The 144,179-nt window shown below is 40.4% G+C and overlaps 1 protein-coding gene across 3 annotated transcripts; it reads right to left on the bottom strand.

Moving 5' to 3' along the window:
• Positions 1-22,867: 22,867 nt before the first annotated feature.
• ubtd2 (ubiquitin domain containing 2) lies at positions 22,868-95,443 on the bottom strand. 3 transcript variants are annotated; one of them, XM_072590964.1, is made up of 4 exons: positions 67,910-68,394; positions 64,999-65,113; positions 36,931-37,167; positions 22,868-28,166 (listed from the first exon to the last, which is right to left on the bottom strand). In XM_072590964.1, the coding sequence occupies exons 2-4, from the start codon at positions 65,087-65,089 to the stop codon at positions 27,769-27,771; spliced, it is 726 nt and encodes a 241-aa protein (XP_072447065.1). In that variant the 5' UTR covers positions 65,090-65,113; positions 67,910-68,394; the 3' UTR covers positions 22,868-27,768. The 3 variants fall into 3 exon arrangements, with proteins under 3 accessions (XP_072447065.1, XP_072447066.1, XP_072447067.1); XM_072590965.1 differs by lacking the exons at positions 64,999-65,113; positions 67,910-68,394 and adding an exon at positions 95,252-95,443; XM_072590966.1 differs by lacking the exon at positions 64,999-65,113 and having other exon boundaries at positions 67,910-68,385.
• Between the last annotated feature and the right edge of the window lie 48,736 nt (positions 95,444-144,179).

Consider the following 144,179-nt stretch of genomic DNA (forward strand, 5'->3'; position numbering starts at 1 on the left):
GGCCCATTGCATCCATGTCAGTCATTCTGTTCTAATCCAAATTTTCAACATTTGGACCATTAGTCTTGTACATCTTGGCATCATACTTAGTGATCATATTAATAATTCATCGTAATACTGAGAGTGATAATTACAAAGACTGTGGAATTAAGTAAAAGTAAACTACTGGAATAATGTACACCAAGTACAGAGAAACCAGAAGTGGGATCTGGGGGAAGAGATCCAGGAGCTGTGAGTGTCCCCAGATCTGCATGTCAGACCAGCAAAAACAGGATGCTTCTAACTTATCTCTCAGGTAATGCTTCTGACAAAACCTCTCCCTCCCCACAAGTCCCTACAATCTCTTTCTCCTTTTTGCTGTGCTCAGAGACGCCTCATCAGCTTTTTTTAAAAATTTTCTGGCATCTGTCTCTAATGGTGTCTAGCTGTGGTCTTCTCCCAAAGGCAGCACATTAGCCATAAATGCATGAATACACAAATCAGAAACTGATGAATAGGTCTAGGTCTATGTTTCTCATGGAAAATGCCACCAAGTACACTGAATGGAAGTCTTAAAAATTATGAATGCTTTGACATAGTGGATACAGAGACAATGTTCTTCCATGAGGAGGACCATGATGAGAGGCCATCAACTGAAGTTAGTCACCACACAATCAAATGGTGATTTTAGAAGAAATTTCTTTACCAAGAGGATGGTGAGAATGCTGAATTCAATACCAATGTGAGTGGTTGAAATGAATTGTGTTAATGCATTTAAGAGGGCGATAGACAAACATAGAGGGAAATGTGAATAGAGGATCATAGAATCCTGTGATTTGGCCCAGTGAGTGTACACCGACTCTCCAAAGACTGTCCAGACCAACTCCCCCTACCTTATCTCTGTAACCTTGCATATCCTATGGCTAATGCACTTAACCTACACATCCCTGGACACTATAGGAAATTTAGCTTTGCCAATCTATCTAACCTGCACATAGAGCCATAGAGATGTACAGCACAAAAACAGACCCTTCAGTGCAACTCATCCATGCTGACCAGATATCCTAATGTAATCTAGTCCCATTTGCCAGCATCTTTGAACTGTGACAGGAAACTGGAGCACCAGGAGGAAACCCATGTGATAATCGATTAAATGAGGAAAGGTGAAAAGATTAGAAGAGGGGAGATCAAATTAAGGTATTCAAGATGATAAAAGGTCAAGAGGTCACAGTCTTAGGACAAGAGGTAGCAAATTTAAAAGAGAGTTGAGGAGAAACTACTTCTCCCAAAGGGTTGTGAATCTGTGGAATTCGCTATCCCAAAGGGTGGTGGATGCTGGGACAGTGAGTAAATTTAAGGAGGAGTTAGACAGATTTTTAATTGGTAATAGGTTGAAGGGATATGGAGAGAAGGCAGGAAAATGGGGGTGAGGATCATGTCAGTCATGATCAAATGGGAGCAGAGTCGATGGGTCGAATGGCCTAATTCTGCCCCTATATCATATGAACTTGTGGAGTTTCTTTGAGTGGAGCATAAACGAATATGGACAGATTGGGTCATTTATCCTATATAATGCAATATAAAACTTTAATCTGTCCAAATCTGGCTATGAAAGGGAGTCATTGTTCACATTAGTAACAACGACAAAGGTAAAAATGGGAAAGAGATTCTGCTGAGGGAATATGAGCAGCTAGGGGCTAAATTGAAAAGCAGAAAATCAAAACAGTAAGAATCTCTTGACTACTACCTGGACCATGAGCAATTTGGCACAGGATCAGCACAATTAAAAGTAGTAAATGCATAGCTCAGATGGGTTTGAATTCATAAAAGATTGGAACTAGTATGTGAGAAGGAGGTAGCTGTTCTGATAGGACAGGCCCACCTGAATTGTACATGGATCAGAAACATAAATAATATAATCAGGGCTGGGGATAGGTCTTTGCGGGGGTGGAGGGTATGTGTACAATGGGGTTGGGGGGGGTGGTGTTGGTTCAGTTGCATGTAAAATTATGCAAACAGTGAAGTCGGTATGGCTTAGCAGAGGTTAATAAAGTTTCCAAAACAAGTAATAAAACAGAGTGTGGAAAGACTCAGGACTCACAGCAGATAAGGGGACAACAATAAGAATGGTGGAAGTAAACACAGAACTGAGGATGTTATATTTAAATGCACACAGTATGCAAAACAAGGTAATTGAGCTTGTAGTGCAGATTGAACATAGCAGTAAGATGTTGTGGGCATCAAAATGACATGGCTTCAAGGGGATCAGGGCTGGAAATGAAATATCCAAGGATACATGTCCTATCAAAAGTTCAGATGGGCATAGGGTTGCCTTGTTAGTAAGAAATTAAGCTAAATCCACAAAGAAATGACAGAGTTGGAAGGTTTGGAATCTATGTGGTCGAATTGAGGAACCACAAAGCAAAAAGGACCCTCATGGAAATTGTGTATAGGCCTCCTGGCTGTAATCAGGTTGCGGTGAAGAAAATAAGTCAGGAGATTATAAAAGCATGTAAGAGAGGCACTACATTCATGGGTGACATCAATATACAGGTAGACTGGGAAAATCAGATTGGTCGCGGATCCCAAGAAAAGGAATTTGTGGATTACCTATGAGATTTTTTTTGGATGAAGGAATCCCTGGGGTGGGGTTAGGGGGTTAGGTGTAAACCTAATATATGATAGAATTCATCCTATAGTTTGAGAGGAAGAAGTGTGAATCAGATTTGATGACATTACAATTGAGTAAAAGTAATTATAAAGACATGGGGGAGGGGCTGGCCAGAGTTGATTGGAAAGGAAGCCTAGCAAGGAAGACAGTGGAGCAGCAATGACAGGAATTTCTGGGGGTAATTCAGGAGGCCCTGCAGAAATCTAACTCAATGAATAAGAAACATATTAAGGAGAGGGTCAGGCAACTGTGGCTGACAAGGGAAATCAGAGACAGCATAAAAGCAAAAGAAAAAGTGGTGAAGATTATTGGGAAGCTAGAGGATTGGGAAGATTTTTTTTTAAAAACCAGCAACGAATAACTGAATAAGTAATAAGTTGGGGGAGAACATAAAATATGAGAGTAAGCTAGATTAGTAAGAACATTACAAGTCTTTGTTTTTAAGATATCTGAAAGGTAAGGGAGAGACAAGATTGTACATTCTCCTGTGAGAAAAGGAAGGTGGACAAGCAGTAACGGGGAATCAAAGAGATGGTGGAGAAACTGAATAGGAATTTTGCATCAGTTTTCCATGTGGAAGGTTCCAGCTATATTCTCAAGAGACATGGGGTAAGGGTGAGTTTAGTGGCCATCATTAAGGAAAAGATGCAGGGATTCTGAAATACCCGAGGGTGGATAAATCATCCGGACAAGATGAACTACACTCCAGAGTTCTGAAGAAGATAGCTGAGGAGATTGATGAGGCATTGATGATCTTTGGAATCACTGGAATCAGGGAGGATCCAGAGGACCACTTAATGACTAATGTAACAACTCTGCTTAATGGAGGGAGGCAGAAGACAGGAAACGATAGTTTGGTTAGCTTGACTTCGGTCATTGGTAGGTTTTTAGAGTCCATTATTAAAATTTGAGATTGCAGTATACTTGGAAGTGCATGGTAAAATAGTGTGGAGTCAGCACACCTTTGAAAAGAGGAGGTCATGTCTGACAAATCTGTTAGAATTCTTTGAGGACATAATGAACAAGTTAGACAAAGGAGAGCTAAAGGACATGATCTATTTGGATTTCTAAAAGGCCTCTGGAAAGGTACTGCACAGGAGGCTGCTAAAAAAGAGCCCATAGTGTTATGAGCAATGTACTGGCATGGATAGAGGATTGGCTAACTGGCAGAAGGTAGACGGTAGGGATAAAGGGGTCTTTTCCAGAATTTTCAGAAATAGTGACTGGTGGAGTTCTGCAGGGATCTGTGTTGGGATCACATTATTCATGTTATACATTAATGATCTGGACAACGGACCTGAGGGCATTGTTGCTGAGTTTGTAGACAGCACAAAGTTTGGTGACGGGGAAAGTAGTATTGAGGAAATGGGGAGGTTGCAGAAGAACTTGGACAGGCCAGAAGAGTGGACAAAGAAAGTGTGGGAAAGAGTGAAGTTATGCACTTTGGTAGGAAGAATAGAGGCTCAGACTATTCGCTAAATGGTGAAAGGCTTTGGAAAACTGAAGCCCAAAGGGACTTGGGAGTCTTAGTTCAGGATTCTCTTAAAGTTAACACATAGGCTCAGTTGGCCATGAGGGAATCAAACGCAATGTTTGCATTCATTTTAAGAGGGCTAGAATACATAGGAGAGATGCACTACTAACGCTCTGGTCAGATTGCATTTGGAATATTGAGTGAATTTGGGCCCAATATCTAAGGGAGGATGCACTGGCTGATCTTGGCCATAAAGTGCTTGTCACATGAAGAGTATTGGACTAGATTGGGTTGGAATATCTGGTCGGCATGGACGGATTGGACCAAAGGGTCTGTTTCCATGCTGTACATCTCTATGACTCGATTTGAGGACTCTAGTCTGTATTTGATGGAGTTGAGAAGGATGAGGGGGGATCTCATTGGAACCTACAGAACACTGAAAGGCCTGGATAGATTGGACCTCGAGAAGATATTTCCACTAGTAGGAGAGACTGGGACTGAGGGCACAGCTTCAAAGTGAAACCCTTTTAGAACTGAGATGAGGAGGAATTTCTTCAGCCAGAAGGTGGTTAATCTGTGGAATTCATTGCTGCAGAAGAATGTGAAGGCTAGTTCATCAAATGCATTTAAATAAGAGAAAGGTTCTTGATAAGATTAGATTAGATTCTCTATATTGTGGAAACAGGCCCTTTGGCCCAACCAGTCCACACCGACCCTCCGAAGAATAACACACCCAGACCCATTTCCTCTGACTAATACACCTAACACTATGGGCAATTTAGCATGGCCAATTAACCTGACCTACACATCTTTGGACTGTGGGAGGAAACCCACGCAGATGCAGGGAGAATATGCAAACTCCACACAGATAGTCACCCGAGGCTAGAATTGAACCTGGGACCCTGGCACTGTGAGGCAGCAGTGCTAACCACTGAGCCACCATGCCGCCAGCATTCCAGGGAGAAGGCAGGAAAATGGAGTTGAGAAACATATCAGTCATGATTGAAAGGCAAAGCAGACTCGATGGGCTGAGTGGCCTTATTTTGCTCCTGTATCGTATGGTCTAAGATAACATTCTGATGAGGTATTACTTCTAAATTTTGCAAGTCCTCTTTGCTTTTGATATTTCACAATTCCCTGCTTGGAGGTATTGGCATGAGTGTGTAAACTATAATAGTGTCAAAGCTTCAGTTGAAAGTTCAAAGTTCAATCAACTAATCCTGAAAATATGTTATTAAAGACTCTGAGGAATTAATATATGTCAATACTATGGAATAAAGCTGTTTTCACATGACGGTACAATGTATTAATTATTTTACAAATGTTTCATGAATACAACAGATATTCAATGTGAATCATCAGCTATTTGATGGGATATATTCTGAATTTTTCAAAAGCACAATGGAAAAAACTGTTAGCACCGAAACCATAAATTAGAAACAGAAAATGCTGTAAATATACCAGAAAACAGAAATGTCTTTTTAGTTTCTTGTTTTCCAGTCACAATCCCAGCCTTTTGCTTTGTGTTACTTCCAGATGCTGACGGGCTGGAAGCATATTGCCAGCATTCTTTTCCTATCCTATCTTTCCAGATGAGCCGCATTAATCATATCCAGATTAGAATGTAACCGTTTTTAATATGATCCACATGCAAGTTTTATAATACTGCACTGTTTTCAGGAGCAGAGTGAGCTTTAACTCTTAAACCTTCTGATGAATGGGTGTGTTGCTTTTGGAATTCAGCAGTATTTGGTGGAAAATAAATTGTTCACAATTTTTCAATAATTCTCTGCCAAATTTGTCTGGCCAATCAAGTTGTTTATGCCTAATGAGATTTTCCTGCCCTCACTGTTCTCAATCATTTTTAATAATTGTGTTTCTCATTTGACTGATTTAAAAGATGGGACTTTTGAATGCTGTATGTCTAAGAACCCAGGCCATGAATTTCAGCTCTGTAGTGCCCCTGCACCAATGCCTGAAAATCTGAAATTCTAAAATATTGGCTGAAATGCTTCTGGCACACCCTTTGTTATGATCCTAGCTGATTGCAATACTGGACAAGTCAGATCGCAGAATGAAACCTGGCCTGCTGGTGGATATAATAGTGTTAGTCACTGGATATGTATACAAATGGCTGTAAAGATTGCTTTAAAAATGAACACATTTGAAGTGCTGAAGTCAAAACTAAACAAGTGGCCCTGATCTGCTCTCTCTGTCCATCATGAACTCAGCAGCACAAACATTTCATCCATTAACACAGTAGGTTTCTGACCAGGGCAATTAACAGATGTCACAAGTTTCTGGGAAACAAGAGGCCGAACATTCCTGTATTTTGGCTCAGTATCAATTTCAGAAAGTGCCGAGAAGGGTTTCCCTCTATGAACCTAACAACTTTTCTCACACAGATCTCCTCTGTTCAATTATTCATGTATGTGGCGTTCACAGCACTGCTCTTGCACAACGTTGAGGTCAGCAGTGGCAGGAATGCTGGGACCTTCTGTCATTCACACTGCATATGGTGCCATATTTAAACCCAAGCTGTACACCACTCTAAAACATTGCAAGCTCTTCACAACACGTGCTGCACAATTCCAAAGGAGGTAACTGAGTCAGGGAAATTGTTGCCAAGTTTTGCCAACAAGGAAAATCAGGTCCTGGTGGTTATCCTCTTTCACCAGGACTAACAGTGGAGACGACAGCAACAGGTGCTAACAGCCTGCTCCAAAGTAGCCATCCAGGTCAGTTCAGTGTCCATGGTCCAAAGGAATGCACTCTAAAACTGCAATGTTAAAAACCTGATGAAGAGTCATTGGACTCAAGCTGTTAACTCTGCTTTCTCTTCTCAGATGCTGCCAGATTTGCTGAGTTTCTACAGCAATTCAAATTTTAGTCCTGACAGATCAGAGTTGAGTAATGGTACCATTCATTGACTGTCGATTAGTTGCTTCTCCAAAGGTAAGCTGGATGCTTAGTCCTAAAACCAAATGCAGATGTTTTCGATTTGATTTGATTTATTGTTGCTGCCCCATGTACCTAAGTACAATGAAAAATTTTGCTTTGTGAGCAGTACAGAGAGATCATAGTAAACAATATAGACCTTAAGATGCTTAGACAAAGCAAGGCATACAAGGTAATGTCTACACAGGAAATGCACAAAGCAAGATCAACATTAGATTGAAATTAGGTGGGTCCATTCCACAGTCTAAGAACAGCAGGGAAGAAGCTGTTCTTGAACCTGTTGGTGCATGTATTCAAGCTTCTGTATTCTTCTGCCTGATGGAAGAAGTTGGAAGAGAGTATTACCAGGATGCGAGGGGTCTTTGATGATGTCGGCAGCATTTCTGTGGCAACAAGGAATGTAAATAGAGTCTGTGGATGGGAGGTTGACTTCCATGATGGTCTGAGCTACGTACACAAATTTCTGTAGTTTCTCAGAGTTCTGGGCACAGCGGTTGTCATAACATTCTGTTATGCACTCAGATAGAATGCTTTCTATGGTGCATTTGTAAAAGTTGGTAAGGGTCTACACAATATCGGGGGGGGGGGGGGGGGGGGGGGGGTGGTTGGGGTTTACAGTCCATTGGGTTTATTTGAAAACACTAGCTTTCAGAGCACTGCTCATTCATCAACTGCTAGTGAGAGAGGAAGACCGTACACACAGAATTGATAAGGTAAAGGTCAAAGGGTCATACAACTCGTGAGCGAATTGAACACATGTAAGATGGCTCTTAAATCTTTAATTAGTTAGAATGGAGGTGCAGGTTTCGATTGATTAACATGCAAATCTCAGGATTTCTTTCTGGTCACAGGCCCGAGATGACTTAAGGTGTTATCAATATAAAAGAGGTGATACCTCCAGTCAGACAATGTAGTTTAGGCTTGAAGTCTTGTTTGGAGTCTGTCTGTCTTAACCTGGAGTCAGATTGGTTTTATGTCCAAAGCAGGAGTTTGGAAAATGCTACATTGACTGTCCTCAAATTGTGTGCATTTTGAACAAAATAGGATGTATCTGCAAATGCAAATTCACCCTACATACGTAAGTGTCAGTGTGAGAGTGAGAGTGGAAGGGGGAAGAGAGAGTGTATGTTTTGGGGGAGGAGAGAGACTGTGTATGTGCATAAGAGGGGGAGAAAGTGTGTGTGTGTGAGAGAGAGAGGGAAGAGACAGACAGCAAGAGAGAGAGTGTGCACATGTGCAGGGAGGGAGTGTGTGTGTGTGTGTGTGAGAGAGAGACAGAGGGGGGAGGGGGGAGAGTGATAGTGTGAGAGAGAGAGAGAGAGAGAGAGAGAGAGAGGGAGAAGAGGAGAGAGTGTGTGCGCATGCATGTGCGTGAGAGACAGAGAGGGGGACAGTATGTGTATGTGAGGAGAGAGAGAGAGAGAGAGAGAGAGAGAGAGACAGAGAGAGAGAGAGAGAGAGAGAGAGAGAGGAAAAAAAACACCCATGAGGGGAGAGAGTGTGCATGTGTGACAGGAGAGAGGGTGTGTGTGTGCACACATGTGAGGGGAGAGAGAGAATGAACATGTGTGTGCGATGAGAGACAGACCGTATGAGTGTGGAGAGAGAGAGAAAAAAAAGAGTGAGCAAGAGAGAGCCTCTCTCTCCCCCTCACAGTCACTCCCTCTCTCATGCCTGTCCAACATGACATCTCCACATCAGGACAGGCCAAATTTCCTCAGCCGCCTGATGAAGAGGAGACATTGTTGTGCATTCTTGACTGTCACATCTATATGGGAGGTCAAGGACAGATTGTTGGTTATCGTCATTCCTAGGAACCACATGCTCTCAACCCTCCCCAGCTCAGCTCCATTGATGTAGTGGGGGGGGGGGGGGGGCATGTCCTCATTTCTTCCTGAAGTCAATGATCAGTTCTTTTGCTTTGTTGACGTTGAGGGAAAGGTTTGTAGCAGTCTTCTGGCTGCTAAAACACAGATAGATGGCTAACTTGACCAAACAGCAAGGGATGCTGGGTACATTGGCCAAATGAAACTTTGAAATCACAAAAACTCACAAACCAGACAGGTGCTAATGACATAGCATAATGTAAAAGGCAACAGTTGGTCTGCACAGACACCCCCAACAACTTATCCACTAAATTAAGATGTGAAGATGCTGGTGTTGGACTTGAATGGACAAAGTTAAAAATCACATGACACCAGGTTATAGCTACCTGATGAAGGAGCAGCATTCAGAAAGCTTGTACTTCCAAAATAACCTGTTGGACTACAACCTGGTGTTGTGTAATTCTTAAGATTATATTGTCTGGGACAGCCCAGACAAAATGGCACTGGGTCTTGCAGCACAAAGAAACTGACAGTAGCATACCATCTAAATGATTGAGGAGAAAATGAGGACTGCAGATGTTAGACAGCAGAGTCAAAAATTGTGGCACAGGAAAAGCACAGCCAGTCAGGCAGCATCAGAAGAACAGGGGAGTCGACATTTTGATGGTAGTGATTAGTAGGGAGTATGGTGTTGAAGGTGGAGCTGTAGTCAACGACATAGGTGACCTGGTTATCCAGACATTCCTGGGATGAGTGTAGGGCTAGGGAAACAGCATCCGCTGTGGACCCTATTTTAAATGAGCAATATAGATCTCACATTTCCAGTTCTCCAGCTAAGTAGGCCCCACTTTACTTTTCTAGTTGTTAATTCTTAACAGGTTGGCACCATGCTGCTTTAAATGCAATTAATTCCAAGATGCTTCAATTGTATTTATCCCTTCTATTTTCTACTATTGAATTTTAATTCTTAGAAGTTAAGTTCTTCAAGATCAGAGCGTTGTCGGCAGGGTGGTAGCTGTGGCAGTGGTAGGTCCGGATACCGGACCCCCTGCAGCAGTGGTAGGCTGGGAGCCTCGATTCCTGGTGACAGTGGTAGGCCCAGAGACCGGAACCCCGGTGGTAGTGGTAGGCCTGGAGTCTGGACTCTCGACGGCAGCGGTAGGCCCGAAGACTTGACCCCTTACAGCAGTGGTAGGCCTGGAGCCTGGACCCCTGGCATCAGCGGTAGGCCCAATGTCTGGACTCCCGGTGGCAGCAGTAGACACCTTGCAGAAGCCCTGAAACTATGATTGAGACTCCATTTTGAACAGATGAATTCTCATTTAAGTAATTTCTTTCTGTTCTTATGGAAGCTCAAAATGGTGCTGGATTGTGATAACAAAACACTTTTCACTATGTTCAAGATAATATGTGACAATAAAAAAAACATTCGTCAATATAATATGAAAACAAACTAGATATTCACAATATAAGTTTTGATAACTATTTGGATATTCAAAGTGGTGGTAGAATATGACAAGAAAATTAGGAAGACCTGTCGGGCAAAAGTATACTTTCAGAAGTGGAGATTATACCTGCAGCCCTTCTTAGAATGCTACATGACTGGGAAATGCAGCACATGTAGCAGAGAGGAGAGAAGAGGAGGAGAAGTCTTAACAAAAAGTCCTATCTATGGTTAGAAAAAACATTGGAATAAAATCATAGAAAGTAACAGCATCACATTTGGAAATCATTTATTCATCAGAGGGGATCAGATGTATTTTATTTCAACTTCCAGAAAACACTCACCAAGGTACCTCTCAGAAGGTTAAGTCATAAGAGCTCACAGTGATAGTATAGGCATGGACAGAGAACTGGCTAATAGGCAGGAAACTGCAAATGGGGATAAGGGGCTCTTTTTCAGGTTGGCAATCTTTAACTAGTCGGGTTCCAAAGGGATCAGTGCTGGGACTGCAACTATTTGCAAGATACATTAATGTAACTTTGAGGAAGGAAGTCAGTGTGCTGTAGCTGAATTTGCAGATAACACAAAATTAGGTGGAAAGGCAAGTTGCAAGAAGGATACAAATAATTTAGAGAGATATTGATGGGATTACATAAGTGGGTAAAAACTTTGCAACTGGAATATTATGTGGGAAAATGCAAAGTTGTTCATTTTGGAATGGAAAACAATAGAACAGAATATTATTACAATGGAGTAAAACTGTAGAACATTGCAACACAAAGGGACTTGGGGGTAATTGTGCATGAAACAATGCTAGCACACAGGTGCATCAGGTAATCAGGAAGACTGAGCGTTGGCTCTTATTTAAAAGGGGGTTGGCGTATAAGAATAGGTAAGACTTACTGCAACTGTACATGGTGCCTATGAGACCACATCTGGAAAACTGTGAGCAGTTTTGGTCCCCTTACTTAAGGAAAGATATTACTTCATGGATAATTCAGGAAAAAAAATCACTCTGATGTCACTGCTTAGAAGACAATCCCTCCATACCAAAGACTAAACCCTGGAGTATAGAAGAATGAGATGTGTTCTCATTGAAACATATAGGATTATGTGGCTTGACAGGGTAAATGCTGAGAGGATGATTCTCCTCATGTGTGTGTCTCAGACCAGAGGGCTTCATATCAGAATAAAGAGCCACCAATTTAAGATGGAAAAGTGATGGAATTTCTTCTGAGGCTTGAGTGTCTTTGGAACTCCTTGTCACAGAGAGCTGTTGGAGCAGAATCTGTGTGTATGTTTAAGGCTGAGATGGATTCTTTATTTGTAGGAGAATTAAGGGTTACGAGGAAAATATCAGCTCAGCCATGATCCTGTTGAATGGCCAAACAGGTTTGAGGGCCAATTGCACCTGTTCCTATTTCTTATAGTCTTAGGTTCCTAACCACCAAGGAGCAGCGCCACCTGAATCTCAACTAGTAATTGACATGCCTGTTTCAGCCAGGAGATGATGATGAAACTGTCACATCCTTTTTCCAGATCTACACAGGAGGACAAAAACCTCATTGATAGTAGGCATGAAAATGTCTGTTGTTCTAAATGACTATGCCAGCTATTCCTTCTGGACAGAAGCAGGCAACAATAACAGTATTTTGCATTTTGCTGTACACTGCTGCATCAAGGAAATAATAAAAATGATACACAGAACAGGACTAAATTATCTCTCTCGACAGTGAGTGAGAACACACCAGAAGCTATTAAGTTTTCTCATGGTACATGGTGCCACTGGATGCATGTGTGTAGCTTTGCAACTACTCATGGAAATTGAGCAGATGCCTGACAACAAGGGCTTCTACTCCAAGAACAAGCAGGCAGTATGCAACCATGCCTAGAACATCCTCTCATTGAATGCTATCGCTACTGATAGCAGCCTTGAGACATTCATCCTGTACCATTTAACCACACTCACATTAAACCTTACTCATGGTTGCCTTGTGATACCCATGTTAGACAGCATACCTCTGATGAGAACTACGCAGCCAGCAGAAATATCATGAAGAAACCACTGATTTCCAGAAGCAACACTTCTGTTACTCACTGGAGTGTCACTCCACGTTTGGTGTAGACAGTCATATCATCCATTACCTTTCTCTCATGAGAGCACTTTTCCTTTGGATGGGTGGTTTGTGAATGGATAATCTGACTTCAGTTCACCTGATAACTCATTGTCACATTACAATTGTTCATCAATTCCTTACATTTCAATCAAGTATGATACCCAGTAAACGACACTACCAAACAAAAATCCATTCCATACTAACATTTGCAACACTTCCTGCATACACAAAAAAAATCTTAAACCTCATTCTTGCGTAAATCCTTAATGTATGTTTTGCAGGTGACTTTGCCTAATCAAGCACTCCCAAACAGTGGCTGCAGCATAGTTGATGAAAGACTGCTTTCATTGTAGGAAGTGGCAGATGACTTGGAGGAACTCAGCCTCAAGAGCCCATCTTCAGACAGCTCAACCTTGGCAGCCTGTGCTCTGTTGGCTGAAAGATAGCAGCAAAAGAAATGGACAAGTGGCAGCGATAGGAGGACTCATACGGCCATCCTGAGACATAGCAGGAGGACTGTGCACTATGGGGGTCAATGCTATTCTTGCAGGACAATACCTTAGCATTCTGAGTGGTCTGTTGAATGACACTTGGTTAGACTGCTGAAAGAGTCTAATCGTCCCGTTGGGTTTGCATATGGCAACCTGAATCTTAAAACTTCATTTGATCTTTCATAGTAACAATGAGTCCAGTCGTTGTCCATTGTGAACACTTGCCCCATATCAGGCCTAATCAAACCTTCCCTCTTTCTGTTCTATGGCATTTGTGAACATATCCATTACAGAAATTTACCAAAAGTAAAGGGCCTGAAAAGAATATGAAATAATACAGGAAAAGGTTAGAAGAGAAAACAGGTAGCTGGTGAACTATTAACAGCTTAGCCCTCATCTGTGTTATTGTTTCTTTGGTTTTAGGAAATGCTGCTCATTGTGTTTGAAGTGTAAAATATGTGAAACCAACATGCCAAATGTTCATGCCAGTAAGAGACAATCATAGATAACAATAATGGACTTACTTCTAAACTGAACTCAATCTTTATTCTAAGAATTTTTAGGATTGCTATTTCCCAGTAATCCACTGCAGGCTTTTGAAGTTTACTGCGGCTTCCAACAATCGTTATTTACAAAGCCACTGTATATAATGCCTAAGTGATTACAATGAAATAACCTTATCATTTGGTTTGTACAATTACACAATCTATAGCACTGAAGCAAGCTGTTCAATCTAGCCAGTTTATTCCAGCATTTACAATCCAACAGGCCTCCTCCCACACTAATGACCTTGGTCCCACGCACAAGGAAGCCAGTGTATTACAACCAAATTGATTAATTCCCACCTCATTCGCCATTGATGCGAATGTTTACTATAGTTCAGGATTACAAGTAAAAACCAGAAACATGAATCCTAACCTTGTTTTCTTTACAAGCTCATTCACGGGATTGAGGGCATTAGTGACAAAATTAATATTTATTTCTCATCCCTAATTGTCTTAAAGTTGGTTGTGGTATGTCACCTCTTGAACTGTTAGAAATTAAGCAGCATAGGTGCATCCACAATTCTGTTAGGGAAGAAATTCCAGTATTCAGGTCAAACAACAACCAATAAGCAACAACAATTTTCAAGTCAGGATGTTGAGTGATTTGGAGGGAAACTTACTGTGTGTCACATTCCAAAACTCTTGCTAAGTTCTTCTTTGTGTTGCTGGTTTGGGAGATGCAATTGGTGAGCCTTGGTGAGTTGCTATCTTGTAGATTGTACTGCTACCACTTTGCAACACTGACAGAGGGAATAAATGTTTTGGTTTAGATAAGGTGCCTACCATTGCTGAATGGAGTAGAACTTCTGGAATGTTGTTGGAGCTGCACTCATCCAAACACGTGCTAAGTATAACATAACAATTGTGCCTTGTAGATGATAGAAAGGGTTGGGAGAGTCAGGAGCGGAGTTACACTCCATAGAATACCCAGTTTCTGCTTAAGATTCATTATCACAGCACATGTATGCCAACTTTCTGTCTATGGGACAATAAAAAAAAACTGCAGCTGTTGGAATCCAAGTTAGACTAGCAGGAGGCTGGAAGAACACAACATGCCAGGCAGCATCTGGAGGTGAAGAAAGCAATGTCATCCCAGCCTACATGCTCCTCCCATTTCCTCCAAATCCAGTGAGTGGCCATGGGCAATCGGATGGGGTATGCATGCTGCTCTGTCGGCTATGTCAAACAGGCCCTCTTCACTATCTACATAGGCACCATGCCCCAACTCTTCCACTGAATTGGCACAGCATCCTGCACCCAGGCTGTACTGGAGCAGTTCATCTACTTAGCCCACAATTTCCACCCCACCCTCAAATGCACTTGGTCCATCTCTGACACCTCTCTCCCCTTTCTTGACATCTCCATTTGCATTCTCCAGTGACAGTCTCCAGACAGACATTCACTACAAACCCACAGACTGTCACAACGACCTGGACTACGCCACCTCCTACTTGGTATCCTGCAAGAACTCAATCCCATTCTCCCAATTCCTCTGTCTCTGCTGCATCTGCTGGAATGAGGAGACATTTAATTCCCAAGCATCCCAGATATTCACATTGTTCGAGAGTGCTTTATCCCCCTCTGCCATCCAAACAGCCCTCCAACTCACCACTTCAATTCCCCAATCCTCTGCTCTTAAACCTCACCCCCGACCCCAAATGCAATAAAGACAGAGACCCCCTGTCTTCACCTACCACCCCACCAGTCTCTGCATCCAACGCATCATCCTTAAACACTGCTGCCAACTCCAACTAGACACCATCACCAAGAATATCTTCCCCTCCCCACCCCTCTCTGCCTTTCGCAAGGACCATTCCCTCAAACAGTCTTTGGTTCAAGCCACTCTCCCCACCCCGAACTCCCGAGTACCTTCCCTGCAATCGGAAAAGATGCAAAACCTGCTGGTACACCACCTCCCTCACCTCCATCCAGGGACTCAAACAGTCCTTCCAGTGAGACACAGCAGCCTCTTTTCCAACCTAGTTTACTGCATCAGGTACTCCCAATGTGGTCTTCTCTACATTGGGGAGACCAAAGGTAAACCTATGAATGGTTTGCTGAGCATCTCAACCAGGCCCACAGGGACCTTCCAGTCACCGCCCATTTTAATTCCACTTCCCACTCCCTTTCTGACATGACCATCCTTGGCCTCCTCTATTGCTGCAATGAACCAAACCGCAAATTGGAGGAACAACCACCTCATCTGCTTGGGCAGAGACAGCCCCAAGGACTCAACATTGGAAAACACAATTTCAAATAACCTCCCTTTCCATCCCTCAACTAAAGAACACACAAACATAAAATAACAATGCTCAATGCAAAGCTCCCAAACAAAAAATGGGAGCTTTGTATATATATCCATATTAACTCCTCCAGGGCTCAGCAAACCTAACCATCTGGTTAAACAAACATCCTAGTTAAGATAGCAGAAGACTACGCTTCTCAATAAGCCCGATACAGAGAGGTTGCTGCTGGGTGTCAAATAACTTAGAAATGGGCTGTTGTGTAGGCACCATATTTGTGAAAAAATCCAAGGGAATGTGCTCCATAATTCATTTCCACCATCCAAACAAGCCCGGTGGGTCCTCAGAAACCCAATTCATCAGAATTTTCTTCTGTGCACAGTAAGAATATTGGATGGTTTCTTTCCATGGCCTTCTGATGATAAATTCTGTAGACCTAGAAGAGATATTGGGTCAACTTTAACTTCGGTCCTCAATACCCTCCCTATCTCCTGCCACAGCGCTCCAATAAACACAGAGCCTGTGGCATGTCCAAAATCAATGGGTAAGAGTACCTACACTTATTTTACATTTGGGGTGCACTGAAGGTGCCCCTTTTTTAAACTGCACCAGACGGTCTGGTGCCAAATGAACCCTGTGCAGAACTTTTAACTGCATAGCGCAGGTGCTATAATAGATTGAGATCTTCTGCGTGTTCTCCCTTATGTCTTCCCATGTTTTTGAAGAGATCTCCACTCCTTGCTCTTGCTCCCAACCTCACATAACCAGTTAACATCCTGCCAGGCCCTACCACTCAGCAGGCGATAGAGGGCACTAACCAAAAGTGTGCTTGTGGCACATAGCAGCAACCTCTCTGTATCAGGCTTATATGACTTAGTGAGAAGCGTAATCTTCTTCTGAATGAAACCCCTAACCTGAAAAAGAACGGAAAAGATCTCTGCTGGGCAACCCGTATTTGTGGCTCAGTTGTTCGAATACATCATAACCTCCCCCTCAAACAAGTCTCCCAAACTGGAAACTCCTCGTGCTGCCCAAAGTTTGAACCCTGAGTCCATCATCCCTGGTAGGAACCTTGGCATACAACTATGGAGGTGAATCATGGAATCATTATAGGGAGCACACACATGGGATAAAGCAAACGAGGGAGGAGATTCATCCTAATAAGAGCTATTTGGCCCAACCACAAAATTGGAGGAGCCTCTCCTCTCTGGAGATCCTGCCTAATGTTGTCGAGGTGAGCAAAATTAGTCCAAAATAACCGATCAAACATGGGAGTAATCAAGATACTTAGGTATTGGAAACCCAAACATGATCACTTAAAAGGGGAACTTAGGACCACCTTCAACCTCTGGCACTTCCTTAAGGTCCCCAAAAGGCAGAGCCTCTGACTTTGCCACGTTGAACTGATATCCAGAAATAGCACCAAGTGAATTAATACATTGTATCAAATGGGGTATGGAGGTCATCGGGTCTGATAAAAACAGAAGGCCATCATCCACATATAGCGTAATCTTGTGTACCCTTGATCCCATTTCTGGAGCGGTTATGTGGACATTCTAACGAAGAGCCGCTGGCAGAGACCATATCACCAATGTAAACAATCGCAGTGAGAGGGGACAGCCTTGACAACTACTCCTGCCATTCCTAACGTTCCCAGTTTTTATCCCAGTGGTGATGACTGCGGCCAGAAGGTGGTGATATAAAATCTCCACCCACCTAGCAAAGACCCCACCCACTCTAACACATAAAAGAGATATGACCATTCCACCTGGTCAAATGATTTCTCCACATCTGAGGAAATCAACAGCCCCTAGATCAATCATTGCTGACATGCTTGGATCATATTCCGCAACCTTCTAATATTATTAGAGGACCTATGGCCCCTTATAAAACCTGCCTGGGCCTCTTTGACAATATTAGACAACACCTTCTCCAATCTCTGCGCCAAAATCTTTCACAGAATCTTAAAACCCAAATTTAATACAGATAGAGCTGTATGAAGCACAATCTTCAGGAACCTTCCCCTTCTTAAGAATGAGAGAAATATTAGCTTCTCTCAAAGATGGTGGAAGGCATTCATACATATTGGACTAATTGTACCCCTCCAACATCAGCCCTGACAGAATCCCTATAAAACTCACCTGGGAGACCATCAGGACCAGGCGCTTTCCCACTCTGTAGCTAGCTCCTGTAAGGGGGGGGGGGGGGGGCATTAAGAAGAGAGGCCCATTCCAGGGTTACCCCTAGGAGGTCCAGGCTCTTAAGGTTTCAATCTTGGTCCTCCTACCCTCGCAACCTTCAGACTGATACAATTCAGAGTAAAAACTCTGAAAAGCCTCACTAATCCTTTTGGCATTATATAGGACACTGGCTTTGTCTCAAACTGCAGTCATGGATTGGGAAGCATGCTCTTTCCTAGTCAGATATGCTAAATACTTCCCTGGCCTATCCCCAAACTCAAACAGATTTTGTCGAGCAAAAGAAAGTTTTAGCAGCTGTGCCGGAATTGATAGTCAAGAACATCTGAAACTCCCTCAAAAAGTATTCCATAAATTTGGAATCCTTGAGGCGTAAAGAATCCAGACACCAGTGCTGCAAACCTCGCCCCTCACTCTTGGCTTTAAACTCTAAATATACTGCCACGTGATCAGACATAGCTTTATTCCCAATTTTACAACCGATAATCGAATCCAGAAGGGTCAAAGGCACCAGAAAATGATGAATCCTCGTGGGACATGTATGCGGGTTTGAAGAAAAGGTGAAGCCCTTGCCAGTAGGGTGAAGACATCTCCAAATGTCCACCAGCCCCAACTCCTCGCATAAGTCCATCGCCTGCTTGGCCTGCGAAGAGGTAGATAGGGGCTGATTAGGCATCCTGTCCACTGTTGGATCCAAAAGACAAATCCCTACTGTCCCCCCCCCCCCCCCCCCTCCATTATAATGTGCTGTGTTCCAAAGGCACACAGTTTAGAGAAGGCACTAATCAAAAATTTAAGGGGATCCGCAGAGAGGATATTAGACAGTTAAAATACCACAATCCTCCCCATGTATCAGGACCTTAAGTATCACAAACCGCCCTGCTCATCTGTTACCTGCTCTATTAAAGCGAACGTAAGATTTTTCTGGTTAGTAGTAGTTAAAGTACTACTCCCCTACTTTAAGCAGTAAAGGATGAAGGGAATACCTGGTCATAACCCCCCCTGTTTTAACTTCAGATGTTCCCCACCATCAATATGGGTTTCCTGCAACAGAGCGATATCAACCCTTCCCTTTTAAGGCTAGAAAGCACTTCTTTCCTTTTAACAGGCAAAGGACTTCCCTTGATGTTCCAGATGCACCATTTAACAAGACACTTAGCCATATCCCCTTTCAGAGACCTTTGAACCCCGCTGGAAGGAGAACCCTGCTTGCAATGCGCTGAGCACAAGTAAATGGAGACTCAGTTGCAGAACTGTGCATACAAAAACTACCCTATCATTCCTACAAACCAACTATAAAACCTTGAATGAGAGACTCTTCCCCCTCCCCCTCCCCCTCCCCATAAGGGGCACTCACCCTACCCATCCCTCCTGCACAGCTCCTTCAGGCCCAGATTGTGCCACAGCCCTAGACAAAATCAGGATAAGCACTCCACCCATCCCTGGCTCCATGTCACCCCTACTTGCGACTAAAAGGGAAAATGAAAGAAAAAAAAAGGGGAAACAACAAAAGGCACCCACAAAATTTCCCATGATAAATTCAGTTTAAAAATATAATAGGAACAACGTATTCCAAGATTTGTTTTGTTTTTAATTATGAGGGAAAGAGAAAAAAAGGGAAAAGGGAAAAGAGAATGAACATTAAAATAGACCAATTGGTCTGAAGAATATGGTTAAAGTGTCTACAAAGTTCTTGGCTTTACCCGCCGACTAAAACATCTAAACTGGGTCTGTGGCTGAAACGAAGGTCTGTGGAGTATCTCATGGAGTACTGGATGCCCAGGTTCCTCAGCCTCTCTTTAATTTCATTGAAGGACTTCCTGGAAAAACATGATTTTTGACCTGTTGTGCAGCAGTGCCTGTGGATCTTTCCCCAGTGATCTGGAGGCTTCTATCACTCTTGGCTTGTCCCTGGATGTGAAGAAGTGCACTAGGACCAGTGGGGGTGCTGCATCAGCCCAGACCTGCACACCACCACCCGAAAGGCCCTTTCAACATACAGCCGTTCAGATCCAATTTGAAGGCCCAGGAACTGCGGCAGCCAGTGTTCAAAGAAACCGACTGGCTGCCCACCTTTGTCACCCTCCAGGACTCCAACAATCCGAAGATTCATCCTCCAACCTCTATTTTCAAGGCTGTGGTTCAACCCACCACCTCCTCCATCTGCTCCCTGAGGCCCTGGAGCTCCCATTCATGCTTCTGCAGAATGACTGCGAGGGGTTGGACCTGGGCACAGATCTCCTTGATCACAGCCTCAACATTTGCGGTAAGTCTCACTATTGTCACTGCCAATTCTGTCAGGTCCCCCGGGGTTCAGGAGAAGCAGCTGCTGTCGTCCCAGTGCTGTAGGGGAGTGTCCTCTGTGCTGCTGTCTGCTCGCTCCTTTTCCTTTTGGCATCCTTCCCACTCCAAGTTGTCAATGAATATATGTTCTTGAAGTTCTTAAATTAACAATTCCTCCATATAAGTTGGCCAGGGATGGTAAATAAAACCCACCAATATGCCTTGGCTGTTATGCAGAGCCATCCACTACAGTTCTACTAAATTGCTGCCATCTTGCAGAGTCAATATGGCGTAATTTTAACAGAAAAGAAACAACTTTGAGGATGTTCTGGCTTGTACCATACTGTGATTGCACTAGATTGAATAGCCAGGAATTTTCAAAATGTCTCAGCAACACTTTACTAGATGAGCAGTGCAGTAAGAGGAAAGATTAATATTATGCCTGTAATTACTAAGAATAGCAATGAAACAAACCTTCCTTATTCCTTGATATTTTCAAATTTTCTTTTAAATGCATTTGCCATATTCTTTGTCTTCCCCCACTCAGTTATGCAATGAGAAAAAGAAGGAATCTATTACATCTTGCAGATCCATTTGGTCTGTGTCTTTGCAAAGACAGGTATGTTTAGAGATCTCATTCTAGAGTACCCAACCTTTGTTGAAGAATAATCATTAAGTACTTTCTATTTACATTCACTCAGTAGCTGAGCAACATCAGCTGTGATGGCTCCCAATGGATTTAAGATGACCTCTCCTCAGCCAAATTATTCATGATCAATTTAAAAACATGGCTCTTAGAATAACCAATCTTCCAAATTATAGCAATATGAAACTAATATGACAGTAAATACTTCCCTTTTAGATTGTTCATGATAATTAAAATAAACTGAACAATAATAAATTTCACTGTGAATTGGGGAGAGATAAACAAAATTAAATGCAACCAGTCTGTTTGCACAAAAAGTTCTTTGAATGCGTTTCCTGCAAAACGTGAAGTATGCAATTTTCCTTTCTCCCTTATCTTAAGAACTCCCTTTTCCTTTGTCCCAGAGAAGAGCCTTGCTTGAGACATTAAAAGTCTATGAGAGCTTTAATACTACTTTTGCAAGACTGTTACATTGTTTGTTGCCAATATCAGCGCTATGATCATCTTCCAAAGGTATTAAAATTAGAAGATAAGCAAGTTTAGATCACAATAGCAAAAAGGTTGCACAATACATTTTTGTTGGGTAAATCATTTGAAAGGTAATTTATTTACTCCATTGTCCTTCAGCAATCAAATCATAAGTGTTTAGCTCCTCAACTAGATACTTAAAATAAATCTGTAAGAATAGGTGGTATATCACTCAGTCTTGACACTAAGCAGGAGGATAATCAATTAATCTTCAGTAAGTGACCATCAAAAGCTTAAGGTAAATGCACAGAATACATTAACGTTAGTTTTGTAGATTATTTTTAAAATAAATTGAGTATCTGTTCACTACAGTAAAAGTAACCAAAATGTATTTTTATCATTGGTGTAGATTTCAAGCATTTTAACATTGGCACTTCAAATTTAACTTTGAATTATGAAGGGGGATTACTTAAGCTTGGGCCCCCTGTATTCATACAGTCAGTTCTGCTCTAATACACATTTCTTTAACACAAATTGGCTGCAACGCAATTGAAGAATTTAGACCATTACTTATAGAATGTGAACTTTCCTTCCCTGTATGGGCTATAATGGGATTCCAGTCCCTTTGGTTCAAATGGTTCTGCTTTACGCGATTTTCTTATTACACGGGATTGCACGGGAATAGAACCATCACGTTATATCAGAACAAATGTACTGCTAACAACTGTTTATGTGGTGTACAATTATGGATCCACATTTCTACAATTCTGATGAGGGAGCTATTGTTAGTAAAGGAAGTTCTCTCCCACAATTCAAAGAACAAACACCATGTTTAATATGGCACATTGTAGGAGGGCATTGTCAGATTTGGAACTTGCTGTTGATATAAAACCTCTAAAATGCTTTCCATTAATTCTTCTACAACTATCATCTTGCGCATTATTTCTGAATGGCATAGATAATTTTGTTTCAAAGATGTTTTGCATTCTGTGAAGACATCATTAAATACTAAAATGATATTATTATTCACGCATTTCAAATTACCACTAAAACTAATGGAAATTGCAATAAAATTCTCAATAAAAGGTTCAGTTAAATTAAATATATTGGTTGAGGATTATTTTGATTATTAACATGAACGGGTAGTAGAGGTTTTAAATCGAGAGAGTGGTGCTGGGAAAGCACAGCTGGTCAGGCAACATCTGAGGCCATGCGGCCATACTAGTCTGATAATGCCCGATTTTGGAAGCTAAGCAGACTCAGGCCTGGTTAATACTTGGATGGGAGACTGCCTGGGAATACCAGGTGCAGTAGGCTTAAACCTCGGATGCTGCCTGACCGGCTGTGCTTTGCCAGCACCACACTCTTGACTGACCTCCAGCATCTGTAGTCCTCATTTTCTCCCAGTAGAACCTTTTGGTGCATTTAAGACAGTGAACAGACAATGTAAATGAACGTTTAGAAAGTAAAGTTAAAGAAAATGTAATTCTAAGAATGGTTTAAAAATACACACAGAGAACAGTGGAAAGATAAGTTACTGTTTATTATCATGGATTACCCTCTTTTCCGACCTTCCCCGAAGGAAATTGTTTTTTAAATTGTAAGAGCATTCCATAGCATAATCAAACAATTAAGTGGGACTGGAGTTTAACTGCAACTCAGAAAATGATTGATGGGCTGTAATTACAACAATTTGGTTTATTTATTCATCTATTATAAAGCATTATTTACCAAACATTCATTGGTCTTTTATGACAAATAATCATTTATTACAATGTATAGATTTTACAACAGTGCAATGCACATTAAGAGCACAAACTGTATTGGAAAGTGTATAAAGTATCAGTGGACACTGTCCCAACTTCATCTGTGAAAAGTCAAATGTACAGTTACAAAACAAAACTATTGTTCCTTAAAGAGGAACAATACTAGCCTGCAGTATGGCTGATTGAAAAGTCAGTTTATTAAGACTTTTCTGTTTGCAAATCTGCAAAGTACAGTAAAAATCAAAAGACCCTCTGACATATTTTAAACATCATGGCCTTTTGACATACAATGGTAAAATATTGTGCTTTAATATTAAGGGGTAATTGCTGTGTTCTTCCAACAAATATACAACCCTAAATAGTAGTAACATTAATGGAATAAATACTGCAGAGAAAATTTTAGATGATGCCATAAATAGTCCTAGGAATAGTTTTTGGGAGACTGAATCTTTTAGTTCATTGACCTGATAAAACCAACATCTGACCTGTCACTAATAGCATGTCAATCAAGCCTCCATACTACGATACTGGAGATTACTTTTGTTCAGTGCACACTCTAGCACAGAATACAGTTCATCCACAATGATCAATGCTTCTAATGGCTAAAAGGTGAATGACGTCCAATTCCACATTCATCAACCTTTTGTAGGACACCAGTCCTATTGAGTGACATAAATGATAGATCATCACCAAGTAATTTTAAAAAAGAACGTCAGGTTTAACATGAGGACTAATGATGAATAACAAACAAAAGTCAATTTTCGCTGGACAGTAATGCATAAAGAATTATGTCCTTAGCTTTCTTATAAAAAATCATAATAAATATAAAGCTTTCGATATTAAAACAGTATTCCATGCTTCAGGCACAATACAGACCCATATTCACATATGCAAGTTGAATGCGATCCCAAGTGATTATTCTTTTTATGTTGCACAGGAGTTACGTAATTCACTTACTGATAATACCGTACTTAAGGCTCCCATGTAAGCAATTCAGTGGTTGTTTAGTTTTTAGACTGAGGAAACAGACATGAAATGTAACAAGTTATAAAATGAACCTGAAATTTACATTGTAACAGAAGGAAAGCTTTGCTTTTTCCTGATGCCATGATTGAACAGTTCTTAAAGCACATCTGTCATAGACCATTTCAGATAATCACTTAGTAAAAAAAAAAACAAGCTTTCCACGTTTCTGTTTTCAGTGTGTAGACACAAATCTGAAAGATTGTGTGAATAGATTAGTTTTCAATTCAACTACATTCACTGTGGAAATGAAGAAATGCACTTGGAACTCAAAAATACAATTAACTCTAGTTTGCTTATGGTTTTCAATACAATTGCATTTACATTCAGATTTTCACAAAATTAATAACTGAAGCAGAAAAATGATTTCTCCAAATAGACAACTTCATGTTAGTCAGACTGCATGTGAAGACCACTACAAAGTAATCTGATCAAAATGTCTCAAACTAACACCTGGAGATCCAAATAATTATGTCAAGCAATCAGCCGAGCTTACTGCTGAAAGGAGACAGAAAACAGTTAAGAGCCCAGGATTTACTGTGACGGTGATGGAATGGCTTAACTAATACTAAGATGCATGGTGGCTCAGTGGTTAGCACTGTTGCTTCACAGCACCAGGGATCCAGGTTTGATTCCAGGTGACTGTGTGAAGTTCTCACATTCTGTCCGTGTCTGTATGCGTTTCCTCCAGACGCTCCAGTTTCCTTCTGCAGCCCAAAGATATGCAGGTTATCTGGACTGGCCCTGCTAAATTGCCTATAGTTGCCTAAATTGCCTATAGTGCAGGCTAGGTGAGTTAACTATCGGAAATGCAAAGCCACAGGGATAAGGGGGTGTGCCTAGGTGGGATGCTCTTTGGAGGGTAGGTGTGGATTCAAAGGGCCAAATGGCCTGCTTCACACTGTAGGGACTCTATGATATTCCTTTTATGTTTGTGTAGTGATTTATTGACTTGTCAGTGGAGATTTGTAATTTTTGTGCTCATGAAACAAAATGAGCCTGTTTAAGGGATCTAATGCCATCTGTAAGGTGGCCTAGCAATATAAAGATTCTTCAACCAATAAGATCAAAGAAACCTCAGAAATACACAAACTACAGTCAAGAAGTAAATATGAGAAGCAAAATAAAGATTCAGAATACATTTGGTGATTATGGGAGAGGTAATAAGGAATAAAACAGAATAACTAAACACTTTTTACAAAGTTAAAAACTCTGCAACATTAACTTTCTACTGAACAAATAAGACTCCTTTGCATTTGTAATAAGTTTGTGCAGTGACATTGACCACCTATTAAACTTTAAAAAAAAACTGAGTTAGTCACGATTGCACAACTTCCAACTTTTCATCTGTTATTGCTATGAGAAGACGTGATTAGCCATAGCTCACAGTGATCTCTCCAAATCCCATCAGCAAAATATTTCAACAACCCGCAGTTTACGGAACAGCAGAGTATCAGTACCAGCAACTTCCAGATTCCAACATGAAATGATTTATGTACAGATACCAGAAATCACTATCCAGTTTAATGGTGGTGAGAGCCAGCAACCTTGGAAATGGGTACAGCAAAATATACACCAATATAATTTAGGTTGGTGCACAGAAAATTAATCTACAGTTATACATGGATTTTATATTATTTTAATACATTTTTGCGGTTCAGTGAGTACTTTTTATTATAATGCATAAAACGTCCTTAAAAAATTTATGTGACACCGAATTCATGATTGAAAGTATGGAGCTCAAGACTAGTGATAAATGGACACAAAAGGGATTAAACATTTATTCACCAAGTTCTCTTATACACAAGCAAATTGTTTGCAATGGGTCAATAAAAAGGGCTGCAAACAGATAGGCAGTCCCTTACTATCTCAGTTGAGGTTTCAAATTCAGAATGAGCTCACTGAACAGATGTTTTCTTGATTTGTGTACCAGATGGATGATGCTCCATAACAGAAGCACATATCTGGAAAAGATCACCCTTTGCAACTTAGTTTTCTTCATTCTAACTTTCTATCCCAACCGTTGGATCACTTCCATAAGCAAGAGCAGCCATAAGGCATATGCAATCAGTCAGTCTCTTTTCCAAATGTTAATGACTGCTCAAAGTAAGATTTCTTTTCCTAAAATTAGAAAACTGCACAATTACTAAACACTAATTTAAAAATGAATACTCATCCCAACAAAGGCAGATAGATCTTAGAATGCTAGCCCTGTAATTTTAAATTTTCTAATATTAGTCATCCAATACTCTTAAAATCAGTCTGCAGGGAAAGAGTTAAATTGGAGACAAATAATGTTTGAGGAATTTTCTAATTTGACTTTACACATTGAAAGTTATAGAATTGCTTTGTTTTCTATCAAATACAAAAAAAAGTAAAAAGTGATTTTCAATTTATTCTTCTTTCTTACACCATTGTCACTGTAAAGATTTGCAACATTCAGATTGTGGCCCTGGTAAAATAGAATGAAACTATTGCATAAATTAGTTAACTTTGCAGCTGCCATTGCCTTTTCATACACAGACGTCATTGCGATGTTTAAAGAGTTATGCTCCTAAATAATAACTAGCTTTCAAATCAAAATACCAGCTCACTGGCTTCATGGCTGTGATCAGCTGATCAAATGGAAACAACTAATGAGTTTTTTTCTTTAATGTACCGCAGTGATTTTTATTTAAAAACACAATCTTCTTCCTTGATTTTCCTGAATATATTGATTTACACTGGAATGTAGTTTTACAGTCATAGGAAACTATCTTATGCCTTACCTGATTCTTCCACAAGATAGTCAGCAAACTATTTGACCTTATGGGATACCATGGTCATTTTCAATCCTGTCTCAACAGCATCCACACATGCAGCTGCTAGCAGGTGTCGGTCAACCACAATGAACAGTAAGAAAATCATGATTTTAATCACTCTTTAGATGGAGGTATTATGGAAAATTTTTAATTGCCCAAAATGATACCCCCATCCAAGATCAAGTAATTCAATGCAAACAGAAGCTAGGTTATTTTGTAGAGCAGAAACTTATGCATTATTGTATATTCCTAACTTTTCAATAAATTAATATGCCATTAGGTCAGGTATATGATTCCCAAATTTACACATGGTAGTAACAGAAAAAATAGCTTGCTAACTCTATTTGAACACCCTGAACACCTTCTATCGATTCAGTCTCACTGAAATTATCCCTGAAGGAAAACCTTCAATTGCCATGATAGTTTATGATATTGACAATAAGTACTTACTATTTAAAAATAGCCACATATGATTTAAAACAGAAAATTGCAGCACTGCAATAAAATAATGCATAAAATGCTGGCCACTCTTATTCTACTGAACGTTTTAGTAGAACATAACACTGCCCCTTTATTGAAAGTAATCTGTTTAGGCCAGATATACATGAAACTAATTCTACCAGTAAAAGTACCAATCCATGAAGGATAGGTTTGAACTGGATCCTCTCCTGAGTTGCTTTCTTGGTAGAAACTTCACCAAGTGCTCTACACTTAAATTGATCGACAAGAACAAATTCTAGAAGTCCTCATCACAGATGGGACCACGCAGGTGACATTAGATAATTGTTCTTGTGTAGAAAGGAGTAATAGCCTAATAAAGGGATTCAAAAAATGGTCAATTTTCCACAGGGGTAGGTGTCTGCAGAGGTTGGCTGATGATGACCTGCACCACATAGTCTTTGGGGATTTTCAGTTCTTCCAATTTCATTTTATCTGTTAGTGGTCGGCCAGAAAAGAACCACCTCTGGCTGGAGGGCTCTACCCCCTCTGTTGTGTGCAAACGCCGTTTCATGTGATAAACTGTATCTGTGCTACGGACAAGAAGCTTCAGGTCTTTGCCTGTGGAGAGACGCAACCGGAGCTGACATTCCTGTCCAGAATTAGGTGGTGGTTCTGGGATGTCTAGTGTCTCTAAGTCACTTTTTTCTTCAATCATGTTGATTGGAGGTGCAAGGCAGTACACTGGAAGTTGGTATCTATTTCCCAGCTCATCATAACATTCTGTAAGCACTCCTGTGTATGAGTGAAAAAAAAGAAGTGTTCGTTAAAACTCAATTACATACAATAAATATATCCTGCCACAGAATGGAATGTCATTAGTGCACATCTGTACTAAAGAAGAAAACTTATCATTCTAACAGTTGCAACAAGAGAAAGCAAACATTAATAATATTGAAGAAAATTCCATTTAGAAAATACTGACGTTTACAACCCTAAATGACTCAATAGCACTAAATACTGCTTTAATTAGTTGTTGCATGCTTTAAATCAGGTATAATGGAAATCATCTACTCAATCTTCAGAAAGACGCACCTTGATGTAGTTGAAGTTAGGTTTAGAACAAATACTGAAGAGCAATTTAAGCAGGAGCACATTATTATTTGATGTATTCACAAAGTAACTCAATAGAATCAATAAGATTTGCAAAATATAACTGATAAAAATATAACAAATTAGATATGCTTATCATATTAAGACTGGAATTCTTTCTTGCAATACTATAAAATATAGCCATTAATCAGCTAAAAATCAAATTCATTCCTCAGGCTTGGGAAGTTCTTCATTAAAAAAAATAAAAATGCTGTATTGTGTAAATAGAAGGAAACATTTCACATGACAAAAAAAGTTATACAGCATTCCACTTTTGAAAAAAAATACTTACAACAAGAGGGAGCAGAGAGTATAAAGAAAATGAAAGATTCTGATTTCACATTTGGTAAAACTTTCGAAGGAATATAAACTTGGAGGTCTAAAATATTTGAATTCTTACTGAACCAGAGTATCAACACAATTCAGAGTATATTTAGAATAACACAGTAGTATTCTCAATTTTTGATGATTTATTGCTGGTTGCATCAGTCATATTTACCAAGCTAACAAAACTGCATTATGAGAAAGTATGAAAGATAAAAAAAACTATCAAAAATTCATAGCACAAATCATTCCCAGCTCCTCCCATAATTGCATAATAAGGCAGTGTCAACAAAAATGAAACAATATAATTTCCTGGAGTGCCCCAGGTTTGGTCAGCACTTATCGACATTCATTAATAATTTCACAGGATTGATTTTTAAAAAAGTAGTCAAGACTATTTTCATGATAAAGCATTTCCCTCAGTTTTTGAAAAAATTACCTTATTGCAACAGCCTCTACGATTTAATTTATGGCAATGCTCAAAATACTTGGCCTGTTGATACTCATATTTCATGTAATTGGATCATAATGCATCAACACTGCAGAAAATATGGGCTAAATTTTACCCAGAAGTGCCAATTCTGGAGAAATTCATGGTGAGTTACACTTCATGAGCACTAGTGACTTCTCTGCTACTGATCTCTATGACGCTCACAACAGACGCACTCACGACTCTTGGGACTTCTGGGATTATTTCCCTAAAGCCCAGTCGTATATAACATTTTCTCATTGTTAAATGTGGGAGCATATGTTGAAACTTTTGAAAATGCTTGAAAAATGTTCCTTTTTCTTTCTGCAGTTCAATAAAAAAAACACAAAAGAAACTGCATTTGTTTTGGAGAAAAGTAACAGGGTCTTTCTTTGCCTTCTGAACAAATTTACGGTCTGTGAATGATCACTTCACCCAGCTCACATCTATTGGAACTGGGTGTCAATTAAATCCTGTCTGACTTGTTGTACCCGCTGCTGCACTACCCTATCATGCGAAAGATAATGTTCTTCCTGCTCACTGTCCTCATCATCTTCTTCAGAAGAAAGCTGCTGCTCTCCCAGCTCTCCAGCATCAATCACATTCTTTCTTGCTAGCTCCAGATGTGCACAGTACAGCCTGTTAGGACTATTGGAACAGTCTGCTTGGTGCTTGAAGTTCTAGTCAGACTGATCTGAACATCAGACCTTGTCTGATCCATGACGGTCCTGGCTGAAGAATGGGTTGCATTGTATTAATGCCTAACTTCAGTTAGAGGAATTTAGAATTTATTCACTTGTGGGCATCTCTGGCTGGGCCAATATTTATTACGCTTGCCTAATTGCCCAGAAGGCAATTAAGAGTCAACCACATTGTTGTTGCTCTGGAGTCACATGTCAGCCAGATCAGCTAAGGATGGCAGTTTGCTTCCCTAAAGGGTATTAGTGAACCAGATAGTTATTCCTGACAATAAGCAATGGTTTCACGGTCTTCATTGGACTCTTAATTCCAGATTTCAAATTACAAAACTTCCCATGGCAGGATTCGAATTCAGGTCCTCCGAACATTACGTGGGCCTCTGGAATGAACAATCCAACAGTAATACCACTAGGCCATCACCTCCCCAAGGGCAGTGGGTTGCAAAATAGAGTCATCAGCAGGTTGCCGGGGTTGGTCAAAGGTGCCACTTTTAAACTCATCAGAAATTACTTCTGCTTCAGAGATGACTATGATAAATTTTAAATGAACAAAGACGCGGTCAAGATTGCTGATAACCAGGATTTTTATCCCCCACAGTTCGACTTTGAAGGCATACCACGTGCAAGGTTCTATGATTACAGAAGTCCTATGCAAGTGCCCTATTAACATAATCGCTCCTTGGAGGGCCTCACATCACTCACATGTATGGCCTGCATGCTCAGCTTGGAAAAGATACTTACTCCACTTTCTGGGTGTTGTCACAGCCATTTTCTATTTCCAGTATGCATTTACAATTCAGATGAGGATGGAAGGCAAATCAAGTCATGTTTAGCATAATGAATCTCAGGCTCAGCCTGGTAACCATGGTGTCCCTGCAACTATCTACATTCTTTCCTCCTTACACTCCCTGTTGGCACCATCACTATTGAGCGTTCCTACATTTCAACCCAATCCTTTAATTTATATCATCTTCTCAACATTAGCTCCACCCATACAGCCTGGCCATGTCAACCATCATGCTGCACTGCCCCCTCACTGACCCAAGGTGGTTGTAACATTTGATGACTCCCCCCCCTCCCCCCCATAGTAACCCATGTCCTACATTGCACTATTGTCTCACACACTTATATGTTGAATTGCTTCCCTTCAAAATTATTATCCCTTTGCATCCTAGCATGCTGCCTCAAAATCCCACAATTGATCTCCCCAGCTTTCTTACCACAGAACTGGCTCTTGATTAAACTCCCTTGACTTTCAGGGAGCAGACACCCAAATACCCATGACCCATTGCTCTGATCAATTTGGGTGGGCAGTCCTGACTAATAAGTGACTAGGCACCTCTCAGATCTGTATAACTACCCAACTGACACATCACATTAGTTGAATTGAAAGTTCAGAACTGATCAAAGCCCACTTCAGTGATTTAGAACCCCTGACCACACCCAGTGCTGGATGACCTTGTCCAAGCCCTTGTACGGAGATCAAACTCTGCTTTGAATAACTGTGGTTGGAAGCCTATTAACGACAGCTCTTCTGTACTTGGAATACACTTTTCCTTTGACTTTGAGGCATGACGAGTTGGCTGAATGATATGCTGTATGGTTGCGAGCACATGGTGTGTAGGTGCGACATTGATGCAGCACAGTACTGAACAGCAACATGCCCACACCCTTGAACATTCATTGATGGCAACCATGACAAACTATCTGACTTTCTGTCTGTCTTAACCAGCAAGGCAAGAAAGAAATACTGTGAATCTTTAGGTTCTGAAAGAGATGACCAAGAACTAAAAGGCAAGGCAAAGCATAGTTGAGTAGTAAGCACAAAGTGAGTGAGCACTAAAACAGCAAACCAGGAGCCTAAGATACACCTTAAGCCATCTGGTACCACCTCCTGTTGGGAATTGTCATTGCCTATTTTTTTTCTCTGGCATATGAAAAGTAGAAAACTAATTATAAATGAGTTAAGATTAGTATAAATTACTTGCAAATGCGTGCAAAGAGGCCTCTTGCTGCTCAATAGTGTGATTTTAATCTCATGTTTGTTGCAGAATTGGACTTTAACTTCCTTTATCTCACTTTTTGGAGCTCACCATATTTCCCAACAAATCTGCCATTTGAGTATAGAGTACTACTTTAGTAAATCTCATGCCTTGTCTTCCAAATAATTTGCTTTTCTTTTGTAAATATTATTAAAACTGCCTGCTTTATCTGAGCCCTCTGTCCACTCATTTTCTCATGGCCATTTCAACTATCCCAGACCCTCATTTTCTAGTTTAAAATCCATGTTACTACGGTGATTATATTTTTCACCTGAGCCCTTATCCAACATGGCACAAGTGGAATATCAAATACAGGTGGAAATTATACATCGAATGGCAGAACCCTTTAGGAGTACTGATATGCAGATCGACTGATTATTGAAGGTGGCAGCACAAGTAGGTAAGATAGTAAAAAACACCCATGACATGCTTGTCTTCATTGGAAGGGGAAACTGAGGACAAGGATGGACAAGTTATGCTGCAGCTTTGTAGATCTTTAGTTAGGTCACACTTGGAATACTGCAGAGAGTTCTGGCCACCAAACGACAAGAAGGATGTGCATGCTTTCAAAAGGGTACAGGGAAGGTTTGTTAGGATGCTGCCTATGAATTTTAGCTATGAAGAAAGATTGGATAGACTGGGTTTGTTTCCACAGGAAGTTGAGGGATGAAGTTTATATGATTGTGAATGGCATGGATGGAGTGAAAAGCATGAGTTTTTTTTCCCCCAGGATGGAGGGGCCAATTACTAGGGGCAACAGGTTCAAGGTGCTTGGAGGGTGGAATGTTTTTTTAAAAGAGATGCACAAGGCAAGTTTTTCACACAAAAGGTGGTGAGTGCATGCAATGCACTGCCTGAGGTGGTGGTAGAAAACAGGCACAATAGCAGAATTCAAGACGCACCTGGACAAATTCACGAATAGGAAGGGAATAGAGGTATATGGATTCTCTAGGAGGAAACAATTTTTGTATGGAAGGGCAAAATGCCTGTTCTTGTGCTGTATTGTTCTTTGAGTTTAAGTTAAGGGTCAGATGCCATTGATCATAATCCTTGTTTCAGTCAAAACTAGGCTATCAATACAATCCACACTGTTCTGAAAGTCCTGGGCCTTGATCATGACTGAATGCGCCCTCACCCATTTGGGTAAAGTAAGTCTTTCATATTACCTAAATAAGTTACTCTTATTTAGGTTCAAGTGACTGCACCATGTCTAAATACAAATTATGTACCACTGCATATTCACAGACATAGATGCAACTCGAGTTTTCAATATACAGTGTACTAAAACAAAACTGAGACAAAAGAACTATTTAGAATAGCTTACAAACTAACATTCAGTCTCTCAGTCAAGTACCTTAGAGGAAAAATAAACCTAGCCATAGTGGGTGATGAGGACAGACTTGGTTCCATCATGAACATTACACACCACCTGACCATCCCTCCTCAACCTACTACTCCCAAAACCAACCTGTACTTACATAAAAATTTTAATGTAATGAAATATCCCAAACAGCTCCACAGGAACTTTGACACCAAGCCATCTAAGGAGCTACTAGGGGAGATGACCAAAACTTGGCTAAAGAGGTAGATTTTAAACATCACCTGAAAGAACGAACAATAGAAAGGTGGAAGAATTTAGGGACAGAATTCTGGGGTTTAAGGATTTCCAGTTAGCAATGGAGAAGAGATTACAAACAAGGATACTTAAAGACCAGAATTAGAATTAGCACATATCTTGGCCATTTTTAGATACACTGGAAGGGTTGAGAGAGGTTGGAGGATTGTGGGCCTGAGAAGATCGCATAATCAAGGTCAGAAAGTCTTTACAGCACAGAAAGAGGTACTTCAGCCCATTGTGTCCACAATCATCCATATGTTCTAATCCCATTGTCCAGCAGTAATCCCATAGCCTAGTATGTCATTGTGTTTCAAGTGTTCATCTAAACATTTTTTAAAAATGTCTTGAGGGTTCCCTTCTCTACCATTATTTTAGGCAGTGAGTCCAGATACTCAGAACCCTCGATGGAAAGGTCATTTTGTCAAAATCCCTCTGAGCCTCCTGATCTTCGCTTACAACTGTGGCCCCTGGTTATTGGGCCAATTACAAAAAGTCAAAGTCTCTCCATCAACCCCTCAATTCTATACACTTCAATCAGGCACCCCTCAGCTCTAAGAAAAACAGCCCCAGCTTATCTACACCTGAATAGCTGGAAAATCCAGGCCAGAATTATCCTGGTGAATCTCTACTGAACCCTTTCTAGTGCATTCACATCTTTCCTATGGCTGAGGTGACCAGGAATATACACAGTACTCCAGCCGTAGCCTAACTAACTTTATATAGAGGTCCATCATAATTTCCTTAATCTTGTATTCAATTCCTCGCATGATAAGGGAAGTATCCCATACGCCTTACCATATCTATCGATCATGCTATCCTTAAGAATATAGGGACAAAGTCCAAGGTTCCTCCGATTCTCTATACTGCTTAGGGTTCTACTAATGTGTACTCTCTTGCCTTGTTAGTCCTCTCAAAATGCATCATTTCAAACTTGTCAGGACTAAAATTCCTTTTGCCATTGTGCGAGATACACCACTGAACAGACTTCCTGTCAAAAACAGCCTTCGACCATCATCCTCTGTTTCTTGCCACTAACACAACTTTGGATCTCATTTGTCTAATTACTGTGGAACCATGAGCTGTTAGTTTTTTACCCAGTCAGCCAGGCAAGATCTTGTGAAAAGCCTTACTGAGGTCCATGTAGAGAACTGCCCTCATCTACATACTGATTGACTTCTTGAAAATTTTAAACCAAGTTCATTAGACATGATCGCCTCTTACAAAGCCATACCATTGATTAACCCTTACCTCTCCAATTGGAAATCAATTCTGTCCCATGTATTTCTATTCCTAATAGTTTCCCTACCACAGGTGTTAGTCAATGGCCTGGAGATTTCTAGTTTATTCCTGCCACCCTTCATGAATAATGGTCCCACATTATCTGTCCTCCAATCCTCTGGCACCACTTCCGTGGCCAGAGAGGATGTGAAAATTAATGTCAGAGCCCCTACAATTTCTTCCCTGGTTTGGGTTACATGTCATCTGGACTTGGGGAAATTTTCCACTTTCAATCCTGTTAAAACCACTAATACTTCCTCTCTCAATGCTGATTCTTTCAAGAATATCAAAGACCCTACCCTGATTTCAATACCTCCATCACCCTTTTCTATAGTGAGTATAGATGCAATGTTCTCATTTAGCACCTCAGTTATATCACCCAGCTTCACAAACAGATTACCATTTTGATCACTAATGTACCCTACGTTTTTCCTGGTTATCTCTTGCCCCTAATATACTTATAAAATAACATCTTTGAATTTTCCTTAATGTTACCCACCAATGTTTTTTCATATCCAATCATCTTTAAGCACTTTCTATACTCCCCTGGGACATCCACTGTTTTTCCTTATCCAATTCTATACATCCGTTGACATCAGAGGTTTTCTGAATTTCTTGGTTTCACCCTTCATCCTTTCAGGAGCATGTTGACGCTGCACTCTCACTATTACCCATTTTGGGTGTCTCCCACTGCTTTGGTGTGGTTTTTCTCTAAGTAGCGGATTCCAGTCCACACTGGCCAAAACTAGTCTTATTAAAATCAGCCTTCCTCAAATACAGAAATTTTATTTCTGGCCCATCTGTTCAACTAAAGGGAATTTTTGATCATCTAGGACGCTGTTAACAAGAAGTCTGACAATTTAGAGATAGTGCAGGAGTTGAGAGGAGTGGTGGAGAAGCAGAGCTGTGAGTGGCCAGCTAGCGTGTGGAAAAATACACTGTTTTTAGAAGATGTTAGGGAGCATGTAGCACGTAGATGAGAAATTGGTCAAACAGTTTAAGAGTCTTCAGGGTTTTCCAGCAAACAGCAGAGGAAATAAAATTGGTGACCTGGCAAAAGCAGTGTGAACAAATTCTTAGAAACATACTCTTTCCTGCACAACTTTCAATTTTCCCCATCCTTATCACCAAACTCTGCTTGCTAACAAAGAGGAAGGGATCTCAGATTTGGCAGTGTATGAGGATAGTCATGGATGGTGGGGTTCATGTTAACTATTATTAGAAATGGAAGTTGCAATGTGGTTTTAGTCTTCTGGGTAGCTCTGTAACTATTAAATTTGAAAGCTTTTAATTTTGACCATAAAGACAACAGCAAAGTATTCAGATTCTAAAATTTTCTAATTCAAAGAAGTCTACAATAATAGGTCTGCATTTTGGTACCAATCATATCAAATTTTTGTTTCCTGTAAGAATAGATTTCACACTCACAGCAAACTGCAAGAATTATATGGTGCAGTCATCAAAATGCAGCAAAGTTGTCAGAGAAGACAGATGACACTTCAGTACAAAACATAGTAAATGTGACCAGAATTGTAATAGATGATTCAAACCTGACAGAAAGTTGCAGAATATTAATTTTACTGAAGGTATGCTGTCTCAACAGAATTACAATTCACTGAGCAACATTAACAAATACAATGCAAAATTATATTACTGTTATTTTCATACAGATGTTAGAGCATCTGTTCTTAATAGATAAAATAATTTCATTAAAACTAAACTTGCTGACTGACTAGTTATTAATACTGGAAATTTACCCACACAGTTCAGACTTGTAAAGTTTTCAAGCTAACAGAAAATACCATATGAAACCAAAAAATACAAACTTTCACAAGGAAATTCAAGACTCGGTGTACAATGTTCTGGTCCATGTATACAGTACCATCAAATCTGAACAGTAACTCAGATTGGAACTAATTCCAAGGCAGAATCAAGTTAAATGATTGAAGTGGGACACATAGAATACAAGGAAACTTACCGTGTGGCAATGTTATATTTGCACCATCAATGATTGCCTGGGCGAGTTCGTGATCATTACTTTCAAAAGCATGTGCTGCAGCTTTGAGGGCATCCCAAATCTCTTTTCGGCCTTCAAAAGCAGGTGCTGTGTCCCAGAACTCATCTCTCTTACTGCGTAACTGTCCATCTGTCATTGGATAATCACTTTTCCATTTTGGCTTTTCTTTCTTCAGGGGTTGATTACGACCCAAAGCCACTACAAGCAAGGCAAAGACAATATAAATCAGCCAAAATATCCCAAACAGATTTGTGGTAAATTGTAATTAACCCTTACAGTAATATTACCACTATTTTAATACTAGGTAGTCTAAATGTTTAATAGGCACTCTGAAATCAAAGCTACTAAAATTCATGTGATAAAATAATTAACTCCATTACCTCATTCCTGTTAAAACTTCCAAGGTATTAACATTTTTAATACACTGATCAGAAAATTATGTTTTAAGCAGTATCAGGAGTTTGCTCACATTATTAATCTAGTTGGACCCTATTTTAATGCTGAATGTGGAGCAGGAAATAATTCTCAGAATATGATTTATGATGAGGACTCACGAGAGTCAAGGGACTAGCCATTAACTGACACTTGGAAAATCAATCCGTATATATTAACTTGGCTTTTGCAATTTGGCATGCATTAGCCTTTGTCCTTATGTTATCTTTAACTTTCTTGTTTATCGATATTTCCTCCAACTTTTACAATCTTTCTTCCTCTCTGGAATATATTGTAGTTGGGAGGAATTAAATATCTACTTAAAACATTTGCTACTGCTCATCAACCGTCCTACTTTTCAACCTTCCAGCTCAGTCAACTAGGGCTCAATTTGTCCTCAAAACTCTAATTACCTTAGTTCAATGCCAGAATGCTACAGTGGGGGTCCAGTTTCGCACCCTCAAACTGAATTTGAAATTCTAGCATGATATGATCATTCTTCCCTCAAAGGTCATTCACTATGATACCTTTAATTAATTTCACTTCCCTCCATAATACCAAATTCAGAAAAGTCTGTTTTTTCTGATTGATTACACAATATTTTGGTCCAAAAATGATCTCTAATGCATTGAATGATCTCTCCCTCGAGGCTATCTTTGCCAATTTGATTAAATTAGTCTATATGCATATAAACAAAAATCACACAATTAATAACGTACCTTTCTTACGAGCGCTCAGCATTTCCTGTTTGATACTAAGCCCCACTGAGGAATCATTGTCTAGGCACCTACAGATTACTCCCACCAGGGAATTCTTCCCTTTCCTATTTCTTATTTTTGCCCAGACTGATTCTGGGTCTTGATCTCCAGTGCCTATTTCATTTCTCACTACAGCACTAATCTCTTTTACTAACAAGGCTCCACTGCTTTGTTTTACTTTCTGCCTATCTTTCCAAAACAAGAATACCCTTGGATAGTCAATTCCAAAACCTGGCCTCCCTGTAACCATGTCTCAATAATCACCACCAAATCATACTCGTTTGTCTTTATTTGTGCTAGTAAATCAATTTTATCCTAAATGCTTCACGCACTCCTATATTCGCCATTAATGTTTATTTTTTAAAATTTTCCACACATTTGAACTCTTCCCCCACTAATGCTGTGATCTCAGAACTTTCAATTCCACTTTCCTGTTGTATCCCCATAACTCTGAATTCCCTTACGGATTAAAAGTCTGTCTACTGTCTTAAATATATTTAATGACCAATATATTTAATCATCACACTCAGAAAAAATATCTTCCTCATCATTGTCTTAAATGGGTGATTACTTACTCTGAGATTATGCTCTCTGGTCCGTCCAAATACCCTCTCCAAACCTACTCTGTCGAGTCTCCTAAGAATCTTGTACATTTCAATAAGGCTGTTTTTCATTCTTCTTCACTGTTATGTATGAGCCCAAAGTACTCAGTCTCTCCTCATAAGGCAATGATTGCAAACCTAGGATCAACTTAGTGAACCTTCTTGGGTTGTCTCCAATTCCAGCATATTGTTTCTTGGCTAAGGAGCCAAAAATTGTTCACAGTATTCCAGGTGTGGTCTAACTAGGGACTTTTATAGTTTTAGCTATACTTCCCTATTTTTAATATTCTCTTTTGAAATAAAGGGAAAAATGCCATTTTCATCCTATTTTAGCTGAACTTGCTTGCTGAGCTTTTATGTTTTGTAGTTTTCTGCAGTCTTTCACCATTTAAATAAGCTCATCTATTCTTCCTGCCAAAATGCATGATCTCACATTTTCCCAAATTACATGCACACATTATTTTCCATACTATACAGACTTTTCAGTTAGCAATAACGGGCTACTATTATTGTTTATCTTCAATTCATTAAGTCAAAGTATATCTTTTGAAAAGTAAGAATTAATTCTTCAAAGAACTGGTTTCAGAGGACAGAGGTGGTGGAGAGTTGCTTTTCTGACTGGAGGCCTGCGACCAGTGGTATGTCACAAGGATCTGTGCTGGGTCCACTGCTTTGCATCATTTATTTAAATGATTTGAATGTGAACATAGGAGGGATGGTTATTAAGTTTGCAGATGACACCAAAATTGGAGGTGCAGTGGACAGCGAAGGAGGTTACCTCAGATTACAACGGGATCTTGATCAGATGGGCCAATGGGCGACGGTGTGGCAGATGGAGTTTAATTTAGATAAACGAGAGGTGCTGCATTTTGGAAAAGCAAATCAGGGCAGCATGTACACACTTAATGGTAAGTTCGTAGGGAGTGTTGCTGAACAAAGACGTTGAAGTGAAGTTTCATAGTTGCTTGAAAGTGGAGTTGCAGGGAGACAGGATAGTGAATGAGGCATTTAGAATGCTTGCTTTACTGGTTATTGCATTATGTATAGGAGTTGGAAGGTCATGTTGCAGTTGGACATTGGTTCGGCCACTTTTGGAATACTGTGTGCAATTCTGGTCTCCTGCTAAAGGAAAGATGTGAAACTTTGATGTGGAGTTGCCAGCGTTGGCCTGGCTATAGATCTTCTGCTTTAAATTCTGTATCCTATGATCATGCCCCACTAGCGACCTGGCAAAGGAGCTGTGTGCTAAAACCTTGTATTTCCAAATAAACCTGTTGGACTATAACCAGGTGTTGTGTGATTTTTAACGTTGTGAAACTTGGAAGGGTTCAGAAACGATTAACAAGGATATTTCCAGGGTTGGAGGATTTGAGCTATATGGAGAAGCTGAATAGGTTGGGGCTGTATTCCCTGCAGCATTGGAGGCCGATAGGTGACCTTACAGAGATCTAGAAAATCATGAGGGGCATGGATAAGGCAAATAAACAAGGTCTTTTCCCTGGTGTGCAGAGTCCAAAACTAGAAAGGTTTAAAAAGGGACCTAAGGGGCAACTTCTTCATACAGAGGGGTAGTGAGTGTATGGAATAAGCTGCCAAAGGAAGTGGTGGAGGCTGGTATAATTACATTTAGAAGGATATGGGCCAAATGCTGGCAAATGGGACTAGATTTATTTAGGATATCTGGTTGGCATGGAATTAGAGCAAAGGGTCTATTTCCATAATGTACATCTCCATATTTCTAAATGTTTGCATTTATTATTCACTGACCTATCTTTAAATGTAATTCCCTAGTCTCTCTCACCCTTATAGTGCTCAGATTTAAACCCTTGCTTTAGACTCAGAAGTTGCAAAGGCAAACAAAAGCCCTGTTTGAAGACCTTCATGCAAATCTGGTTTGGCCTGGAGGCTTCGCTTTCCCCTTTTCTTCATTGGCACTGACCAAACCCCTTCAATCTGTGTTATGGCAAGATGAGAAAAGATGATTCATCTAAAGTTTCTCTTAAAACTTCATTTTTGGCCACAGCAAAGATTTAAGTTATTTTTTAGCACAATTTTCTACGTAAAATGTAGTTAACCTTTTTTTTTACAATAGCAGTAAAGTCACCATAATCCCAGCATAGCAAACCACAGAGCTGCTCTCTCACTGAAGAGAGACACCTGGTGATGGTTTAACCTCAGGGTCATGTTGCAGGAGATGAAGAGAGGTTGAGAAGAAAGGGTCCTTCATGGTAATCTCACCTGGTATGAGAATTGTACCCATATTGTTGGCATCACACTGTATTGCAAAGAGTCATTCAAGCAACTAAGCTAACCAATCCCCTCAGTATGTAGCCAATCACAAGGTTTTCTTAAACAATGAGCAATTTCTACCCCTACTACCTCTGACAAAAATAACTGACACATTGTGTAGTTATGACCTTCATGTAGTTATTTACAGTCCTCACTTACACAGGTACAAACTTAAAGGGTAGCAGTGTCTAGTTTCAATGCATATTTAGTTAAGTCTTCTTTAAGTGCCCTTGAGATGAAAGGTTTAAACCCAAGATGATTGATTGATTAAGTGGGCTCTTTGACTGCACCTGGAAAATATTGAAGTTATCTTTTAAGTTCTTGGTACCCTGATTTTAATTTCCAGTTAAAGGGTGTCTATTTCAGCTCTACAGTGTAAAATTCACCTCATCCACTTTTGCCAAACACCACCTTTCTTGTAAATGTCCTGGCTGCTTTTCTGTTGTACATTAGACAAAAAGATCACAGGTTTCATTGTTTGCTGTGAAGTGCCAAGCCAGACAACTCATTATTTAATAAGACATTAAAAGAATGAGAAAAAGAGAACGATGGCATTACTGGTGGGAGAGTTTCAACTAACTCAAAAGAAATGAGAAACATCAAGCGGTAAAAATGTTGAGTTCTTCCTTGTGATGAATGATTATTTATGTACTTATTCTTATGTACAAAATTAAAAAAAAATCAGAAAATATAATATTGAAACTTTAAATGGGATCTTTTAAGATGCAGACAATAATTCTTTCTTGAAACAAGTCATGGATAAATGAAAAATGTTAAACCAATATGGACAACTAAAGGTGAGACAAGCATTGGGAAGAACAGACTAAGAAATTAGAGACTGCAAAAATAAATGCAAGCAAAATAAGCTCAAAATAAAAATAAAGATTTCTTCAGAGTGTAAGTAAATGAAGTGTACAAAGAGGCATGAGGCTACTCAGAAGTATTAACACAAAGATGAAACCTAAGAATAGGAAAGATGTTGACATATAAAACTACTATTTTGCAACTGCATTCCCAACTGAAGCTTGATCAGAAATGCTAAAATACGATCAAGTTCATGCTGATTTGACCAGAAGTAGTGCACATCGCATGATCATACTGCCTGATGTATGAAACTTTTACTGGGTTTGGTCTCTTGGGCATATGACTATATAGTAGATTGTATTAGAAATTGGTTTGTTTGGCAAATGACAGTGAGTCAGACATTGTTTCGACTGCAATTATTTTTAATATTTGCTGTTAAGTAGTAGATTGAAATTTGAAAGTAGTGCAAAAATGAGTGGTGAAAAATCAACATAATCAGTGGGAACAAATTCAATAAGATAACAGCCAAGGTACAATTTCCAGGGACGTGGCAGCTACAATTTAACACAAATGTTTACTGTAATTTGGCACAGAAAAGGACACAGATTACAAAGTGGAGAGAATATGGGAAAATATTTTAGGGCTTAAATGAACAAACTTTTACAGTATTTACAGGCAACTTAAAGAAATTAGTAATTTAAAAATTTAACAATTTAAGGAATCAGCCTTAATTGACAATAAAGTTTGAATATGCAAAAATTGGAACTGCATGACGGAAAAACGAGTGAAGTTTTAATTCTCGTTTTGAAAAAGGAAAGAAGATATTTGAAGGAAAGTCATACAGGATTACCAGTTAGTGTACAACTAAGAGGCAAAGGTTAGCCATAAACAACTTTAAGCATCTTGTAAAGACTAAGGGACTATTTGATCGCAAATATTTAAAGATTATGAAGGATAAAGATAAGGTGAATAAACACAGGAGTTTCAAGAAAACTTCAGAATAAGGGGCCATTAGTCCCCGTATTAGGATGTCAAATAAGAAGAACACCTTATTCATTTTATTGCTTGGCCAAATACTGTGTGAAAATTGGCTGCCTACAAATCATCAGTGATTGTATTAAATATTTAATTGGCTTTCAAACATCTTAAGAGGGAGATATCTTCATTTTCTTCAGCAGACATGAGTTTTAAGGTTCAGTGTATCTCCACTTCCAAAACAAAGGTATTCCTTTAGAAAAATAGAATTTTTGGCTGAGAAGCAATGACAAAGTGATCTTGTAATTTTTAAATATATTAAGCTGCACAAGTTGCATCATTGTCTATCTGGCAATGGTTCTAGATTAGATTAGATTACTTACAGTGTGGAAACAGGCCCTTCGGCCCAACAAGCCCACACCAACCCGCCGAAGCGTAACCCACCCAGAACCATTCTCCTACATTTACCCCTTCACCTAACACTACAGCAATTTAGCATGGCCAATTCACCTAACCTGCACATGTTTGGATTGTGGGAGGAAACCGGAGCACCCGGAGGAAACCCACGCAGACGGGGAGAATGTGCAAACTCCACACAGAGAGTCACCTGAGGCAGGAATTGAACCTGGGTCTCTGGCGCTGTGAGGCAGCAATGCTAACCACTGTGCCACCGTGCCGTCCACGCTTCTAGTTCAATGGTGTCAAGAAGCAACTCAATACAGCTGGTTTTACTCGAAAAATACTTAGCAGAGCCTGACATTGGGCATAAAGATCAGAAAAATAGTGAATTTATAGTCATTGCTGAGTTATAACGCTTTAAACTGAGGTGACCGGTGAGATGCTACATTTAATACCAGCAATTTTATGGTGATGAATGTCAGGAAAACAAATCAGAAGCCCTCAATCATTACCTACCAGCCTTACTGGTATTGCAGAAATTATAGGAAAGCAGTATCAGACTTCCAAATCTGCAGTTGCCAATGAATCGCAGTGCAAACTGAGTGGTCAAGTAAACTGGTGTAAGGAATTTGCAACTTTCTAAATTAAGTTTTAAAACTCAATTTAGTTGCTTGTGAGCAATTAAATTGCTCATTATTTAATCATACTTCAAGAAAATTTGGCAATTTTAAATCTATATATGTGCTAAATACTAGTACTGTATCTTTATGTCTTTGCTTCTTAAAGCAGCAACTCATACTCAAACTTGAATGTTTAAGACAAAGGGGGCCTCAGGTGGTTATTATACCATTAGCCGCAAAATTAACTGCTTTTTGACTAGATTAGATTCCCTACAGTATGGAAATAGACCCTTCGGCCCAACAAGTCCACATCGACCCTCTGAAGAGTAACCCACCTAGACTCATTTTCCCTCCGACTAATGCACCTAACAACTATGGACAATTTCACATGGCCAATTCACCTGACCTGCATATCTTTTGACCTACCTTTCTTTAGGTCAATGACTTTTTGAGAGTTGCACAGAGTTCTGGTAGAATGTAATACTTGCGTAAGTGTGAAGATTTCTCTTTCAGAAAAAAAATTGTATAAACAACCAGATATGACCGCAAAAATGGAACAGCATATTCAACTCGCCTTCACCAAGCACAATGAGCATAATGAATCTTGACAAGTTACAATCAAGGGGATCAGGTGAAGATTAAGGGTCAGAGCATCACAATTACGTTCAATTTTGTTCTACACACGTTTCACTTGCCCGAATGGTTCTCTGCGTTTTAATCAGAAACTTCACCAAGTCTAGGCCTCTCAACAGGAGGAAAACTTAGATCCTTTTTGAACGGAATCATTCAATGCCATCTTACATAATCACCGTGGGTGCTAGACCAAGAATAGTTCATTTTAAAACAATTATACATTTTAAATCTTTGATAGGTAGATTTCCACATTGTAAATAGACGAGGGGCAAAGACTGACATGTTGAATCAGGTCATAGATCAATCATGATCCCAATGAATAGCAGAACAAAAACGTGGATAGAGTGTAGCATGAATATGGCAGTTGCTCGAGATTCTAAGCTTACTTCTAACTTTATTATAGTCATTACATTTCAGTAATTAAGATTTTTATTTTGATTCATTTTGGATATGTTCATTAAAAAGAAAGGTTTGGGGGGGATATGGGCCAAGCGCAGGCAGGTGGGACTAATTTAGTTTGGGATTATAGTCGCCATGGACTGATTGGACCAATGGGTCTGTCTCCATGTTGTAGGACTCAAACAGGTTCAAGGGGCTAAATAGCATACAAAAACTTTATTATGTACAAAGTTGCAAGTATGTGTTGTTGTGCTCATCTAGAAGCTTTGCAGTAATAGATACCTTGTCAAGAGACTTGGCTTTGAATTACATGAAGTTAGTTACTCTACAGAGATGATCAATCTCACCAAGTACTCCCAGAAAGGTTACAGACTGCCCTATAGTAATGTATGCAGTATAAGCAATCTTCAAACCAAATATTAATTACCAAATTGTCCAGCACTGAAAATGAACTTATACAAGTCTGATCCCTTTACACTTAATTTTTTTTCAGGAGAATATTTGAAAAAATATTTTATAAAAAGACATAAGAAAAAAACCTTCATTTCTTTCACGTGACAGAACATAGTTAGGTATACCAGAATCAAATACTGACAGGAAAAACTATAGTGTAAAATCTGAAGATTCCATTGCCTCTCGAAATACTTTATACATTAATGATCCAGGTGAAGGAACTGAAGGCATTTTGGCTAAGTTTGTAGATGATACAAAGGTAGGTAGAGGGACAGATAGCACTGAGGTGCCGGGGGATGCAGGAGGATTTGGACGGGTTAGGAGAGGAAGTCGCAGATAAGGTACAACATGGGAAAGTGGAAGAATAGAAGCATGGACTATTTTCTAAATGGGCAGAAAATTCAGAAGTCAGCAGTGCAAGGAAACTTGGGACTTCTAGTCCTAGATTTTCTCAAGATAAACTTGCAGGTTGAGTCAGTAGTTAAGGCGACAAATGCAATGATGGTGTTTACTTCGAGAGGATTTGAATGTAAAAACAGGGATATACTTCTGAGGCTTTACAAGGCTCGGGACAAAAGACATTTGGAGTATTGTGTGCAGTTTTGGACCCTATATCTCAGGATGGATATATTGACCTTGGAGCATGTTCACAGAAGGTTCATTAGACTGGTCCCAGGAATGAAAATAGGAGGAATTAATATAGGAGGAACATTTGAGGGAGCCAGGTCTATTCTCAATGGAGTTTAGAAGGATTGGGTGGGATCTAATTGAAACTTACAGAATATTGAAAGGCCTGGACAGAGTAGATGTTAGGAGGATGTTTCCATTGGTAGGAGAGACTAGGACCCGAGGGCACAACCTTAGAATTAAGGGAAGACCTTTTAGAATGAGATAGGAAGAAGTTTCTTCAGCCAGAGAGTGGTGAACCTATGGAATTCATTGCCACAGAAGGCTGTGAAGGCAAGGTCATTGAGTATATTTAAGACTGAGACAGATAGATTCTTGAGTATTAAGGTGATCAAGGTTTATGGGGAGAAAGAGGTTGAAAAACTTCTCAGCCATGATTGAATGGCAGAAGAGACTCAATGGCCTAATTTCTGCTCCTGTGCCTTATGCTCTTATGGAAATAAACCTACCCATCCAGTGGTATCACAGAACTGGGAATTGGGACTGGCCATAGAATGGCTACTGGAATGGGCCGAATGGGTTTCTGTGCTGGAAAAGTCTTTTATTCATCAAATTGAATATTCTAACTTCAATTTCCGGATTCAGATTCTGTGCACCTACTTCAATCCGTCTCCTTAAAAAGATACACGGTTGCTTCTATTTTTCATGCAAGTCCCAAATTCCCTTTATTGCATTCTGAATTGAATTTCTAATCAGAGTGAGATCTAGTGCAAAACCTCACAGTCTGTTTGCACGTGCGAGTGGTCATTAGTATTATAAACAACATGGAATCATTTTTAAATAGTATCCCAGGTGTTTAAGACAGGGAGGTGATAAAAACTGGGCAAAAAGGTCGAGGGGGATATAGCAGGGAAATGTAGAGAGCAAGAGAGAGAAATGTTGGTTCTCTAATGGCATTGATTAGTGAATTGGAGTCGGGAAGAATAAAGTTTTGATGATTGAGGTGGATTGGATGACAACAGCACTGGCAGAAACCCTTAGGTCTGAAAGTAATTTTTAAGCAACTTAAATGCCAAATATTACTCAAAGTTTCTGCTTAAAGCCTCAAATTTTTCTGGATTATTTTAAAGAAAGTGCCATCAAATAAAGAGATAATGCTGGTGCTTAGAAATCAATAGAGATAACTATTCACATCAAAATTTAAATTGCTGCTTGGTCACAGAACTTTTTAAATTGAAATGTGATTAGCTTCAGCCTACAGCTCAGAAGTACCCAGCAATTTATAATGGGTTCGTCTCTCTAACAAAGTTTGACATATTGTTAAGTACAATAGATAGCCCTCCCACCATTGGTGTCACTAAGATACAACTTGCCCTAAATCCTCCTGCAGGTCTCACCCCTCCAACAATGAGCTGGTAGCACAAATCTAGTTAAAAAATAACACTATTTTCTTCATGATTTGGAGATGCCGGTGTTGGACTGGGGTGCACAAAGTTAAAAATCACACAAGACCAGGTTATAGTCCAACAGGTTTAACTGGAAGCACTAGCTTTCGGAGTGCCGCTCCTTTATCAGGTGGTTGTGGAGGACACAATTGTAAGGCACAGAATTTATAGCAAACGTTTACAGTGTGATGTAACTGAAATTATACATTGAATAATGCCTTAATTGTTTGTTGACGCTTTCATCTGTTAGAATACTATGATAGTTGCACTTCTTTCATGTGTAAATCAAAAATGTTTTTAAAAAAGTTGCATTCTCCAGTTAATTGTAACAATGGAATATAAATTCTGTGCCTGACAATTGTGCCCTCCACAACCACCTGATGAAGGAGCAGTCCAATTAAACCTGTTGGACTATAACCTGATGTTGTGTGATTTTTAACTATTTTCTTCAACCAACTAGAATAATGCATATCTGACAACATATCTGTCAATGCTTAAAATTCCAGCTAAGATGTTGGGGGAGACCAGGATAGGAGCACGCTTCCCCCACATCATGTGATGGCCAATTGTCCATGGAATTGTCACTATTCTGGGTCAGCTAGTCCCACTTCAGGGAGCTGTCAGCCATTCAACTATACTAGGGATTCTTCAGCAATTTGAGCCAATGTATTAAGATTTGGATATGGTGGGCTTTGAGGGATGGGTCAGACAGAAGACATGACGTTTCAAGTAGGGGAAACACGTTCTTGAGGATGGGCAAGAATGTGCTCATAAGATCTGTTAAAAAGGAAAGCTCCTCCACCTAGCTTTGCAAAGTGAAACCTGCCAGGTGTGTTGTTGCCAATGGTTAAATATATCTTCAACCAGCTTGTTCAGACATGTTATGACATATACTGAGGCAGTTGGGACTTGAACCCTTTGGCCCAGAGGGAGACACACTACAACTGTGTCACAAGAGACATTCCACCATTGGTTAAATCCTGGTGACAGTGAGGAGGTCTGTAAATGGGAATTAATTGGCTCTAAGGGGCTCAATTGACTCACTGGACAATAGGCTGCCTGAAACCACTCCGCCCATGGTAAAATAGTAGGTAAATTGCCTACAATTATCTTAACAAGCATCCTCACCAGTTTCAAAACAGCCAATAAGGTAGCATAAAATCCAGCACAAAATTGTGTGGATGGATAACAAGCTTATCTTGAACTCCAGCCAATAAACACCACCTACTTCCCATTCTGCAGTGTGATGCTTCAACCAATCAATCAAAAAATGTTTTATACTACACAAAGCTTAACTTTAGTTTCTGGTCTCCATCCGATAGAAGGAAACATAACACATATTTGTAACAAAGTGAGCAAGTACAATAACAACATTAAGAAATCATTTGACTTTGAAGTCAAAATGTAATATCTTTAGGAAAACCTATATGGCTTTAAGAATGAAAGGAAACAGAAATGATTGGAATCATTGTTCATTACTCATAAATAACTTTTGAAAATCTAGTAAAATAAATAAAACACTACCCAGCTGCCAGTGATCAATATCTGTTTAAACTTTGGAAAACTACAACCCGTACTAAGTCATCATTTCTTATATAAATTAAAGAATCTAATATGTTTAACTGTAAATAAGAGGGTGCTAGTGTATAAATGTACTTTATGACAGTTACCGACAAATTATGTGCTTATTTTGGGGCATAAAAGTAAAAGCAAAAAATTATAATCACTCCAGACCTATGGGTTACCACTACTATAATCCAATGCTGTTATTCCACCACAAAACATTACTCCATTTGACATCAAAGCTCTGATGAAACCTTGACTTCTTTCCATCACTTCTTTATTTTAATTCAAGTCAGATGACCCTGGCATATGCTTCTAGTTGCCCTAGATTTGTAATTAAATAAATAGATTTCAAATGCCATTGAAGCAAACATTAATCAAAATAACACTTTCCCTGGTGACTTGCAAACTAACTACTTGAGTTGTTAGTTCACAACCATGAAACAAATAAAAATAGAAATGTTTCTGCGGGTGTTTGTTACTTGCCATTATACAAGTTCCCTTTTCATAGAAAATATGCAACATTCTGTCACCCCTCCTTTCAGTATGATCAAATGTTTAACTATGCAACCAATTTGTGAAACAAAGTTAACACCCGATTAACAGATTTGATGGCTGCCAAAAAAATTAAGTTTAGCAGTCACTACAGTCCACTTTACCCACCCCCAAGCCTGCTCATTGCCACTGGGATTTGATATGAACCCAACTATCTTATGACTGCACTTGTGTACAGTTTTACGCTGGCAGTAGCAGCTGTGTGCAAAGACCTATTATGAGCTCTGACAACTCCTCCTAATTTAGAACTTTCCATTTGAAACTCAAACGATGCACTTTGGATAGACTTAATTGTGTAAAAGTGACAGATTGCCAATTTCACTGCTAAGTTTAAATTCTACTTTAAAGTTTTCAAAAGCTGCAAAATCAATTTGGAAAACAACACAATCACTGAATCAAGTATTCTCAATGGAGGGGAAAGGATCCCACTGGTTACTATAATTAGGTTTTATTCCTGTGACCTAAAATAACGCTTAGTGCCAGCCTGTTTATAACACTTTGGTCTGAAGTTCTGGTTTTCCCTTTCTTCAATTAAAAAGGTGACTATCCATAATAAAAGCGAAGAAAATAAACCGATTAGAACCAGTAAGGGAAATCACAACAAATAAGTGGAACTCACTCTCTGCTGGAAAATCATAGAACCCATTGCAAGGACAAACATGCAGAATAAATTATTAAGCCAGACGGCAGGATGGATGCTGTAAAGTTTAAATATGGTGAGGGGCGATGGGGAGGACGTGTAGAGTTTGCCTTACAGAGAACTGACATGTTCAAAAATGCTCTTGCCAATTTATTAAAAAGAAATCGGCATATATTTAACCTTAAGGTAAAATAAACAGCTCTCAGAGTATCATGTCACATTTCATTAGAATGAGTACCTGTGGTAGCCATTTTCAAAATAGCAGGCAAAATAAAATCAGATCAGCAGGATTTCTTGTGGCTGGAGAAACCTGATTCATTGAACAACAGCAGATGTTAAAGTGTCAGTTCACTAACCAAAATATCTAAAACTTGATTCCTTCTCAACTTTATTACCAAGCTATCGAGAGATAGCGATGTTTAGATGAGGCGGGGCGGGGGGGATGTTGCATTACTGGCTAAGCAGCATCTCACAGCTTTGCTGAGGGAGGACTCTGTGGAGGAATCTTTCAGTAAGGCATTCTGGAGGGAGCTCAGGAATAGGAAGGGTCCAAACACAATGCTGAGGCTGCATTATGGATCTCTCAGCTGCTAGGAGATCGAGGGAGAGATATGTAGTCAGATTCTAGGAAAATGAAAAATCACAGGGTTGTTGTGAGGTTGATTTTAACTTCCCACATTTTTACTGTTCATATGGGGAGCAATGTGTTAGGTGAGTCCAGGAGGGTTTTTTGAAACAGTATGTGGATAGACCAACAAGGGAGGGGGCAATACTGGACTTGGTATTGGGAAATGAGCCTGGCCATGTGATCAAAGTTTCAGTGAGGGAATATTTTGGGTGTAGTGACCATAATTCCATAGGGTTCGAGTACGTATGGATAAGGGCAAGGGTGGGCCTCAGATGAAGGTGTTAAGTTGGGGGAAGACCTACGAATCAGACAAGAACAGGAGAATGTGGATTAGGAGCCGCTGTTTGAGGGTAAATTCATATCTGACACGTGGGATTCTCTTAAGGATCGGTTGATTAAAGTGAAGGATAGGTATGTTCCTGTGAAAATGAAGGACAAGAATGGCAGATTTTAGGAACTTTGGATGATAGGGGAAATTATCACCCAAGTCAAAGAAAAGGAAGCATAACTAATGTCTATGCAAATAAAAACAGAACAAACTCCTTGAAGAGTATAGAGAAAGTAGGAAGGAGGTCAAATGGGGAGTTGGGAAGGCTACAAAGGGCTATGAAATGTCTTTGACCAGCAGGGTTAAGGAGAATCCCAATGCATTTTATACATAGATTAGGAACAAGAGGGTAGCTAGGGAAAGAGTAGGCCCACTCAAGGATAAAAGAGGGAGGTTGTGTGTGGAGCCAGAGGAAATGGGTGATATCCTTAATGAGTACCTTATCAGTATTCACTGGAGCGAGGAAAAGGAGGGATGCTCTTGGGCAGGTCAACCTAACGAAGGAGGAAGTGTTGGGTATCTTGAAATACATTAAGTCCCCAGGGTCAGATGGAATCTATTCCAGGATACTGCTTGTGGGAAGAGAGGGAATAGCTGGGGCCTTAACAGATATTCTTGCATCTTCGTTGGCCTCAGGAGAGGTTCTAAAGGACTGAAGAATGGCCAATGCTACTCTTTTAAGATTAGATTGTCAATTGGTGGGAAAACCCATTCGGTTCACTTATGCCCTTTAGAGAAGGAAACTGCTATCCTTATCTGGTTTGGCCTATGTGTGACTCCAGACCTACAGCAATGTGGTTGACTCTTTAACTGCCCTCAGGGAAATTATGGATAGGCAATACATGCTGGCCTGTCCAGCAAAACCCTCATCCCACGAATGAATTAACAAAACATTCTATAAACATTACATTAAAACTTTTACAAAAATACTTTTCCACTCTTTTCCTTCCTGTCACTGATTTAACAAAGAATCCACTCACTCTTTCTTCTTCATCCTTATTGGCAATTTCATAATGCTTCAATCTCATTGGTTTAGAAAATGAGTCGTCTGTCCTGTCTTTGATACTATTTCCTCACTATGATATTATCAGCTTACATGGTCAATGATTTTCAATGCAAAAAAACCCTTAACTTCTAAGGGCAAGCCTAACATTTAAACCAAATTACAGCAAATTATGGCTCAATGTAGCATAGTAGAAACTTTATGATGTTGTATGACACAGGGCAGTACATATGCAATTTGATTTATCCAAGTGCAGTGAAAAGCTTTGCTTTGCAAGCAGATCACAGTAAACAAGGACATACAGATCATATGATGCTTAGATAGAGTGAGGCATGCAAGGTTACAGCAGCACAGGAAGTATGCAAAGCAAGAATAATTTTTAGACTCAGAACTTAGGTTTAAAAATGTTGAATAGTTATAAGAAATAAGAGAATAAGGTCTGCTGTAGACAGCTCACAAAGAGTCGCCCAGCATCAGCGCCATCTTGAATCATTCAAGACATAGCTCAGCTACTTGGAGGGAGTCAGGAGGGGTGGGTCGGGAAGACTCCAAAATTAATCAATTACCTGGTAGCAATAAGGTAAATTTAACATATCTCACTTACACACATACATACAGATGTACAGCATTCATGCAGCAATGTGGATGACTCACACTTGATTTGGGGAGCCATTTACTGCTTTCTGCTGCTATTGTCAAGTTAAACTCTCATTCAGTCCCATCTATTCAGAAATGCTTTCATGGCCATCGAATGAAGCTTGGACATATCACACCTACATTGTCTTGGGGAATCACTGAGTCAGGAAATCGTTTGCATAACAATTCCCCAGGGTTAGGGCATTTACATTATCTCTGACAGGGTCCCCATCCTACCATTGTACCTGGGTAACATGTGGTTATGGTTGAGGGGGTGTGGTTGAAGAAGAGTGGCCAGAGTACCTGTAAGCATTATTAACTGACCTGTATTAAGGGGATTTGTTTTCTTTGTTCGGGGCCTATTTGACTCGATTTTACACACCTGTGGAAAGGGTCAAAGGGGTCACCTAGCTTGTACCAGCTTTAATAAACTGTTTACAGAAGTTGGTGTGTGTGAATTGCATCTAGTGTGAAACCTCAGGAAAAGAAACTAACATACACTCTTACATAATCTATTTCAACTCTGCGTTTGGTTTCACTGCACATAGGAGCATCTAGGTCACTCAGGATGAAATGACTAACATGATTAAAGTTGGCACACCCTACAAAGAGATGGAGGACAATGTGGATGAGTGCACCATTATACTCCATTTGCTACATCTGGCTTGTCACCCTTGCTTAGTTCCACTGCTACCTGTTCTAACAGTGTATCTCATGACATGGCTTTGCCTCATATTCTTCCCTTTATCCTTTGTAAGATGCCCAAAAATTCTAACATCTGTGTCTGGTCCTTTTACAGTCGCTTCACACATAGTGATATTCAACTCTTCTTCACTGTCACTACCATGAACATTGGGTTTACTGTGAAGCAAGTATTGCATTAGCAAAACCTTTGTCAAGTTAAATGTTAGTATGACTATGGCCCTACTATTTGGTCCCCTCCAAAGCACATGTAACCCTTTTGGCATCCTCCTCCATGGCTTCCCACTCAAAGTTAATGACACACCACCCTTGAATCATGTGTGACTTTTTGCTCGGCTATAAGCTAATGTGCGAAAGGAACACCTGAATGCAGTCAACTATCTTACATCTGTGACAGAAATACATCAGACCTATGAGAACGTAGTTTGGACTGGGAGACTGTAAATCATAGGGGAGTCACAAGATCTACATCACTTACCTGGAAGTAGAGAACTGGCTCACTCTGAGTTAAAAAGAAAAACGAAAAAAGCAGCAACATCACAGAAAATCTGTGAAGTCACTAGTTGGTAAGAAACTGGGACTTACTTCATTTTGCTACAAATTGGAAAAGAATATTATTTTAAAAGTAGCAGCAATATTGAGATTCAACTGAGAAACAAAGAATAAGGCAAAGACAGGGCCAATATAATAAAGCAATACAAGTAATCTGAAGTAGTTAATATTAAGGAAATAATTTTAAGACAAGACTGCTTTACTCAGTCAAGTAGAATAATGTGTGGCCCATAATTTGTGGGAAGTCGAGGACACTACCAGTATCCTGGACGACTATATTTGCATGAAGTGCTGTTAGGTGCTGAAGTTTGAGATCTGGGTTACAGAGCCTGAGTGACGGCTGGAGATGCTATGGCACATCTTTAGGCTGAGAGTTACATGGATAGCATGTTCAGAGAGAGGTTCTGCAACAACTTAAGACATGCAAGGAGAACCTGTCCCCAATAGTAAAAGGGTTGAGAACGCAACAGTAGATTCAAAATTATTTGCAAATGTAGCATGAGAGATGCGAAAAAAAAAAGACTTCTTACTCAATGTTAGGTTTGAAATTGCGTTGCCTAAAAAGTGTGGTGGTGGACAGTACATGATTTTCTGAACAGAAACAATTTGCAAAAATATGGGGAAAAGACAACAGAATAGCACTAAGTCACAGTGGTCTTTGGAGAGCTGGTATAGATTCAATGGGTTGAATGACCCTCTTCTGTTGGTAACAATTCTGCAATATTATCTATCATCGAATGAACCTGATTCTATGTCTACATCACTCTTTGCTTATAGTGACTGAAATTGTCCTCCATAGCTTTTTCATTTCTATGCTTCGTTGTCAAGCCTTTACCAGCTTCCCAGATTCCACCACTTAAAATGATCAATCACTTAGAATTGTATCCTATACATTATGCTTGTTTGCCTTTAACAGTTTACTGTCTTCAGCATGGTGAATTCAATACCCACATCCATTTTTTTGCAAATGCCTGTCTTGATGCTTCTCACCGCATCTTTACCCCATCTTTATTATTACAAATCCAATATGCCAAAGTGTTCACAGTTCTTTCAATTTCAATCTCCTCTGCTTTCCTTTCTCTATTCCATTATCAGTAGTCAACTTTTAAGCTATTTTGCCACTCCTTAACCAAACTCCCAGTCCTCAAAAGCCTTCTCAAAACTTAGATTTTGAAAACTGTGATTTTTAGGCAGCAACTTATTTCTCTGAAACACACAGTGATGAATCACGTGAAATATCATATATAAGTAAAAGGTTATATTGGATTTGCACAGTTTTTCATTTGATCATATTTTCACGTGCTTAATTATGCCACGAAGCTGCACAAATTTCAGTTGAGGTCTTAGTTTGGAACAATTCCAAAACAGTTTCAGTCTACTATTTGTGTGATCTCTTAAACAGCCCACATTTAAGGCAAAATGTTCTTCTCAAATAGCAATCTGATTTAAAGGGTTTTGAAATGGCCAGTAAGACCAGTGTGTGATCTATGTTCCTAAACAATATTTTACTTATTTATGGAAAGCTCAAGACAGAAGATGAGATTTAAAAAGGCGGCTAAGGATGAGGCCTTTTTGAGATATGAGCTATTTCACATCAACCTGCGCATTTAACATCAAAGAACTGAGGCCATTATCTTCCAAGCTCTTTTGGTTAGAGGCATGGTGACAGAAAACAAGACAACTGCTATTCTGAGACAATGTAAATCATTGTTTAGACAGACATATTACTCAAGGACAGTCAACAGAAAACAGTTAAAGGACCAGTGATCACACTAGAAAGAGTACAGAAATGATTTGCAAGGATGTTGGCAAAACAGAATATTTCCTCTATGGGGGAAATTGGATAGCCTGGGACTGTCTTTTTTGAAGCAGATGATAATGAGGGGAACTTTCATTGAGCATATACAGTTGAGAGGGGTAAGAGAGCCATTGTCTATTTCAGATAGCAGAGAGTTGATAACCAGAGTATGGTTTGAAAGTCACTGGGAGAAGAATGAGAGCAGAATTGAGGAGAATGTTGTTTCCACCCAGAGGACTGTGGGCTTTTAAAAACTTAGTTCCTGAATAGACAGTAGAGACCAAAATCCTCACCATAACAAAATTACTTTGATTATGCACGTAAGGTACAGGTAGTTCTTTAACACAGTGGTTGCGTTCTTGTGCAACCCTGCATTATTAGAAAAATCTAGCTCTAGAAACAGCAGTTCAAGTGTTTGCGATGTAATCTCGTTACAGCCAACACACATCTTAAAGGTTTGCGCTTTAAAAACCATGTCCCCAATTCGTCAATCGCGTTACAGGAAACTCAAATTACTGAAATGCATGTTATAGCAGAATGACCAGTACTGTAACCTACAAAGTTAGTTATCAAGAGCTGGAAGGTGTGATTAAACTAGATAGCATTTTTGGCCATCACGCATATAAATCGGCCAAGTACTCTCCCTTTGTACCATAAACCTTTTATAGTTAAAGTCATAGAGATGTACAGCACAGGAACAGACTCTTTGGTCCAATCCGTCCATGCCAACCAGATATCCCAATCTAACCTAGTCCCACTTGCCAGCACTCGGCCCATATCCCTTCCTATTCATATACCCATCCAAATGCCTTTTAAATATGTTGCAATTGTACCAGCCTCCATTACTTCCTGTCAGCTCATTCCATAAGAGTACCACCCTCTGCATGAAAAAGTTGCCCCTTAGGTCTCTTTTATATCTTTCCCGACTCACCCTAAACCTATGCCCTATAGTTCTGGACTCCCACACCCCAGGGAAAAGGTTTTTGTCTATGTATCCTATGCATGCCACTCGATTTTATAAACTTCTATAAGGTCACCCCTCAGCCTCAGACGCTCCAGGGAAAACAGCCCCAGCCTATTCAACCCCTCCCTATAGCTCAAATCATCTAACCCTGGTAACATCCTTGTAAATCTTGTCTGAACCCTTTCAAATTTCACAACATCTTTCCAATTGGAAAGAGAGCAGAATTGCACACAATATTCCAACAGTGGCCTAACCAATGTCCTATACAGCCGCAACATGACCTCCCAACTCCTGTACTCCATACTGTGACCAATAAAGGAAAGCACACCAAATGTCTTCTTCACTATCCTATCTACCTGCGACTCCACTTTCAAGGAGCTATGAACCTGAACTCCCAGTTCTCTTTGTTCAGCAACACTCCCTAGGACCTTACCATTACCTACTAAGATTTGCTTTCCCAAAATGCAGCACCTCATATTTATCTAAATTAAACTCCATCTGCCACTTCTCAGCCCATTGGCCCATTTGAGGTAAACTTCTTCATGGTCCAGTACACCTCCAATTTTGGTGTCATCTGTAAACTTAACAACTATACCTCTTATGCTCACATCCAAATCATTTATATAAATGATAAAAAGTAGAGGATCCAGTGCCAATTCTTGTGGCACTCCATTGGTCACACGCCTCCAGTCTGAAAAACAACCCTCCACCACCGCCACTTCTACCTTTGAGTCAGTTCTGTGTGCAAGTGGCTAGTTCCCCCTTTATTCCACGAGATCTAACCTTGCTTACCAGTCTGCCATGGAGAACCTTGTCAAACACCTTATTAAAGTCCATATAGATAACATCTACCGCTCTGCCCTCTGTGTGTTTTTTGAAGAAGTAACAATCGAGTTTGAGAGACATCATTTCCCATGCACAAAGCCATGCTGACTATCCCTAAATCAGTCCTTGCCCTTTCAAACACATGTATATCCTGTCCCTCAGGATTTCTACTTGCCCACCACCGACATCAGGTTCACTGGTCTACAGTTTCCTGGCTTGTCTTTACCACCCTTCTTAAACAGTGGCATCATGTTAGCCAACCTCCAGTCTTCCAGAACTTCACCTGTGACTATTGATGATACAAACATCTCAGTAAGAGGCCCAGCAATCACTTCCTTTGCTTCCCACAGTTCTAGGGTACACCTGATCAGATCCTGGGGATTTATCCACTTTTATGCGTTTCAAGATATCCAGCATTTCCTCCTCTAATATGGACATTTTTCAAGATGTCACCATCTATGTCCCTACATTCTACATCTTCCATGTCCTTTTCCACAGTAAATACTGATGCAAAATACTCGTTTAGTATCTCCCCTATCTCCTGCTGTTCCACACAAAGGCCGATTTGCTGATCTTTGAGGGCCCCTAAACTCTCCCTGGTTACCCTTTTGTCCTTAATGTATTTGTAAAAACCCTTTGGATTCTCCTTAACTAAAGCTATCTCATATCCCCTTTTTGCCTTCTTGATTTATCTCTTAAGTATACTCCGACTGCTTTTGTTTCTATATTTAATGCTAACGTCAAAGGCTGCCCCAACTGCAACTTAAAACAAGACAGCAATTTCAAATCATTTCCATTACCTTTTTTTTGTTTGTTAAATGATGTCCAGAAGCACGAGTGCAATATTAATATTTGCCTCAAGCAAATTCACAATATTTTAAAGCATTCAAAAACTAGTATGGGAGCAGCACGCTGTATACTATATCAAACGAGTCCAAATAACCACCTGGCTTTCTAAAAGGGATGAAAGAATGTGAGTTCTGGATCTAGATACATAGTAATAAACCATAATTGAAAAGGAGTCGAGAGTGTAGTGCTGCAGGCCAGGCAGCATCAGAGGAGCAGGGGAATTGATGTTTCGGGCAAAAGCCCTTCATCAGGAATGCCTGAAACATCGATTCTCCTGCTACTTGTATACTGCCTGACCTGCTGTGCTTTTCCAGCACCACACTCTCGTCTCTCATCTCCAGCACCTGCAGTCCTCACTTTCTTAATTATTAAAAGGATCCTTTCAATAAAATTTGTTCATGGAATGTAGGTGTTACTGGCTCGATCAGTCCTAACTGGCCAACACTAATTGGCCTTGAGAAAATAGTGGTGACCTGCTTTCTTGAACCATTATAGTTTTTGGAGCATAGGTACATCCACATTGCTGGTTGGAAGAGAGTTCCAAGATTTTGACTTTGACAATGAAGGAACAATAATATTCCAAGTCAGGATGATGGCTGCCTTGGGAGAGGAATATGCAGACGCTGGTATTCTCATGCATCTACTGCCCTTATCCTTACAGATGGTAGAGAGTGCAGGTTTGGTGGGTGCTATTGGAGGAGCTTAGGTGAATTAATGCTATACATTTTGTAGATGGTGCACACAGTTACCAGTGTGTCAGTTTTAAAGGGAATGAATGCTGAAGATAGATCAGCATGGGATGCTTTATTCTGGACAATACCTTGACAGTCACAGTCACCTCACCTCTGGAATATAGGCTCTTTTCTCATGGTTAGATCAAGAATATAATGAGGTCAGAAACTAGGTGACTCTGCTGAAAACTAAACTGAGCTTCTGTGAGTGGGTTATTGGGAACAAATGCCGAAATGTTGACAGGGCCAACAGCCTTTGTAGCATCCAGTAAGTTTGCCTGTTTCTTCATACGTGCAGCTAGTCAGGCTGCATCCAAGGAGCGAGAGAATTGGTGTTTCAAGCATAAACCCTTCACCAGGAATGAGGCTTGTGGCCCAAGGGGGCTACAAAATAAATTTGGGGGGGTCGGGGGGAGGGGAAGAGAAGAGGAAGAACAATAGCTAGGAATACTGTGACAGATGAAAGTGGGTGAAGGTGATAGGTCAGAGAAAAAAGGTGGAGCAGATAGGTGGGAAGGAAGATGGACAGGAAGGACAGTCAAGAAAGTGATGCTGAGTTGGAAGGTTGGATCTGGGATAAGGTTGGGAGGGGGGGCGGGGGGAGGAAATGAGGAAACTGGTGAAATCCAGTTTCACTGTAACTCCCCCTCCCACTCCACCAAGGACATGCAAGTCCTGGGCCTCCTCTACTGCCAAAACCTAACCACATGGCGTCTAGAGGAAGAACGCCTCATCCTTTGCCTTGGGACCCTCCAACCATATGGGTCGCATGTTGATTTCACCAGTTTCTTCTCTTTTTTTTTTACAAGAACTTAGCCAATTTGGTCAGTAGTTGTGCTAATGGACCACTATGGGCGATAGAAAGTGGAGTCGCCACTTGGAGCATATTTTGTGCCCTTGTCATCCTCACTAGTTCTTCCAATTGGTTTTCAACATAGCGAAGTATTTATTCATCAGCTAAAGCGTGGTAAGTTGGAACAAGCAGGATGTTTCTTTGCCCATATTTACTATTAGATACTATTACAAATCATGGGGTACAGAGTCAATGCTGAAGACTTCCAGGACATTTCCATCCCTACTATATGTCAATGTGCTGTGATCTCTTATGGCTATATTCTGATGCAACAAGATACACCCAAGGATGGTGCCTAGGGTATTGCAAGGTGCGATTCTGTAGTACACATATGCCAAACTGTGTTTGACCAGCTTATTGCACAAATCCTGAGAAAGATTCCCATTATTGTCATTTCCAGAGCCAAGATTGATACAAAATTTTCAAAATAAATTTGTAGTGGTTGACTGATGGCTTGTTAGGCCAGATAGCATTTAAGAGGCAACCACATTCATGTGGGTCTGAAGTCACCTGTAAACCACATCAAGGATGGCAGAGGTCCTTCTCTAAAGGCCATATGCTCACCATGCAACTTTGATACTAAAATAAAGTGCATAGTAAGTATCCTGTAGGGTGATAATTATCCCAATTGGATCATTACTTACAGTGTATTTGCCCAAACCCAAGGGCAAACTGTGACATAGTGGTAACGTCACTTGACTGGTAAGTCAGAGGCCTAAGCTAATCTCCTGGGCACACGGATTCAGATTCCAGCACTGCAGCTGGTGGAATGTAAATGTTTCAAAATAAAAATCTGGAACTGAAAGATCAGAGTAGTTGTAGACATGAAACTATTGTTGACTGTTATAGAAACCTATCTGGTATTAGGTCAAAGTGCATTATCTCTTAAAGGAAGAAAAGCTGCTATCCTTATCTGATTAAGTAGATATGCCCACAAGTACTAAGAACATGTTCAGATACTGTGCCCTTTCAGTGTACTTTTCACAGTAACGCTTCAACCAGTTAGCATCCTTATCTTCGGCAGTAAAAGTTCTTTATTTCTTTGAAATGTTACTCTTGAGATCTTGCCCTGGTAGAAAAATTAGAGGGGACATAAGGAAAAACTTTTGCCACCAGAGGGCTATGAGCATCTTAAATTGCTGTTTTGAGGCAGAACCTGGTTATGCACTTGAACTGCTGTAATAAAAGGCTCTGGACCAAATGCTGTAAATTGGGTTAGAAATGGGCCATTCGTTTTTATTTATTTTTCAGCCAGTGCAGACAATGTATTGAATGGCTACTTCTTGTATTGTTACTTTTCAATGGTTGAGTACACGGTAAGTTTCTCTTTCTTCAGCAATTACACCACAGAAACAGACCCTTCAGGCCAACTTGTCCATGCCGACCAGATATCCCAATCTAATCTAGTCCCACTTGCCAGCACTGGCACATATCCCTCCAAACTCTTCCTAATCATATACCCATCCAAATGCCTTTTAAATGCTGCAATTGTACTAGCCTCCACCACTTCCTCTGGCAGCTCATTCCAAATGCATACCACCCTCTGTGTGAAAAAGTTGCCCCTTAGCTCTCTTTTATATCTTTCCCCTCTCACCATAAACCTATGCCCTCTAGTTCTGGACTCCCGCACCACAGGAAAAAGACTCTCTATTTATCCTATCTATGCCCTCATGACTTTATAAACCTCAATAAGGTCACCCCTCAGCCTCCAAATTTCCTTGGAAAATAGCCCCAGCCTATTCAGCCTCTCCCTATAGCTCAAATCTCCTTTAAACTAGATTACAACTTCATATGTGACTAATTCATCAACATTGTAGAGGCCTGCCAGACATTTCAGAAAGCCCAATGTCTACTTTATTGGTAGACAAACTCACAGCCTTTACGAAATATTTTCATTATTTGAGTTCTAATCTGTCATGGCTAAAAACTAAAAATCGAAAATGAAATAAACGGCAGTACAGGGTGGCTCAGTGGTTAGCACTGGAGCCTTGCACTGCCAGGGACCTCTGCACAGATGTTGCCTGATGCCAGAATTGAACAGAGTTTGCACGTTCTCCCCGTATCTGAGAGAGTCTCCTCTGGGTGCTCCAACTTACTCCCACAGTCCAAAGATATGCAGGTTAGTTGGATCAGCCATGTCTTGGGATGTGCAAGATACATAGATTAGCCATGGGAGATGCAGGGTTCTAGGGATCGGGTGGGGGATGAATATGGGTGGGGTGCTCTTCAGTGGGTAGGTGTGGACTGAACGGGCTGAATGGCCTGCTTCCACACTGTCTGGACTCTTTGATACTATAAACCTCCAATGGGAAACAGTGATCACAGAAAACATAACACAAAGCCTAACTCAAAATATAGCAACATATGTCACTACCCATGACACCATTATCTGGCTTAGCAACAGTAATATCAAATTATAATTGTCGCTCGACATCAATATTAGCAACAAGAAATTATAATTAACTATTTTGCGTCATAGCATCTTTTCTCTTATGATCTGGAAGCGGTGTTCAGAATGTGTGCATCTGTAACGTATTATTGGGATTCAAATTATTTCTTTCCCACCTCAACCTCCCATGGAGAATCTTTAATACTTAAATTTCATCGAGTCCTGAAGTTTTCATATGTCTAGAGTGAAATATTCTAGGTTATACACACCTGCCTCTGGTCAGATGCTTCAGGTTTTAGTTTCTTTTGGCCCCATTATATCATGGGATATTCACTGACAATACAGTGCATGAATTTTCCACAAAACCAACAAGTCAAAATAATTAATTTTCCTAATATGTATATTAGCTTTACACTATGGCAAGTTGAAAGGTCAGTTGTTTTTCATTTTTCTCTGCTCATTTCAAAACCAAAACAAACTGAAGTGCTCCTCAGTTGATTGCAAGCAAATTCTTAACCTAAAAGAAGTGTGGCAAGTTTCAATCAAGATTAGCTTGGGCACTTGGCTGATGCCTTCTCGTTCCCTTGTAAAAGCTGTGTTTCCAGAAGTTTGGGAAAACCACCCAATAGTCGTTCTAAACAACAACTTTTAAAAAATTCAGGCACAAAGTGTAAGGTTTTAATGACCAAACTGCCTCTTAAAAAAGACCAGTCACCCGCTGCTCAACATATCTTTGTCAGAACCAGAAAAGGACAGGTTCCAGGACGAATTCTTGTTTCATCTTTTTAAAATTTTGACCTCCCATGAGAACCAGATGCACTACCACTGGCAGTTTCACTTACTGAACATCAAAATAAGGTTAATTGTCCACTAAGATGCCATCTGAAACATCTTGGAATGCTTGCTAGTTTCTGTTGATTTGAGTTGTGGTTCATGTTACTATATATACGCAACATTAAAATGTGAGAACAAAAGTACATATTATAATTTATATTTAGTAGCAGAACAGAATGAGCAGGATGCTCTTCAGAGGGTTGGTTTAGACTTGATAGACTGAATAGCCTCTACCGGCACTGTAGGGATTCTGTGATTCTATAATGCCCATGGGCTGCAGGAAATAGAGCAATGTCTGGAAATTGTACACATTTATTTCTAAAATGAATTCCTTAAACTACATGAATGAGGCAAAATAGGAATCATAGCAGCTCAACTAATTTAAGACCGAAAATGGCAGACAATTTAAAGTAATAGAATCAGGTTCATTCATTACCCAGAAGAGCCATGTGAACAAAGGAGAAATTCAAACATTTCACCTTCAGTCTGACATAAATTTAATCGCTAATATACAATTAAAAAGAATGAAGATTGATGGTGCTGCGAAGTTGCTAGTGCATTTGCACTATCAGTGATTGCAGCAAGTAGAGTTTGGGACACAGCCAGACATTGGGACTGACTGACAAACTTTAATCCTGCTAACCACGGCAGCCCCTTTCTAAGCAGTTAAATTTTAATACCTCGACAGAGAAAGCAGCATCTGTGTGTCTAAACATTTAATTACAGGCAGGTTGTAAAAGATGTTTGAAAGACTTCCTGAGTATTTTTCATATCCAGTTCAGCAATTGACTCATACTCTGTGTGATGTCAAATAAAATCATAGTGACAATGCTTACTCCAGGGTCAGGTCAGGATTTGCTGCGAAGTTTAACTATGGTGCAAAAATGCAACATTTCCACCAACATTAAAAATAGTAGTATAAATAACTGCTCAGTATAAGTGTCCTCAATTGTGTTTTGAAATTATGAATATGTAAGATCAAATGTATATAATATTTTGTATATATGTACACACATTAAATGTGGCTGCCTCCAGGGTAAAAAAAACCCCTCTATTTTCTATAACTGCTCTTTCTAACTTACAAAACATACAGCCATATAGCCTCATCCTTTTAAAAACAAAAGGCTTAAACCACCCAATTAGTTATGATATTACCTCACGTGGAAGATTAAAGCCACGTGCATCTTTATCATTCCATCTGATCAGAACATTCATGACGTTTTTCATCTGAGAATAATGAAAATATCTAACATTGATACTGATCCTAACACTACACAACACAAGCTTTAAAAAAGGGAAAAGGGATCAGCGTGCATTACTTTTTGATAAATCCAATGTTTCATATTTTGACATTTTTGTTGTAGCTAGAATGGAAACGTTTAAAGATAATGGCAATTTGCTACCTTTTGTGCTTTTATTGACAAGTGGAATAGACAAAGCACAAAAACCACCGACCCGAATTTGTGGTTGCAATTACAGCAAAACTGTCCGCATTTGCAACAGGTTCTGGAGTCCACACATCCAGTTAAACAGAAAACCAGAGACTGTTGCCCATGATTCTCTAATCCTTCTAAAGATAATTAGCAGGAGCTTTCAACAGTGTATGATCTTGGCAACATGATGTTTCAATATCAAGGACTGTTCAAAATGTATATTTACAGACCAAACAGGTCTGCCAGTTTACAGTATTAGATGATACAGACAACAGTGCCTTGGTAGAACATAATAGCTGTTGGAGCTTACTTCTTTCCTCTACAAAACAGTACTGTGGTTTCCTTATCTGTTGTTTCGGTGCTTTTCTGCCACCTGGAACAAGAGGACCTCTGTATCTCATTAGCTAATCCCAACTTTCCATGACCTGGAGTATTTGAAAAGATGACAGTTACATATCTACCAAATCAAAAGGCAGATTGTGCTGGAAGTTTATGCTAATTCTTATTACATGTTTACTGCATTTTGTAAGTTTCTTGCTGAAACTTTAGAGCACATTATTATGCAAGTTTACTGATAATACCAAAAATTTGCAGGTGGCATAACCACTTGACATTCTCCATTTACACAGGCTCTGTAAGAACTGCTAAGATCAGTACTTTGTAGGGAACATTGTCTTTCAAACATATTTTACCAGATTTTCAGTCAGTGGTGAAATTCATGCACTCATAATTCAGGCTGATCATAAAGTTTCACTGAGAAGTCGTGATTTACCTAAGCAGAATTTTAGTTCCAGGGCAATGCAAAGTAGAGTAGCTGATTGCAAGATTCTTTACTTGACATCTACAACATGGAGTCTGACTGAAACAAATCATGCTCCTGCAGCCAATTACATTAAAGGATTTTCAGACCGCTAAAATCATAAAAATAAAACATTTTTCTTTCATAAAGCATATTAAAAAGAATTCAGGGAAAATGTGAGAAGATGAAATCCAAAATCTTGAAACAAAACATTTAAAAATTGATAATTGACATGAATTTAATAATTTTTAAAACAGACACATAACATGCAACCTACCGAATCATTTACCAGCACTCCACTATGGTTATATTATTTAAATCAGGTTCAGTTTTGTTATTCGTCAAGTTTTATTAATGATATCTTCATTAAAAAAAATTGAACTTTCTAAAAAATAATTCATACAAAATTTGGGAGCAAGAAAGCTGAAACTTTTAGCGTTTACTGATTGTTGAACAACAGGCCCCAACTTTTGGATTTCTATGTGCCTGCCCAGTGTCCTGAAGTTGTGGTCTATTTCAGAGAGGCAATGACACTGAGAATCAGAGGGGCAATGACAAAGGAAACTGCCAGTTAACTATCTTTAAACTCCTTCCCCACCCCTGCAAAATCAGACCCAAATGTTTTAACATGATCACTGCTATAGTCCACGTTAACAACTTTTACAATAGCTATCTAGTACTATTAATGGCTATTGTTGCTTCACAAGAGCATTATGAAACAATTTTTGACTCAATTACACAAGGAAACATCAAGAGCAAATACTAAAAGCTAGGGAAAGCTAGATGTAGAGTGAGTTAAAGGTTGATAGTGAAGTAGAGAGATTATATTTTATACATATATATTAGAAACTAGAATTTGGATTGCAAATCCTGCTTCCAGCCTATTGTTACATTCAGATGACTAATTCATTGGAAATTCATGGATGGAAGCTTCCTGTTATGAAACAAAGGTGATCAGTCCAACAATCCTCACATCCATCAAACTACAGCCTCTTTTACAGCAGTGTGTTGTATGCCAAATTTAAATATTCACCAGAACAATCAGCTACTTTAACAGTTACTATGGAAAGGGTAGGCATATAAGTGTGGAGGTAGAGTGTCAGATGGGTGAGAAGGTAGTCGTGGATGAATGGGGGTTGGGGTGGCATATGGGTAAAGCAGGTACGGTTTGCTAAAGTGAGCAGCTTTTAGGGTATGTCTAGGGGTCACGTTGGAAAAGTGTTGAATCTAGCTTGGGTTGATGGGGAGGGGAGGAGTCAGGTGTCAGATTGGTGGGGGACAGATCAGGTTCAGCTGTCAGGTGCAATGGAGTCAGGACAGAAGTTGTCAGAGGTCCCAGGGTGGCTGGGTAGAAAGGATAGTTGGGGGGCTTCAGTAGTGAATCGGCAACTCAATTTAAGATATTTTCTAATCAACCTGTTCAGAGAGATGTTACAACATCCCTCTGGAGCAGGTTAGATTTGAACTTGGACATCCTAGCATAGAGGTAGGGACATTGTCACTACACCACAAGAGCTCCAGAGGGGATCAATTCAATATTAACCTAGGGATTAGTTTTGGCTTTTAATCTCCTTCATTTTCCTACATAAATATTAAGGTTAAATGAGTCTGTCTAAAATTTGTGACCTCAATGGACTTTGTGGGTTCCAAATGCAGGATAACTGAGAATTTGAAAATTCAATTTCCTGGTAGATCCTTCAGAGTCAGCTGTGACATGATCCTGAGCCACAACTCCAGACTATAGTCTTGCAATGGCTAGCTGGTCATCCAAATTTCTGGACCACAGATATATTAAAAGGACAGAATTCCAGATCTTGGGCCTTTAGCAGTTTAGGGCCTGTGGAAAAGTGATTAAAACTGGAAATGCTCAACAGACTAGAATTAGAAAAGTGCACATACCTCAGAAGGATGTGGAGCTGGTAAAGGTGACATTCATTGAGGGACAAGGCTAAACAAGAAGGGTTTTGAAAACAGGCGATCAATATTTTAAAATTCTTGTCTAAAATTAAATATTGTGCAAAATTTAAATAGTAAAAGATAGAAAGAGATTTTCAAAATGTAGCTCAATGGGAAAATTCTGCATCAGAAAGTAAACAATGCAAAGCACAAACACAAACCAAGCATAAATTTAACGGGTTAATTAGGTGCTAGAGTTGAACAACTCAATAATATTCAACAGATTTTTTGGGGGTGATAAATAGAATTCCTTCCTTCTTGAATGTGCTGCATGACTTTTGTAGTGTGTTCATGAAGGGTCAATAAATACAGGTCGAACAGCACCCGAGTATACTAGTCTGCCCCAATCACCAGCGAATGCCCTGAAATGGTTCTGGAGAAGTAAAAGTTAATAAAATACAATGACGTGAAACGAAGCCCGCATATCAATTTTTAAAAATACAAACTTTAAAAGAGATGTTTTAACCTTGTCTGTACAATGAGTTGTGCAGGACTGTCAGGCTCTTCCGGCCGAGTTTCCATCGACCGACATTTTAATTGCTAGTTTTTCGGCAGCATAGCTCACCCCCATGGTAAACGGGAGCCTCACAAATACCTGGAAATTAACACTTGATGACATCATTCAAAAATGCTTTTTAATTGCCGGTTGCAGCATGATGCCCAGTGTCTGGTTCATTACTGGAGCAGACAGGGTCATGCAAGAAACGTGTGCAGCTCAACTTATTTTTTTTGAAACGACTTGTCAAGGGTGAGCAGAATTGCTCTTCAGAGATCCACGGAGATTCCTCTGCCTTGGGCTTCCCTCGTCATTAATTGCCTGGAGTACCTCCCCTGTAATTACGCCTTCCCTTGCTGCCGGGAAACATTTTGCTCTGGGTCCCATTCTCACTCTGGCGGGAAGTTTTTGTTGCAACGTTCGGAACTAGCTCCGCCGTTAAAATGCTCCTGGCCTCTCAAATTCTCCTTGCACATCGCCCCAGTAATGGATTTTCTTGTGAAAAACATCAATTGTAATGGATCCTGAGGTTTTACTAGGCGACAGAGACCCCAGTGTTGCAGAAGGATTATTAATACGTCTAACAGCCTGAAACAAATATTTTAACTCAAGTAATCGACAGATACTTTCAGAGAAAAAAAATCAATTCTACGTTAATGGGTATTATCCGACAGAAACTCTCATATGTGGCAGGCCATCGGACTCATTTCTGGAAGGCATTGTCAGTGTTGGTAAGCTGCCGATCCCATAGAGTAACTCTGCCACCCTCCCCACTCTGCAAAACTGGACGGCCAACTGTCTGCTATTCCACATCCGTATCTCAATTTGTTTTAACACAGTGTTGCAGAACCCTTGCAAAACGCTGATCTGTTATGTCACACGTTTTTACCGGTACTCCCTAGAGCTGTGGAAATGCACAACTTACAGGTTATATTCATAAGGGGTCCGAAAGAATACTATGCAATAACAACGGACCAAATTTTTTTCACCTCCTTCCTGTCTTCACATTGGAAGCAAAGGTGTGTGTGTTTTAGTTCTAAATATGGTTAGCAGCCTTTGGTATACTCTTAGGAGAAAGTGAGGACTGCAGATGCTGAAGATCAGAGCTGAAAATGTGTTGCTGGAAAAACGCAGGTCAGGGCAGCATCCAAGGAGCAGGAGAATCGACATATCGGGCATGAGCCCTTCTTCAGGAATGAGGAAAGTGTGCCAAGATAAAAAGGTAGGGAGGAGGGACTTGGGGGAGGGGCGTTGGAAATGCAATAGGTGGAAGGAGGTTAAGGTGAGGGTGATAGGCCGGAGTGGGGGCAGAGAGGTAACTGGAGAAATCGGAGTTCATCCCTTGTGGTTGGAGGGTTCCTAGGCGGAAGATGAGGCACTCTTGCTCCAACTGTCGTGTTGCTATGGTCTGGTGACGGAGGAGTCCAAGGACCTGCATGTCCTTGGTGGAGTTGGAGGGGCAGTTGAAGTGTTGAGCCACGAGATGGTTGGGTTGGTTGGTCTGGGTGTCCCAGAGGTGTTCTCTGAAACGTTCTGCAAGTAGGCAGCCTGTCCCTCCAATATAGAGGAGGCCACATCGGGTGCAGTGGATGCAGTAAATGATGTGTGTGGAGGGGCAGGTGAATTTGTGGCGGATATGGAAGGATCCCTTGGGGCCTTGGACGGAATTAAGGGGGGGGAGAAAGAGGGAGGTGTGGGCGCAAGTTTTGCATTTCTTGCAGTTGCAGGGGAAGGTGCCAGGAGTGGAGGTTGGGTTGGTGGGGGGTGTGGACCTGACGAGGGAGTCACGGAGGGAGTGGTCTTTTCGGAACGCTGATAGTGGAGGGGAGGAAAATATATCCCTGGTGGTGGGGTCCATTTGGAGGTGGCGGAAATGACGACGGATGATACGATGTATATGGAGGTTAGTGGGGTAATAGGTGAGGACCAGTGGGATTCTGTCCTGGTGGCGATTGGAGGGGCGGGGCTCAAGGGCGGAGGAGCGGGAAATGGAGGAGATGCGGTGGAGAGGATCGTCGACCATGTCTGGGAGGAAATTGCGGTCTTTGAAGAAAGTGGCCATCTGGGTTGTTCAGTATTGGAACTGGTCCTCCTGGGAGCAGATGCGGTAGAGACGAAGGAATTGGGAATATGGGATGGCGTTTTTACAGGGGCAGGGTGGGAGGTGTAGTCTAGGTAGCTGTGGGAGTCGGTCGGTTTATAGTAAATGCCTGTGCCTCAGCGGTGTAAAGATCGGTGCACCAAACTACCACCACGCCTCCCTTGTCTGCCGGTTTGATAACGAGGTTGGTGTTGGAACAGAGGGAGCGCTGCACGTTCCGAGGGTGAGAGGGGTGGAGAGGTTGAGGCGGTTAATGTCGCGGTCTTTCCACCACTGAGGCTAAACGTTAGCTCGCGGACACCTCCTCCTACTGCCCCCTTGACCAGGACCCCACCTCCCACCACCAAACCATTATCTCCCAGACCATCCATAACCTCATCTCCTCAAGGGATCTCCCATCCACTACCTCCAACCTCAGTCCCACAACCCCGCACCGCCCATTTCTACCACCTGCCCAAAATCCACAAACCTGACTGCCCGGGCCGACCCATTGTCTCAGCCTGCTCCTGCCCCACCGAACTCATCTCTGCATACCTCGACACGGTCCTGTTCCCCTTAGTCCAAGAACTCCCCACCTACGTTTGGGACACCACCCAATCCCTCCACCTCCATGATTTTCGCTTCCCCGGTCCCCAACGCCTTATCTTCACCATGGACATCCAGTCCCTATACACCTCCATCCCCCATCACGAAGGACTCAAAGCCCTCCGCTTCTTCCTTTCCCGCCGTACCAACCAGTACTCTTCCACTGACACCCTCCTTCGACTGACTGAACTGGCCCTCACTCTGGACTTCTCTTTCCAATCCTCCCACTTCCTCCAAACTAAAGGAGTAGCCATGGGCACCCGCATGGGCCCCAGCTATGCCTGCCTCTTCGTAGGATATGTGGAACAGTCCATCTTCCGCAGCTACACTGGCACCACCCCCCACCTTTTTCCTCTGCTACATCGATAACTGTATCAGCACTGCCTTGTGCTCCCACGAGGAGGTTGAACAGTTCATCCACTTTACTAACACCTTCCACCCCGACCTCAAATTTACCTGGACCGTCTCAGACTCCTCCCTCCCCTTCCTAGACCTCTCCATTTCTATCTCGGGTGACCGAATCAACACTGACATTTACTATAAACCGACCGACTCCCACAGCTACCTAGACTACACCTCCTCCCACCCTGCCCCCTGTAAAAATGCCATCCCATATTCCCAATTCCTTCATCTCCGCCACATCTGCTCCCAGAAGGACCAGTTCCAATACCGAACAACCCAGATGGCCTCTTTCTTCAAAGACCGCAATTTCCCCCCAGACGTGGTCGACTATGCTCTCCACCGCATCTCCTCCACTTCCCACTCCTCCGCCCTTGAGCCCCGCCCATCCAATCACCACCAGGACAGAACCCCACTGGTCCTCACCTACCACCCCACCAACCTTCATATACATCGTATCATCCGTCGTCATTTCCGCCACCTCCAAACGGACCCCACCACCAGGGATATATTTACCTCCCTTCCCCTATCAGCATTCCGAAAAGACCACTCCCTCAGTGACTCCCTAATCAGGTCCACACCCCCACCAACCAACCTCCACTCCCGGCACCTTCCCCTGCAACTGCAAGAAATGCAAAACTTGCGCCCACACCTCCCCCCTTAATTCCGTCCAAGGCCCCAAGGGATCCTTCCATATCCGCCACAAATTCACCTGCACTTCCACACACATCATTTACTGCATCCGCTGAACCCGATGTGGCCTCCTCTATATTAGAGGGACAGGCTGCCTACTTGCGGAACGTTTCAGAGAACACCTCTGGGACACCCGGACCAACCAACCCAACCACCCCGTAGCTCAACACTTCAACTCCCCCTCCCACTCCACCAAGGACATACAGGTCCTTGGACTCCTCCGTTGCCAGACCATAGCAATACGACGGCTGGAGTAAGATCGCCTTATCTTCCGCCTAGGAACCCTCCAACCACAAGGGATGAACTCCGATTTCTCCAGTTTCCTCATTTCTCCCCCTCCACCTGGTCTCAGTCTCAACCCTCGAACTCAGCACCACCTTCCTAACCTGCAATCTTCTTCCTGACCTCTCCGCCCCCGCCCCCACCCCCACTCCGGCCTATCACCCTCACCTTAACCTCCTTCCACTTATCTCATTTCCAACACCCCTCCCCCAAGTCCCTCCTCCCTACCTTTTATCTTAGCCTGCTTGGCACACTTTGCACATTTCCTGAAGGGCTCATGCCCGAAGCGTCGATTTTCCTGCTCCTTGGATGCTGCTTGACCTGCTGCACGTTTCCAGCAACACATTTTCAGCTTTGGTATACTCCTGCCAATTTTCAGGACTTTTGTTGAACCACTGAAGAACTAGCCCACTTTTCTTCCGCTACCAAAGCTTTCCTATTAGTGGAAGTCATAACCTTATCAGATTTTGAGCTCGCTGTTAAATGCATCAAAGAGATCTCAGGGCAACTTTCCATGTGCCATAAGCTTATTCAATGGTAAAGTGATTCCTGTCAGAAAATATGATACTAGCCATCCCACCTTGTAAACTGCGAATTTGCAGTCGGAGCCTGCCCAATCAGGGTAGAATCATAGCCGATGCTAAATACTTAGTAAACAGAGCATTTGAACAAACTAGTCAAAAGCTTAGAAATGAGAAATTCACTATTATATACACAGATAGAATATAATCAATCTGAAATATGTAAAGGAATAGTAGCCTTGGGGCTCAATTTCTCTAGGGACAAACTAGAGCAATAATTATTCTTTGGCAATGACGGATGTAGCCAGTTGAGAAAGCCATCAAGGTTCAGGTGAGGTGTAGTGTCTCAATATCTCATAACCCAAGAACTAAGAGCAGGAGCAGGCAATTCAGCCTTTGAGCCTGCTCCATTTGAGATAGCGATGACTGATCTCACCTTGGCTTCAACTGCCCAAACTCCATGACCCTTCAAACCACTTAATTAAAAATGTGTCTATCTGCTCCTCAAATTTACTCAATGCATCAGCAACCACCACACTCTGGGGTAGTGAATTCTACAGATTAATGACAGTTTAAGAGAAGCAATTTCTCATCTATTTTAAATCTGCTATGCCTTATCCTAAGAGATAAGGTGCTGGAGATCAGAGTCAAAAGGTGTGGTGCTGGAAACGCACAGCCAGTCAGGCAGCATCTGAGGAGCAGGTGAGTTGACATTTTCAGCATGGGTCTTTCATCAGGAATTATGGGGTGGCCCAAGGAGGCTGAGATAAATGGGGGTGGGGAGATAGCTGGGAATGCGATAGGTAGATGAAGATGGGGCAGATAGGTTGGAAGGAAAATGGACAGGTAGGGCAGTGCTGTGTTGAAAGGTTGGATCTGAGATAAGGTTGGGGGGGGGGGGGGGGGGGGAAGAAATGAGGAAACTGGTGAAATGGACATGGATCTTGTACGGTTGGAGGGTCCCAACACGGATGATGAGACGTTCTTCCTCCAGGCAAGAGGTGGCTAGAGTTTGGCAGAGGCAGCCCAAGACTTACATGTGCTTGTGGGAGGGGGAGTTGAAGTGTTCAGCCACAGGGCAGTGGGGTTGTTTAGTGAGTGTCCCAGAGGTGTTCCCTGAAACATTCCGCAAGTTGGCGTCCTATCTCCCCAATGTAGAGACAACCACATTGAGAGCAACAGACAATAAATAATGTGTTTGGAAGTACAGGTAAATCTGTTTTGTATGTGGAAGGATCCTTTGGGACCTTGGATGGAGGGGAGGGGGAAGGTGTGGGCCAATTTCACCAGTTTCCTCATTTCCCCTCTCCCCACCTTATCCCAGATCCAACCTACTAACTCGGCACCACCCTCTTGAACTGTCCTACCTGTCCACCTTCCTTCCCATCTATCCACTCCACCCTCCTCTCTGATCTATCACCTTCACCCCCAACTTCATCTACCTATCGCATTCTCATTAATGTTGCCCCCCCCCACCCCAGTCCCATTTATCTCCTCCCGCGCTTGGGCCACCCCTCATTCCTGATGAAGAGCTCATGCTCAAAACATAGACTCTCATGGTCCTCAGATGCTTCCTGACCAGCTGTGCTTTTCCAGCACCACATTCTTCAACCATGCCTTATTCTAAACTACTGCCCGTAATCAATAATCCATCCAGGTCCAAACTTGAGAAACCATATAAAGTAAGCTTCCAAGCAATAACCAAGAGGACAGAAACTCTGAAATATATAGATCAATGCTAATGTTCTTGGATAGTTTGATAAGTCATGAAGGTGTAACATATTTGAGAAGAAAAAGATTTGAAGGGACGATTTGTTCAGTGTGCCAGCCCTCCTCAGGCAATACCTTCTGCTCATCACAGTCATGTGTGTTTTTACTGTATACTAGGTGTTACATTTCTTCTTAAAACTCTGATGAAATTTAAGAGCTTTGTTAAACTTATAAAAAGGAACAGAGAAGTCAAAGTGAACATAAGCCTTCAGAAAGTGGATCTGTGGAAATGGTTATGGGGAACAAGAAATGGCAGAGGAATTAAACAGATATTTTGCATCAGTCTTTATGGTGGAAGAAACTTTGAACATTGCATTCATACTAAAGAATGGGAGGAAGGAATTAAGTACAATTATCATCACTAGATAAGTAATATTAGACAAATTAATTGGACTAAAGGCAGTTAAGTCCTGTGGCTATGATAACTTGTCACCAGGGTCACAAAAGAGGTAGTTACAGAGATAGTGGAAGCACTGGTTGTAATTTTCCGAACATCCTTGGGATTCTGGAGAAGTATCAGGATTGGAAGACTGCCAATGTGACACCCTTATTCAAAAAGGGAGGGAATCAAAAAGTGGGTAACTATAAGCTAATTAGCCTCAGCTGTTGTTGGAGAAATGCAGAACATTTGGAAAATCAATCTAAACGAACAGTATCAGCATGGTTTCATGAAAAGGAAATCCTACCTGAATAAATTTTTTTTCAAGCAAGACAGTAGATAAAGGGAAACCAATAGACGTGTCGCCTTTGGATTTAGAGAAGGTGTTTAACAAGTTCTCTCACAAAAGGTTAATTCATAAACTAAGAGCTCTGGTGTTGGATGTAGCATATTGGCATGGATAGAGGACTCGCTAGTAAATAAGAAACAGAGTGCGTATAAGGTTTTGTTTTCAGGTTAGCAGCCTGTGACCAGTGGTGTTCCATCGGGATCAGTGCTGGGACTGTAACTGTTTACATCATATATTAATGACTTAGACAAAGAAAGTGAATGTACTGCAGCCAAATTTGCAGATGAGACAAAAGTAAATGGAAAAGCAGTTTATGAGACTGATACAAACAGCTTGCAAAGTGATACTGTTAGGTGAATGAGTGGACAAAGAGTCAGCAAATAGAGTATAATGTGGGAAAATGTAAAGTTGTTCACTTTGTGTTCTTTTGTTCTCCCTTCCAGCCATTTAAATGGGAAAAAAAACTGTAGAAAGCAGTAACACAAAGGAACTTGGTGGTACTTGTGCACAAAACAGAAAACTAGCACACAGGTTAGATTAGATTAGATTAGATTACATTACAGTGTGGAAACAGGCCCTTCGGCCCAACAACTCCACACCGACCCGCCGAGGCATAACCCATCCATACCCCTACATCTACCCCTTACCTAACACTATGGGCAATTTAGCATGGCCAATTCACCTGACCTGCACATCTTTGGACTGTGGGAGGAAACCGGAGTACCTGGAGGAAACCCACGCAGACACGGGGAGAACATGCAAACTCCACACAGACAGCTGCCTGAGGTGGGAATTGAACCCGGGTCTCTGGCGCTGTGAGGCAGCAGTGCTAACCACTGTGCCACCGTGCCGCCCACCACAGGTGCAGTAGGAAATCAGAAAGCTAAATGGAATGTTGGTCATATTTCAACACGTTTGAAATATAAGAGTCGGGTAAGAGTACTGCAACTGTACAAGGTGCTTGTGAGAACAGTGAGTACTGAGAGCATTTGGCCTGCTTATTTAAGAAACAATATTATTTCATCATAAACAGTCCAGAGAAGGTTCACTAGAATGATCCCCAGAATGGAGCGATTATCTTATAAGCAAAGGTTAAGCAAGTTAGGACTAAACTCATAGGAATTTATAAAAACGAGAGGTGATTGCATTGAAACATTTTGGATTTTAGAGAGGCGTGACAAGGTAAATGCTCAGAGGATGTTTCCCTTCATGCAAGATCAGAGGGCATAATCTCAGAATAAAGGAGCACCAATCTCAGACTGAGGGAAGGAGGAATTTCTTCTGTCGGAGAGTTGATTATCTTTGGAACTTCTTGCCACAGAGCGCTGTGGGGCAGAATCCTTGTGTATATTTTAGACTGATTAAGATTGATTTGCAGTCAGTAGGGGAATCATGGGCTTGGAGAATCAAGGGCAAGAAAGCAGATGTCAGGAGTGTCACAACAACCATGATCCTACTGAATGGTAGAGCAGGCTTGAGTGAGCCTACTCCTGTTCCTATTTCTTATGGTCTTAAGATATTCACCATGTTAGTTGTAATCTGACTAGTTAATGATAAGATCATCAATAAGTTTTCAAAATTAAAATGCCAAAATCTAACAACAAATTAAACATTTGATTGTACATGATTTTCTTTCCAATCACGATTTATTTTCTCCCTTCCATGAAAAAGTTTAATTATTCATGTAACAATCAAGGCTTTCTTTTGAAACATCAAACTCAACCGAGCCATAGAAGTAGCATTCCCTGCACATGGTAGTTTCTCCTTAATGGCAAGACTCTTCTTTATTTTCTACAGACAGCATCACAATACTTGAACATTTCCTGAGTAAGAAGCCCAACCAATACAGTGGGCAACAATTCAGAATGCTGTTCATTGGATTATTCTAGGTAACATGGTGGTGGGAATTGTAAAGAAAATGCCTTTTAATGTTGCAAGCATGGCAGACTTACAGCAATTTTTTTTTGAGAAATGCAAAACATTTTCAGGGAAGGCAACGAGAAAGTAAGCACGCTTTCCGCCCCAAATGTCTGAATAGCAAGACTTCCTACTTATAGAGAATATCATGACTTCCTATTTAGAAGTTTTATTCCTGTGCAATAACAATGACACAGCAAGCAATGCAGATCTACTGAAAATACAATAACAAATCAAGCAAATTTGAATAAGGAAGTCAGGAAATGTATCAAAGAAAAAGAGAGATCCTATAAAGTGGTCAAAAGCACTGGGAAATCAGAAGATTGGGAAGGCTTCAAAAACAGAGGATAACAAAGAGAGAAATAAGGAAGGAGAGGATCAAATATGAAGGTAGGCTAGCCAGTAATATTAGAAATGATAGTAAAGTTTCTTTCAATACATAAGAAACAAACAGCAGGCAAAAGTAGACATTGGGCCACTTCAAACTAATGCTGGAAGGCTAGTGATGGGAGATAAGGAAATAGCTGGAGAACTTAATAAGTACTTTGCGTCAGTCTTCACAGTGGAAGACATGAGTAATATCCCAACAATTAAAGGGAGTCAGGTTGCCATTACAAAAGAGATAGTGCTAGAAAAGCTAAAAAGGTCTTAAAATTGACAAATCTCCTGGCCCCAATGGGCTACATCCGAGAGTTCTGAGGGAGGTGGCTGAGGAAATGGCGGAGGCGTTGGTTGAGATCTTTCAAAAGTCACTGGAGTCAGGGAAAGTCCCGGATGATTGGAAGACTGCTGTTGTAATCCCATTGTTCAAGAAAGGATCAAGACAAAAGATGGAAAATTATAGGCCAATTAGCCTAACCTCAGTTGTTAGTAAAATTCTAGAATCCATCATTAAGGATGAGGTTTCTAAATTCTTGGAAGAGCAGGGTCAGATTAGAACAAGTCAACATGGATTTAGTAAGGGGAGGTCGTGCCTGACAAACTTGTTAGAATTCTTTGAAGAGGTGACAAGTAGGTTAGACCAGGGAAACCCAGTGGATGTTGTCCATCTAGACTTCCAAAAGGTTTTTGATAAGGTGCCACACGGGAGGCTGCTGAGTAAGGTGAGGGCCCATGGTGTTCGAGGTGAGCTACTGGCATGGATTGAGGATTGGCTGTCTGACAGAAGGCAGAGAGTTGGGATAAGAGGTTCTTTTTTGGAATGGCAGCCAGTGACAAGCGGTGTCCCAAAGGGTTCAGTGTTGGGGCCGCAGCTGTTCACGTTATATATTAATGATCTGGATGAAGGGACTGGGGGCATTCTAGCGAAGTTTGCCAATGATACGAAGATAGGTGGACAGGCAGGTAGTACTGAGGAAGTGCTGAGGTGGTGGGGTGGGGTGGGGTGGGGGAGAAGAAGAGGCAGGAAAGATGAGGGGGGGTGGGAGGGGAAGGGAAGATGGGGGGTGGGGGGGGGGGGGGAAGAAGAACGTGAAGGGGTGGGTGAAAAAGAGTAAAAGGGACAACAGAAGAACACGACTGGTTTGTTTATTTGTCCCTTATGAAGAATAATGTGGGCATTTAAACAAATTGTCTATCACACTGAACATTATTATGTGGGTAATAAAAGGTGTTTACTGTAGTTACTAATAAAGGTGTTAAGTAGTGGAAAATTAACAAATTACATTATTCCAGTGAGGCAAGAGATCGAAAGGAGGTCTCTAGATTCAACAGCAATCAATCTTTCACTTTGAAAAAAAAAGGAAGTAATAATTAAGCAGGTTCAATTCCGTTGGCTTAAAACTACTTGAATTGTACGACACCTTACAAGTTACCTGATCAGGGCACCTGAGAGTTAGTTGCATGCTTCTGTATCGGGGACTTACATTGGGGTGGGGGAGGAGGGGGGTGGAGATAATGAAAGATAGTCCTGTTGCTGATTGCCAAATGATCAAATATATGAAGTCACTTCTTGGTTAAACAGCCAGTCAAAAAAGAAATTGTGAACTGCCATTTGAGCAGTGTGGCACAGTGCAATCCTAGTCAAGTAAGAAGCTGGAAGTAGTGTGTAAGAGAAAATGTGAAAAGGAATCTCAAATGCAATATCACTGCTTTTCTTTTAGATCTTCTTGGAGAAATATGGAAGCTAGGAAAATGCAAATACTACGCCAAATAGTGGAGCATTGGCCATGATATACAGTGCCGATGGTACTCAAGAAAGTGACATCATCATTAAAGAATTCTCCCAGAATACCAAAACACAATTATTATTTTAAGGATCTGAACTCAGATTAAGGTTTCAGAAGAAAATCTGTTTAGCACTAATGCAAGACTCATTTATGAACCATATATTGATCACATTATCAAAGCCAACCTCCCTTGGGTAATTCAAGAGACAGTACTGAGAATCAAAATCAATTGCTATGCCGGTAAAAGTCTTGATCCAACCAGTAAACAATACCCACTATAAATAAATTTGTGAAGATTTGAAAAATGTTTGCAAGGGCTGTCAATATGTTTACAACTTTCTAACACAGAAAAAGTACTTAAATATTTAATATTTCTATCTATATTTTAAGAATTAAATAATGATGGCTACTTTCTGATGGTCCGCCTTCAGTTATTAATGGATACTGTGAAAGCAACTAAGCAAATGGTAGCAGTTCACTGTTCTTGGCCATCAGAATGCTAACATAGTACCTCTGCATTACAGCAGCATATATATTAGATGTACAGACATTAAGATATGGTTCTTTAACTGATGCTCTTAAGTTAGTATTCCATGGTGGCAGCAGACTAATAGACTAGGTATAATTGGGTCAGCAAGTCTCCTTTCAACATACAGAAAATGGAGTCAAAAGGAAACAAAAACTGGGAACCAGCTCTTGACACTGGACTCCTGATTAAAAGAATATAATATCTCAGAAGGAATAAAGAAATGCTTTTCCAAATTGTGTTAAAAACTGCTAGCTTCACTAGTTACTCAATTTGTACAAATTAGATATATAGTTTCTAACAATAAAATGACAAACACAACTTGAAGTAGTGATAATAATTTTAACTTTTAAGTGAAAATAATCCAAGAGCTTCATTAAATTCTATCTGACAATTTAGCAAAAGGTTTGCCAGTTTTTAATGTGCTAAATCAAAATTTTACGTGGTGTTAACAGGGGAAACAGCCAGGGTTAAGCCACAGGGGCAATTTGGTAGATAGGATGACTGACAGAAGGGAAAAAAAACAGTGTACACCTTTTCATATACATACAGCCCAGCTTAAGGTTTGAATAAGTTCAGTGTGTGTACTTGTTGGAAACGAAAATTAAATATAGAAAGTGAGGGAATTTAAAAAAGATTCACAGCATTATTCACAACAACTTGTATTTATATAGTAGCCTTAAAGTAAAACCTTCCAAGGCACTTCAGAGTCTTCTCAAGCAAAATTTCAGTTCATACCACAAATACAGGGTTGTGTTTCTGAATGCTGACAGGTATCAACAATATACCATTACTGTGCCTAGAAGCCACCAATAATTTTCCCCAAAGCATTAAAAACCATTAACATTTTGATCAATAACTGGTATGAAATCATTTGATCTTGGAAAATATTTCTTATTGTTCACAAATTTTTGCAAATTATATCACTTGCCTATGTAGTTTAATATGAAGTGCAAATAAGTTCTTACAGTGACAGTCTCCCGGATCAAAGACAGGCGACCAAGTACAGTGCAAGATTAGTTATGGTACTTTTTAATACAGTGTATTTTTTGTGCATTTAGTTTTACCTGTACATCATATACAGAATAAGACAAATGTAGCAAACAATTTATAACTCTTAATGAGTGATATGCTACCATTCAGATCTATTAAACATGAACCCATATGTGTAAGTGAATAAAGTCATAGCTTTCAGTTCAAAAGAGGTTTGATCTGTTTATGAACATTGCAATTTCTATTCAGAATTTGAAAAAAGATGTCCAAGCCATGATTTTAAGGGGACTGACCTTATAAACAAACAGATTGCAGTGAATATGTGCTCCCAGATTAGCATATGATTTAAAAGATGACCATCTTAGTAAGAGGAGAACAATTGGCCAGTACTGTGGCTTCTAATTTCATACGACTGATCTCATAGATAAGCAGACTGAAACCAACTTAGAACAGCAATATTTACAAGCTACTGCAGCAGACTGTACATGCTCCTGCTAGGAGATCTGATATCATGATATGTCATGCTCAACTGCTTTATGCCGTCCTCTCTCATCCGTTGTAGCTTGTCTGCAATTACTCTGACACCTGTCATCAAACCATGCCTCGCTCAACCCATTCCTGCTACCCTCCAGTTTGTCCTCTTGCAAACTTTCTGTAACTTATCAGCTTTGATCAAATAGCCAATACAATGACATTTTCTTTTCAAAAAGAGGCATATAAAATGGACATTAACAAGTTGTAAATACATATTGCAATGCTCTCAGCAGAATTTTATAGTAGCCTGAATTTTGTAGTTTATGATTATAAATGTGACATTCCCATGAGAAATCTAGTGAGGCCTAACTTGACATCAGGAACAACTCACTGATTTTTAACTAAATTGCAGGTGTCAATTTGAGATTCTTGCTTAGCAGTGGCAAGATGCCTATCTATGGATATTATTACCTGTTAACAACCTTATCCACTGTTGTGGTTCTGTTCGCCGAGCTGGGAATTTGTGTTGCAGACGCTTCGTCCCCTGTCTAGGTGACATCTTCAGTGCTTGGGAGCCTCCTGTGAAGCGCTCCTGTGATCTTTCCTCTGGCATTTCTAGTGGTTTGAATCTGTCGCTTCCGGTTGTCAAACCATTATAAATGCCGGAGGAAAGATCACAGAAGCGCTTCACAGGAAGCTTCCAAGCACTGAGGATGTCACCTAGACAGGGGACGAAACGTCTGCAACACAAATTCCCAGCTCGGTGAACAGAACCACAACAACGAGCACCCATGCTACAAATCTTCTCACAAACTTTGAACCTTATCAACTGCAGATCCTGCCTTATTAGTCTGCAGTTTTCTATCATTACCACCCACCACGAGGAAATTGAACACAGGGCAATTTCTCAGGGCATGCTCCTTGGACACAAGGCACAAGCACCCCATGTGCATGTATACCCGTTTTTGACCCATCTCTAAAGATCAAAGGTCAGTGAGAGCCCCGAAGACTGGGCTAAGTTCAGAATCCAAAGGAGGACTAAAACAAAAGACAAAATATAAGGGCAAACTAGTGAGGAATATAAAAACTGAAACCAAGGGTTTCTTAGACTTAAAAAGAAAGAGAAGGGTCAAAAAGAACATAGCCCTCATCGAAAATGATTCCAGGAAGGCAGTTATAGGGAACAATGAAATAGCAGAGGAACTAAACTGATTCGGAATGGGTTTTTACGATGGAAGATACTTTAAACATCCCACTAATACTAAAGAATACAGGGGAGGAATTATGTACCATCACTGAAGTATTATTAGACAAACTAATGGACATAAAGGCAGACAAATCCATGGGCGCTGATAGCTACCTCCTGTCGTATCCTAGGATGCAAGCTACAGAGGTAGTGGATGCATCAGTTGTAGTTTTACAAAAATCCAGGGATTCTGGAGAAGTATCAGCGGACTGGAAAAATGCCAATGTGAGACCTTTTTTTACAAATGGGAGGGAGGCAAAAAGCATTAGCCTAATATCTATTGTTGGAATAGTACTGGAATCAAGTAAGGAAGAAATCAAGTAGCATGGATCCCTTACTCCCAATGCCTCCACCTCCACTGAATCTGCTCCCAGGAGGAGCAATCCCACTCCAGGATATGCCAGATATCCTTCTTTTTCAGGGACCACAATTTGCCCTCCTTTGTGATCAACAATGCCCTCCAGTACATCTCCTCCACTTCCCGCACCTCTGCCCTCGAACCCCTCTAACTGCAACAAGGATAGAATCACCCTGGTCCTCAACTTCCACCCCACTAATCTCCAGAGACAGCACATTATTCTCTGCCATTACCACCACCTACAGACAGACCTCACCACCAGAAACTATTCCCTCCACAACTCCCTTGCTGTGCCCACACCCCCTACCAACCTAAGGTGATGTAAAACATGCATCCATACCATCTCTTCACCTCCATCCAAGGCACTGAAGGTTCTTTTCACAAGAGATTTTCCTGCACATCCACCCACCTCATCTACTGCATCCGTTGCTCTCGATGTGGACTCCTCTACTTGGCGGGGGGGGGGGGGGGGGGGGGGGGGCAGGACACCAACTCATGGAGCATTTCAGGGAACATCTCTGGGACACAAGCACTAAAACAACCCCACCGTCCTATGGCCAAACATTTCAACTCCCCTTCCCACTCCCAAGGACATGCAAGTCCTGGACCACCACCACCATGTCAAATCCACCCAAAGAGGAACGCCTCATCTTCCACCTTGAGACCTTTCAACCACATGGCATTAACATCAAGTTCATTAGTTTCAAATTTCCCCTCCTCTCACTCTCATCCCAGATCCAAACCTCTAACTTGACACCGCTCTCTTGACCCGTCCATCTTCCTTCCACCTCTCCACTCCACTCTCCACAATCACCTCCTATGTGCCTCCACCTACTGTCTTCCCTCCTACTTTCCCTCAGTCCCACTCCTCCCTCCACATTCCTGATGAAGGGCTTATTCCCAAAACGTCCAGTCTCCTGCTCCTTCGTTGCTGCCGAACCTGCTGTGCTTTTCCAGTGCCACCTTTTTTGACTCTGACTCTCCAGCAACTGCAGTCCTTACTCTCTCCTTTGTGAAATTGTGTTTGACTAATTTATTCCAGTTTTTTGGGCAAGTCTCAATCAGAGTGGACAGAGGGAAACCAGTAGATGCATTGTTTTGGATTTCCTGAAAGTGTTCAACAAGGTACCTCACAAAAGATTTTCATGAGAATGCATAGTGTTACAGATAAAATACTGGCATGGATAGAGAATTGGCTAATGGGAGGAAACAGCACGTGGAGTTAAGGGGTTCTTGTTTAGGTTGATAATTTGTGACCAGGGATCAGTGCTCAGACTGCAACTGTTAACAATATATAACAATGACTTGGAGGAAGGAAGCAAATGTACCATAGCCAAACTCGCAGACAACACAAAAGTAGGTGAAAAGGCAAGTTGTGAGAGATGTACAAACAACTGACAGAGAAATATTGACAGGTTAAGTGCATAAAATGTTGGCAAATGGAGCAATAATGAGAGAAAAATATGAAGTTGTTCACTTTGGAAAGGAGAACCAAAGAACAGAAGATTGTTTAAATTGAAAACAAACAGTGCAGAAAGCTGCAATATGAAAGGGAATTGGGTACTTGTGTATGAAACACAATGGTAGCACACAGGTGCAGGGGATAATAGGGAACATTAAATGGAGCACTGTCCTTTGCTTCAAGAGGAGTGAGTACAGAAATCTTGTTACAACTGTACAAGGTACTTATGAGAGTACATCTGGAATATGGAAAGCAGTTATTTATGGAAAGATATCATTTCACTTGGGGCAGTTCAGAGAAAGTTCACTAGGATAATCCCTGGCATGGAGGGAATATTTTATGAGCAAAGGCTAAACATATTGGGACTCTACTCACTGGAGTTCAAAAGATTGAGAGATTATCTCAGAATAAAGGGGCATCAATTTGAGTGTGAGTTGAAAAGGAATTTTTTCTGAAGATTCAGTGTCTTTGGAACTCATTGCTACACAAAGCTGTGGGGGCAGAATCGGTGTATACCTTTAAGGCGAAGATAGATGGATTCTTGGTTAGTGAAGGAATCAAGGATTATCGGAAAACTGCAAAGTGGACATGAGGAGCATTGGATCAGCCACAATCCTATTGAATGGCAGAGGCAGCTTGGGGCAAAATGGCATATTCTTATTCCTAGTCCTTATGATTTCATGGTCTAAAAATGCGCAGGGCAAATATCCCATCCACTTACACATTTCTGCATTCACTCCCTATCATTCTAATTTTGCAGCAAGGGGACTTTGTGCTCAGGGACACCCATCCAACTCATGGATTGGGCCAGACATGCTTGTTTTCTTGGCACTCACTCACTGAGTCTGTGTGGATGCCCAGAGCATCTCTGCCTTGCCTTGCCATTTCATGCCTTACCACTCAGCCAAAGATACCAAAGTAGTACTGCATGCCTTGCCATTTAGCCCAAAGTCAGGAAACTTGTCATGGTTCTCAGCAGGTCTCAGTCAAGGAAGAGAATTTTCAAAGAAGGGGTTGCAGCACAGTAGGTCAAGGGCTGGCTCCAATACTGGCCTAGGGACTTTGAGATGGTCAGTTGCTCAAGATAGTCAGGATACTCTCCTCATAAGAGTTGGGCAGCTAAATGTTGAACAGTCAGCCACTCCTCCTGCAATATCAGTGAGGTAGGTATCAAGGGAGATGAAAGTAGATGGCACAGCTGTTACTTTTGGTGCAGATGGGGAGGTGTCCAAGTGTGTGAGCAAACTGCACAGAGGGCATGCAGGGTTAGTGATTTCAAGGATTGTGAGGATGAGTGTAAGTGAGGGAAAATGCTGCAGATAATAGTGAGAGTGATACAGCAAGAAGCTTGTTGAGAGGTGGGTACAGTGCAAAGATACAGGGAATGTGATTTATGGATAGATGTTGTTACTTACGCTGGTGGAAGGGAGAAGGTCTTCTTCCTAAATTGTTATACATTCGTTTAGATAGGTGAAAGTGCACTAAACTGGGTGGTAACCTCAGACCAGGTTGACATGGTCTCGCATCGTGGCCTCCTCTGCTAGTCCTGGGGGATGAAGACGTGCTGCTTCTGCATCACCCCAACCTCCAGGCGCCTGTTTGCAAAGCAGGGTGCCAATTTTCAATTTGCTGCCATGTCCAAAGCAAATGTCATGAACGAAGAACAGCTCTGGACTGAAGGTGCTTGTCTCAGTGTACAAAGGCCTTTTAAAAACTGTTCCACCATCACAGATGTCAGGGATTTCCTAGCAGTGAGAGTTTTTGCAGATACGATGAGTGGTAGAACACAGCTAGAATCATACAGGGGTGAAGCCATAGGCAAGTAAAGTGGTGAATTTAGTAAGATGTGTTCAGACAACTTGCTAGGCCTCGGACAGAAATCCTCTATGAATCTCTACAAAACTAAAGCTTAGACAAAATAAAGGAAGATTCAACCTCCTGAGTTTCATAACACAAGTTCTCCAAGTAATAACTACTTTTGTATAACTCTGCAGTTATTGATTCGAGATTGCGCAGTTGGTGGCAACATTAACTTGTCTATTTCACTTTTCTTTTTAAAAGCAATCCAGAAGCTCTTTAAAATTAAATAGTGATACTCAACAGCTGCCAGTCTCCTTGAGCCTGTAAATGTGCTAATCTAGTGCCTGAAGCGGAGATCCGAGAAGCATTGTCATGAGTTCAGCAGTTTGAGCTAATGCACTAGCTAAATTGTCACAATCAGTGAGGGCTGCACTTGAGGTAATAATACAGTTCTTGGGTATATAGAACATGAGTGACTGAGAACTAGGTGCAAGGCAACTGTTAAAACAAACAGAATGCTATGAAGTATCACAAGGACAACTCCATACAAAACTGCAACTATCTGGTCTGTGTAGCAATCTATAGTCGGCATAATTTTGAACCTAGGATACAGTATCCAAAATTGTCAATTCAGCACAAAGGATTATGGAATTTCAAGTGTTATGTATATCTACTACCAATCAAGTTTCTTTAGTCTGTGTGTGTGTGCTGGAAATAAGTCTCCGTTAAATATAAGTTATTCCCATGACATGTTTACATTAGTTCCAAAGAGGAGTCATTGCATTCAAAATGGGATCTGTTTCTTTCTTCACAGATACCATTTAGGTTTCTTCAGGTCTTTGATTCTATTTTGCTAAATATGCTAATTTGCAATCCTTCAAATAGAAGTATAATTTAGGCATGAAGGGCACCAGACACCTTTTGAAAAAATTAATATATATTAAGAAAATATTAATTTACCAAGACCCTGACTAATGTACACCCCAGTAAATTGGTAAATATTTGCCTATTTTTGAAAAGCAAGTTTCAGCTATGTAAAATGAGGACTGTAGCGAGGTAAGTTTTTTTTTGGGGGGTGAGGGGGGTCAGTATAAGCCATATACTAAACTCATGTATTAATATAACTGCACTAGTTTAAAATGGCAAATTTCATAGAATATTGCAATGAAAACAAAATTCCTTTCTAAAATTATCTAATGTCATCGGTCAATAAGTATTTTACAATTATGATTGCACATGAGTTTGAGATGAATCTCAAAGCATAACTTCAGAAAAATAATGTACAGCTAACCACAATTTGCACCCGACTGCAGATTTGGCCTACTGTGTCCTACTTCAAACTCCTGTGACTGTAGATGGAGGTGGTCTTGGTAAAGATTCAAAGGAGGAAAATTAGATTGAAACATCATTCAAAGACTTTTGTGAAAATAGAAAAAAAGGGCAAGACAGACATGTACTCATATAGCATTTTTCATGACCTTCAGAAGCATTTGAAGACACATTTGTAGTGTAGTCAGTGTTGTAATGTAGAAAACAGGACAGCCAATTTATGCAGCAAACTCCAACAACATAGCAATGATGAGGTTACGAAAAGAATAAAATCCCTACAATGTGAAGACAGGCTATTTTGGCCCATCAAGTCTACACCGACCCTCTTAAGTGTATCTCACCCAGACCCACCCCTTTTACCCTAACCCTGGAACCCTGCATCTCCCATGGATAATCCACCTAGCCTGCACATCACTGGACACTAGAGGCAAATTAGCATGGCCACTCCACCTAACTTGCACATCTTTGGACTACAGGAAGAAGCCGGAGCACCCGAAGGAAACCCACGCAGACGCAGGGAGAATGTGTAAACTCCACATAGACTGTTGCCCAAGGCTGGAATCGCATCTTGGTCCCTGGCACTGTGAGGATAACCACTGAGTTGCCATAAATCTGTTGTGGTTTTCAAAAGGGATAAATATTGTACACAATAAAACCCATGCTCTTATATACACCTGAATAGTCAGATAGGATTCTAATGTGATTTCTGAAAGATAATGCAGCTCTGCCTCAGTAATGTACAGTACTATCAGCCTTGATTTCTGTCCTCAAACCCTGGAGTGGGGCTTGAGCCTCAGGGTCAAGAATGACAAATGAGGCAACTGAGCTATGGTAACAATCATAATAGACCTAGAGCCTTTTAGGCTTGAAAGAAGTGAAGCATGTATTGGACAAAATCTTTTTTTTTTTAAAAATTACTTACATTTAAATCTCATCTTTGAATGAATAAAAGCATCTCCAGACACTTTGTCCCTCATCTTTCTGGTACCATAATTTACAAACTTCCATTGGATTAGTCAATGATTACGCATGGCAAAGAACTGCAGTGGTTTGCTATTGTCTTCTGCAATGTGGCTGACCAGAAAATGTCTCCTGCTTTTTCTGCTTTACATCAGGCTTTTTGGAAGGATTACAAACTAATAATATACTGGTTTTGGCCACCTCACAAATGTATCTTCAATGACTACTAAATAGGACTTGCACTCAGAGCTACTGGTCCAGACATAGCAGTGCTGCAACTGTCACAAAAACTCCAATCTTCAAGTATTTTACAGATTTCTTAGCAAAACCCATTTGACACCTCATTAAGTGGGAACATTACAGAGGTAACCAAAAATGTGTTAGATGTACATTTTCAGTAGCCTCTTAAAAGTCGGAGAGAGTGTTAGGGAAGAAGAGAGATTTAAGCTCTGGAATTATCTCCCTAAACTCGTTCTTTCCTTTTTGATACTGCTTTAAAAATTACTTCTTTAACCATACGTTGGCTCATCTCCCCAACATCTCATGTGATTAAGAGTCAAAATGTTTGACAAGACTCCTCTGAAGTGTTTTTTAAAATCATGTTTAAAAAGGTCTGATACAAAGTTGTTTTTATTGATGAAGCCACTAGAAGCCACTTAAGGTCAGTGAACACAAGGATGATGGACTTGCTGATGGTTAGGTCAGCAAAGCACTAGTTTGATGTCAGTAAGTATTTTTCACAATTAGGCCTTGATTTATGGAAAAGTTACCAGCTGAATGTGAATGCAAACATTTAAAAAAGGTGTTTGAAAAAGTTGTAGCCATGGGACAACATTACTGAATAGAGAAGTAAGGTACAGTATTGTAGATACATATCCCAGTTACAGTGGATGTAAGAAAGTTTCAGTTGTTTCAAGGGTGAGGGGATTTGGCTTGAAAGATTGTGTGGCTAATTTGTGAAAGATGGGTAAAAGGGTTGTGGTGTATATAAGTTGAATCATGGCAATTCAGGACCCGTTATAGACCTAATGGCTTTTTCCTATTCCTGGTTTGCTCCTGTCTTGATATGCAGAAAATAACACAATGTAATTAATTTGCAATGGGCTGCCCACACTATCAGTAAAATAGGAGGGTGGCAGTTTTGCATTGTCACCTTTGACTAATAGCAATGTAAAAGCAGCTTAAACTTGTAAGAAATCGTGGGCAGTAAAACTACATTCTCCTCAAAAAGTCAGCACTAGTTAAACACCAGAAGTACAAGAAGAAATGGTAACCAAGACACAGCATGGAATCCAGTCTCCAAAAGTATCAGAACAATAAATCCATTAATCTTTGTTGAATTCAAAGTATCTCAGAAGCTCCCCCAAATGTCTGAATCAGATCTTGAATAAAATCATGGTACAGATACCAATCAAAGCACAGTTAACAAATAAAGCTCAATATTGATCAGGAGTAGCTTAGTAACCAGATTATTGCTATTGCAAAAGCGTAGTTTAAACAAGCTGTAAAGGCCCACCGAAACATAACACACCAAAACCATTTTAAAAGGATTAAATAAGGCGATAGTTATTTCTTGAGATATCATAAGTCGTCATCTGGTATCAAATGACAAAGATCAAGTCAATGCTGTACTGAAGTTCTGTTTAGCTGAGGCAAATATATCTTGACTGCAATTCCTTCAAACTAATCACTGTGCAAAACCAGGACAAGGCAACAATACCAACGTAATAACTTAAATTATTGGATACCCAACTTAGGATCAACATATTTTTATAAATTATGTTTAAGACATCATGTTGAGGTTGTACAGGACATTGGTGAGGCCTTTTCAGGAGTAGTGTATCCAGTCTGGTCCCCAGTTACTGGAAGGATATTATTAAGCTGGAGAGGGTTTAGGAAAGATTTACCACAATGTTGCCAGATATGGAACATTTGAGTTATAAAGAAAAGCTGGATAGAGACTTTTTTCACTGGATCGTAGGCAGTTGAGAAGTGACTTTATAGAAGTTTATAAAATAATAATGGGTATAGATAGGGTTAATGGTGTCCCTATGGTAGGGGATTTCAAGACTAGCAGAAACATTTTTAAAGTGAGGTCCTGGGCCGCCTCCACTGCCACTCCCTAACCACCTGACACCTGGAAGAAGAACGCTTCATCTTCCGCCTTGGATCCCTCCAACTCCACGGAATCAATGTAATCTCACCAGTTTCCTCATTCACCACCCCCCCAGCCCTTTCCCAGTTCCAACCTTCCAATTCAGCACTGCCCTCATGACCTGTCCATCTGTCTTCCCACCTACCTGCTCCACGCCCCTCTCCGACATATCATAACTCCTACGTCCAGCTACCTATCGCACTCTCAGCTATCTTCCCCATCAGCCCAGACCCCTCCCATTCATCTCACCACCCCCTTGGCTCACAGTGTCATTCCTGCTGAAGGGCTTTTGCCCAAAATGTCGATTCTCCTACTCCTCGGATGCTGCCTGACCTGCTGTGCTTTTCCAGCACCACACTATCGACTCTCATCTCCAGCATCTGCAGTCCTCACTTCCACCTACATTTTCACAGTGAGGAGAGAAATTTAACAAACACGAGGGGCAAATACTTCTTACACAAAGGGTAGTTTGCATGTTGAACGGACTTCCTGAGGAAGTGGCTGATGTGAGCACAATTACAACATTTAAAAAGGATTTGGAAAGGTACATGATTAGGAAGGGTTTGGAGGGCTGTCGGCCAGAAGCAGGCAGCTGGGATTAGTTTAGTTTGGGATCATGTTAGGTATGGACTGGTTAGACCAAAGAGTATGTTTCCGTGAAAGATGAAAGAATGATGATTCCATGAAAGAAACGTTAGCACCAGTCTGAAATTTCAACAAAACATTTACCTGCAAACGAATGATCAATCAACAATATTTTAAAAATTGATTCATTTTATACTTGCTTTTCTATTTAGATGAAACATGATTCTGGTTTCATAATTTAAACTGAAAAATGAGAGTTTAACAAATAGGGGGATAAGCAATGAGGAAAGATTAAAACTTTTCAAGATAAATCTAGGATAAAGGCAGTAGTCAAAAGAAATTAGAGCCTGACTTTTCAGAAGTGAAATTAAACATTTCTGCATGCGAAGTATTAAAAATTTGGAACTTGCTTCCACAATGGCAATTAGCACAAAAACTGTTAATTTAAAAACTATGATTATTATACTTTTGTTAGACAAATGGTGAAATGGGGTAAAGACAGATTTATGGAGTTGGGTCGCAGATCAGTCATAACCTCAAAAGAATGGTATATAAGAAAACTATGGATCTAAATTGCCTAATTTTATTCCAATGTTACAAGACAGATACAATACCTACATTTTTGCAGTGATAATTTGTCTTTCAAATATTGGTCATGTACATAATTCATTATTTAATTCAGACAGGCTTTCAAATATCATGTATCCGTATGGTTAAAATGTACCAATGTACTGCATGACTTAACCCTATACACAGTTTACTATGTCAATCTCCACATCAATGTTGGTCAAGGGAGGGGTGGGAAAAAGGCTAAACAGAGAGGAAACAACACACACCAATAATTGAGAGATATAAAGCATCAGAGTAAGAAACAGTATAGTGAGGTCAGAGTAAGATGGTATTCAGTAAGCTTTACATTATGTTTACAGTGCATGTGTGTAGCTGATACAAAAGAAGGCTGGTGAACTAACTGTAGATAGCGAAATGAGAATATGATAACGTGATGGTAATGGAGATCTGGCTCATAAAAGGGTAGGCCCGAGTACTACATGCTGCCAGATACAGGTATTTTGGAAAGGTGATGAATAAAAAAGGAGTGCTAAGACTGATTGAAGATAATATTAAATATAGGAGAGGAAGTGCTCATACTGTAGCTGAGGACAGAATCTATTTGATGAGAGCTAGGAAGCCACCGTGGTATTATTACACTAGATGGTATTCTATGGCCAAATAGTGGGCAAGATAAGAAACAAGTCTGCAAGGAAACTACACAGCATAAAAGCTATAAGGCAGTTATATTCTTTTAAGACTTCATTTATGCTAGGACATACTGGCTTAGTAATAGTGTAAAGACCAGGAAGAGTGTGAACTTTTGAGAATTTGGTCCATCTGTATGTTTACAACATAATGAGAAGAAGGCATTGCTGAAAATTCACTGCTGGGGAATGCAATAGATCAAGAGGGTCAAGTGTCAATAAGAAACAGTGATAACAGTATCACAAGGTTTAGGTTAGCTATGGAAAAGGACAAAGATCAATCTTGAGTAAAAATACCCAATTACAGGACAGTCAATTGCAGTGGGGAGAGAACAGATCTGGTCCAGATAAATTGGAAGCAAAGATTGGCAGACTAAATTGCAATAGCACAAATGGGATGCCTTTCAATAGGAGATGGTTCAGTATATCCCTACTAGGGAGAGGCAAGGTAGGATAAACAAAGAGAGCACGAGACAGAAAGGTGAAGAAAAAGGCTGCGTATGATATATCAAGTTGGAAAAATAATGGAAAGCAAGACCTAGCATATAAGCCAAGAGGGGAAGTGAAAAGGACTGGCAGCTAATACAAAGGGAGTCCTAAAGCCTTCTATTTGCATAATAATATTAAAAAGGTAGTAAAAGGAGCAGGTATTAGGATGGCAAAAGGAAAATTACTCATGAAGGTACATGGCTGAGGTACCAATGACATGTCTTTACTGAGGTTGTTGAGAAATGAATGAACTAAATATGATGAACAGAAGGTATTAGGAAGATCTGTATGTGAAATTGATAAGTCACCAGACTTAATGAGACGCAGCGTGTGCAGATTGCTAGCAAGTAAGTGTTGCTTGAAAGCACAATCCTTTCACCACTTTGCAGCTGACTGCGACTCTTGAATGTGGAGCTCTTCAATGGATTAGATTTATCCCACTTTTGTAGACACAATATAATTCACATTTTATGAACATGCATTTTTATCCAGCCACCTAGTAGGAAGGTTGTTTTTCCCCAAACAACCAGTTAGAGTAACATTTTTTTTTCCAGTTCCGCAATGAAAAGTTTTAGAATTTGTAATAATGCTTATTTTTTAATTGCTTGAGATTTTCTGCTCATCTCGATGTTAGCACTTGATTTGTTAAATGCACAGTAATAAAGTATTAATTTTTATGCAGACAAAAGAAAGTTACAACACTAAGTGAATAATTTTGGAGGATCAACATTGAAGAAAATCAAACTGCTTTTTTTCAAAAAAACATGTCCTGATAACAATATTGCTAGTGGTATAATGAAACAATGTTACATTGAAGTAAATTCTGACTTCTGGTGGGGTGGGGTGGGGAGGAGAGAGAGAGAGAGAGAGAGAGAGAGAGAGAGAGACTTGCAAATGCCAACATACTTTCATACAAAAAAAACATACTTTAAATAAAAGGAAATCTGTGACAGGACAACACTACACAAGCATTAAGGTACACCCACGGGAGGAAAAACATTATGAATGATTTGCATGCAATTCAAAAATCTTAGCCTGAGCTTTCATGTACAGCTAGATGAAATTTAGATTCCAACTTTGATCATTTAAGATACGTTGCTATGTATGTCAAACATTACCAGTTCTCACCTAGGATGTGAGACAAAGCATTTTACAGTGGCAGAACTATTCCTAATAGAAGTGGAAAATAGCCTAGATCAATTCTGTGCATCATTGAATGGTATTAACAGGCCTTACACAAAGTAGGCCATTGCACACTTTCACCCAAAACTGCAGAGTTCCAGATCTTGTTTCTTTTTCTGGGGGTGGGGAGAAACGGTGGGGATAAAAAGGTACTTAAAAAGTGACAAAAGGAGTATTACAACATATGTCCTCGAAAACAACCGAATACTAAGAATACTACAGCTATATAACAGCCTCTCCCAAAAAAGGTTGAGCTTCTATTTCCTGCCTTTAATCATAACAAAGCTCCTCTGGTTAATTTTCCAGATTAGTTTTGCTATCAAACGAAGAATAAACAGACATTTTTCTTTAAAAAGTGAAAAATATAATCATGTCATCCTAATGCCATTTCAACACCCAAACATAAAACAGAAACTTCAGAAATTGTTTCAGCAATTCATAACTTTATATACCAGCTCATTAGTACTACTTCTACTTCCAAAGTTCGAGACACGTGCAAATACTGCTGAATTACAAAATTCACAAAATACCCAGATAATCAAGTCAAACTAGAGTTTTAAGAATAGCATCAGTGTTTGGACTGCTCAGGGACTCTACGACTCAGCTTTGGAGTTTATAATGCATTTAATAAAAAAGACGCAGCATAAAATAAACAAACAGTTACCGCAAATAAAAAAAATGGAAAACCATAACTGCAAACATCAGAGATACATCTAATTAATCGAAAAGAACAAAGGGGAACAAAGGGAATACCATTTTAAAAAAAAATCAAGAGGCGTCTCAGACTAATTGGGCATTAAAATTGCGAAACCTTTAACTCAATTTCCGAAATAGCGCGACAATGCCTCGACCGCGTTGTAAAATATGTTGGTTTTAGGTCAAATAAAGTCATGAAAAGTAGCGCTCAGATGTTGACCGATGAGAGACAAAGGCGGTGGCAGCACCTCTTGCACTTGCAGAGACAGAACCCTATCCCATCCTCGGGGTTGGGGGGGGGGGGGGGGGGTGAAGCAGCACACCCTGACAGACTGAGTGCCAGCATCAGCTGCTGCTCCTACCCGAACCTGGGAGCCAGGAATGAGGGAGAGGAGACTGACTGCCGTCCCAGCAAATGGTACCGTGATGTGAACCCACACAACCTAGCGGGTTACTCGGCCACCCGACTCGGGGCTTTGGAGCGAGAGTGAGTGAGGCCCACACTCCGCGCCAGACAGAAACATCAGCCAACTCAGTTATATAATTTAATTCTCATTTTATTTTTTTAAAAAAAACTTGAGAATCGTGAGGCAGAAGAAAGAGACGTCTACCAACAAACGACAGTGGATTCTCTTACCCCCTGTGCCGTCTGAATTCTCGTTTAAACTGCCCGAGGAATCATGCTGAGTGCCCACACACCCTCCCATGGGTGAGCTCCTGTCACTTTGACAACAGACCGACTGACCCCGGCCGGCACTGGACTCGCTCAGACAGACAAACGGACAGCCGCGCGCCTCGCCATAACCAAGCCCCGGATCCACCTCTCGCCCGAGCCGCCACGCCCCCATTCGTGATGCGTGTTAACCCCACCCCCGTCCAAGTTCTCCCGGCTCCAACAACTAGCCGCGCCCCTTCCTTCACGTGTGCCCGGCCGTCCCGCCCGCCGCTTGTCTAAATCCCGCCTCTTCTAACCCCGCCTCCTTCCCTCCCCGTCCCCAATCCACAATCACCCTTCCTGCGCGCCCCATCTCTTTTGCCAGTGAGGCCCCGCCTCCCTCGTGCGTCGTACGCTTTACGTCAGACGCTGAACTGCAGCTGGAGGACGTTCGGTCATATCAGACGTTTTTGTTCCGTTAGTTTCTAACGGTTTCTAGCTCTTATTTTGCTTCTTTTTTGGGCGGGGGGGAAGGGGACTGTATTCCTTTCCCTCGCGATGTCCTGGGGAGTATTTTTGCGCCTGGGTTGCCTCCTCAGGTCGGAGTAGGCTCCTTCATGTTTTCATTCTGCCCCTTCACAGCCCGGTGTGGGTTTGTCACACACTGCAGTCTACCACATCCCAGCTTCCCTCCATTTATCGACGATTTGGCGACATTGTCGTTATCCAGCTTTTTAAACCCTTCGTGCTCTACTCAAGTGACGACACCAAACTTTCTCTTTAAACTTCCTCTGACCATCTTGGGACATGACCGCCGACTTTCCGGTGGCCAGGCAGTTGTTATTTGTTTCCCTAAACTGAGAACCCTTTAAATGTTTCCATTTAAATCAAATACTTCTCCTTCAAGGCAATCCTCTGCCAGACGATAACTCCTTCCATTCCCATCCCTGCTAGACGCTAACCTGACATCTCTCCAGTTGCTCACCATTTCCTCTGACCCGAGGAGATCTTTTCTGTCATTGAATCTTTCCTACCTCATCCTATCAAAGACCTTTCTCTGTCTTTGTCTCACTGTTTCCTCGCTCAAAAGCTATTTAATTAAAACTTGGACTAGTTAAAAATGTAAAGTCATCCTTGATCTGAAAGATCTTCTCTATTCCTTCCCCACATATGTTGCCTTACATTGATTTTTTTCCAGCATTTCCTATTGTTTCTAGTGTTCTCTGTGACAACCATGACATCCTAATCTCAAGAAGGCAGTCTTTAATCCAGCCAGAATAGGACTGCAATCCATGCTGTTGGCATCAATCTAGTTCACGTGGGCTATTAGGTGAAGTGCAACAACTCACCAAAGGTTCCAGTGACAGCATCTCCTAAACCCCTGACTTCTACCACCTAGAAGGACAAGAACATCGGATGTATGGGATGACCATCAATGGGAGGTTCCTCCAAACTACACACCATCCTTGAATGAAACTATACCACCATTGTTGTTGGGTCAAAATCATGGAATTGTCTCTTTAATAGTACTGTGGGTCTACACCATGTGGCCTACAGCAGTTCAAGTAGGCAATTCAAAGGCATTTACGAATGTGCAATAAATTCTGGCCCAGGAAGCGATGTGCACGTCCTGTGAAGGAATGAATGAATATAAATAGTTATGTGGTCTGAATTATTGGTCAAAGAGATACTTTGTAAGCCTTAAAGAGAATGAGTTTGACTTTGGAGTTTAGATAATTAAGATGCGGCTCTCCATTGTGTGCTGAACGGTGAAGAGCATGGACAAGATCAGAGTAATAGAATACTCTGGGTTTGACTATAGGATGTGGAGGTTAGGGTTATAGAATCTTTACAGAAGTGGGGAGCTGTAATGCTGTAAAGGAATTTAAATACAATGATTTGCATCAATGCAGGTAGAGTAAACAAGTCCTTTGATGAAGACATTTTCTTTAATGCTGTATCAGTGACTTGCAATGGAAACTTGGCAAGATTTTTTTTGTTACTTAGGTTACACATTGTAACAATAGCAGTCCTGTATGAAAATACTGACAGTCAAGCAGTCTTCAACTCTTGGAAAATCAGTAGCACTTGGAAATTTAACAGACTGCCTTTACAGGTTCTGCTTTAAAGTTTTCTTATTTATTTATCAAAGTTACCTTATTTAAATTAATTGCAAGTGGATTAAACTTTTTAAAATCATCCCAGTTAAAATAACAAAAAGAAAGTCAATATGTAAATAATACATTTGATTTGGATCTTTATATGAACTTGGTGATAAGCGTGGCAGATGCATAATGAGACTGTACAATGTTTGCTGGACCATCAAGAACCTTAAAAGTGGAGATAGTGAAAACAGAGTGATGTCAGTAATTAGCAATGTTGTATTTCCCAGGGGTGTTTAGCATATGCTGAAGATTGAATTTAGAAGCTTCTCAGGCCGGCCAATAACCATAAGAAATAGGAGTAGGCCATTTGGCACCACTAACCTGCTTTGCTATTCAGTAAGGTGATGGCTGAAGTGGATCACAGTCCCACACTGCACAAATTTGTTTTGTTTTTAAAGTATGATAGTTCTTCATTATTAAAAGAATGAGTCACAAAAAATTGTAAAAAAAAAGCTCTGATTATTTTATCATAAAACAAATGTAAAGGTTCAAACTCATTTATACGCCTGTCAGGTTTCACTTGTTTGGTGTGAAACACATTTGTTTTCTTCATAAAAATGCAACTTAGTTTTGTACATCTCAAACTTTTAAAATAGCCTGAGTTCCATCTGTTCAAACAACTTTGTGATCTTCTAATCTTTTTGATTAAAAATGTGTCAATGTTTGCTGACACCAACAGTTCGGCATTAGCATTCAATAAGTTGAAAGGAAATCAGACTTCATTTTCTGGTGAAAACATTAAATATTCACAAAAGTAAACAAGTACAGACTCATGTTCAAATTTGATTACAAAAGGTGAAACATAGTGTCATAATGGTGAAGAAAAGGGATTTGGCCCATCAAGTCTATGTAAGTTTTCTGTAAAATTAAATCAATTCAATTTCTTGGATCACATAGAAGTAAATGAAAGACAATAAAAAGGAGAGATGATGGGCTGAATTTTTGTGTCCCACCAGGATAGGAATGGCAGTGGGCAGGGTAAAAAAAACCATGTCAGCTGACATGCTGGTGTATTCTCAGTGTTGAATAGTTTTCCAGGTGGTTGGGGGAGGGGCCAGTGATCCTGCCTATATTTTTTTAACCCCCACACTACAGTTAGGCGGTAGTGCTTATTTTTTCCCCAGCACCCATGGTGTGTGTGTGCAGGTGTGAGACACAGTGAAAGACACAAAGTGCACGAATCTTTATTCAATTTCCACCACCAGGAAGATATGAAAAACATGATCCTGCCTATATTGTGATTGCATCCGATTAGGTTAGTTGAAGATCTCATTTACCATTCATTAATGGCAGATTTTTGCAGTCATGTACATACTACACTTGTTATCTGGAACAAACCAAATAACACAGTGGGCACACAAATGGGGTGCTAGTAATGGCTGCCCCAGGAAACTAATTGTGTCTCCCCACTAAAACAGTAACTGGTGCAGTGGAGGATATGGCCACTGGGAAACAGATATCAGGTCAGCACATATTCTGAGGAGAGTGGACAATAAGCACTTGAGCAGTACAAGGGTTATTACCCATTTGACATGAGGGCATAAGTATGGGGAGAGCTGCCAAGTGTTATTGGGCTACAGTTGGCAAAGAGGATGCAGGTCTCCAGTTTTGGGCCCAGTGGCTGCGAGCAGCACCCTCCAGAAGAAGGACTGAACTCCCAAGTATTAGAAAGGCAGAGGAAAGTGGCAAAGGGCAGGATTACACAAACCCCTGAGCGGACAATGTATCGACAAAGACAGATCTACTTTGAGATGATCATGATCCAGTGCTAGAACAGAATGTGATCCTTCACAGAGATGGTCTTGGACATTTGCATCTTCATTTTTGAAGACCCTGCCACTCATACCTCACAGGTTCACCACGTCCTTCCCGAGGTGGTTAAAATCACTTGAAAGTTTTTGCTTTTGAATCTTTCCAGATATAAGCTGTGGACCTGCATGGCATCTCAGAAATAGATAAGTACACTGCACCTTGCAGATCTTTACTGCCGTTTTTGCCAGAGTTGGCTGGTGCCATTTGAAGAGTAAGTGAGGACTGCAGATGCTGGAGATCAGAGCTGAAAATGTGTTGCTGGAAAAGCGCAGTAGGTCAGGTAGCAACCAAGGAGCAGGAGAATCGATATTTCGGCCATGAGCCTGTCTTCAGAAATGAGGAAAGTGCGCCCAGCATGCTAAGATAAAAGGTAGGGAGGAGGGACAGAACCCCACTGGTCCTCACCTACCACCCCACCAACCTCCATATACATCGTATCATCCGTCGTCATTTCCGCCACCTCCAAACGGACCCCACCATCAGGGATGTATTTCCCTCCCCTCCCCATCAGCGTTCCGAAAAGACCACTCCCTTCGTGACTCCCTCGTCAGGTCCACATCCCCTACCAACCCAACCTCCACTCCCGGCACCTTCCCCTGCAACCGCAAGAAATGCAAAACTTGCACCCACACCTCCCCCCTTAATTCCCTCCAAGGCCCCAAGGGATCCTTCCATATCCGCCACAAATTCACCTGCACCTCCACACACATCATTTACTGCATCTGCTGCACCCGATGTGGCCTCCTCTATATTGGGGAGACAGGCCGCCTACTTGCGAAACGTTTCAGAGAACACCTCTGGGACACCCGGACCAACCAACCCAACCACCCAGTGGCTCAACACTTCAACTCCCCCCTCCCACTCCACCAAGGACATGCAGGTCCTTGGACTCCTCCATCGCCAGACCGTAGCAACATGAAGGCTGGAGGAAGAGCGCCTCATCTTCCGCCTAGGAACCCTCCAACCACAAGGGATGAACTCAGATTTCTCCAGTTTCCTCATTTCCCCTCCCCACCTTGTCTCAGTCCCAACCCTCGAACTCAGCACCACCTTCCTAACCTGCAATCTTCTTCCTGACCTCTCAGCTCCCACCCCCACTCCGGCCTATCACCTTCACCTTATCACCCTCACCTTAACCTCCTTCCATCTATCGCATTTCCAACGCCCGTCCCCCAAGTCCCTCCTCCCTACCTTTTATCTTAGCCTGCTGGACACACTTTCCTCATTCCTGAAGAAGGGCTCATGCCCAAAGCGTCGATTTTCCTGCTCCTTGGATGCTGCCTGACCTGCTGCGCTTTTCCAGCAACACATTTTTAGCTCTGGTGCCATTTGAAGATAGACACAGCCTTGGAGACACACATGGCTTTGCTCACCTCCACTGCTTTCCCCCCGGACAAATGGGTACCTAATGACTCAATCAATGTCATCCTATCTAAATGTGTGTGGGAATTGAGTATTATGAGAGTAACTGTACAGATGGATGGTGTGCATATAAAAGGTGTGCTAGTGTTTCTTTAAAATTTGGCTGGATGTCTTAATTCAGTGATAGTGAAGGAGAGAATCTCTTTGTGTCAGAGTCTGTATATGTGGGGAATGCAAGAAGAGAACATAAATTTAGCTTTGTAGAGACTAAACCTCTGCAGTGTTGAGGCTTCCTGATGTGACTCCATGATTCATGTGCTGTGATGGTAGAGTGCAATCTCAAGAGTGCATATCTTGATCCTGTCTATTTCCATCTCTTGTCATCTATACATGCAAGTAGATACAATCATATGAGTTACCAGAAGCGTAGAAAATGTCCCAAAGCAAGTTGACATCAGGGAAGATTTTTCACTGCTGCTCATCGTGAAAGTTTCTGATATTACTCCAATGTAACTAGTGGAACTGTACATGTTCTTGGGGGAAGCCAATTTTCTGTAATAAATTAATAATTACTTTCTGTAAGAGTAAGAGTCTGTCTCTACTGATACACTCAATGGGCTTGGTGAGGTCTATAAAGGCAGTGTAAAGTGGCATTGCCACTATGAAGCACTTAAAAGTAAAAGCTTTGAAGAAGGTACAGAAAATGAAGAAATATAATTATTACAAAATATATAATTTTAAAACAATTTAATAATTAAAAAAACTATTTCTTAAAATATATTCTTCTGAAATAATATTTTTAAAAATATTACAACAAATGCAAAACAGTACAAAAAAGAACACAAGGAAACAAAACCAACCAGCCCTCATATACAAATGTATAAATATAAATAGAAAAGTATATCATAAAAAAAACAACTAACTATTTAAATAAATAATAACCAACAACAAACTAATAAGTAGTAATAACTCAACCCAGCCAAACAAGACACTCAAACATTTGCAGTTCCTCCTCCCCAGATACTGGACTCATAAAACACAATTGTTATGGCTGTATAAAAACCCTTGTTAGTGTGGTAGATAAATCTGTGTCCAGGTATTCCAAAAAGGGCTGCCATGTCTTATAAAAATTATCAGTTTTGTGATGTACCATTCTTGTGAGAAAATCCAAGGGAATACGCTCCATAACAATCTTCCGCCAACTTGACATGCCCGGCGGGTTTCAGATACCCAACCTAGCAAGATATTCTTTCTTGCACAAAAAGTGAGGATATTGAAAGGTTTTCTCTTATGTACATCTGCAAGGAACACACTGAGCAGGCCCAAAAGAAGAGAGATCGGGTCCTTCTCCACCATTACACTCAAAATCCTGTCCATTGCACTTGCCACAGTGCTCCAGTATGTTTGAAGCCTACCACAAGATCAGAGAAAATGGATAAGAGTGCCCATACAGACCTTGCACTTGGGGGACATGTTGAAGATACCCCTGGTTTAAACTTTGACAAACGGTCCGGAACCAAGTGGACCCTATGGAGAATCTTCAACTGTAAAGCATGGGTCCTATTGCAAATTGATATCTTTCTTGCGATTTCCCAAATGTCTTCCCATGCCTCTATCCCACACCCTGCCGAGTCAATTGAATTCATCTGAGAAGGCACCCCCCCAATTGATGATATAAAATGCCAACAGAAAGTGTACTCTTAGCACTGAGCACCCTCCTCTCCAAATAGGGATCAATCAAAAGTGTAGTTTTTATTTGAATATAATGCCTAACTTGAAAAAAGTGAAAGAGGTTCCTGTTAGCTCATATTTTGAAGGACATCATTGTGTCTCCCTCAAATAAATCAGCCATGCAAGACACACCCTAGCTGTCCAACATTTGAATCCTGAATCTATCATCCCTGGTTGAAAACTCAGCATACCCACTATAAGTGTAAAAGAAGATGTTTTGCTAATATTGCCTTCCCTCTGCAAAATTGCCCTCCATGCTTCAACAGTATTGATAACTATTGGGTTATGGCAATATTCCCTAACTGTCCTTATTTTGTCCAGAAACAGCAAACCAATAAGGGGGCACCTTGCCTGGGGGGCTTTGATATCTAACTATATTGAAAGAGAGTCCCTACAGACCCAATTACTCACATAGGATAAAAACGAGCTTGGCAGTTAGCTTTTAATGTCTGGAAGATCCCCTCCCCCCAGTCTGTGAGGCAGTTGCAGTTTAGCTAATTTAATGAGGGGCCGCTTATGATGCCAAATAAAGGAGCTGAACCAGCCATGCAATCTCCTAATATTTGCTTATTGAAAATCAGGAGGAGCATCCATATAGGGTATAGCGAACGGGGGAGAATATTCATTTTAATAAGTGCTACCCGACCCAACCACGAGACAGAAGTACTTCTCACCTTTGAAGGTCTTGTTTGATTTTGTCAAATAATTGAACAAAATTGGCTTTGAACAACCGATCCAGAACTGGAATAATGAATATGCCCAAATACACAAAACCCCACTGTGACCACTAAAATGAGAATTGATATTCGCCCTCAAGACCAAGCACTTTCATAAGACCACCCATAGGCATAGCCTCTGATTTTGCAAGATTAATCTTGTACCCCGAAAAGGCACCAAACGCGCAGATGCATTGTATCAAGCGAGGCACTGAAACTGCTGGATTTGACAAAAGAATTAGGACATTATCTGCATACAATGAACTCTTATGTAATTTTGACCACACTTTTGGAGCTGATATATTAGGATCCCTATGAATGGCCTCCACCAATGGTTCAATCACCAAAGTAAAAAGCAATGGTGAAAGGGGACAGCCCTGTCAGTTGCCCCTAAAAATGTTAAAATTGCTTGATCGTACCCAGTTATTGATGACTGCAGTGAGATCGTCACTGTAGAGAACCTTTACCCATTTTATAAAAACTTGGCCCAAACCAAACCACTCCTGAGTACAAAAAGCGTATGGCCATTCAACTTGGTCAAATGCCTTCTTTGCATCCAGAGAAATCACCAACCCCTGTATTGACTGTTGTTGACATGCTTGAATTACATTATTGGAGGATCTGCGGCCCTTTATGAAGCCCGTCTGATCCTCTTTAACTGTAGAAGGTAACACAGTCTCCAGCCTTATCGTAAGTATCTTAAAGAGGATTTTAAAGTCCACATTTAAGAATGAAATGGGCCTGCATGAAGCACAATCCTCCAGGACCTACCCTTTTTTAAGAATAAGTGAAATATTGGCTTCTCTCAGAGATGGCAGGAGACAAACATGGCTGTATGAGTCATTAAACATATTAAACATCAGGCTTGACAGTATGTTTATAAATTCCTTATAGAATTTGCTGGGAGGTCTGTTGGGCACCTTTCCATTCTGGATGTGCTTCACAGCTTCCTGCACCTCTTGCTTTGATAAGGGGGCATTGAGAAAGGACTCTTGTTCAGGGGTCACGCCAGGGAGCTCCAGATCCTTAAAAACGATTCAATTTTGGCCTGCCCCTCCTTACAACCCTCAGATTGGTATAACTTAGAGTAAAATCTCTGGAATGCAACATTTATATTTTTGGAGTCGCATGTTAGGTTCCCAGGCCTTTCCCTAATCCCCGTAATGGCTTGTGGGGCACTCCTTTTTCTAGCGAGATATGCCAAGTATTGGCCTGGTCTGTCACAATGCTCATATGACCTTTGCTTTGCAAAAGTAACCTCCTTATTTGTTGTCTGCATGAGCACGAAATTCAGTGCAGACCACAGCACTGTAATCCTCTATAGATTGACCAACGAGGGCCTGTCAAAGTAGCGTTTTCAGCTGCTTTCAACTATGCTTTGGGGAGACGTTGCTGCTCACCCTTCTGCCACTTCCCACTGACAAAGTTGGAAATAATTAATCCCGTGGCATAGACTTTGGCAGTTTCCCAAAGGATGGATGGGCTACTAACTGAGCCTGAGTTACGAACACCCGAAATTCTCTAGAGAAATGCTGCACAAACTTCTTATCCTTGAGGATAAAGGGATCCATTCACCAGTGCCATGAACCCACTGTAACATCCTTAATCTGAACCAACAGGTACACTGGAGCGTGATCAGAGATGATATTACCAATCGTACAAGATGCCACCACATTCAGGGTTGCCACAGGAGTCAGAAAAAAAATCAATCCTGGTGTGACATCTGTGCAGATTGGAAAAACACGTAAAATCCCTGCCTGTAGGGTGGAGACACCTCCAGACATCCAGCAACTCTAACTCTCCACACAGATCCACTAATTGTTTAGTTTGTACACAGGGTATCGAAGGACTTTTGGGCAATCTGTCTACTGTGGGATCCATGAGACAGTTAAAATCTCCCCATAATGATATGCCGGGACTCAAGACTAATCAGTTTAGAAAATGCATCTACCAAAAATTTGAGGGGATGAGCTGGAGGGCAATAAACATTTAAAACACCATATTCTTCCCCAATTTATCAAGACTTTAAGAATTACACACCTCCCATGTGTGTGTAACACACTCTAGTAACTTAAATGGGAGATTTCTCCTAACCATATAGCCGCTCCCCCACTTCTGGTATTAAATGATGGAAAGTAAACCCGATTAAAGCCATTCTGCTGTAGTTTCAAATGCTTCCTATCATCCAAATGTCTCTCCTGTAACAAAGCAACATCCACCTTCCGCTTTCTAAGACTCAAAAGTACATTCTTCCTCTTAATTGGTGAGTGAGTTCCCTTGATATTCTAGGTACACCACTTAATCAAGTCATTAGCCATAACCTTCTGCAGTAACATTTAAATTCCAGAGAGGAGGAACTCGAACCACAAATTGCTGAGCCTTAGTGTCATATGATCCATCAAACATAAAAACTACATAAACTAAAGCCATTACTTTTAACAAATCTACAAAACTACCAAAGATTAAAAACAACAAAAACCAACAAAAAACCAAATTATAAAGCACCAACAGTGCTGAATATGAAAACTCATCCCCTGCCCAATGGGGGTAACTACCCATCTCAAACTGTCCATAAGTATGCACCTAGCCATTCTAACCATTTTCCCTCCTCCTAGCTAGAGCCGCACTGCAAACACAAGCAGAAAAGAAAGTAAATATGCCATGGAGTACTAATATGAATACAGAAAATTTTTTAAAGAGAAAAGGGGTAAATACTCCACCCATTCTCTGGTATAACTCAACTTAGAAATTGAAAGTATGTGTCTCAACTGCTGCAAACATAGTTTAAACCAAATAATTACTGATTGAAAAAAAATGAATATAAAGCTCCAACCAGATTCCCTCTTTTTTTGAAAAAAACACAAAGACATACCCAAACAATGCTACAATTTATACATACTTTAATTGTTCAGATTAGGTTAGTTTGTCCACAAAGTCTCTTGCCTTCTCTGATGTGTCAAAGAGATGTATGGATGCATCTGAGGTGAGACACAGCACCTCTGGATACCTCAGAGAGTACTGAATCCCAAGCTCCCTCAGTCTTCTCTTCACACCATCATAGGATTTTCTGCTGAGAAGTCCTGGAAGAACATGATTTTAGAGCCCTCATAAATTAGGGCCTTTGGATCCTTCCTCTGGATTCTGGAAGCTTCCATGATTCTTTCCTATTCTTAGCAGTGATGGAACCGCACCAGGAGAGGACAAGGACTTTGACCCAGAACTGATCTCCGCGCCATGACTCGGTGAGCCCTCGATCTTCAAGCCTCTCATGCCAGCCTCAAAGTTAAGGAATTTCGGCAACCAGTCCTCAATAAATTCCGCTGGCCACTCATCTTCCTTACCCTCAGGCAGACTGACAATCCGAATATTCTTTCTCCTGTCCCTGTTCTCAAGATCGTCCACTTGGTCATGCAAACTACAGACCGGCGTTTCCAGGGCTTGGATCCTATCCTTGGAGGAACTGGCATCAGCTGCCACCACTATGACTCTGTACTCAACCTCATCCATCCTTTTTTCCAGGTCTCCCAGCTGCTATTCATGTTTCTGCAACATGATAGAGATTTAGTCCAGCTTCTCTTCTATCTGCTTACACAGCATCCCGTGAGATTTCGCGAGCTCATTCACCAGGGTCAGTTAGGTAATCGGGTTGGAGGATCCTGCCGGCCTTGGACACTCCTTCTCCCTTCTTCAGCATCTCTGGATGCAAAAACGCAGGTAAGTCAATTTTTCACAGTTTCCTGGGACTCCACAACCTTTCTGGAGTCCCAGGATATTGCAATGGTCCAGTTTGGGTGGGTTAGAAATTCGTCCTGCTTGTGCTGCAGTGCTGAGCTCTGCAATGTGATCCTCCTAGATCGCCGCCATCTTGGATCCCCCAAAAAACCTATTTTATATATTAGATATTTTAGTACTGACAAAAATCTTGCTGCTGAATATGTTTCAGAAAGAATTCTGAATAATCAATTTGTCAACAAGGAAAGCCATACAGGAAATGCTGTATTAACTGTTGGCCGTTTAAATATTAAATGTTAGCCTTAAAGCTCCATCAGAAATCCTGATTGCAGTGGGTTAATGGAAAAGAAATTGTAAAGATTTTTAACTATATATAGACGGATTGTTATGGTGTTAGGTCAAGCAATCAAAAATTATGTTACCTCAAAAATTTTAAGAATACTTTTAGGATGCTCAGAAATATAATAAAATATCCCATAATGATGATGAATAAGAAAATTTTTATTTGACATTTTGACTTCTTCGAACTAGAACTCACAAAGAAACTATGTTGTATGTATGTGCTCGTCATGTGTTAAGTGCTAAAATGGGTCAATGTCAAAGAATTGTTTGCTCCTTGGGATTAGGTTTGATCTGATCGGAGATAACAAAACCATAAGATGTTAAACTTTGAAATGAAAAGAACGCATGTGATATCTATCCATTGCATGGTTTAAATAAAGGCCACTATGATTGAGAAATTAAGGCAATGCATGACAATAAACAGTGAATTGATTTATTTAGAAAATTTCCCCTTCTGGTCATGAATGTTCAGTGTGCATCAATGTAGTGCAAACTGATTAACATGTTAGGACAGGGTCTCCACCATTGATTTGATGAAGTTATCATTTTTTCTGTTTTTAAGGAGTGTAAAACTGAGGCACAACATTTGCATTTGATCCAAAAACATCCTGAGCTGCAGTTATAGCCTGAATAATGAATGAAATTCTTTAATAGTTATCATTTGCTACCTGTAAAAATGTTTACATCAACTTACATTCTTAATTCTATACCAAATTCTCCCGAGTAAAAAAATCAATCAATATTTAACATTTCTCTAATTGGGAAAATGTATATATACACAGGAAAAAGTATTTTTTTCCAGAATGCAATGCATGATAACAATTTCTGACTTATTTTAAGAAACATAGAATAGGTTTTTGATTAGTCATGTCTAATTTTAGGCAAAATGTGAATAAACTATTTGAACATATTTTGACTTGGATTGTCGCATTTTAGTGTTGAAGTGAAGGTACCTTGATGTAATTTGTGCAAGGTTGTTATTTTCTGATTTTCCTATTCATATACTGCCATTGAATGAAAGAGGCTATCCAGGATCATCCCAAGCATGAGCGGAATGATATCTCAGGCCTTTTTGTGATGTTTTCATCCATGGAAAGAGTGACCAACTGAGTGGAACAGTTAAATGCAAACAGATTCGCACCAATGGTTTGTAACAATACGAATGCCTGGTTACGTAGGGTGAATGATACTGTTACCTTGGTTCATCATTTTACTGTTCTGCAGCAAAGTGCAGGAGGTAGGGGCCTTAGTTATGTTATTACTGAAATCTTCATTCGAGCATTTGCTAATCCATCACTTAATATTAGCACGTAACACTTCTGACTGACCTCACAGCTTCTAACTTGCACGTACTTGACGTCATCCACAAATCTATATTTGTGTTCTAAATCACAGTAAATCCTATTGACCCATCATGTCTGGCAGCATTTGTGAAGAGAAATCAAAGTTAACGTTTTGGGTCTGGTGACCCTTAGAACTTAGAACTTAGAACTGAGCAAGTGTCACCAGACCCGAACAGTTAACTTTGATTTCTCTTCATAGATGCTGCCAAACCTGCTGAGATTTTCCAGCAACTCCTGTTTTTGTCTATGATTTACAGCATCCGCAGTTCTTTCGGTTTTTGTTGACCCATCACCTCTATTTTCACTGACTTACATTGACTCCTGATTATCTAACATGTAGATTTTAACATTCTCATCTGTTTCTAAATTCCTCCAGAGCCTTAACCCTCCCCACCCCCACTTTATCTTTCCAATTTCCTCCAGCACTACAGCACTCCAGCATAGTGGGTGTACTGCACCATTTAGACTGCAGTGATTCAAGAAAGAAGCTCACCACTACCTTCTCAAAGATAACTAGGAATAAGCAATTAACAGTCATTTAAATGATGTTTACATCTTTTTAAAGTTTTTTTCAAAAATATATTGATGTTCATCTATTTGTGGATATGTGATGATAAGATTATAAAAGCAAAAGTAGGCCATTGCTTCTAAGTCTGATTTGCTATTCAATGAAATCATGGCTAATCTGATAATTTTCAACTCCACTTTACTGCCCTTGCCCCATAATTCATGATTCCCTTACCGGTTAAAAAAGGTGTTTCTCTGCCTTGAAGTAAAGAATTCCACAGCTTCACTATCCACTGAGAAAATAAATTCCTCCTCATTCCTGTCTTAAATAGGTGACTTCTTATTCTTAGATAATGTACTCTTGTTCTCGAATTTTCCGCAAGTGGAAACAAGATCTCAGCATCTATCCTGTCAAGCCCCCTAAGAATTTTTATGTTTCAATAAAGTCAGCTGTCATTCTCCTAAAAACAACACTAACCTACCTCATATTCCTCACATTTCCTAAAGAAAATTCCGTTATACTCAGGATCAGCCTAGTGAATCTTGCCTAGATTGCCTCAAATGCTAGTATATCTTTCCTTAGACAAGAACCCAAAACTATACAATGTTTGAGATTTGATCTAAATAATGTCTCGTGTAGTTTTAACAACATCTCTCTATTTTTATACTTCATTCCCTTTGAAATATAGGCCAACGTACCTTTTGCCTTTCCTGTTACCTACTGAATTAGATGCTAGTTTTTTTGTGATTAATACACGTGGACCCCTTTCATATGTGCTGCAGACTTTTGCAGTCTTTTTCCATTTAAATAACATTCAGCTCTTCTATACTTCTTTACAAAGTTCATAACTTGCATGATTGCACATTTTCCTACTTAGCTATTGCCCTCCCATGTAACCTGTTTATGTCCCTCTATAGACTCTGAATCATCCTCACCACTTGTATCCCCATCCATTGTTGTCATCTGCAACCTTGGCAGTGTTACATTCATTTTCTTCATTCAAGTTTTTGAAATATATTGTAAAAAATTGTGGTGCCAGCATTGTTCCCAGTGACCCTTCAGTAGTTACCATTTACCTTGCTGATTGGCGAAGTTACAAAGGGCTCAGCAGACCAGGACCATTCTGAAGATCATGGCCTATGCATTTTATAGGACAGCTCCAGTTCTCTCCAAGCTCCTGAAGGACATTATGAGTTTTTTTGCTCAGTAGCTGTCATAAGGGGTTCATTGTAATTTACCTAGAATCATTGATTGATTTTCTCATGGGATTTCTCTTGGTTTTGAGCAGTCAGTTGGTAATTCTGCTCGATGAAGTCAAGTGACATGAAGGGAATGTGAGCTGGTGCAGGGCAAAAGCATGATAGGAGCTGCTTGGAAATCTTGTGTACATGTGTAAACCCTTTTTACAGTTGCATGCCAGATGCAAATTGATCGATTGGGTAGTCTGACCATGATCAACAGTCCTGATTGACCTACTAAAGGGTAACTTATTTACTGTGTGTGTGCCAGCCAGAACAGCAAAACTGAGCTGCCAGCCACCCCTTCTAACTGCTGTCATCACAGGTGAAGTTGATATATTTTCTGGCTCAGCAAGCAAGCCAGTCACCTGGTTTATGCAGTACCAATTGCTAGAACCCCCAAATGTCTCCAACAAACCTACAGAAGGATCCAGATATAAAATGTTGAAGACAGTGGTGACTTCGATAACTATGACGTAATGCATGACTACAGTATGGTATTGGCGGAACGCCTTGCTCCCATAGGTTGTAATGTCTACCACCATCTGATGTGAAACCCTCCACATAGTGGGTGTTCTCTCTTACTGAGGAAATTTATCTCTATCCATAGGCACTGTGACGTGACCTCCTGAGAGCTGCACAGTTTCACTGCTGCCCTCCCACTGTTCTGTGGTATATAAGGAACAGACTACCACTGCTCCAGCTAATGCTGTTAGTAGTGCTCTAACTGCACCTGCCACTGCTGGTGCTGGTCATCCTAGTCTGTATCTGAAGTACAAATTAAAACAAGATAAGCAATGCTTGTACTAATTTGATTGCTATAAGTCCCAAAGGGCAAATCAAACATACACTCCTCAAAAGTTGACCAAGTTACCTTCCAGAACAAGCTCTAGAAACAATGCCTTTTACATAAGCAGATGAGAAAGCAGCTGTGAAATTTTACTACTCTTTGACTTCAGGGTTTTCAATTGCCACATTATTTATTTTGGTTCCAAGTTTGAGGATTCCTGAGAAATGCATGTTGTTTATTTAGTAACTATGTCGCTCTGCCACTTTAATAATACAATCATGTGATATGATAATATCATTTGCCATTTTGGGCTGGAAACAGTTTAGTCTAAGCTTGCAGCTTGCAGAGGGAACTATAACAAAGCTCCTTTTGTTAATCACTTCAACTTCCTTTGTTTTTTTTAAACCTATGATTCTAAAAGAAACCTGTTCTGAGATGTTATTGCACACCTCCGGAAAAGGTGGGATTTGAACCCCCTGGTTCAAAGGTAAAGATCCTGCCATTGCACCATAACAGCCTTTAATACTTTGGCCTCCTGATGCTTCTTGGAACATAACACCATGACACACACTTACATTGCAAAGACTTCTTAATGTTCTGTAATTAGTTAATTAACACATTGAAATTGGAAACCTACCTTTCCAAAGTCTAACACACCATAATTAACTGCAGAAATTGATGGGATGAAACTATCTTTCTAATATTGTTAATTTCCTAAGTTTAAATTCCCCGTGCTCTTTCATACCACATATATCTGTCTCCTAAAATTCAGTCCAGTGTGTGTAGGCTGAACTCAGACCAAAGAATAAATGAAATCTGGCAGCTGACATCTCTTCCCTTAACTCTCGAAGTCCTTTTAATAAATACAATGAACTACCATTACTATTACAATGAATTTGGATTTCATATGAATTATATTCAGATTTGTCATTCAAAGCTTTAGTCTGCCCTTTTTATTTGCAGAGTGTATTCTTTCTCTAGGAAAGTTTGATTCATGTAACATGTCCATGGTGAACTCTTGAACTCAGACAATATTAAAAATGATCGTGTGCATACAAGCATCCTGACATTTATGTATAACTAGGCATTGACTGTGAGTCTGTGATAACAATGCACAATTATCTTAGGAGAATGGTGGATTATGCATAAGAATAAAACAATTGTTGCCAAGAAAAATTGTGCTGGGTAAAGAGAAAATAGTTGTACCATCAATTGAAAGAATAACAGTTAAAAAAAATTGGAGAAGCTGAACTTTTATCCAAGAAAAAAAGTAAAGGAGTCTTCTCAATAAAAGAACAAGTATTGCTTCGGGTAACTAAACGTAATCATCCTTCAGAAACCTTCTGAATCACCTTGAAATGCCATTGATATTGATAGAATAATTGGCATCCTTCAAAGTAATATTTCAGATAATACTGCATTATCATTTCCTTACTTAAGTAATAGAAGCCTTTCTTCTTGTACTGCTGTCTATATTCTTAGTATTTACATAAATAGGTGAGAAGAAGGTTCACTGGACTCGAAACGTTAACTCTGACTTCTCTGAATAGACGCTGCCAGACCTGCTGAGATTTTTCAATAATTTCTGTTTTTGTGTCAGATTTCCAGCTTCCACAGTCCTTTTGGGTTTTTTTTTAGCATAACCAGATTGCCTGATGACCCTGTACACCTGGGGATGGCGACAGAAATCACACTACACCAGGTCATAATCCAAAAGGTTTATTTGAAATCACAAGCTTTTGGAGCACTGCTCCTTTGTCAGGTGAAGTGGAAGAAGCATAGGCTCAGAAGACATGATTTTGTGCCTGCTCTTCCTTCCACTTCACCTGACAAAGGGGCAATGTTCCAAAAACTTGAGAGTTCAAATAAATCTTTTGAACTATACCCTTGTGTTGTATGTCTTCTGAATTTGTCCACCCCAGTCTAACATCAGCACCTCCACATCTTGGGGATGATGAGTTATGGGAAAAAAATATGTTTCTTTCAGGATTTGATAGTATCATTACGTACTCATGACTGAAAAAAATCTTGAATGCTGCTGGCTGATTGATACCACTGTGTTGCTTTGGCCCAGCTCAGAAAGGCATCTGTTACATAAAATATGAAGATAAGCCAGCATTTGAATTTCCTTTCTTGTTCATCATGTAAGTCACATAGAAATTGCCTGTTAAATCAACAGCTGAGATTGCCACGGTACTTGAAGCTCATGCTGGAAGCTTGGTATTGGCTGGGGGATGCCTGGAAAACAGTTGGGAATTGCATTGGGGTGACTCTCTGACCAGTCCTACCATTGAGGCATCTACCTGGTGGTGAGACCAGATGTGGATTTGTTGCCCTCCAGATGGAGGAGCATTGTCATGTTAAATAGTTAAAGTTCCTACTAAGGATCATTTTCCTGATGCATTGAAATGTTGCTGGTGGTGAAGCGGTCCTAATTATTTCCCGTCAAGATTAGAGTGGTGCTGGAAAAGCACAGCAGGTCAGGCAGCATCCAAGGAGCAGGAAAATCAACGTTTCGGGCAAAAGCCCTTCTTTAGGCTTGATGAATGCCAGTAAACTGACATTTTTGCGATTTATGTACCACACAGGGATGAAGGCATTTTTCTTTTTTTGACAGCATCTTGATTTTCTTTAGGGATATATCTTAAAGGTTTGGGGATACCTTTGGTTACTAGTGCCTCCTTTATCATTCTCACTAACTTCTTTAAGTGTGGCAGTAATGTGGTAAAAATACCATATTTATTTAGGTTGACACATAAGGTATTTTATCTCATGCAGAAGTAGAATTAGAAGAATTTATCACTATCCTCAATAATCATCACCATTCTACTAAACTTAAAGCCACAAAACACAGGAAAACATTAATTTCCTCAATATTACAGTCTTAAAATTGCCACAAGATAACAGGCATATGTTTAGCAATAAATGCTTAATAATCTTTGTGTAACCACCAAAAATCACGCTCGAAGTATGTGCCCTGGAGTACAACTCCCTCTGGCTGAAACTGAGGGAAATTAGTTGAGAAAAGCCTGCCAATGGTTCCAAGTGAGGAGTTACATTTGCTAAAATACTACACAATCTCTCTTTCTATTTCAATAATATACTGCTTATCTATTCTTTCTGCCAAAGCAAGTGAGTTCACACTTTCCCACATTACACCCCCCTGCTGATTCTTTTCTCACTCATTAAATCTATCTATATCCCTTTACAGGCTTTCTACCTCTTCTCAAAGCCTCCTGAGATGGGTAATTCACTCAGCACTTCAGGTTGTAGATGGTTCACCTTTCTGTTTTGCACTGATGTGCTGGGCACCCCAATCATTGAGAATGATTTGTTTAGCCTCCTCCTCCCACTGCTTTTTTAATTGCCCACTGCTATTCATGGCTTGATCTGACAGGGCTTCAGAGCTAAGATCTGATCTATTGGATGTGGAATTGCTTAGTTCTGTATATGGTGCTTCTGCTGTTGGGCTTGCAAGTAGTCCTGTGCAATAGCTTCACTCGATTAATACCATATTTTCAGATGTGCTTGTTGCTGCTCCTGGCAAATCACTATAGTCTTACCAGACCATAGGGGTGCTCTCTCATTCTAGGGAGACAGCTGGTGGTGATTTAACCTGAGGGCCATCAGACCTCAGGTGAGGAGATTGAGAAAGAGAGTCTTTTGTGGTAACCTCAGCCAGTGCAGGGATTGAACTCATGATGTTGACATCACACTGCTTCATAAACTAATCGTTCTGAGCTAACTGAGCTAAACTAACTGGTGTACCCTTCTGCACTCATCATTGAATCAGTGTGTTTCCTATGTCTTGATGGTGATCATAGAGTGGGTGTATGGCTGGCAATGAAGTCTTAGATTGTGTTTGAATATAATTCTATTGCCACTGATAGCTGATAGCACCTCATGGGAGTGCCCATTTCATAGTTGCTAAATCCCATTTGACACTGTGGTAGTGTCAAACAATGTAATGGAGGATATTTCTCAATATGCGGACTTGTCTTCACTATTTCTATACAGAGGTCCTTCTTACCCATCCTATTATCACCAAATACAATTGCAAAAACTAAATCAGTGAGGACAAGATAAAGAAGCATTTTCACTCTTGGTTTCCTCACCACCTGCTACAGACCCAATCTAGCAGCTATGTCCTTCAGGACTTAGCCAACTTAGTCAGAAATACATAACTGCTTACAACTGAAAATAACTTCAATGGTCATGTGTTTGTTGATGAGCTCAAGGGAGAGATAATCAGGGTTACAGTTATCTTCATCCTATTGCTGGCCTCCATTCTCTTAAAGCACAGCTAGTTGTGGAGAACATGGAAGCACTGAAAAGTGCCTATATTTGACCTGGATCTTGAGGTCAGTGGTGAATAAACACTGCTATACTTAAACTTCCCCACAATTTTCTGTAGGCTTTTGTATTTCTGGGATTTGAAATCCATTTTTACATAGTCCTTCTGAGTAACTAGGGTGCACAATTGCATAACTTCTCAGCCAAATTACAGAAATAGATATGGGATTAAGAAGGATAGGCAAAAGAGGCAGAAAAAGTAAGAATATGTTAAGTTTGTTAACTTTAAAGTCTCAAACAAAAAATAAAATCTATAGCAATGACACCCTGTATTTGTAAACATTAACTTTGAATGGTAAAGAGCCTTTTAGTAGTAGTTTAGTATTCTCACTACATTAAGAAAAAACATTTGTACTATAATGGATAACCTGTGATGATTTAAATGTACATCAGTTAGATAAGTACAAGAACATTGTGTGCTTCCATGTATTTGAAACTTGAGTTAACTCTTAAAATACCAATACAGAAAAGTTTGAGGAGGAGCAGGATAATTTGGAGAACAACTCTAAGATTGGCATTTATCTGCGTCTGTGCAGTCACAGAAAGTTGCTGTCTGATCTATTATTATACCATGAATGTTGATGGCCTCACTGTTATTTATTGTGGAAATGCCTCAATAATGTATATTTTGAAAATCAATACTGTGAAATCTGAAGCTAAGAATGCATTAATATCCTCTTCAATTTTTTTTGCAAAATATACTCACTGCTATGTTATAGAAATATCTTTTACAATATGGAAATATGAAGTGAATTAACATCCCTTTTTGATGTCACTATTATTAAAAAGGAAAGTGTGATCACAGAAAAGTTGAAAATCAATTGACTCAGATTATCAGATCACTGATAAGAGATTTCTCCGTGCTTGGAAAGAACCATAACTTTAAGTATTGCTAAAAGAAGACAAGAAGTTGAAGCCTTTCATCTTGCAATCATCAGACTGGCATGCAAGAAACAGACTTGAAAGTGGAAACACAATTGGCATGGCAATGCAGCAAGAACAGTTAACTGTCGATCTTAATTCTCAGACCAGGCAGGTGGATTTTGATTGATCAGGGCATGGATTATAGCAGACTTTGGCTATTTCCATGACTCCTTTGCATTTTGAATAAAGTACAATGTATGTGAAAATTTCTTTTACCTACATAAAACAGGATTATACTCGTGATTTAAAATACTTGGTTATTTCATTTCTGCCTCTGCACCTTCCCCAATAACAAAACCCCATGCCCCTCTGGAGGCATTTCTTTTTCAGCACGCTCATATTTAAGCATAAGTATATGCATACACGTGACTCTACCAGCAGAAGTGCGAATCTTCCCTCAAAACAACACATTTATCTGATTTAGAACTATATCCCTGTTTGTTCAATGTTGTTTGATCAAAAATCTGGAACTCTCTATCTCATGATACTTGGACAAGGGCAGTTCAAGAAGGGCTCACTTTCTGAAGGACATCTTTGGATGGGCAACAAATGCTGGCCTAGTCAGCAATACCCACATCTCAGGAACAAATAAAACAGAAATCAACAAATCAGGCGGAACTAAATTCAAGCCAGTATACAGGGATCACAGGACAGTGATTCACCTAGTTCTGATAGATGTTGCTAACTCTACTTTTTTTTCTAGTTTTCATTAATATCGTTGTGAAGTGCATTTACCGACTTTTGATAACCCTGCAATACATAATATGCAATATAACTGCAGATGACCTGGTAATATGCCTTAAGAGACTAAATGTATGTGTGTATACCTGGACAAGTGCAAGTATGAACTGGACTGGTTGTCGAAGATATTAAGTAGAAAGCAAACCATAAGACGAAATGATACAAGAGCAGCATTAGGCCATTTGTCCCATTGGACTTCCTCTGCCATTCGCTCGCAGTGAATATGTTTTCAATCCTCTGCCTTCTCCCTGTAACCTTTGGTTCCCTTACCAAACAAGAACATATCTCTCTCAGTCTTAAATTCAATTACAATAGTAGTCAATGTGACTGTTTTAGGAATGAATTGAATTCTTTAAGCAATCTCTCAAAAAATGTGCTTTGAAATGTGACGCAGCACAATATTATGGCAAAGTAACCCTGAAACAGTTACTGCTTCTGCTGCAATACAAGCTTTATTATTCAATTTTAAAACTCTATCTCAATTATGATTAAAGTGCAGATATAGGAATTCCTTTTTGCAAGTTCTGTTCAAAAAAGCACACAGTATAGAAATTCTGTGGGTTTGTAAAAGAATTGCATTGTTTTCCTGTGACATTTCTTTCAGCTTTAATAATTGATCTTGGAATGCATTGAACATTGTTACAAGAATGCTAACTAGAAACGGAATTGCAAATAGGAATAAATATCAAACTAAGAAATAATTCACCAATTTTTTTCTTAATACATGGAATTGAGAATGTGAATATCAAGTGTATATAAATATAAATAAATATGTCATTTTCTCTTTTTAAAAACTAACAATTTACTAATTCCTTTAATTTAAAAAAATGTGCCTCAAAGTTTGGCTTCAAAGAGCTGCAGAACTGAATGGTTGAATTTAGATTTCTCTGAAACTGAGAGATTCTGTTAATGTATCTCTGGAGAACGGCCACTGTGTTAAACTTAGGGTGATAAAAGGGAGAGCAAGTAGCCTTAGGATATCACGTGATATGAGAACATACGAAATGCAAAGAGGAGTTGACCAATTGGGACCTAAAGCCGGTTCTCTCATTCAGTACGATCACGGCTGATCTTCCACTTCAACTCCACTTACCCAGCCACATGTTTCCCATATCCCTTCGTTATCTAAAACACTAAAAATCTGTTTATTTCAGTTATCATATTGCTTGCATGTAAGTAACAAAGATGAGTAACATATGTTCTATTTATTTGCAAAATTATACAGCTTTATTTCACAGCTCAGCTAAAATTTGCAGTTCCAGATAACTTTGGATACATTCTGACTCTAGCTTGCCCCTACTAGACTCCAGTTGGTCATGTGTTTCTTCTTGGTCCTTAGCTTATCAGCATATCCACACTTCCTCCAGGTGCTCTGGTTTCCTCCCACAGTCCAAAAATGTGCAGGTTAGGTGAACTGACCATGTTAGATTGCCAGTAGTGATAGGTGCAGGGGTAAATGTAGGAGAATGGGCCTGGTTGGGGGCGGGTCGGTGTGGACTTTTAGTGGGCGGCATGGTGGCACAGTGGTTAGCACTGCTGCCTCACAGCGCCAGAAACCTGGGTTCAATTCCCACCTCAGGTGACTGACTGTGTGGAGTTTGCACATTCTCCCCGTGTCTGCGTGGGTTTCCTCCGGGTGCTCCGGTTTCCTCCCACAGTCCAAAGATGTGCAGGTTAGGTGAATTGGCCATGCTAAGTTGCCCGTAGTGTTAGGTGCAGGGGTATATGTAAGGGAATGGGTCTGGGTGGGTGCGCTTCGGCGAGTCGGTGTGGACTTGTTGGGCCGAAGGGCCTGTTTCCACACTGTAAGTAATCTAATTTAATCTAAGTAATCTAATCTAATCTAAAGCAACATTACTCTTAAAACAATGAAACAAGGATTTAGGAATCTAAGAGTCCGTATATTGTTGAGATACTTTGACATCATTCCAGATTATTTGGTGGTATATCCTTCTGGATATTTAGACATCACACTGGAATTTCTCAACTTCTAAATGTAGAACCTCATGTGCATGAAGCATGTTGATTGTTGTCCTGCTGGTTTTCCATATCTCCACCATCTGAGCTTATTTTTGTGCACACTCAAGTACTATTCGGTTTATAGAATCCCTAGAGTGCAGATAGAGGCTGTTTGGCCCATTGAGTCTGGACTGATCCTTTGAAGACAAAGCCACCGTATTCAAGTATTTCTAATGGCTAATCCACTTAGCCTATACATCCTGAGAAACTACAAAGCAATTTAGCATGGTCAACCCATCCAACCTGCAAATCTTTGGACTGTGGAGGAGACCACAACACCTGGTGACAAGGGTAGAATGTGCAAACTCCAAAGAGACAGTCATGCAAGGCTAGAATCAAACCCAGGTCCCTGTACTGCGTGGCAGCAGTATTAACCACTGTGCCACCATACTGCCCTATCTCTGAAATGGTTTCTTTTCCTTCTCAATGTTATTCCATTTGGTGTTGTGCCTCTATAGGATCTAGGTTCATTGTCACTTTGGATCACTCTGTGAGTAACCACAAACGCTGTGTTGAATGTATGATTCTGACCTTCAGTCCTCTGTACAGATTTGCACCTGTATTTTGGTCTTGAACCGGCTTCATTCTCCATTGTTTTTCAGCTTTTTTTTCTGTTTCATTGTTTTGTTGTCTTTTATCACTGAAAACTTGGAGAGGTGCTGGCTTGGCAAGTTTACCTAACTTGTCTTCCAAACACGATTTCTGCCTGGTAATAGTAAACCAGAGTTGTTGTCATTTTGGTATGAGGTTTGTAGCAGACATCAAAGTCATATCTTATAATTTTGCAGGTGTTGCACCTCTTCATGGTTTAGGCCAAATCATATCCAAGGACTTGTGATCGGTTTCCACAATAAATTGCTTACAGACCAGACACTTAGGAATTTTTGTAATACTGAATACTTAAGGAAGTGTTTCAACTCTATTGTTGGGATAATTGGATTAGTGTGTGATAGACTTTTGAATCCAAGTGAGACTGGTTTACCATTTTATATGCACACTTCTGGTTCTTTCTATGAAAAATTGATTTCCAAGATTGTCATCTTCCTTAGGTCCTAGTACTGCAGTACTACAAATGCTTTGAACACTTCGTCCTCATACAATTCACATATTTCCTTAAACATTTCCTTACTGTGATGCTTTGTCAGAATAGATTACTATGTATCATGCAGCAAAGTTAAGAGATCTGAGACATCCCTACAAATTTTGTTATCTTGAGAAGTCAGCATGTTTTTAACATCTTCAACTTTGTCTGGGTTGAGATGGGCACCATAACCTGAATAGACAGAGCCAAATAAGTTGTTCTGACTTACAATCATCTGGCACCTCTTGTTGAAAATGAGTTCTTCACAATGAGCTGCTGCCATCAGTGAGTGTAAATCTCGGTGATGATCTTCTTTGGCTTTGCCCATCACTACAATGTCATTGGCAATACATGAACATCCAGGAATATTTTCTGTAACTGTGTCCAGATGCTATTTGATCAGATCCTGGCAGACAAGCTGAGAGTGCATCTGGAAACAATATCTTCCAAACTGTGTTCTGAATGTTGTGATTTCTTGAGATTCCTTTGCTACATGAACTGACCAATATTTGTCTTTGGCATCCAACTTGGAGAAGCATTTGGCTCCTGGGAATTTGTGGTTCAATGCCTCTTACAATGGAATTTTGTATTGGAATCTCTTTCGAGAAAGGTTTAAATGTCTTCAATCCAAACATACCCTGATTATGACATCTCTTTTCTGTACGTATAGAACGGAATGGCACCATTCTGAGTGTTGATAAATAGAACGTACTATGCGATTACATTCCATATCATCCAGATCACTTGACTCTTAGGCTTCTCATGTGTGCAAATACTGCACCTTCTGGGAAGGTCAATTTATGGAATTGCATTTTCTCTGAAATGCAATACTGTATCTATTGAAGTTTCCTATGACATTAAATCTCTCTAGATAGAATTGTTTTACGTCATGGACTGACTCAACTAGATTTTCATTGGTCTCTTATGCTTGGTGATCTTGTGAATGGTCACAATGCTAAGATCTGTGCATGCTGGTAATTCTGCTATTCCTGGTACAGTTGTATCCACTGGGTAAAATACTTGTGGTTTTCTTGCAGAATTGCCATGGCTGCACGTCATCATCAATGTAAAAATTAAGGGTATGGATGTACTATTTTATGCAGTAATGTTTGCTGTCATAGCTGGCATCATTACCTACCAATTATGTAACTTCTTACCTTTCAGGAATCTGATTTGAAGGATGTTTGCATTAGTTCCTGCATTGATTCTGGTCTTGAGTGAAGTTAAACTTACTGATCCATAGCTGCAAGGTTTTTTCTTGCAATCTTCCTCAAACAAGGACATAATAATTGCAACCTTCCAATTGCTTGGCACTGGCCATGTATCTAGGGAAGAATGAAATATTATTACCAGAGCTTCTGCAATTTCTACTTTCACTTCTTTAAATACCCTTGGAAGCATCTCATCTGGCTACAATGCCATATCAACTTCAGGTACTTAGAATTCTCCAATACCTCTTCCTTATCAATTTTAAATGCTTTGGGTGACTGAGATTCCTCCTCTTTCATTGTGGCCTGGGCAGTATCTGTCTTATAGTTAAGGGTAAAATAACTCATGTTGCACCTCAACCATGCCTCCTGTCTCCATGTGTAAATCCCTTTTTGGTCCATAACCAGCTCTACTCCTTCTTTTACACTTTTACTATCTAGGTGTTAACTGAAGACTTTGAGCTTTCCCTTCATGTCAGCTGCCAGTTTTTCACATAATCCTCTTTGATTCTTTTTTTCAAACCGCCCTTCTGAATCTTCTGTATTCAGCTTTGTTCTCAAATGTATGAAATGCCTGACACATGTCATAAGCTCGTTTTTTCTTCTTTATTTGATTTCTATCTCCTTTATCATCCAGGGAGCTTTTGATTTGTTTATCCTACCTTTCCGCTTTGAGAGTAATTTATTTTGACTGTGCCTGAACCATCTCCTCTTTGAAGTCAGCCCATTATTCAGCTACAGCTTTTCCTCAGTAAATCTTTGAGGTCAATCTTGCCCAGCTTTGTTCTGGCCCCATTGAAGACAACTGTCCACCTGTTGAATTATCCCTACTTTGGATTGACCAATACTATTTTCTATTGTTATACTAACTCTTGGCATATAATGATCACTATGCCCTCAAATGTTCCCCCACAGTCACTTGATCTGCTTGGGCAACCTCATTCCCAACTAAGCAATGCCCCCCTTCTTGTTTTCTGAACATAGCTTACTGTGGGAAGTCCTTCTGAAGCAAATCTAGGAGTGTCTGCTCTGTACCCTACCATATCCCAGTCCATGGATTGATAGACCTGATTATAACTACTCCATGATGTTTAAGTCTCTCATTTTCTTACAGATTTGTTCTTCTACATCTCTCCCACTAGACAAGCAATGTAATTGCACCTTTCTTATTAAGGAGTCAGTTAGCTAGACAGCTGGTTTGCAGTGCAGAGTGATGTCAGTTAGCGAAGGTTCATTTCCTGCACCAGCTGAGATTATGAATGACTCAACTTTCTCAACTTTTCCCCTCACCTGAGATGTGGTGACCATCAGGTTAAACCACCACCAGTCATCTCTTTCTAATGAGATATCAGCCCTAGGATCTGTTATGACTATGGCATCATTACCCCTGAGCTGTAGCTGAATGAGTTCTGTTGAACTTGAAGAAGGATTACACCCGAAACTTTGACATCTGCGCCTCCTGATGCTGCTTGGCTTGCTGTGTTCTTCCAGCCTCCTGCCTACCTTGAATCTATTGAAACATCCTCTTTCTCCAATGCTGCAATATTATTCTTAACTAACCAGTCTGTTAGTTTCTAAGTTACTCTTCTTTTGCACCCACTCCATTGCTAGGTTAATTTAAACCCTTCACAGAAGCATTAGGAAACTGGTTTGCAAGGAACTCAATCCTGGATCTTTACAAATATAACTTGTATAGTTCGGAAAGGCACCTTCTCCCTCAGTATCTCAGGAATCTAAAGCTGTCCCTCCTGTACTATCTTTTCAACCATACATTCATCTATTTCTGTACTTGCTTGCATGTGGCAGTGGGAGTAACTGGAGGTTATAAATTTAGATGCACTGCTTGGTAATTTTTTGCATAGCTCTCTAAATTCTGTCTGCTAGACCACATCCTCCTTCCTACCTGTCTTTTTACTCTTATTTCTCAGAGCTGTGATTAGCATTTCTCATTGACCTACCATAAGGCAAACTGACAAATCGTTTATTATGTCCACTTTCTCCAGGGTTTTCCTTTACTAGTTATTCCTGTGTTTGCTATCATAGCAGAAGTTCTAGAACAAACTAATAATTGGTCATCCACAGCTTTGGGATATGTGAGGGATTGATTTGGCACAAATTATTATTTTCTAACTGCAACGATGATACAGGGGCCTGAGAGCATGCTGCTGTCACCTGCCCACTCTATAGCCTCAGGGCAAACAAGAACAGAGGTAGAAAAATGAGATGTTTCAGCAGACGTTCCTCTGGCAGAACATCGTGGCTGAATGTTTGAGAGGGTATGCGATTGGGGACAACAGCATATCAGGAACATGTATGAGGGGATTGTCGCATTTCCATTTCATGTCAATTTATAATCCGATGTCAGGTCATGGTTGCTGGCAAGCCACCTGAATGTGGTGACAGCTCATAAGTGTGGAAATAAAGTAATTAACAGTCACTTGAAGTGCCAAAACTAACTTTTGCTTTCAGGCATTGTGAACATGAAGGGTCACAATCATATCCCTGCAAAGAAGACAGAGGTCTAATGGGGCCCATTTATTAAAGGAGTGAATTAAAGGACAATGGCTCATACAGCAGGCAGAGGCATTCAGTGACTGTAAATGTGCAAAGGCAGCGCAGAGGCCTTGATTTGATTTGTATTGTGAGGAAGCAGTTATAGTTCTATATTAAATTTAAAAGTCTATTCAATGGCTTCTACTGACTGGTTGCGATGTCACCACAAATGGATTTCTTGAGGCAGGAGGTCAGAGAGTAGGTGATGGTTGGATTCGTCAGCTCATGCTGTTCCATATCTGCTTATGCAGCAAGTGGCCACAGTTTCCCTGACCCATCCGTAAGCAAGTGCAAACCAGTGTCTTTGAGTCACTTAGAAGTTGGATGATTCCATAAAACCATAGGAGTGATGGGGGGGGGGGGGGAAGTTGGGGGGGGGTGGTGTAGGGAGGTGGCAGTGCATATGGCCCATCTTATCAATGCCAATTCCTCGTTCACAATCTTTAACTGGGTATCCAATCTGCTCTTTGGTTACTAGCTGGCCTGCTTATGTAAAATCCTCATGCCTCGTGCCTATGGTGATCCAGGAATGCATCTTCCTGACCCAGATCTAAAATTCTCCCTGAGTAAAGGAAGAACTTTTGCTGTACATCTCTATGACTCTACAACTCTGATTTAATAATCTTAGCAAAGAAAGTTACCTGCTCCCTCTAGTGGTAAAATGGTTACTGTTGCAGTATAACAGAGATAAAGAATACTACAGATCGTAAGAGTCATATAGCACGGAAAGAGACTCTTTGCTCCAGCCAGTCCATGTCGAACATAATCTCAAACTAAATAGTCTCACCTGCCTCCCCCTACCCCATATCCCTCCAAACCTTTCCTATTCATGTACCTATCTAAATGTCTTTTAAATGTAATCGTACCCATATTCACCACTTCCTCAAGAAGTTCATTCTACATCTGAACAACCATCTTTCCAACCTCTCTCCTCTCATCTTAAAAATGTGACCCCTAGTCTTGAACATATCCCACCCACCCGTTCTACTATTAACTCTATCTATACTCTCATTATTTTATAAACTTCTATCAGGTTGCCTCTCCATCACCTATGCTCCAGTGAAAAAAGTCCCAGCCTTTCTTTATAACTCAAATCTTACATATACAGCAGCACCCTAGTAAATCTCTTCTGAATCGTCTCTAGCTTAATAATATCCTTCCTGGAACTGTCCTGTACAACCTCAGCATGCCTTCCAAATTCCTATATTCAAAGGACTGAGCAGTGAAGTCAAGCATGCCAACTGCCTTTTTAACCACCCTGTCTATATAGAGTCATAGAGTCATAAAGATGTACAGCATGGAAACAGATCCAATTCTGTACCTGGACCCATAGGCCCCTTTGTTCTACATAACTACCAAGGCCCCACCATTAATTGTATAAGCCCTATCCTTGTTTGTGCTACCAAAATGCAATACCTCACATTTATCCAGATTGAACTCCATCTCCCATTTTTCAGCCCATTAACCCATTTGATCAAGATCCCATTGTAATCTTAGAAAACCTTCTTCAACTATGTACTAATTGTGGTGTCATCCACAAGCTTACTAATCATGCTTTCTATATTCTCATCCAAGCCCATTTCCAGAATCTGAAATAAAAATGGAGAATGCTGGAGCAAATCTGTAGATTTGGTAGTATCTATGGAACAAAAAACAAAGTTAATGTTTTGAGTCCAGAACACCTTGGTAATTTGAGCAACAACTTGAAAACAATGGTCATAAGGCTTTGACATTCACCACCCCAGATTGACTAAACATCCTCGACAATACATTAAATAATTTTGCCCCTTTTTCAAAAAATAAATTTGCTAATTTTGGAGTATTGCTTAGTTCCAAGATTTCTAATTAAGAAAGGATTAACTTATATTGAATAATTTCAGAACAGAAGGAAGCTGTTCAGTCTGTTGTGATTGTGATGGCTCGCTGAATCTCAGAAGCAATAGTTCAACTCCTATCATGCCCCTGACTTTCCCCCACAGACCTGCTAGCAGATAAACATCCAATAGCAATTTGAAAAACATCAGTTGATGTTGCGTCCACTGTGCTCTCAAACCAAATATTTCTAATCTTAAACAATCCTAAATATTTTCCTCATGCCCCTCTTTCTTCTTTGTCAATTAACATCAATCTATGCCCTTGGATTCTTGACTGTTGTGGAACTGGAACAGTTTCTTTCCCTCTATTTTATAAAGGCCGCTCATGATTTTGAACACCTGAATGAAACCTCTCTCAATCTTGTCTTCTCAAAGGTGAACAGTCCCAACTTTTCCAATGTTTTGATGTAACTGAAATTCTTCATCCCTTTAACACATCCTCGTCAATCCTTTTTGCACTTTCTTTCAGTTCTTCACAGCTTTACTGAAGAATGGGCCTGCAATTTGGACTCAACAGTTCAGTTGAGGTAAAACCAATGTTTAATGTAACTTGCTTGCTTTTGTACTTTATTCACCTGCTGACAAAGCCTCATGCTGTCTGCTTGATTAAATATCTCAACTAGTTAGGTCTGTTTCTGTGCTGTATGATTCCATGACTCTCGTCCTCCCACTGTCAATGATGCATGCATATAAACTCTGCAGGTCCCTTGCATTTGCATTAAATGTAGAATGGCACCCTGTATTTTATATTCTCTCTCTTTTTCATGCCAAAATCATCACTTCACATATCACTGCCACTCCATTCCACCAACCTATATCTTTCTGAAGTTTTATGCTTAGAATGGCTGAGGTGTTAAATGAATATTTAGCATTGGTCTTTAATTAAGGGCAAGTGCTGTCCAGGCCAAGACGACAAAGGAAGAATCTCATCCATCAGAAGGATTTAAATTAGTTAAGGTCAAGGTATTATTTAATCTGTCAGTAATTAAATTTGACAGGGCACTCGTGCTGGATGAGATGCATACAAGAAAATTGAAATAATTGAAAATGGAAGTGCAGATGCTCTGGCAATAATCTTTAAATCTTCTCCAAGATTCAGGGTGGTACCAGAGGTTTGGTGAATTGCAAACATTATGCCCTTATTCTAAAAAGGTTTATAAAGATTGTCCTATCATTAAATCAGTCAGTTTAACATTAGTGGTGGGGAAACCTCTGGGGCTAAACTTTATGTTTTTCTTTGGCTTAAAGTGAGTTGTGCTCAACTTTTTGGAAGGCTTTTCACCATGAGACCTAACAGGTTTTTTCACTTTATTTGACCAAACTTGTCTCATAAATTACCTCCCCAATTCCCATGGATTCTCACATCTGATTTCTGTCCTATCTTACTACAGGTTGACCTTGCAACAATTCACCGCTCAATAAATAGCCATTGAAAGACTGGTATTCCTTCTACTCATGTCATCTTTAAAAGCCTATTACGCACCTGGATGAGAACTTGCACTTCTAGGATTCCTTGCTTGGCTGAGGATGCAATCTAAACATGTCATAGTGCCCACTTCCCCTTCTCCAACAAGGATCTGAAGTTCTTGATGGACAGAGAGGTCCACAGGAGAGGGATCCTCTTCTTGGAAGACCAGCAGAGAAGCATGAGACCTGTGGCCCTGTCAGTCTGGTCTGAGGTTGCCATCTTGGTTAGTGCCATCATGTGGGTGGGGCAAAATGGCCAGCAATGCAGAAAGGTCAATGAGCTTCTCTGCTCCATCAGAACAAGCGCCAAAACTCTATTGTCTGCCACCTCACACTGTCATTGCAACTATCTCCCACCAAGCCTTCTGCTCAGTCACTCTCATTACTTCCTGAAACACTTAGCCTCACTTGGTCTTGTTTACCCTCCCCAGCATTCCACTGACTCTGTATGCATGCCTCCTCAGTCCTTCAGGGCAGCTCACCACCTTTCCCCGACATTCAGCTGCACTAACTCCAGTGTTGTAACACTAATTTGACTCACTGACCCCCTTTTGGTTCATTATGGGAGAAGACAGCCCACAACAGGGCATAAGGAGCCCATGTGAGTGGAGGTGTGCCCAGTATCAGGCTTCTCACTCTGCTACAAGCAGAAAATCCTGACCCTCACAGGAGATGCCTGAAACTGCTCCTATCAGAATACAGAAATATCCATGTCTGGCCAAAAGAGTAAATACTACTCTTCATTCCACAGCAAGAGTCATATTATCTCTGCTGTCTCTCTCAATGACAGAAGCAGCCAGGCCTTCCACCTCCACCCTACCTAACCCCCTTTGACATTTGGAACTATAAGTTGAGGAGGATCAACCTGCCTCTGGAAAGAGGACCCTTGGCATGTCACTCGACTATGCCATCCAGCTTCAGTGCCCAGCATATTCCCCTGACCCCAGTTGTAGAATTAAGTCCTTAAACATAATGGGAGAAAGAGGAAAAAGAAAATGTAATGACGGCACGGGTAGAAAAGGCTAGTATGCTACCTTAGATTTCTGCATTAACATTCTGCATTTCTGCATTAATGTTAACTTTCATGTGTTTTTGAACCTCTCAATGTAGGTGCTCAATGCATCTTTACACCACCTGGCAGCATTTCATAGCTACAGACAAGGCTCAACGTAAGAGCTGAGAGCTTTGTGCACCAAGAGGAATCAGGGGAGTGATTTGTGCACATGGCATTGGATCATGCCAATAACACTTTTCTTCTTCAACAACCTTAATATTGGGCTCCCTCTGTGTGCCAAGGTATAGCTGTCACACAGTTGTCTAGCATTGGCTGTGCCAGGGAGGTGCAATAGACAGAGAGAGGCAATGCTGTAGGATGGCGAAGGAGCAGGTAACCTGTGTGCTGTATAACGTATGGACCTGTGACTAATGTTCTTTCCTTTAAAAGCCCCATGATCAATGTTTGCGGCAGTCTCATCTCTCATAGGTCAAGTCATTTACCCAACTTACTCTGAATATGCTGACAGCCATTTTCATTCCCATTGCGCACTTTCAATTTCTGGCACGATGAAAGGTAGCATTGAGTGTCTCTTTGCTAGTGATTTCCAGTCTTTGCCTGAACATCCACATCACATTTCTAGTGTCCATACTATTAACCCTACAGGCTTCACACTTCTCCAACTGCCCACAAACCCATCTAGATGTGCCTACCTTTCCTACCCAGCCACTAGCATATGAGGTAACCAGACCTGGTGTGGTCATTCACTGCCCCCTTTTAAGGCCAAGGTGCATCTGACCATAGATAAACCTACCTTCCACATTACAGTCTTCCCACCACATTTTACTATATGCCCCCCTTCCTTGTAAATCCTGCTGCCCCCACTTCACAACTGTATTGTACACTTGCCCAGGGATTGCAGCTTGTAGCACCCTAACCCCTTCCCATCCAGCATCCTACCTCTACCCAGCTGGCACCCTACCAAATTGGCAGCCTGGCACATTAGTCATTAATACCATATGCTCCGGCACTTTAACCTCACAGTTGCCCTAAATACTTAGAGTTTGACAACAGCTGTCTGAGTGGCTGCCTGAATCTTTAAATGTCAGAATGTGGTCACTGACTGTTCTGACACGGGGCATGGTGTGCATTCTCCTGACAATTCTGTACTATGAGTGAACTGTCAAAATGGAAGTACACCTCTACATTTCTTAAGGATACTTGATTGGGATCTCCCCTTAGAAATGCGGAGCTCCCTTTTTTCACAAAACGAATGGCAAGGGGGATCTTTCAGCCCCTAATGTTTGTAATCTTGGATTAGACATTCCCAATTTTTAAAAAAACTGTGAAAACAACTGCTAAAGTAACTGAAGAAGAAGTTTGAAATAAAAGCTTTAAATGTTCACACAATAAATTGGGCAAGATTTTAACTAATTCAAAACCCACCCACTAGCATAGAGTTACAGTCAATCTATTAATATCCCAGGGTGTAATTTCAGGACATTGAATTTTGTTACTTCTCTATCCTGGATTGACACATCTTTTCTGGGAATGTTTTCATTCCTCAGACTTGAACTATGCTATGCACAACTTTCAAAGGTTATTAACATCAATTTTACAGCCAAGACTTTTATGAATTCTAATTTTGGCTTTCAAAATTGGTACACATTTGAGATTTGGAGAAGAGGTAATCAGTCTCTCCAAAAAGAAGTTATTTGTAAAATATCAGTTTTTTTAAAAAAAAATTCTGGTTTAAGTATCAGAGACAGCAGTGACAGTAAGGCATAATATAAAACATTTTGTCATGTGACAACAAATTAAAACACTGTACATATGATTAAAATCAGATTAATTGCCATGAAATTAGACCTATTTGAATATTTTAGAGGAATTAAAAGAAATGAGGATGATTTGGAAAATAAAGAAAGAAATGATAGATATGTTTTTTCATTCTGTGATGGAATAGTCAAGTTACTGCATAATTGAACCTTAAATTTTAACATTGGCATTGCCTTTAATTTGCTTACACTTTGTTTAATTACAAAAATTTGTACTTGTTGCGATCCTTCAGACTTGGAAAAAAAAGCCATTTTATATATTCAAAGGATGTTACAAATTGCTGGAGCTGATATATCCAGTTCCTTTTAAAATAATTCCAATATTGTTACTCTGTCATATTTTATTACCTGCGATATTGGCCCTTGTGTCTGTATGCATATAAGAGTAGCAAGGCTGTGTTTATTGCCCATTCCTTACTTACCAACAAAGTCATGGAGAACCATCTCTGTGAGCCCCTGCAGCTCTATTGATGACGGTACATCCACAATGGTCATGTGTTACTGAATTCCAGGGCAGTGATTCAGCAATATCAATGGAGTGATGATATACACCCAAGTCAGGATGGAAAATGGCTTTGAGGTGATCATGTTCCCATGATACTGCTGCTGTTGTCCATCTTGTTGATGGAAGATATGTGCAAGTCTGCCATTGAAATAACTTTGGCAAGTTGCTGCAGTGCACAGTGCAGCCACTGTGACCTGCTTTAATGCTAATCTAAATTAGACTGATAAGAATTATTCCACATCTCTTCACTGATCCTCATGAACTCCTAAGTGAATTTCAAATGAATGGGCTAAATGTTTTGAACCTATGTGAGATGAGCTGGGAGTCTGGATGGGGACATGACAGGGAATGGTATTGGGAGTGAAACTTTCTTTCCCCACTACCTCTGTACATTACCAGTTGTGGGAATCTCTGCAATGTGGCCACCTGCTGGCAAGGCCACTTAACAATCTATTTCAGGGCCACTGCCCAACCCCAGGAGTGCCTTATGCCAAATGGGAAAACCATCAGATAAAACATGACAGCCTTTCAGGGGGGTGAGTAGCTGCAGAAGTGTGCCCTTGTTCATAATGACTTGGAGGTGCAGATGTTGGACTGGGATGGACAAAATTAAAAATCACACAATGCCAGGTTATAGATTTATTTGGAAACACTAGCTTTCAGAGCACTGCTCCTTCATCAGGTGGTTGTGGAAGTGAAGATCATGCTCACAGAGTTTATAGCCAAAGGAGACCAGTGTCATGGAGATGTGATACAGTAAACAATCTTAGATTAAAACAAATTTTAATCTAATATTGCTTACTGTATCACGTCTCTAAAAAAAAAAGTTTTAATCTAACATTGTTTACTGTAAGACATCTCCACAACGCTGGACTCCTTTGGCTATAAACACCGTGAGCATGATCTTAACCTCCACAATCACCTAATGAAGGAACGGTGCTCCGCAAGCTAGTGCTTCCAAGTAAATCTGTTGGGCTATAACCCATGATGATTTTTAACCTTGTTAGTAATGGCAGCATGAGTATTCTATGACCTTCCCACCTCTCTGATCCATTAAACCTGCCTGAACTTTGATGGTGACTCAACATTGAAGGAGCCCCTCCCATATATTACAACCTCAGCACTGGCCTCTGTTGATGGACTTTCACAAATGGACAATAGCCAGTCACCTGAAAATAACATGGCAAGAATAAGCAAAATGAAACAGTTGACAGAGAAAAATGACACAGTTCTTATGTCTTGCCTTGCTATTTAGTGCACTGCACTATATGTACTGTGAAGGTTAACTCCCGGCTGGCATTTCTTCACGTAATGCATGGCTAGGCTTTAAATATGATGTCAGTGCTGGGAATTTGGGTGGTTCTGGCAGTGCCAAATATCTCCACTGCAACAGCTTAAGCGCAGTGTCGTAGAAGAAGCAGTGCACACAATGAGACATGCTGTGAGATATTGTGAGAGATAACCTGGTTCAGCTCAGAGACAGAAACCTTCCATGAAACTTCCCAAAACTGAAACCCTGAAACTGAAAGGTGCTAGCCTTCTGATTGAGCTGGTGCCTCTTGGGTTGACTACACCCACAATTAGTGTCTTAAGTTTCTGCCGCTGGTAAAATACTGCCCCTGGATTTTGCCACCCATCGAAGAAGGTTGGCTCCCACTTTTGGCCTCAACACTGGGAATTCCTCAGGGCTGACAAAATTCAGGACAATGTGTGTAAAATTATTTAAAAATGTATGCAATTTAATTTCAGTGCACTCAGTGCATAATTTCATCTATCCCATAATTATGTTCTTCAATTTCTGTACAACTGTGAACTCCTTTCTTGGGTTACGTATACTGTACATATCAGCTTGTGTAATACCAAAATAATATTAAAAGCATGAGAAGATCACTAGACCACTAAAAAAAGACTCTTTCAAGACTTCAGTGAGCTTCCTTTCAGCACCTCTGAGACTGATAGCCCTGTATCCCCTTTCTACTATGAATCACACTTGTCCATTTTTAAAGCCTGCAAAGGTTTCCCGTTTTGCTTCTGTAGATGGCAGTCTGTTCCACAATTCTAATGTAATTCCAGTATAAAAATGGTGCCTAACTTTCCTCAGTTTTTTTTTGAGAGAAAAATGTTGGAGGATCATTCACCAAGTTCTGCTCATTTTCTTTCTTCAATACTATTGAGGGGGAAAGGTTGGAGAGACAAAATCACTCCACCAGCTCCACCGTGATCACTGAGATGTGATGCCAACAGTTATGTTGCACATTGAAATTCTCATCAAAGTACAAGTGGATGTACTCTAACTGAGTGGTAATAACAAGATGATCATTTGTATTATTCCTCCACAATTTGCTCTCTCTCATGTTGTTTGTGAATTCTGAAAGAATGGTTGTAGCAATCACCTGCTCAGTTGCTTTCTATAATTCTCATCTATAAAGTTTTAGCATGCCTGACCATGTTAATTCCATTCATAGAATCCCAGTGCGGAAACAAGTCCACATCGACCCTGCGAAGAGTATCCCACCCAGACCCATTCCCCTACTCTATTACTTGATGTTTCCCCTGATTAATGCATGTAACCTACACATCCCTGAACACTAGGGGCAATTTAGCATGGCCAATTCTCTCCAACCTTTCCCCCTCAATAGTATTGAAGAAAGAAAATGAGCAGAACTTGGTGAATGATCCTCCAACATTTTTCTCTCAAAAAAAAACTGAGGAAAGTTAGGCACCATTTTTATACTGGAATTACATTAGAATTGTGGAACAGACTGCCATCTACAGAAGCAAAACGGGAACCGGAACACCCAAAGGAAACCCAAAACAGACACAGGGAGAATGTGCAAAGTCCACACAGACAGTTATTTGAGGCTGGAATCAAACCCAGTTCCCAGGCACTAAGGCAGTAGTGCTAACCCCTGAGACACCGTACTACCCCATTCCTTCAGTTTGATTAGATTAGATTAGATTACTTAGATTAGATTAGATTAGATTAGATTACTTACAGTGTGGAAACAGGCCCTTCGGCCCAACAAGTCCACACTGCCCCGCCAAAGCGTAACCCACCCATACCCCTACATCTACATCTACCCCTTAACTAACACTACGGGCAATTTAGCATGGCCAATTCACCTGCACATCTTTGGAGTGTGGGAGGAAACCGGAGCACCCGGAGGAAACCCACGCAGACACGGGGAGAACGTGCAAACTCCACACAGTCAGTCGCCTGAGGCGGGAAATGAACCGGGGTCTCTGGCGCTGTGAGGCAGCAGTGCTAACCACTGTGCCACCGTGCCGCCCAACAGTTGAATTGAACAGTACTGGTGTTTTGGTGGAAGGTTGAGAATTGCTATTCCTACTCTGATTTACCTCACCACTGCCCTTTTGTCTTCCCTGAAAAGTCTTCAAGCTTATTTTTCTACAGCCAGTATTTATCATTTCTCTTGATGTGTAAAAGTTGAATTAGTTCAGTGTCCAGACCCAAGGACATAGTGAAATTTCAGTTTCACTGTCTCTATCAATCTTGATTATTTGGGAAAGAAAAATGCCTTAATTGTAGGCACTACAGTGGAATACATAGCATTACATAGGATACACTGCACAGAAGCAGACCATTCATCTCAAGCTATCCATTTCAGCATTCATGCTTCATTTGAGATCCTCCTATTTCTAATCACCTAATCAACAAATCCAGTCCTCCATTCCATTCTCCCCCAATTTTTTGTCTAATATCTCTTAAAATGCATCTATGCTATCTGCTTCAATCACTCCCTATAGTAGAGAATTTCGTATTCTTGCCACTCTGGGTAAAGGGGTTTCATCTGAATTTTCCACTGTATTTCCTGTTGACTATCATAGGCATGTCTCTAGATCTTCTCCACAAGAGAAAGTATTCTTTCTGTGTTCACTCTATCAAATTCTTTCATCATTTTAAAGACTCCTGTTCGGTCCCTCAGTCTTTTTTTTCATGGGAAGAAACCCAGTCTGTTAATCCTTTCCTGATATGTATTCCTGTGCATTTCTGGTTTCATCTTTGTGAATGACCTTTGTTCCTCTGCTGTGCTTCTATATATTCTTTTCATAATATGGTAACCAGAACTGCATGTAGTCATCTGATGGGGTCCAGCCAAAGTTGGCTACAGTTTTAGCATTTTTCCACCCTAGAAACAAAGCCTAATACATGGTTTGTTTTTTATTAACCTATGACACAATGTTTAGTGATGTTTTCTGGTTATTTGTGTGTGGGAGAAGGAGGAAGAGTGAAGGCTGCAGGGCCAAATATTTAGATGGGGGTCAATGGAGAAAAATAATGTTGCTCACACACAGTCTCATAATTTTGATCCTGGTGATATTGGTGTTATAAAAGCGGACCCGCCCCATTACACCCTGCCCCCTCACACACCCCCACCCCACCACACACACGCACCCCATCCGATAACTAAAACCGAAACACCCAGAGAGGCCTATCTTGTCTTATAATCTGTTAAAGAAGGGTGAAAAGTGGTATAGCCTATCTCTCATCTCCCCTCCCCCCCCCCCAATCTGTTATAAAGGAGTGATTAACTGAAATGAAATCCTTTCACTCCCTCTATAATCACCAAGTAACAATTTATTTATCTAACTCCAACAGTGAACAAATGAACAGAACTACTAACAAACTGAACAATTCCCCTCTAACTGCTAACTATTCCTGAATAAACAAAATCCTAATGGTATGCTGTTCCAATAAAACATAAGTCCCACTTATATAACAAAAACAATAGAATTTAGTCTCTTAAAATTACAAATAGGATACAGTTTCTGGAACGGTCCTCGCGCTCTCCACTGATATTCTTTCAAGGACACCTCCTCTTTCGAATTCTTGTCCCAGGAACTCTTCTCTTCTTTGAATTCTTGTGTCAGGAATGTTCTCTGAATTCTGCTCTCCGGAATATTAGCTAAGAGTGCTGCAATTGATTAGATGGTACTTTCTCTGAGAGCTATTATCTCTTCAGATGGCAGTTTACTCTCACAAATCTTACAAATGTCCTCATCTTTTATACCCTTGATGACCTATTAATTTCTTTACAATTGGATTGGTACTAAGTAGTCAAAACCATCAGATTTAAATTTCCATACTGTAGGGAATCTAATCTAATCTAATCCAAATGTAATTGGTTTTTAATATTGAAGGTCTGATTTAAATTGATTGGCTAAATTTAAAAAGATTTGGCTTGGTAAAAATGCTGCTTGACTATTTGATCCACAATGTTTCAATTCCGGCGCTCTCTGTGCACCTGTACTTTAAATTGCTGTTCAGACATTCATTGTAATTCTACGTACTGTAAAAATGATCTTTTAAAGGGCTCACACAATGCTTTCCTCCATTTTACAATTTTATACACATCAACTTCGCAACATTGGTCACACTTGCATCTTTGAATCAGGGTAAATTCATTGTCTGTGAACTATCCTTAAAAGCAATGCTGATCAAGAAATAATGCTGCAGAACTGTCTTTAATCACTTGCATCATGAAATATCAGTTAGGCAATAATCAGCAGCTGAACTATCAGTGAACAAAAATTACAAAAATCAAGTGGCTCCTTTGTGGCCAGGGAAGAAATATTTAAGCTTGAAATGGTCTTTTCCTGACCTTTAGCATGTTCAATTTCCAACAACTTACAGGTTTTACTTGTACTGTGCAGTACTACAGCATGAAAAATACTGAAAAATATTACAATCATCTTGTTGTTACAACTCAGTTTGAATAGACCTCCTTATATCTCAGTGGATTTATTCAATGTCTAACATGACTATTGGCATTATAAATCCCAGTGATCAGTGGGGAGCTGGTAGAAGTACTTTTTCATTTCCTGTCACTTACCTCTCAGTAGAAAAATCAGGACAACTGCAGAACAAACATCTCCAAGGGATTGTGATTGTAAATTTTAGGCAGGCATTTTCAATCATATTTCACTGAGAAGGACAAATTCACACTTTTAGGATTTTGTTATGAACAGAACTTTTCTGCAGAATCTTTTAAGTCTGCTTAAAAATCACTTCTGTGTCTTGCAAAATCCCTGCATGACTGATAACAACCTGTTTATAAAACTGTCACTTTGAAGTGCTTCATTTTCTGTTTCATACAATACATTGTGAAGTGAAAACATTGGTAATTACGTAAATGATGCTAATTCTGTGAACCCAATGTGTTTCAGTTCTGGGCCATGAATACAGGTAAATTCAAGGATGACAGCACTGCTACAATAGTGTTATTAATTAAGCAGTATGTTTTTGATGGGTTTTAATGGTATATGAAAATCATCATTGAAAGAAACTCAGTACAAGAAATGCCACATTACTTCACCTGAAGACATTTGAACAAAGTAATTGGTTGATAGTGAACAATGTTACTTCTGACTGCAAAACAAAACAACAAAAGCATTTAGATTGTCTAAATATAAAATTAACCTTCTTCCATACAATAAATTTTAAAAAATAACATTTCTGCAAATATTACATTAATAGTAGATCTTTGAAAGTGCCAGCACATATTATGTGAGTGATTAGCAAAGAAAGGCTGATGGCTAAAGTAAGGGCAATGTTTTGAGCAAAAGATGCAGGGTGGTTCTGAGGAAGGACGTTTTAACAGAGTGAGTGGTAATTATCTAGGATACGCTTCCTCTGAGGATCATTAAAAATCACACAACACCAGGTTATAGTCCAACAGGTTTAATTAGAAGCACACTAGCTTTCGGAGCATCGCTCCTTCATCAGGTGGTAGTGGAGGGCTCAATCCTAACACACAGAATTTATAGCAAAAACTTACAGTGTGTTGTAACTGAAAGTATACATTGAAAAATTGATTGTCTGTTAAGCCTTTCATCTGTTAGAGTACTGTGATAGTTTCACTTCTTTCATGTGTAAATCACATAATCTTTTCTTAAAAAATTGCATTCTCGGGTTAGCTGTTAACAATGGTGATAGCTAGACAATATGTTGAAGGTGCTGGCCCCCTGTGTTCTCTGTCTATGCCATGATGTTTAGATTGATTCTAATCTAAAAAGTGAGATAACGGAGTTTTACATGAATTCATGCAGTTTTTGAGCTTGGAGTTCTACATGAATGCATGCAGTTTTTGAGCAAAGTACAATGGAACCCTGCAAGTACAAATTCACACCACAAAATATATGTGTGCATGTGGGTCTTTGTCTGTCTGTGTGTGTGTCTGTCTGGCTTGGAGGTTGTGAGTGTGAGAAAGTGTATGTGTGTGTGTAGTGACTGCATAGTGTCTTAAGTCTGTGAGGGGGTGTATGTGTGAGTGTGGGGGTGTGTGTGTCTGTAAGGGTGTGTTTGTCCACGTCTGTGTATATGTGTGTCCGTGTGTACGTGTGTATAGGAGTGCTGTGTGTGTGTGAGAGAGTGTGTGTGTATATAGTGCAATGGTGGTCACCTGCAATGTGATATGAACCCAAGGTCCCGGTTGAGGCCCTCCCTATGGGTATGGAACTTAGCTAGCAGCCTCTGCTCGGCCACTTTTTTCTACTGCCTGTCCCGAAGTCTACCTTGGAGGATGGTCACCTGAAGGTCCAAGGCTGAATGTCCTGGACCACTGAAGTGTTCCCCAACTGGGAGGGAACCTTCCTGTCTGTTGATTGTTGTGCGGTGCCCATTCATCCATTGTCATAGCCTTTGCTCAGTTTCCCCAATGTACCATGCTTCCGGGCATCCTTGCCTGCAACGTATAAGATAGACAATGTTGGCTGAGTCATATGAGTACCTGCCATGTGCATCCCACCATCAAACTCACCATGGACTACTCTTGACTATCTGTCTCATTCTTGGACACATGTGTCTTCTTCAAGATGGACACCTCAGCACCACACTCTAAAGCAAACCCACAGACGACCTCACAATGCTACACTTCTCCAGCTTCCACCCAAAACATATTAAAACAGCCATCCTCTATGGACAAGCCCTACGCATACACCAGATCTGCTCAGATGAGGAGGAACATGACAGACACCTGGAAGTACTGAGGGATGCCCTGACAAGAACAGGTACAATGCCCAACTCATCGACCGCCAGTTCCAACGTGCCACAGCAAGGAACCGTAATGACCTCCTCAGGAGACAGACACGTGCTGCAACTGACAGGGTACTCTTCGTTGTTCAGTATTTCCCAGGAGCTGAAAAATTATGCCATGTTCTTCATGACCTGCAACACATTATCAATGAGGATGAGCACCTCACCAAGACCTTCCCCACACCTCCACTACTTGCCTTTAAACAACAATCAAACCTCAAACAGATTGTTGTTCGTAGCAAGCTGCCCGGCTCCCAGGATGACTCCATATGACCCTGTCACGGTAGGCGCTGTAAGACATGTCAGAGTGTGGACATAGATACCACCATTACTTGTGGGGACACCTCCAACCTTGTACATGGCAGGTACTCATGTGACTCAGCCAACAAAGTCTATCTTATACATTGCAGGCAAGGATGCCCGGAGGCATGGTACATTGGGGAAACCAATGAATTGGTCTTCGGTTCCTCTAAACTTGTGTTAGCCTTTCACTCTTAAACTGGATTGCCAGTTTCATTGAAACTTTTACACTATTTTTGAATCGTGACGTCTTGCCTTGTCAATTTTGCTCCAACATACGAACAGCTTGTTGCAATTTAATTTGAGTGTTGCTACCTAGTATCCTCCAAACAAGGCTGGTTTTTCACCTTTCATTGCACTAATAGGAAATTTTCAGTCTTCCATAACTGCATAACTCAAGAATTAACTCATGTTGATGTAATGTTTTATAATGCAACTTCAGGTTGCATCTCTCTAAACTGGCAGCGTTGGGAGTGTGAATTTCATGGCCCAGAAGATTGGCAAGACTATGGGAAGTTGTGTGATAGGGTCAGTCCAGAAGTTTTTTAAACAGTTGTTTAACACCTGTCACAATGTTCCTGAGACTTTAATTAATTTCCCATCTCCGCCTCTTTTCTTAAATTCATATGAAGACACTTCTCTTGTGCAGACCTTCGGTAGTGACCCTTGCATTCTATTCAACTGTAGAGTTTTCGACCTTATACAAGCACAAGAGGGCTTTTAATCCCTCTCCTGGTTTTTCTTCTTGAACTATTTTTGCAGTTTGGTTTGTCTAATGCATTTTTTTCTTTGACAATTGTCTCTTGTATCATGTAAACAGATGTAACCTCTTGCTCTGAAATAAAACATCTTTGCTCAATCCAGATATTCAATCTTTGCCAAGCTGATTGCATTTACTAAAAGCGTTGGCTGCTGCTTATTTTATTACCTGCACTTCTTTTTTCACTAGGGACACTGCATAGACTGTGTTATAATAATAGAAGCATTACAATGCGCAAAGTATGGCAGTCATGAATAACCCATCTTCAAGAAAGTAATTCCTACATTACTACTACTTACATTATACTTGTTGCATCTAATCTTTCATACTCCTGGAATGTCTGCATCATCCATCTCCTTTGTGAAGACAAAGTATTCATTAAGAACCTTGACGACATCTTCTGCATCCAAATGTGAAATAGATATTTTCTAATCAACCATTTTCTAATCAAAGATGTTATTATGCATTTCTGGAGCAGGAAGGACTTAACCTGGGCCTCCTGGCCCAGATGTACTTCACTTGCTTTACTCTTTCCTTAGTTGCCTTTTTGCTTTTAATGAACCAATAAAACACTTTTGGCTTTTCCTTGATTTTACCGTCCAATATGTTTTCATATGATGTCTTTACTTTCCTATTTTCAATTCAATTCAATTCAATTTAACCTTTTGCTGTGTTGATAATGGCACATGTATGTGCTGTGATACTTTCTCTTGTGTCATTTCAAATTATTAAATGGTGAAATTCAGCAACTATGACAGGTGTTCAACAATGGAAAGTTTCACTAGCTACCAGGTCTTAAATGCTGGCAACTGCTTTCACAGCAGTTTAAAAAGGAAACTCTGCTTGCTGCACTTCAAACTGCCTTTACTACAGTCAAACGTCCGGAAATCTGCACTGTAAAATGCTTCTTCTTTGGAAACTGGAAAAATTGTGGGTTCTTCAGAAAACTGAAAGTGCCAGACCAGAGAAGTTGCCAGGCCAGCTGGATTAGGGAGATATCACCTGGACCCTAATAACATCTGAGATATGAAAAGCACGAAAAGTATAGAAGGCATAAAATTCTTGAGCTATAAAGAAAAGAAAATTTTGGAGTCAGTACTTAAGTCCAATGAGAGGGAACACTATTTTAGATTTTTTTTGCTAATTAAGCTGGGCAAGTGGACGAAGTAGCAGTTGGCAATATAATATAATTAGATTTAACATTTCTATGTGAAACAAGGGGCAAGTATAGAACAGAGATTAACAGTTGTAAATTGGGGTAAGTTAATTTTGCAAGGCTGATGGGTTATCTGGTGATCACCTGCCAAATCTAGAACTCTAGTTATCTAGAATTATAAAGAGCAAGGTAAAGCAGAAAAATAAACCTTATGACAACCACAAAAAATTAATATTGTAGAAGGCTTAAAGGAGTATAAAAAGTGCAGGAATGAAGTTTACAAAGAAGGAAATTAGGAAAGTAAAGACAGCAAATGAAAAAACTATTGGCAGGTAAAATCAATGAAAAGCCAAAGGCGTTTTATTGGTTCATTAAAAGCAAGATAACTAAGGAAAGAATAAGGCAAGTGAAATATATCTGGGCCAGAAGGCCCAGGTTAAATCCTTTTTGCTCCAGAGATGTGTAATAACATCTTTGATTAGAAAATGGTTGATTAGAAAATATCTATATCGTGTTTGGATGCAGAAAATATGGTCAGGGTTCTTAACTCTGCCTTCACAAGGAGAGGGATGATGCAGACATTCCAGGAGTATGAAATATTAGATGCAACAAGCATAATGTAAGTAGTAGTAATGTAGGGAATAATTTTCTTGAAGGTGGATTATTCATGACTGCCAGATGGATTGTATCTTAGGCTGTTTAAGGAATCCAGGAAAGGCCATCATCCAATTCTCACGAGAGAAAGGCAAGGCATCAGCAGGCTGGAGATTTGTGGTACCATTGTTTAAAAAGGATGTGAGGAAATCGCCAATAATTATGGGCCAATTAGTCTGGCTTCAGTGGTGGGCAAATCAATTCTTAGAGACAGGATATACTGTTATTTCGGTACAGATTAATCAGGATAGTCAGCCTGATTTTGTTAGTGGAAGGTCATGTCTTATCAACAATCAAATTTTATGCGGAATTAACAAGGACAATTGATGAGCTTAGTGCGGTGAGTGTTGGCTACATGATTTAGTAAGACATTTGACAACGTCCTACATGACAGACTGGTCAGAAATGTAACAGCCCATGGCATACAGGGGAACGTGGTGAATTATATCCAAAATTGGCTCAGTGACACAAAACAAGGAATAATGATCATTTTATGTTTTCACAGCGAGATAGTGGTTTACAATGGTATTCCACAGGGGTCAGTGGTAGGTTCTTTACTGTTTTTTATGGTATGTAATAGTAAATTGGACTTAAATATAGGAAGCAAGACTGGTAAATTTGCAAATTATGCATATATTGGCTGTGAATTTAAAAGTGAAGATTGTTTTGTCAACTTGAGAATCATACCAATAGTTTAAATAAGTGGGTGGAAAAATGGTAAATGGAATTTAATGTTGGGAACCTTGGGGTAATGCATTTGGAAAGAATAAACAAATCTTGGCAATACATAAATGAGAGGGTATTGAGAGGGGTAGAGGGAGTGAGAAATCTTGAATTGCATGTCCACAGATCCTTGAAGGTAGTAGATAAGGTAGAAAAGGAAGCAGATGAAATAATTTCCTTTACTGGATGAGATATAGAGGACAAAAGTTAGAATGCAATGCCGGAAATGTATAAAATGCTGTTTAGGCCACAGCTGGACATTTATGTACAATCCTGGTCACTGATGACAGGAAGAACATTCTCTGGAGAGAATACAGAGGAGATTTAGAAAAAATGTTGCCAGCGCTTGAAAATTGAACCCATGAAGCAAGATTAGATCGGCTAGGTTGTTTTTCTTAGAACAGGATACTGCAGGGTAACTTAATTGGAGTGAATAATTCAAGTACAAAATTACAAGAGGTCCAGATATACAGGGAAGACATGTTTTCCTTAGTAAAGAGAGGTCAGTTACAGGAGGTACAGATTTAAGGAGATTGCTAGAAGGATTGGAGGGACATTAGGGAAAACAAATTCACCTGGGAATTGTGGGTTCCTGCAATTCACTGCTTCGTGTGATGATTGAAGCAGAAGCTCTCAATTCATTTAAAAGGAACTTGGATCTGCACCTGAAACATAGTAATCTGCAGGGTTACAATCCAGGTGTTGGAAGGTGGGATTAGAATAGGTGGTTAGGTTTTTTTCTTTGGCAAGCACGGACACAACAGCCAAAACACCATCTTTCTGTGCCATTATTTTTATTTGTTTCTACATTCCTCCTCTCTGGACAACTGATACCTCATTCCTAAATAATAGTTTTGTTTTCACTGTCGCCAACAGATTGGTGTTTTACTGCCGCTAGAGCCTAAACAAATTGTCCAACAACAATGTACATTGGGGTGAGCAACTTCTTGTGAGTCTCTTATCTCTGGACTTATTTGAATCAAATGTATGACTGATTCCTTTCCCACAGTGCCAGGTGTATAGCTGGATTATTGAGATAATTCAGGATATTTTTGGTGATGAGAAAGCATGCCTAGCTATTCTGCATGTGCACCAAAAAACTGTAGGTCATGAAGGTGTATTGTCTGACACTCGATAATACCTGTTGATGCAACTATTCTTGAAGGTCCATTCATTCCACATGTACTAACTGTCTTTTCCAGTAAATATGATAAGTCTTTTATTAACAGAAATTGTTGTATATATTGCAAAGCCAACTACTATAAGGTTATGATTGTGGTAGGTTCCTATCACTACCTCCTTTCCTTGACTAGGTCTAAGGGCTTAATTTATTTACAGTGGTAGAGGGAGAGGTTTTTGTCATAGAGTCAGAGAGCATAGAAATTGACTCTTTGGTCCAACCAGTCCATGCCAAACATAATCCCAAATTAAACTAGTCCCACTTGCCTGCTCCTCGTATATATCCCTCCGAACCTTTCTTATTCATGTACTTATCCAAATATCTTTTAAACATTGCAATTGTGCCCACACACACCACTTCTTCAGGGAGATCATTCCACATGTGAACCAGCCTCTGTGTAAAAAATTGTTCTTTTTAAGTCTCTCTCCTTTCACCCCTCGTCTTGACACCCTCCACGCTAGGGAAAAGACACTACCATTAACCATATCCATAACCCTCATGATTTTATAATGACCATAGGGTCATCTCTCAATCTCTTATGCTCCAGTGAAAAAAATTCTTTATAACTCAAACCTTCCATACCCGGTAACATCCTGGTAAATCTGTTCCGAACCCTCTCCAGCTTGCTAATATCCTTCCTATAACTGGGCAACCAGAACTAGACATGGTACTCCAGAAGAGCCCTCACAAATGTCCTGTTCAACATGATTTCCCAACTCCTATGCTCAAAGGACTGAGCAATAAAGGCAAACATGCTAAACAGCTTTTTAAATTAACCTGTCTAT

The sequence above is a fragment of the Chiloscyllium punctatum genome, chromosome 20 (assembly GCF_047496795.1).
Source record: "Chiloscyllium punctatum isolate Juve2018m chromosome 20, sChiPun1.3, whole genome shotgun sequence".
NCBI classification, from domain to species: Eukaryota; Metazoa; Chordata; class Chondrichthyes; order Orectolobiformes; family Hemiscylliidae; genus Chiloscyllium; species Chiloscyllium punctatum.

Coding starts and splice junctions, on each gene's coding strand:
- ubtd2 (XM_072590964.1), bottom strand. CDS start 65,089: ATGAGATACAGAGGTCCTCTTGTTCCAGGTGGCAGAAAAGCACCGAAA. Junction 37,168..64,998: donor CTGTTTTGTAGAGGAAAGAA/GTAAGCTCCAAC, acceptor CCTTGCTTGTAG/TGGCTTTGGGTCGTAATCAA. Junction 28,167..36,930: donor AAATATAACATTGCCACACG/GTAAGTTTCCTT, acceptor ACTCATACACAG/GAGTGCTTACAGAATGTTAT.